Source organism: Passer montanus, unplaced genomic scaffold (assembly GCF_014805655.1).
Source record: "Passer montanus isolate IOZ18808 unplaced genomic scaffold, ASM1480565v1 scaffold13, whole genome shotgun sequence".
Taxonomy (NCBI): domain Eukaryota; kingdom Metazoa; phylum Chordata; class Aves; order Passeriformes; family Passeridae; genus Passer; species Passer montanus.
This window is the reverse complement of record NW_024359832.1, coordinates 2,710,022-2,854,200: the sequence shown is the minus strand read 5'-3', so window position 1 is coordinate 2,854,200 and position 144,179 is coordinate 2,710,022. Positions and strand designations below refer to the sequence as shown.

The window sequence follows — 144,179 nt, the reverse complement described above, 5'->3', positions numbered from 1 at the left end:
TTATAGGCATATGTGGATTTCATGGATAGATAGCAGCAGTATTTGTGGCTGAAGATCAGTGGAGGTGGTTTAAGGTTTTGGCTGTATTTTCCAGCTGTTCATGGCCATTTAGAAAATGCTACAAAATTACCCTTCAGAAATCTGTTTATGGAAAATAAGAAGGGTATCCAGGCACAGAAACATAATATGTTCTGCCTTATCTAGTGCAAAGTAAGGCTTTCTACCACTTTTATTTTAAGCAATGAAACACTGAAAACAAGTAGGAGAAGAAACAGAACTCTCTGTGAGGTTTCAGCTTTGATAACCCACATTACAGAATCCAGGTGTTTTGCCATATAATGAGACCTGATACGCCTTCAACATTTTCACTGTTTCTTTAGCCAAAAAGAAAAAACAATCAAGAAGTAAGTCACAATACACATATGTGACTGAAAATATGTGTATTATTAGCATGAGAGTGCTTTTGGCGAGCCTGTTTTTTGTATGCCTGCTCTGGTGTTTTACTTGCTCTCTGCTGCTGTAAAAAAATTTGAAAGTGGAGGAAGATTTAGAAGCTAACTAATGGTGTGAATGCTACAGGAAGGAAAAAAGATGAATGGCTATTGACCCTGTTCTCCCTGATTAGACAGCAATTGATTTTTCAGTTGGTAAAACTGCTTCATCCTATCTGATCCTCATAGTGGAATTAGGCAATCAATTCTTGCGGGACCATGTTTCCAAATAACACCCACAGGGCAAGTGTTTTCCAGCCATGCTTGAGCCTTGTCTGGCTTTCTCCATCTTGGATTCCTCTGCTGTGGTCTTGGGATTAGCCTTCCTCTTAAATTGCTCATCTGGGTGACATTGAAGGATGCTGGCATTTTTGTAGGCTCTGTGCAATTTTGAGATAAAGTGGACGGCTGTGTCTTGGAGCCAAAACTGTATGAAATGGATTTTCACCTTCAGAACAGCATTGCAACTGATTTCCACTATATAATGTGGTGCAATCACAACATTATGCTTTGTCTGGAGTTGATTCTCCAGCTGTTGAAACAGTATCTTTTTTCATTAAATTAAACCAAACTGTAGCCAGCATCAACATCAAGCTCCAAAAATGTAATGCTTAAGTATTTTAGGCCAGGTGCTGATCTCTGAAACACTGGTGTGAGCCTAGAGGAATTACAGTTTTACACTGATGTATGTGAGATCAACAAGCTTATTTTGGGCCAGTGGTCTGCTTTCACAGGTGTGCCTTATTTTAAGATTCCATCAAAGTAACTTCTTCCAATCATTCCAAAGCTGTTGAAGATTAAAGATAAGCTTTACTGGTAAACAGAGAAACAAAGAAAAAGATGTGGAACAAAGGTTTGCTTTCTGTCTCAGTTAAATGCTAGTTAAGGAAAAAAGCAGTTCTGGAATGCTTCCTTTTTATCAATCATAGCAAAATCAAAATAAGGTGTACAATGAAAAATGCTGTTTCTTAAACAGAAAAACATTCACACAAGTTTAATAATAAAAACTTAAAGAACTGTGTTATGTTCACTTTTGTGTGTGTGTGTGGAATCTTCAGGTTTTATTAAAGACAACTGATGTGAGATTCATTCCATTGCAATCCCTGTTAGCTTAGCTTGGCTTTGCTATGAGAAGTCCTTGGGAGAGTTGGTGAGAAACTGAGAAACTGTTGTTCTGGTGTTTTGTTTGTTCTTTTTTTGTCACAGACACTCAGCAACTGAGGGGAGAGAAATGGAACTGAACTGAAAAAAAGTGTATATGAGCATGGGAGGAGTGGAGGGCTCTGTTTTACACTGCTATACCTCAAAAATAGCTGAAGGGAGTTTTCCAATAATTTCCACATACTGTGCACAGTTCATCTCTGAACTGAGACCAAACATACAAAGGATCATACCCCAAAGGAGAAGTGGGAGAGGGCATTTAAATAAAAAGGAGGGTGATAATGGAAATCTGCCCATAAACAGAACTTTTGCATGCTATGTTGAAGGACATACTGCCTTAAGAATTATTTTTTTCAGTGTGCAATAGCATTTGAAGTGAAGTAGCCAGGCAGCAGTGTGCCTGCCTCATGTCCTTTGTGCTTGCACCGAGCCCAAAGTTCCCACAGGCGTGGGCTTGGCACATTTGGAGCTGCACCAAGCCAGTTGTGATTCCCAGGCTTGTGCTGGCTGCTGGAAGGCTCCTGAGGAGGCACGTCTGAAGCATGATACAGCACCATGAAAAAGTGTGTTTTACAGCCTTGGCTTGCATTCACCACTCAAGCTGTAGGTTGCTGGCCAAGAGTATTTGACCCCCTCCTTGCTGTCCAAGATCATGCTCAGGCACTGCATGTGGCAACACTGGTGCTCCCAGTGATCATCACCTTCTGCAACAGGCATTTCAAGCTTTATTGCCAGTTTGCCAAAGCTTGAAGAAAAGAGCATAAGTCCCAAGCACAAATTTTCTTAGCTGAGTGCTGGGCTAAGAAAAGTGTATTCACATATCCACAGTCTGAAAATAAATTGATCCACTTCAGCTGGGGAGGCTTAGAAAAAAATGAAAATACCTTTCTGTGTTCCCTATAGAAAAAAAATCCCCCATTTTTCCTACTAGATTTCCATCAGTATGGTGACATAGCATGATTATGTATTTATGCATCAGCTTTTCCATTTTCTGTCATTTCAATAAAAACAAGCAAACAAGCAATCACTGAAGCCATTAGTATTTGTAATTTAGTAACTCTTCCAGACAAGTTCCAGCATGTTCCAAGACAGCTTCATGTTTTGTCTTGATAATTTATTTTACTTCTTAAATGGTGTGAATTTTATGTGTTTCATAGCATGAGAAAAAGAGGAACTCATGTCCCTTCCCATTTCTTTCCACTACCAAATCTTTTCTTAACTTTTAATTTAGCAACATGATATGAAATACATTAGTCTTGAATCCCAAAGCACAGGCTCTTGGCTTTTAGCATGAATTATGCATTGCAGGTTTATATGTATAAATAGCAATATTAAAACCAAATTGCTTTCTGAGCCAAAATCCTTTAAGCAACCGAATGAATATGGTGGTCATAAAACAGTCCAGAATAATATGATATTAGAAATTCAAGCTGAAATGCCCTTCCATGTACGTTAAAAAATTTACTTGTTAAAATAAATTACTCCCTATGTCATCTTTATTCTGTTTTATTACCTTTCTGGTAATGCTGTAAATAGATACCTTGGCTAACCTCATTCTTGTTTCATAGAGATGTACATGCCAAGAAGACCTGGCTGACAGTAAATTCTGCACAGCAGCTTACCCTCACTGATGGGAAGAGCTGGCTGGCTAGTGATCTCAATGAATCACAAATGTCAATGCAAATGTCAATGGCTCTGCCTGGGCCCCGTGCTCTGCTTGCAATATTCTTTTGTGGCATATTTTCATATAGAGTCCCTCTGGCCTGGGGTAAACAAACACACTCCAGAAGCAACAGGAAACCCAGACTGAAGAATGAGACTGCACATAAAACAAACTCTAATGGAAAGTAACATGTCAAGGTAGTATTTTTAATTCAAATATTTATTATGTATTTGTATTGTAGCATAGTTTAAAGGCCAGAGCTTCTTTGTGCCAACCATTATGCAGGCTTTAAAAAGTGCCTAAGCTCCAGAAGTGAGTCTGTCTGTATCTACATTTACATTTACTGGTTTTATTTTGCTCATTTGACTTCAGAATATCAAAGCTTTAGAGGAAATCTCATCCACCTTCCTTCCTTTCAGAGCTTCAATTCAAATCTTCTCCTACTAAATGAGATACAGGAAAGGATTATAACTCAGGCTACAAAATTCTACCTTCAAAAGTGAGGAAATGCCAGATTAAAGATGTAATAGCAATTCAATTCCCTTTGGTATTATAAACATTATGATACAAGGTGTAATTTTTCCTTTCCTCTGACAACCTTGTCTCATGCACTGCTGGCAAACAAATCTATAAGCCATGGCTCAATATTGCCTTTGATTAAGATGGCTAAGTGTATGTCAAATGATTCCTTCATTGCATGTTAGTCAATGTCCTGGGTGAAAACTGGATGTTTTTCTCAGTTTTCTGAAGTGCTTCTTGAACATTTCAGTGTTGGGGTTTTTTATTTTCTTTATTTTATTTCCAGAAAATCCCTTTTTACATTTCAGGGGAAAAAAATACATGAACTGGAACACTGCTCTTCCCAGATATGCAAATAATGGTTACTTTCATCATGAGAACAGAGAACCTGGGGAAACTGAGGTAGCTTTCCAGGATCTGAAGGAAAGAATACCCTCACAGCACATACTTCTTTCTCTTCCATGAAGCTTCCCCAGTCTCCTTGAATTTCTGTTTTAACCCACCTTCCTCTCTTTGTTTCCCCCATCTTCCTTCATTGGCATTTCATAATGGTACAAGCACCTTCCATTTTAAGTTTTCTTCTCTGAGCCCACAGTCACTTGGACAAATCATACTCCTCACCACCCAATCTCTCTCTCTGCCATTGTCATGGCTGTAATTGACATCTGCAAGAAAAAAATGTGAGTGGAATTTTGACAGGAAGGCTCCAGTGCCTTGAGGGCTGCACCCAATTTTCCGTAGTGCCTTTAAAGCCAAGGTCTGGGCCTGAAAGAGTAGTTTATTGGCATCCAACTAACACTCCAGGACAGGAGTGGCCTTCTTGCAGGTATTCATTCCTCCTTGTAAAACTCCCACCTTTTCTGAGGAATGCCTGAGAACAAACTGTCAAAGAACAAGCTGTCAACACTCTTCAGTGTTGTAAAATAAATATTTCCTCGCCCTAAACCACTTTACAGAATTATATCAGGGCCTAGTCCAAGTTTTGAGAAAAAAAAAAAGTTTTCTAGATTATTGCATAAGAGCTAGAGACTGATCATCTGTGTTTGAGCGTGTTTTAGTGTGTGGTGATCTGCAGGTGCTGCTGTAAGATACTTATTTGCCAATGCCATTTTCACAATTAGAAATACCAATGAGGCAGGATATATAATAGAGGAACAGCAGTGGGAAATCTGCCAGGGAGACTGTCCACCTGGGCATGCTGTAGATCTAGTTGCAGTCTAGGTTTTTTTACTCTAGAAAAATCTTGACACAATCAAGTTACAGATGAAAATAATGTTGCATTTAGAGCTGCAATTGCACCAAGATTTTCAGTGCTACCTGTATCTTCTGCAGGACAGGTTTGGCTCAAGAGTGCTTTGTAATCCATGTAACAGAGCAGGTATCGAAATGAGCATTTAAAGAAACACAAATCTTGTTGTGGAGTGACCTAGATCTTCATGCAAGTCCTTGTTAAAGGACTGAGGAACAAGTGGCACCTGAAGCAAACGTGGGGGAATGAACCAACAGCGTGCTGTGGTTGCCCTGAGGTGCTCTCTTCTGCATCTCAGTGTCCCCCCCTCAGTGTCTCAGTGCCACTTGGTGACGTGACTCTGAGCAACAGCATGGGCTGGTCAGAGGAGCAGGAGAGCTCCCACTGGGTCCACAGGTGTTCAAACAGAGTCTCTCCGTACATTCACACATTTGGAAAGGTGTTTGAGAAATATCACTGAAGTGTCCACCCTGCTCTGGCTAGAGGCTTGTTACTGCAGAAAGGGTGCCTTTTTAGAAAGAGGTGGCTGACCCAAGAGACCCAGAACATTGAAATAATGTAATAGCCATATTGTATTTGATTACTATTGCTAAAGATGAAAGTATTGTGAACTGAACATCTTGGATTCACTTATATGCGATGCTAAAAACATTTGGAATCATTGTAACTGCAATGTAGGTTTATATGACAAGCCAAGACCCTACAGGTCCCTTGGCTGCAGTGTGCTCTCCCTTTTCAGACCCCTGCACAGGACCAACATCACCCTGCTATCCCACACCAACCAAGCATGAGCAGATTCCCCACAGGAGAAACTTCAGAGTTGTTTCGCAGCGATCCGGTTCCAAGCTCTGTGGCTGGTTTGCCCTGCCGGCACTCAGCTGTGGGGCTGTCCCCGGGCGGATTGGGGTGCTCCGCAGTGACCGGCCCTGCTGCGGCCCCTCAGCCCTGCCGGCACTCAGCTGTGGGGCTGTCCCCGGGCGGATTGGGGCGCTCCGCCCTGACCGGCCCTGCCGCGGCCCCTCAGCTCGCTCCGAGCCGCCTCGGCCTGGGACAGCAGAGGGCAGCAAGAGCCAGAGAAGATCGTTTCATGAATTGGGTCAAATTGCATTCTCTGACATTTGCTCTCGAATACAGTGCCTGCACAGGCTGCCTGCGGTTCCTGGGCTGCATCCCCCGCTGGAGGGCCGGGGCCGGGCTCGGCTCCGGGGCCGTCCCGGGCAGGGGACCTGGCCTTGCACCTGTGCACCGCACCAAGTGGGTTGGAAAGGGAATCATGCTGATTTTGGAGACTTTGCCCAGTTACAAGAGCACCATATGGCATTTTATCGTACTTGTGTTGAAAAGCTATAAAAATCTGAAGTTAGCTATGCTTAGCTTTCGCCACACAGCAAAATGTAGCGCTTACTTTAACTGTGAATAAATAATTTCTTATATAATGATGAGAGTTGCTGGGCTGCATTCCTCTTCCCTTGTACTCTGCAAATCTCTAAAGAGATGTGTATGATCTCTAAAGAGAGGTATATATTGCAAAATGCTTTATAATGGAGGACAAAGCAAAAGCGTCATTGCTACTATCTGATTTTTAACAAATGCTGTTTTTTGCATTGGCTCATACAAATACACCTTTTTTGCTTTCTTAGATAGCATTTAGGTACGGAAAGTCTGCGTTAATGCAACTTTCCCATCACTCTTCCTCAAGTATGTACCCAAACCAGGTGGCTTTGGTACAGAGTGGGAACCCAGCTGCAGGTGTCTTCTCAGGTGACAGCAGGAGGAAATGTGGCAGCCAGGTTCCCTGGAGGTGACAGTAGCTGCCCACAAATGTTGGAACTGAAACTGCTGCCACAGCTGGTCTTCATGCCTGCCTGTAAATCCCACTTTGGTAATATGTAAACGTAGTGCCTATGACTTTAGGCAGGTACAAATGAGCTCTGTGATCTGGAATGAGCAAGCGCAGCAGGTTGGTTCCTCTGTTTCCTTGCCCTTGGCACAACAGCAAGAATATCCAGCTTTGCAGAATCCCAGAATAATGCAGAGTTGGAAGGGACACTCAGAGATGACCAAGCCCAACTCCTGGCCCTGCACAGCACCATGGCCAGCTTGTTTGCTGTCTTTGGTAATGGCCTCATTAACAGAGAAGTGAGTGGCCTTAAGCTCCTCACATCATTAACCTTCGCTGAACAGATGATTATTCCACGATGAACAAATTTGTAAAATTCAGCACAGTCTGCATGTAAGATAAACTTCTTACATCAACAGAATAATGGTGGACATTTCCTCCTACACAGTGAAAAGTGCAGTTGAGCTCACAGCCTTCAAAAATCTCTATTTCTCCAGTGCAGGGACAGAGAAGCTAAAAAAAAACATGGCAAGGGATTTGGATGGATTTGAGAACTGTGCATACGGGATAATAGGAGACAGAATATGAAGAACAATCTGAAGGCACCTTCTATTTTAATAAAAATACGTTTCAGAAGGGGATAGCATTTAGATATGCTTGTGGTTTTAATTTCTTTTCAATATTGTAAACTGAGACGGAGCACTGTCATGTAAGCATGTGTCAGAGTGAATCTGTCTGGTTTAGTTTCACTGAAAATTCAAGTTCATCCTAGTTCAGATTCTCATTAATCTACTTAACATTGTTCCCACTGAATAATCATAAGTGTGCTATAGTGCCTGTTTTACTCTTTACATCTGCTGTCAGGAAGTGTGCACCTCTGCCAGGCACAGGGCCAAACCCTGGCATTTCTTCCTTGCTGTCACTGGCTGGCAAAGTGATGAGAATGCTCAGGATCACAGACAGATTTTGATGTTGTACAGCAAATGAGACAGACCTCCAGATTCATGCAGTTAAACTATTCTTATGTTCTTATGTAATGTACTCCTAACATTTTTTAAATTCTGTTTAAACATCTTCCATTTGGAACATTTTCCACATTAATTCCATATTCCAAAGTTAAATTTAATTGCCTGATGAATTTAATTGTATTCAGTGCTGCTATAATTTAAGAGCAATATAAAAGAGGGTTAGTTTCTGCCTAAATGATTTTTTTTATTAAATTCAAAAGGAGAAAGATTTGAGCCTAAAATTCAGGGCAGTCTCCATTTTGAAGTCAAAGCAATGACCATCTTTTCATAAACAGTCTGTGGCTGCTTATATTCCACAGTAATGAACACTATACAAAAATCACAGATGGACACAACTTCAGGAGGCAAAAATAATGAAACTGTGTGTGACAAACACTGCTCTGCTGTGCAGAGCAGCCCACTATTCCTCTCCAGAGGCTCTTCTTCACAAATTTTTACATAATGGTCTAAGAAATGCCCTATATGTGATTTTTTTTTAGTTCAATGGTACTGTCAACTGAGAACTTTTCAAGTGGATTTTAGAAGAACTCCATCATCTAAGAAAAAACCCAATGTGGTGTTTGTTGACCAAAACCCCACATCCTGGAAGCACATTCCGCTTTACATTATTCAGTTTGGTTGTGGTTTTCCAAAGATTTTAAGGATCTAAAATATAGAGTTGAAATTAAATGTACTTTTAAATTAGAAGGTTTCTAACATTTAAAGTTTCTAACATAGCCGATTATTAACACAGGCAATTTCTTACACTTAAAGGTTCAAACAGGTGATACTGAAATTTCTCTTCCCTTATTTTTGACAGTAGAAAATGAATGCTCCTTATAAATTTAGAATAAAAGTTTGTGGGTTAAATTACATATCTAGTGAACAAAATACATGTATAGAGCCTAAAGATGAAAATTTCATTCTTTATCCCTGTCCTACTACAGATTAGAAATCTGTCCTTAAATGAATTTTCACAGAATTTAACCCACTCTAATATTTTAGAAATATTAGAGTAGAAATCCATGCAAACTACTGCAGAATATATGTTTCCAAAGTGACATATTTCTCTGTTGATATATTCCTTGATTGTTTTTATCCCTGTTTCCTCCCTGGAGTACTGCTGCATAGTGAAAGCCCCTCCATTCAGCTTGTTGGTGAGCTGGAAGAAGTGCTGTGTACCCTTGCCTTTAGGCACAACACTGTAACATCATCCCATACAACTAAATGCTTACAGAATATTTCTTTCACTGTTCACAGCACATATTATGGATTGCTTGCTGAAATTTGTCTTGTCACCTAGGGCAGGAATCTGCTGCATGGCAAATTTCCAGAACACATCATCCAGGCATGCGATAGACTTACACTCCTTAGCATGAAAAATCATTCTCCCCACCTGGAATTTCACAGTGATTGATTTCCTGCAATACACCTCACTCCAAAGTGAATTCAGGGTTGGACTCACCTCCTTCCGGCTTCAGGAACCAGGAGCATTTCAATAGCCAAATTCTTGTGCTAAACTATGTTTCTCCCAGAAGTCTCAGACTGAGTCCACTGGACATGATGGCTTTGGGGAGGTGTGGCTGTGAGCTCTAGTTTTAATCCTTTGCTCACTCACACACTGTGTGGGCTTGATCAAATCATTTGGGGCAATGTTTTTAAACTTTTGTTCATTTTGACATTTCCCATAAGTGACATTTACTTAGTAAACCTTTTCTTTGCTCCTGCTGCTCTGTGCAGGGCTGTTTTCAGAAGTGCTCAATGAATCTTGTAGGTATCGACAAACAACTCTGTAAATCAGGTCGTAATTCAATGCTTATCCCCCACTCTAAGCAAGCCTGAAAGTCTCTTCCAATTTTCTAGCCTCAGCAGCCCAATCAGTGGGTTTTTTCCGAAGCTATAATCTGTCTCCTAGCAAGTTAAGTTGATTTCTACAATAAAACTGTATTGTGTTTTTCTGTAATTTGTTACCACCATGAGAAGGGACATTTCCAAACATTTGTTAGAGATACACATTCTTCTTATAACTGTTTACCTAAGAAAAATGAATTGCCTCTCCTAGATTTATTTTGTTAATGATGCCTAGTTACAGTGCTATTGGGTACATTGGAAATTAACCTCAATAGAACTGGCCTGGAGAATTCATTTGGAAAAAACCAGAAACCTACTAAATGTTTTAGAGATACAGGTGTCATCACAAACTCTTCTTATTTCAAGTACAAAACGTTTTGCATCTGGTTTAATATCTTTCCGCTATATTTCAGCCTGATTTTGTTAAAAAGCAAGCAGAAAATGCTTGAAGAAAACTTTACAGAGGAAATTATTTAATGTATTTATTTATTTTAGCAGGTAAAGAGTATTTGAAGCCTGAGAACACACATGTAAATGGCATAGGAGGGGCAATTAGTGCGACAGTCTGGCACATGGGATAGGCATACAGTGTTTGAAAAGCATTCCCAGAACCTCAGTATTATAAAATATCCTTTTTTTGGCCCAAGTGGCTAACCAATAACACAAGTCCCATAACATGTTCTTCTTGGCAGGGAGAAGATAATGTGGGATCAAGACGCTTTCTGTGTTGCAGAATTTACGAACTGAGCATGGAACAGATCAAATAGGGAAATATTTCTTTGCTTAGGAAGGTTCCTGGTCGAAGAATTCAAAGAGTGATAGAAACTCCTCTGTCAGCTGTGTCTGGGGGTTGAACTGTGGGCCTGTCCTTTGCTATGCTACCTTTCTTTGTCCCAGCAGTCACCAATATAGGTGCTTCTTGCACTTTTCCAGCATTCTCCCCGGTCTTTCCTGTGTGCCCGCTTTTGTCTACACGCTTGTTTATGATTTATTGCTTTTGCTACACAAATGTTTCTAAATCTGGTTTTTATTTTAACAGCCTGAGGACAGTAAGGATCTAGACAAAATGTTTATCTGCAGGTCCAGCCCCATTTTTCTCACAACATGAGATTAAAGCTGTCCCCATTAGCTGTGGAAATCAGCTTCATTAAAGACCTTGCATGGGTGATCTGACAGCCAGTCACCATCTTACCAGGGCACAATTTTTTCTTTCTGTCCTCCCTCTTTATTTCTTCTGTGGGAACAGGAAATTGTCAGAGTTTCTGTGTGTCCATTGTACTTATTCAGTACTGGGTTATGTAATTTTTCTTAACATTTCTTTGGTGCTACAGAACAGCCTGAAGCTATTTCACAATCAGCATCATCTAAAAGACCTGACTGTAAAAACACATTGACATTCACAAATCAATCACAGCTAGCTCTTAGCCCTAAAGGCTTCTGTCAGCATCTATACCAGAACCAGATAACATGCTACATCTGTTTGTATCTGGTGTGTCTTTACTGCCTGCCTTCTCTGGTATTTCTGACTCTTATCATGCACACCTGAAACTGTTTAGAAGTAGAGCCATGAGTTTTCCTTGGCTTGTTTTCCAGCACAGTTCAGTGTTGAGGCTGCTGGTTTTAGATATCCCCCCAACTCCATTGTTTCATCACTGCAGCGTGCCCTAAATTCCACTGACGCCAAATGGAAGGCAAGGTTTGCCATCTGTTGTTCTGTTAGCATCTCAAGGAAGCCAGAAACTAGAAAGAGAAAGGTACTAGGACAACTTACTTTTCATGCATTAAAGCATAGGCAATTCTCATTGCATATTACATTGAAGAGAATTTTTTGATAAATATTTTGAAAAATCTAAAGATTAAGTATTAAATATTGAATTTTCTTTTTCTTCCCTACCTTTGGGAATAGGTAGTGCATTTTACTTCATTCTACCAAAAAGTCCACAGAGCTGAGAAGCAGTGTGCTCTTTGGGATGCAAGACTGTGTTTTTGGGAGAAAAAACACTAGGGCAATTCACAAAGCATTTAAACAAAGCTCTTTGGCTCCTACATGGCATTCCAGTGCAGCAGTGAGCTGTGGGGAACACACCAGGTAATTCATACGCAAAAGAATTCAAAAGGGAGGCATAAAAATCTATTTTTTTCTGAAGAGCAGAAATTCTAATCCTAAAATAAAAGAAGGAAATTATGCAAACAGGATTTGGCCATAAGAAAATCACATGCCTTGGATGTGCTGAGGGATTTGTCCCATGGCCCATATGCTTTACAAGGCTGTGTAATGCCCAGATTGTGGCATGCATTCACAATCCTTTTCAAATCAAATGTGCTTGATGCTGTAACAATGAGACAATTGCACAGATATACCTCTCACTGTTCCATGCCATTTAGGTGAAGTTAATCCTTTCACAGTCAAGATTGTAAATAGCTTCCAACCAAAAGCCTAATTTAGGTATCAACATTTCATTCTGTGTTTATATAGAGCCTGGTGCAATGAGATCCTAATTCATGACTGGGCTTCTTTAGCAATACTGCAGTAAGATTAACAGATCTTTCCTTTTGTGCCAAGAGTGCTATGGGGCCAAAAGAAAATGTCAGAACACAAGAAACAAAGTGCCTACAAGGAAAAAAGAGGAATCCAGAGTATGCCCATTCTTTGTGGTCGAGTGATTAGATTTCTACTGATATCAGTGGGATTGAATTAAGCAGCTGGTGGTTGGTGGTCAACATAAAAAACCACAGAGAGATGGAAATAATTATTTTAAAATCCCAGATGGTCATGCTGCAAGATGTTTTCTCCATGTTTATGAATTTCTGAATGCATGAAGGAAAGTTCTCCTTCCAGATACGAACTTCAAAACTTGGTACTTGAGCTGATGAAGTCTTGACTTCCCACCTGTGGGTAGTCCTACTGCACTGAGCGGATTCCCTTTTGAGTGCAGAGACAAATTGTACTGGACTGTGTACAGTTTGTACTGGACTGTGTACAACTGGACATTCAGAAGCATTTATTCATTTGCATTGAATCCTGGATGCACAAATGGCTGATATTATTCTCTTTGTAGTTCTAGACTTTGAATTGCATTTTGCCTCTCCTGCTTTTCTTCAATCTCAATTCTCTTATGCTCCATGAATTTACTGATTTCACAGAGATTAAAGTGTAGAAGAAAGAATAGTTTAACTGTTTATTTATGCTCCCTTTATATAAGGAACTTCGAAAATTTCACCTATTTGTTTTCATTTATGTCTGAAAACTTTAGACCGAAGGCTTTAGTCTGAAGCTTTTAAGACGTTATAGATGAAATCATATGCCCCAAGGTGAAAGCAGATGAGATCTCTGATCCTTGTTAGTATAAGCTGAAGAAAATTCATTTTTGATCCCAAATGTAACACGACTGCACTCTGAGCAGATAACTGGGACACACAGCAGGTTTTATCAGCTTTATCCCAGCCCTTGGAGTGAGGGGAGAAAGTCTGACACACTGAGCCATGTTCATGGCATTTTCAGTCCCTGCTGTACCACGTCTATTGTGGTGGGATCCTGGTCCACATCTGGGTCTCTTTATCAAGCGGCTCTATCACTGTGCACCACAAAATCACCTTCCTGAGCCCCCCAGGAGGTGAGCGAGGCCCTGAACGTTGAGGTGTGATTTTGACCACTGTTAGAGTACAGCACTGGGTATGACAGGAATACTGGGGGTATGTCCAGGCTGGGTACAGGGAGGGGATCTGTAACAGGGGGAGTCCCTGGCCTCATAGAAGAGAGGCTGGGTGAGTGCAGTGACCATCCAGCAGTCACCTCTGTCCACGGGGCTTTTCTCCTCAGAGCAGATTATCCTACTCCTGCAGAGCAGTGTCTGATCTCACATTGAACCCTGTTAAGGTGACATCCCATAGGAGATGTCCTTGGGAATCTGGGGCAGGCAGAATCCTGGCTGATCTCTGATTGCTGTGGCTGCAGGACATCAGAGTCCTCCATGCCATCTGGAGACCTGGCTGAATGCCCTGGGGCATATCAAGATATTACTTGCCACCTGTGTTTGGGAATCTGCATTTGGTAATAAGTTCCTACAGGCTGTTTGCAAGTATAAATAGTCACATATATCTAACCTTAACTCTCAAACCTTGTCTTTTCCAGCATGAATAAACTTGTACTCTGTTTCTCCCTAGATGAACATAAATCTTTTTTATGGCGTGTCATGTCTCTTTGAGAAGCTGCATAAGTTAAAGACATTTTCTGTGCTCCCTCTTGTATTCCCACATCCTCCTCAATGTATAAACTCAGTAAAAAAAATAAATTTTAGCAATTCATTAAATTTTAGGCTGTGCACAGGGCCAGGTCCCTTTTGCTACCTCTCTTTGTTATTTCTCTTCATATTTATTGAAGACTTATGGCAGTCTTTCATGGTAGTATGTACAGTTAATTTCAACAATTTGTGAGTTGTGGCCATTATCACAAGTCTGTGGCCATCACCTGTGTCCCTGACTCCCCGGTGCAGGTTAGATGGTCACTGACTTGCCTTGCAATTCAGATAATTCAGCCTCTCCAGTCTGCTATTCCATTATTTTTATTTTGCTCTACAATGAATGCCACCATCAAATACTTCACATTCCTAAATGATTGATAAACTGTCAGTATTGGCTCAGGGACTAGTCTCTACAGACAGGGCTGGAATGACCTTGGTAACAGAGACATCTCCATTAAGACATAACAAAATTCACCAATGAGGCAGTTTTTAGTTATTTTAATATGTACTTTGTTATTCTCCTCACAACATTTTAAAAACAAAATATCACCTGCTCCTCAATCAAATGATCTGCAGAAATCAATATAGACCATATCAATATGCATGACCTTATCAACTATGCCTGAGATTCCCTTGAAAAAAGGTATATTTAATGCCTTGATTTTCTGTTACATGGGGGAGCATGAGTGCCATTTTATCAAGCATATGAAGTACAGCCTCAGGCACTCAGTTAAGAGGGTGTGAAGCTAATGCACTACTCTTAAAACTTTTCTCTAACCCTGACTAAGGAGTAATATTAGTGCTTTGATGAATGACTAGAGGTAACTGAGTTTCTGAAATTATTTTTGCATGCCACGATTTGCATTTTGGAAGGCTGATATATGAAAAGAGGCCATTCATTTACAAATAATTTGGATTTTAAATCAAAAAAGGCTAAGTTTGTCACAAGACTGATATGTTTGTTTCAGACACTGTCAATCATTTTGTGTTAGGACTGGTTTGCATTTTTTTTCCATTTTAAGTGATGGTGATCCCACAGTCAGAGAACATAGTGATGTTGATAACAAATGACAAACATTTTTTTTCCATTTTAAGTGATGGTGATCCCACAGTCAGAGAACATAGAATTATTCTTCATTGTCATTTGTTTCTTCTACCTGATTTCCACTTTTATTGCTGTTACCTAAGAAAGTATCAGCTTGGAGGCAAGTGGGCTAATGTTGCAGTTCTATGGGTATAAATGCTTACGTACTTCAAAAAAGCGTACAGAAGGTTTCAGTATAGATCAGGGAGCCAAATTCCACTTACATAACATTGTCTCCAGGAGACTTGCAGTCTGGACCATTACTCAATTGACAATTAAAATTCCAATGAGGCAGTGGACTCCTATTCTTAGGACTTTGCCTGTAATGTATTGTGTCTTTTTGAAGATGACCTTTGAAATTAGAAGAAGCTTTATCCTAAGTAGATCTGAAGATTTTAGCCCAGAAGATATAAAACAGATGATGATATGTCTTGGTTTTTCTAATTCAATTACCATCTATTTTTATCTCAGACAGAATTTGCATAGAAACAATGGAAGGGAAGGGAAATAGTATCAAAGAATCATATGGAAGATAATTTGATTGGTGAGACCTCAAACCTATTTATCAACAGTTTCACATTAAGCAATTCTCTAGAATGCTTTTTGTTTTTTCTTATACCTATTTCTGTAGGGTGGCATTTAATCAAGCACAGCAAAACATTGTGGTAGGCCTGATTCCATTTCTCTTCATCTCAGAGCTGGAGAAGCTTAGCCAAAAGAGCTATTGCTAAAAATTGATACATCTCTCTCTTGTCAGAGTCACTCTTCACAATTTGTAATTCACAGAGAATCCTCCTTTCTGCTCATATTTCAGGGTCTTAAAAACATGGATGTGTTGTAAGGGAGGGCTGCAGGCGTGGCCCCTGCAGAGACAGGCTCTTGCCACGGGGCACAGCAGCCACCCAGGCCAGGGAGAGCGGTGTCAGGGGAGCTGCTGGGGACATCAGGGGCACAGTGCCTCGTGGTGGCTCTGCAGAGGTGGGGACAGCCTGGTCTGACCCCCGTGCAGCACCATGGTGGTTCTTGCTGTGGGGTAACAAGAAAGAGCTCCTCTGCCTAAGTGAGCTTCCCTGGTCAGAGAGGCCCAAGAGCCTGGATTGCAGCTGGCAGTGGAACCTGGAGGACTGTGTCACCTGGCAGGAAAACAGCCTGCCCACCCCGTGTGCAGGGGTAAACCACTCTGGTCAGAGAGGCCCAAGAGCCTGGATTGCAGCTGGCAGTGGAACCTGGAGAACTGTGTCTGTCACCTGGCAGGAAAATAGCCTGCCCACCCCGTGTGCAGCCATCAAGACACTGAGGAACTACTGTAAAGTTACAGAAGACTGTGATAGGGAAAAGACAGTGGAACTTAGAAACTGAAATATAAGACTGAGGGGATTTTTTGCCTTTGTTTATACAATGCTATTAAAATAAATTGGCAGGTTAAGCATTCTTGCGAAGCATAGTTAACAAAGATTTCAGACTCTACAGAAAGCGTTTACCAACACCTTTTCTAAGCTGTCCTTTGCCCAATCTTTTGCTACATGTTGTTGCCACATTCCTTGCAGTCACTCAGAAGTTTCACAGCAATAAGCAACTGAATTGCTGCCTGTGAAGGCTGAGGCAGCACAAGGAATTTAGTGATATCTGTGCCTACAGACTGCACAGGGAATTTGGTTTCCTAAAGCTCCTATGAGGTCTGTAGAAAATCCCATGTTCGGTATGCCAGCTTTGAAGTTTTGTGCCCTGATAGGTCTAAAGAGATTCCACTGCTTCCTCACCCATGGGGCTTTTCATAATGCCAGCTGTGGTGTCCTGGAGACATTTACTTGTCTAACTGGCAGTGGAATCATATGGGACTTAGAAACCAGAACAACTATGCTGCTTCCCCAGCTGGAACAAAAAGGATTAACCAGAGAAATGCAGCAGACAGCATATTTAGCAGTGTGAGCAAATGCAAAGAGCTCCCCTTGGCATTCTGGCTTGACCAGCTCAGTCTTGGCTAGCGGAAACAGTGTGTCAGATGACAAATGTGGCAAAACAAGCGCTGTTTGCTCTGGGCTGGGCATTTCCTGGATGTGATTGCATGTCTGTGAGAAGCAGCTTCCTTCAGCCTTCCTGGCCAATTATGGGAGAACACGGGATGTTGAATGTTATTTGTACCATGAGGCTGCTGGTTCAAATATCGTCCCAAATGGCTTATAACTAAATATCATTACAATGTGATTAGAGCTCTGTCTTTAATATCAATTAGCCAGTGAAAAAGGAACTGTGGTTGTACCTTGATTCTTAGTAGGCAGACACCCATATCATATCTACTGAACCCCATGCAGCTCATCTGGAGTGGACAAGGGAGGTGTTTGGGAAAGCAGCTGACCATAATCCTGGGGAAAGCCTTAAATCATTATGGAATGTTGCTGTACCCTTCATGGCAGAATATTTTACTTTCCATTTCTTTTTGCTTTCTCATCTCCCAGTCAAGTGATTAGGATCACTTCTCTTTAATTACTTGTTTCTAATTAACAATGGAAAGAACATAATTGTAGTAAGAGCCTCATCCATCATACAGTTAAGGACAAATCCTTCTCCAGGATAAACTGACATTGCTCTAATGACTTAAGGGGAGCATCAGTCAACTGAAAGTCTTCCCTATTAATTTGGACAAGTTAAACCCATAAGCCTGTTGTGGTCCTCAATAAAGATTAGCCTGCAAAAAATACTGGCATCAGCCTCTTGGCAATAATGTTTGATTTAATTATATGAAGACAAAGTTCAGGGAATGGAGGTCAGTCACAAATGAGAACAAGTGCAAATTCTGTTCTCTGAGTATTTTCTTACAGCTGTACCACAGCCTCCTACTGAGAAAAAAAAATCATACCTGAACTTGGGTTATGAGATAATAATGTGAAGAATAATTCCTGAGAAGACTTTATCTTCTTTGCCTTGCCCCATATATCCTCAGCTGCATAGCAGGAATGCTGTGGTCAGAGAGATACTGCCTTGAACCAAATGCTATATAGGTTGAGTTTAAAATTAATACAAGGCAGATGGGTGCCTTCCCCCATTATGTAAATCTTTCATTTCCCCTTGTAAGTGGAGGGTGTTTCTTACCCTCACCTTGGTAAGAGACCACCTCCAAGATGCTGAGTTGAAAAGCTGAACACTCTCCTGAGCTGCAAACATCAAAGAACACAGTGGAAGTTTTGGAGTATTTACTCATATGTTTCAGTTTCATGATGTAGACTAGAAGCTGACAGGAGGAAAAAAAAACCCTACAGACCCCAAACCACTTAGTAGCTGGTTGCAGCAAAACCCATCAAGGTTTATTTTTATCCAGTCCCAAACTTCTTTAGTCAGAGTCCGTAAAGTCACTTTATATGCTGGAAAGAAATATGATTGTACAAACATGGGAAGAAATCTTTCTCTTCATAAGTAGAAAAATATGGTCTTTTATAAATGTTGACTTTTCTTTAGGTAGTCTATAATATTTTAGTGTTGATAACAAAAATAACTGAAATCCAGTACAAAGAGCAAGTGGGTGGTCTGGAAAGAAAAGCAATATGGATTGATCTACTCTTTTCGTGGAGTCTGTGATGGAGTGAGACTCTGTGAGACATTTTAGCTACATGACAGTTTGACTTTTTTACCTCTCTGATTATTCAGTATGAGATAGTAATAATGGTTACAAGACCTTAGAAAGCTTTACTGCCTAGAAAGCTCTGAGATATCCCATTTAACTAAGTTTTCCAGTGTTTATACGGACACCAAACACATTTATGGAACTGTGCCAATTATAATACAGGAAAAAAGTATAGGAGATTTTTGAAGACATGCTGAAGATTTTGCAGATAGATGAACTGTAGAGTACTGTAGTAATAGAAAAAGTGAAGTATGACTTAAACAAGATACAAGTTAAAATTAATTGCTTTGAAGTTTTCATCTTGTTTAACAAAACTGGAGAAAGAAGGAAGGGAAAAATAGCATATCTGTGACTAGGTAATTCTGAGGGGTTCATCTTGCTAGAGGCTATAATGCTGCAGTTGGGAAAATGACACTGAAGAGTTTCACAGGGCCACCTGAAGGGACTTGAGCAGCTTCTGCATCTCTGTCCCTTCCCAGTGGCCCTGGGAGATGTTGTTCATTGAAGAAAAATCAGCACTTGTTTTTTTTTTTTGTCTTTTTTTTACCCAGAGAAATTCTCAGGAAAATGTAGTGTATTCATAAGAGAAATAGAAAGGCAACTCTTCCCCAACCTAGGAATATTCAAATAACAAAGGTTTCATAATCTATGTATTCTTTCTTACGGCTCACTGAGGAACTGCCTGAACTTTTGGCTGCCAAACTCTACAGTGTAGGGAGTGGGAAGGAACAAAACATAGCGGTATCCAGCTACTGCCTGTCCTATAAAAAAGCATGTGCCAAAACACTCTCTGGTAAACAAAACTGTTGTTTGATTAATGAATATTAGACTGTTCAATCAAATGCTTGATATATAATTTAATGAAAGGTTAAAAAAATCAAATGTCCTTTCCCTCTTCATTATTTATGCCCACTGTGTTATTCAAACATGATAAAGCAATTTGTTGAGTGATAGGTTTAGTGTTGACATTTCTTTGTTGGAACTGGGTCCATAAAGATAAACTCATCTAGGCATTAGTCAGAGTTTGCTGACGTTAATGAACAGGGATGATCTATAGATGAATAAACTCATGGACGCCTGCCTGATTAGTCACATGAGCCAAATTCACACAGAATCAGTCTCTATTTTGTAAGGAACCTTGAATCAGAAGATGTATGTTCTTGGTCTACTGTGTGTTATGGACATAGACTGATCCACACTAAATCTGAAGACTTCTGAGAAGAATATTTTACTGTTTGAACACAAGCCTTCATGTAAATAGCATACTTGGCCATGACACCTTGGTTACAGCTGGAACCAAAATCTTAATTTATCAGACTTCCCCAGAGGTGAAGAGGAAACTAAAATCCAGCTCTGCTTGTAAAGGTCAGGTTTATCTGAAAAATAAACACCAAGTATAACTTTAAAATGACAGCAGATCATGAAATCACGGAGCAAAGAAACTAGCACATCTAGTGTTTAAAAGCCACCATTTATTGACAGGTGTTGATGACCAGTGCAAAGCCAGGGTTGTACCTGCAGGGGAGCACCTTAAAACCCCATTAATCACCTTCCCCCTTTATTCAAATGCCAAAAGACTAAACACATTCTACAAACACATGAATGGCTGGAGATTACTCCATCTCTGATTTTGTTTTTCTCAGTGCCAGCTCCTGCTTAATGACTCACATTTCCATACATTTGCAAAGCCGTGGTCAGAATATTCCCGGTGGTATAGCTGCTCTTGATAAAATCTCCCATGATAGGAAAATGTGTGCATGGAGGCATGAGAGGCAGCACATTTTTCCAAGTGGATGAGGGGGGACAACTGACCTGGTAAGTGAGGAATGGTGCCAAGTCCCCTCAAAACTTGTGGACACTGTGTGTATCAGGGGCAGGTTTTGTTGGCAGGGTGTGGTACAGCCTTGCCACTGCCTCTTGCAACTCAGTCATCAGGGTTGGTGCACTGAATGTCCTTTGCACCACTCTTCATATTTTGCAAAAGTGAACCAAGTTTTTGATATTTACTGTGATTTAGCACCACCATTTATTGAGGAGAAGAAGAGACTCATTATTCAACTCAAAATCTTCAGTTAAGGAAAAAATGGTGGGGATTCTCTCAGAGCCCTTTATAGTGTCCACAGTATAACAAAAACTCCAGTAGAACCATGTGCATCAACATTTAGTGCTCATTTTTATTTAATTTTATAGGGATGCTGAGGACTGAGTTAGCTGGACAAAAAGCAGGATGGTTAAATAAATCCCCTGAATTTCAGTAATAAAATTAGGTTAGAGTGTTAAGCAGCTGCCATCAGCTGCCTTTTAAGGAAGCTTAACAAACCACATAGGGTTTTTTTAACCCCTTTATGTTTTATCTGAATGCTGGGTGAACATCTGAGCTCTGCAATGAGTGTAGGCTGTAGTGAAAGATTAATGTGCAAAAAATAAGCCACATTTATGTACATCTGGAAATAATTATTGCATTCTTAACAGCGGGTATAAATATTGTCATAATTCCAACCAGGAAGGCGGAGGAAGCATGGGAGCTCATTAGTTTTTCCCCTTTAGAGAGACAGGTTCAAAACTTGCTTTGCAGTAGGAATGCAAAGAAGTTTGTTATTCTTGTTTATTTACCATATGCTTGAGTAATCTCATAACCATGGGACCTGAGAGCATCTTATTCTGATATTTTGGGAGAGGCATTGCACCTCCTTTCTTGGTGTTTTCCCACTCACTCTGGCAGCCCTTCCATCCATCCATCCATCCATCCATCCATCCATCCATCCATCCATCCATCCATCCATCCATCACACCGGTGTGCTGGCACCCTGCAGTCCCCAAGGGCAGAGTGCACAGGCTGGCTGACTGGCTGCCCTCAGCTCAAAGCCACAGCAGGAGGCTTCTCTCAGAACTGGGGCAATGTTCAGCGGCTGAAACAGAGACTTGAGTGCTGTAATTCAGACTTTCTGAGCCTGCCTCCACTGCCCTGCTGCCATCTGCCTCTGGGGAGCTGGTGGAGCAATGGTGGGAGGGAGGTGGCAAAGCTGGGAGAGTGCTGCGAGGGCTGACACTGACCTCAAGGTTTGCATGACGGCACTCAGAGAAGAGATCTGCACAAGATCTGGGTTATCATAGATTCACAGAATGGTTAGATTGGAAGGGACCTTGAAGATCACCTAGTTCCAACACCCCTGCCACAGTCAGGGACACCTTTCACTAAACCAGATTGCTCAGAGCCCCTTGAATATTTCCAAGGATGGGGCATCCACAACTTCTCTGTGCAACCTGTCCCTGTGCCTCACAATAAAGATGTTCTTCCTAATCTTGTTTTAGCCTATTCTCTTTCATCATGCAAATAGCAGGGGTAAAAAGAATGGCTGCATTTTGAACAAGAGAGATTGACCACTCAATGGTATGCTCTTTTTGCATCCCACTAGTGATGAAGTAAATGGACATGGGAACATCTGTAACATTTGCAATATTTTAGGACATTGAAAGATAGTGCTGACAGCAGATTTCAAAAATTGGTAAGAAAAGCACTATTGATATAGTCAGAGCATATGGACTCCTTGTTGTCCAGTCATTCCATCCTGAATACACCCTTGTGCACAAACAGTGCTGTAAATGAACACTTTGTAGTGATTATGTAGTAGGTGGCTTAGAACAAGTTGTTTTAAAGAGTGTGATCTGTATTTAAGCTGCACTTGACATGACAAATCTTCCTCCTGTTTTTAAATGCAACACCAGCAAGGACATGCTTTGGTCTCATTTATTACCTTCAAGAAGCAAAAGCAAAATGTGAAAATTTCTTGATCCTGCTGCAATCCATCAAAAACAATTATGCCCATGGTCTTTCAGGAGGAGACATGAATGTTTTCCTCTCGAGGAATCTAAAATGTTGGATCAAATTTAAAATGAGAAGGATGCTATCTCATGAAATAAAATAAAACACCAGAAAATCATGAAGGGTTTAAGTGGCAGGGTCAGAAGTAAAATGAGAGCCAATGTATTGATTTCATGACTACAAAATGATGGGTTTCACAGCAAGGATATTACTCTGCACTTCACAGTCTCGAACAATAAAGACTTGGCTTTAATCTTAGTTACAAAATTAAGATATTAATTCATAGTTTCCTTCTCTCTCCCCTAGAGTTGTTTATTTTAGCCTGGATTTTGATTTATCCTGTAACAGAAATAGAATCTGGCATCAAAATTTGGATCTTGACCCAAATGTACTACAAAACTGGGCCATATTGAAAAAAGATGAGATTGTGATACTCTGGCCTCATATTCTGGGGTCAGTTTTTTGATTACATGTAAAAACTGGGAACAGATCTTTCTGTATGCTGGTTTGCAATATGTCACAAGAAATGATTACATGTAAAAACTGGGAACAGATCTTTCTGTATGCTGATTTGCAAAATGTCACAAGAGAAGAGAGTAGTCATTTGATCATGAACAGACAATCTCAAATGTCTAAACTGCAAAATCCCCACTCTGACCTCACAGCCCACTGTACTTCATTCTAATAAAGTTCACCTGGCCATACATACAGAATTTAAATGTTTGTTCATAAAATGTATGTGTGTATGCACAAATATATAGTGTTTATTTGTCTCCTTCAGCTATTCCAACTTTGCATATGGTGGATAAATATCTCCTGAATCTTTCTTTGCTGAAATCACAATTTTTCCTCTTTAATTTTTAGGTTAAGAAGAGCTGGTTACTGTGCTTCTCCTGAATCTTTCTTTGCTGAAATCACAATTTTTCCTCTTTAATTTTAGATTAAGAAGAGCTGGTAACTGTGCCCTTGCCAATAAAAATAACTCCTGGTAGCAATATGTATGAGGTGAATTATTTGTTAGTATTCTGAAAGGGCAAGGAGCACAAAGAGGATGAGATGGAGCTATAGAAAAAAAAGTGACATGAGGGCCAGGATTTCACCACTAGAGAGTGTAATTTTACTACATAATTTGACCTTTTCTGCTCCTAGAGAGAAACTGAATCAAGGCAATTAACTTAGAAATATGTGGTATGTTGACTAGGATTGCCTCAAGTACTTTCTTTAGGTCCTTTATCAAAAAGAAAATCAAATGCTTGGAAGATAAATGCATTACTTCCTCTGTGCACTACTTAGCATGAGTTTCAGGTGGCATTTTGCAAAGTAAGATGTATGTAAATTGGAATAAGAGCTTATATCAAACTTATCCTCGAGGCAGATGGTTATGCATTCAAATTTAAATTTCAAGCATTTTAATAAATTTAGTCAGCCAAAATGCATTTATATGTATTTTTTAATTTTGTTTTCAGCTCTCTGTGTTCTATCACTATGCATTCCCCTTGGATTGATGGTGCAATTTTTATTTCAAAGACAGTTTTTCAAAAAATTCTGCCTTTTCTTCTGCTGGTATGACTCCCAAAGTCACTGCTGTCCCATGGCTAAATGATAAGCAAACCAGGCATATAATGGTTAAAGAAATAGGGGAAATGAACCTCTCAGTTGCATGTGTTCCCACTTCTGTTTATGGATGCATAATTTGTCATCAGGCTCACATGGGGATTCTTCACTGACTGCTGCAGTCTGCCTTTGGTGGCAGCTTCAAGTCTCTTTCAGTGGTCACACAGTCAGGCCTCAGGTCATATTTCACTTGTTAATGCCAGGGATTTCTCTGCCTTGCTGCAGCCTCACTCCTCCTCCCTGGACTGAGAGATGAAGCCACAGCTGGCAGCCAGAAGCAAGAATTGGCACCTGCAGGACCTGCTGGAGGGCATGAGCTCTGAGGGAGCTCTGGAATCCTGTGGCATGGGTCTAGCCAAGACTGATGCTGGCACAGAAAATGAGCGTTCTTAGGTCATCTCCTATGGCCACTGGCAGATGGTGGGAGGAGCCTGTGAAATGCAGTCACAGCTGTTGGGCTGTGGATGAGGAAAAGGTGCAGCTTGGCATCAGGCCTGTGGACAGCCTTGGTAGCCCTTGTTCAAACCAACCTCCAGCTCAGTCAGAATGACCAGAAGGGTCACTGAACCTGAGCAGGAATAAGGCTACTGAGCATGCCCCAGTAATCCATGGGATGAATTAAGGGATCATTAATGGCTCCTCTGTGTGTGCACAAGTGTGTGTACAAAAAAATACAGCCCTTGTACCTGCAGTCTGGCAGGTTTAAGAACAAGCTGAATGAATTGTGTATGCATAGAGTCTGTCCCTTGCCACTCATCTCCCACAGAGTGTATTGGGAAAGAGTTTATGTAACAGGTTCCAGTAAGCATTTAAATGCTGTGCTCAGGAACCTGGGAATGGGTCATCATATGTGCTGATGTCTGTGAATGTGGCTACACCTCTAACACTGTCTTTGAATGTATGTCTTAGCCCTGAAGCTAGTGATACAATTATTTTTGAGTGTGACTGCATTTATTTTAGCTGAGTTTGCTGTTGGGGTGAATCTGACTAAGTTTGTCTCTGCTGGAATTTGAGAACTTTGCAGTGAATTGAGATATATGTAACCCAGAACATCTTTTATTACTTTAAAAGTTTTGCTCCATTCTCTTTTCAAAACAAAGCTGGTATAAACTTACATCTCACATACACTAAATGCAGCAATTAACTCAGTTATAGCATGTTCCAAAGAACATGTTGTTCTGTGACTGACCATTGAAATACCAAACCAATTATGCTCAATTCATGTATCATTTAGGCAACACAAAGCATTTAAGAAAGAATGGATATTTTAAGTGCGTTTTATATAGTTTCCATGGTGATTGTACTAAAAGAAATAACAATAGTCTTAAATATGTTTTCGTTTAGAATATCTTGAAAAGAACTTGTTTGGTTCTGACATGCTGTGTTTATGCTATAATTTGTTCCAAATCACCGATTATTATAAAATGTAGAAAAATTGGTGTGGCAGTATTGTTCAAACACTTTAGTGGAGCACCAAAATAGTTCAAAGATTGTTGCTCAATATTTTTATCCCAGCTGACATGCACATTAAAGTGAAAAAAAGTTCCAAAAGGCAGTAACATTATGATTTAAATATGGTGCCACGGTTTTGCATTAGGCCGTCTTCCAGAGTACATTTTGCTCTTGCTGTTTTATTATAGAATTCAGGAGCTTATCAAGAGACAGCTAAACTTTGTTGGCAGCTTCTCAGGAACACACAGCAGTTTAAAACTGGGAGTATTTGCATAGCAGTGAGGGGTAGGGGGAACAATTGTTATACAGATTGCACTGATAGCTCTTTGGCCTTCCTTTGAAAGAATACAGGTACCACATCATCCTTGAGCCCACCTGCAACAAACAGCATAAAGGAATGGTGGGATACTGAAACGAGTGTGAAGTAAGGCACAAGGATCTGGGGGGAATTTTTGCAGTAGAGATTTTCAGCTTGAACATCACAGTGTCCTGGTTTCAGGCAACAATTCAGTTACTACTAACTAACTACAGGATGGAAACCTCCTGAAAGGCACTACAGCTTCTTGAAGCAAGGGAAGTGAGCCAGCACTTGTTATGCTTGCTGGGTTCAGCCAGCAGAGATATATATTCAAAGCTATTCTTTAATTTAAATTTAGTGATACTTTGCCTTAGTGTTTGTTTTCTGAATTAGGAGCAGCATTTGGTGGAAGTCATACTTTGCACTAAAATTGTCCTTCTCTGACTTTCAGGCGACCAAAACTAACAAAGTCTCTCTGAGAGGATCTGTGCCTCCATTGAGCTTGGAAATAGCAAGTGCAAACGATTTAGAAAAGAATGGTAATTCCCTGAAGCCTCAAATTGTTCTGTTTCTGAACTGGTCTCTGGCAGTGCCTTCCACGGTAGGGGGGATGACAGCCTAAGGAAGCAGACTTTTCTGAGCTCCCTCCTCAGTAAAGAGATGGGAACAAGCTCCCCCAGAAGGCACCATGAGCATCCAAATCTTGCTTTCTGTCCTGGATGGCCCTGCAGAGGTGCCCATCTGACTCCAGCCATGAGAGGTGCTGTGAAGACCCGGCTTACTGTGCTAAAGATAGCGTTTACAGCCACCACCCCTCCACCCACACCTGCTTCAAACCCTACCCAGAGCTAAGACTCTGGGCTTTAGATGAGGAGGGGAGCAAGGTACCTCTGAAAAATGAATTGGGGTGAGTATTAAACAACCTAATCTTGGACTCTCAACTGAGGAATGAGGTGGGTTTAGGCTTTTTGAAGCTTTGGCTTTCACTGCCTTGTGTAAGGTGGCAGCATGCATGTAAAACCCTTGTATACTTTTTAAAAGCCAGTCAAGACTAAGTTATACTGTTCTTCTGTGAATTATAAATGCTGCAGCCACAGTTAGCTTCCAAGTCACGGATCAAGCTGAATGACATCTGGACTCTGAGGTAACCTTAGATGAAAATGCTCCTCCTGTGTTCAACTCAGTCTTCTTGGAAGCTGCTCCTCCATAAATGTTTAATAATGCACAGTAACTGTAGATACTGGTCAGCTGGGATATGGATGCTTTTGTTCATATGCAACTACTTTGAAAAACTGAGATAATGCTAGGAAGACAACTGTGTTTGAACTGAGAAATATTTGTGGGTATTTCTCCTTGACTTCCCTTCCATATTTCAATTTTGGCTGTCTTTCCTCAAGTCTGCATGGAAATCTGCACTTTCCAAAAAGGCTGAGTACAACTGTGTATAATTATGTGCAAATGCACAAGGGTGGTGGTTCAGGAAAATGTGTGCCTGATGTGTTCTGAGACAGCATGAGAGGAAGCAGAAGCAATCATTACTCCTGGAATATCAGCTTCTATCTGAATGGAAGTTTATATTTAGGGATGGTAGGAAACACATATTGCTGTTCCAAAGCTGTGTCTTCTGTAAAGCACATTTACGCGTCTTCCAAAGAGAAACCTAACCTTACTTTTACATGAGATTTTGGATTTTAGCTGATGTATTTCAGCTTTCAGTTTTGTAAGCAGAGACTTCAGCTCATACAGGAGGCTTGCAACTTGCTGCAGAGAATGTTCTGCTTTACTGGGTGAAATTCTCCATCCAATTTTGTAGAGATGAAACAGCCAAATCAGATGATTTTTGCTGTAATTTCTTTTCTTATATATTTTTTAACTTGGAAAAAGGAAGCAATGATCACAGCGATTTCAAGCTGTTTCTAGATTTCTGTAGCTCCCTGGCCTTGGCCACAAGTCTGTCTAAAACACCAACATCTCAGCTCAGGTTTTCCAGGCAGTACATTCTCTTTAGACAGAGTCCACCACTCTTTCTGCACCTAGGTCAAAGTAAGAATTGTAGTAAAATTACTCTAGGGAGCTGTTGAGGGAAAAAACCAGACTAGATTTTGTCTCTCTTGAGAAACATCTCATGTTTCCCTTTGTCAGCCTGTGCATCAGGGAAAATGGCCTCAGTTTGGGATAGATTTGAGTCAGATCAACTTGTAGCAGCTCTAGGAGTTGCACCTATGAGCAAAGCACAAGAATCATCAAGAAAACAGTCTATTAAGTGTCAGAGGGTTGCAGTGACCTAAATGAGAGCCTGTACTGCTAATAACTGGCTTAGCTGAGAAGTGTCTGAGGTCTTACAAACAGCGTTTTTTTTTCTTTTATATCAGGAGAAAAAAGGAAAGCTGTTATACTTTAAGGGCTGCTCTGTGTGTGGTCTTTTCCTCACAAAAGCTTACCTGAAAACTGTTATGTTCATAAGCATCCTGCAGCTATTTGAATTTCTTTTTCTTGGCTGTAGTTCTAAAACAACTTCTGCCCAAGTATCAAAATGTGCCACACACAAGTAACTACTCAGGCAGCAAAGTGGGTTACCTCACACCACATAGCCAGCAACACACACACTGTTTTCCACTCCTGTCTCTAATGCAGACAACCTTTGCCTGGCATAATGCACTTATGCTGTGGAGAAAACTGACACACCTTCAATAACTGATGGTGATTTGCAATTAACTGTAAGGTGCAAAGCAGCCATCCTAATTACAACACAGGGGAAAAGGGCTTTTAGATCTTCACACAGCATCGTACATACCCTGAAAGTCCTTGAATTAAGTATTCCTTTGGAATTACTTGCTGTCTAGTTACAATCAGCAGAACTTCCAATAATGATACACAATTGTTTTCTTATCATATTTAAAACTACATGGTAAATGGTATTTCTGTTTTGGTTCTAACAGCTTCATACATAGGTGTCTCCAAGCTTTATTTTTTCTCTTCTTTCACAGAATCCCAGAATGAGCAAGGTTGAAAAGAATTACATTGGATCACCTCTCTGCTCAAGGAGGGTCATCCTGAAACACATTGCACAGGATTGTGTCCCAATGGTTCTTGAATACTTTTTTACTAGATATCATCACAGTGTTGTGCTTTGTGTTGAGTGCTGAAAGTAAAGAGCAAGTAGATGAAAGTAGCAAGCCAAAATATTAAATTGCATTTTTGTCCCTTTCACTGTCTTTCAAAACTATTTTAAGTTTTGCTCTATTAAATACTGTCACTATTCCTTTCTGTTTTACTTATGATTGTGATGGGGTGAGAGGGCAGATCAGACTCTGGATCAAACCTTTGAAATCTTTGCATTTGCCAAGAAACCATTGTAATGATTCTCAAACAATTCAAGAAAAGCCACTAGCCCAATATACTAAAAGCACCATCAGTGAGTTTGTGCACTGTGCAGATGTGCTTAGGGCTGGGTGTGTGTCCTGGGCTGTGTGGGTGCTTGGTTTAACCTGCCATATGCAAGAAAAGAGCCTGTGATCAGGCTCTTCTGTACACTCAGAAGCTTGTACAAGAGGGGTGGACCACTGCCAGGCCTGTTCCTCTTAAAAAGTGCTTGTAAGATAAAAAGGCAAAAGTATTATGGTACAGATAATAAGGAAATGGGTTTGTGGAGTCCAAGGCTGCCTGCACTTTGATTTGGCCACTTACCTTGTTTTTCATTTTGCTATTACAGAAGAGGTAATAAACAGAGATGAAATGTAAACTTATTTTGTGTGATAAACAGAAAATAAGTTTACATTTCATAAGGGAGCCTGAGTTCTCTAAGAACACATTGATTCAGCCCAGCAGAATTTTACATCTCTCTCCTCACTGATGCCATTATCAGTCCCCCAGATCAGTGCATGTTACCCTTTTGCAATATAGAGCACTGATTGTTTTTGAAATGTTGATGCAGTTTGTCAAAGCAATGAGGTTGTTCTCATTTATGAGAAGATTTCTTTCTACAACTAGATTAGTGCAGAAATGCAGAGGAAGCTTTCAGAAAGCAATAACTGAAGCTCAGTGCCTTTCATGTGCCTGTATTTTTTAAGATTAGTACACATTACTGTCAGCAACTTTTATACCTGAGGAATCAGACAAAACATTGCAGGAAAACACACTAAAGCTTATAAGGAGAAAGGAATAAGTGGAACTGTAATGGTTATTGGTTTTTTAATGTCTATCTTTAAGAAAATTTCTCTTTGTGACATCTCTATCTCTACCAATATTCCCCAGCAGGAAAACTATTTTTGTCTATTAATAATATATGTGCTATCAATATTGACTCCTTTGTTAATAAAGCAAAAATCAATGATGCTGAAGTCAGGGATAGTTTCGTTTCTATTAGAGTTTCAGCATGATGTAAGATGAGTTTTCTTTTACTGATTAAGACATCTGAGTCTGAAATTCAGGTGATTTTTGCAAGGGGAGAATTTATTGCTTCAATAATCATACTAAGTATTCCCATTAAAAAATAATAATTTAGTTTTCTGACGTCTCTGTGTAAATTTCAGGGGGAAAAATGGTGAGATAGGAGAGATGTGGCTGCCTAGTGCTGCAGGCAGGGGTGATTAGTTTCATACTTATTTTTCAAGTGGTACATCATGCTATCAAACTTGCTAAACACTCTTGAGAGCAGGAGACAGGGCAAAAAAGGCTTGTAAACCCCCTCACACACTTGAAATGGTATTGTCAAAATTTCCAGCCTTTGGAGTCTCTGAAAATGGTAGAATATTATTGGAAAATTATCTTAACTTTTCTACAGACCTTCAGATACCATAAATTACCATCTTCCTACAGTAGTAGCAGTTTATATCACTTTAGGATTTGTTCTCTGTGTTGTAAACCAAACCACCAGATTTCTCAGTTCAAGCAACTTTCTATTTAAAGGTTGGGTCTAAAGTAGTGGTCACGACATCAACAGTCCCTGTTAAATTCAAGCTCTGTGTGTGTGTGTTCACTTATCAGAATACCTGAAATCACTTAAGACTTCTCTCCTTTCTGACCAGTAACATTACCAGCTAATTGTTTCTGAAGAGAGATCCCTCAAGAGCAGGCTGACATCTGTGCCACATATTGACTGCTCTATTAGGAGCCTACTGTTACATGCAGTCCATGTCTGATCAGATTTCATGTGCCTTGAAATCCAGACAACCTGGAATGGGATCTCTTAGGCAGTTAAGTTACATCAAATATTTAAACATAGAGTTTGACAGCATCCATTAGGTCTCTTAAAGGATCTCTCTTCTTCCTGTTGGAACTAACCACACAGCTTAACAATTGTATGACTTTTACAATGAGCAACACTTTCTCCTTCCTATGTCCTCCAAGAATAATTTTTCATGGTAGTTTCCAATGTTTCCACAATATAGCCAGCAATTTCCATGAAAGTTTCTAATCCTATTTTCACTGAAGGCAATGTCACTAAAATTAGTTTTGTACTAATTTTAAAAGAGGAAAGAAAGGAGAAGGAAACTAATAATTTATAGTACAGAGATTTATGAACAAACCTGGATGAAGCAAATAAAAAATTGTATCTATTTTTCAGTAGAATCTGAGTGCAGCAAGCAAAGTACTTTATTGCAAGACCTCCTTGGTCTAGTACCAAGTCACCAGAACCCTGGAGGGGGGCCAGTGGTGCACTGCCAGCTAGTGGAATGAATTCCAGCACAAAGGAGTTAAATAACTTTCTTGTGGCCATGACTGATTTCAATGGCAAAGCTGAGGGCTGCAGCCAGGTTTTGTGGCTGTCAGTGCTGTCTTTAAATTGGTAATGTTGTCTTCTAGTTATGGAAAATACCACGGTATCAGTGTTGCTCCAGTTTGGCTCTAGCTGAAGTCAGTTAATATTAAGTCCATACTCCATATACAAAATAATGACATATTATTAATGATACCATATTCAAATGGCACTTAACCTTCCTAGGAAGGTCTGCTCCACTCAATGATGAAAACCCTCTGCATTTTATACAAAATAATGACATATTATTAATGATACCATATTCAAATGGCATTTTACCTTCCTAGGAAGGTCTGCACCACTCTAACAATGATGAAAACCCTCTGCATTGTGTCTGATTTCTGATTTTTGCTTATATAAATATTAATAGAGAAATATTTATTCAAGAAAAAAATATTCCTTTATGCATATCCTTCTGTCTGTTTTTAAAAGCTGTTCCCTCCTAAGGTTTTGCAAGTCTCTGAAAAAAACCGACTTTCATAGTGTTTGCCACATAGTCTTCTCACATTTAGCATCTGCTTTAAATTAATGTCCTGATAAATTATTCTACTTCAAAAATTATTCATCTTTCTTTATTCTGTTGTTATTTAGGCCATTTTCACTTTGTGATTGCAATAGGATGGTATTTTAAATAAGAAAGCAGAGATAAATTGTGCAGTCTTATAATTTTTGCTGGATCTTTGGTAGTCTCTTCATGTGACATTGTGATAACTTTGAAGTAACTTTCATGCTGGAATTAAAAAATTTCAGGGGGTGTTGACATAGAACATTTGTACACAAAATTATGCTATAACAGAAAGTGTGCTGTTATATGACGATAGCCAAAAAAGGATGACAAATTACACTAGAATCATAAATAATGAGATGGGAAGTTTTTTTTAATGTGAGAAAAACTGATATGTTGCTTTTCTTAAAGAAACATTTTTCTGAAGAAATGTAGTTTTATTATTTATTTCAAATAAATAAATACTGGGGGGCAGTATTGATCATATATGAATGACTGTCATGGTTCTAACTCCACTGAAACTTCTATCCTACAGGTAACTTCAGATGGCAATGCAATTTTAAGAGGCAGTGTCGGAGGAAAAAGGTGTCAGAAGGGTATGAAGGTGATGACCCTGATGACACAAGGTATAATATTTGGCCAGTAAAAATTACCTACTTCTTGATCTCTGTGGTCTGACTGTAGGAAACACTTTGGAGAGAGCTCTGGGACTGTGAGCAGATCTGTGAGGAAGCAGAATGTATCCACTGCTTAACATACTGCCCTTACCTGAGGTGAGGTGCACCTTGCTAACTTCTCCTGAGGTTTCCTTTGAAGGGATGTAGCATCCATCCTCATGGAGCTTTGACACTGGATGTGTGTGGCTGAGCAGCCTTAGAGGAAGAAGAGGACATAACAGGGGTGATGGCTGCCAGCTCCAGCAAGCAACCTGCATTTCAGTGTGATGAATGAACAGCTCTTGGGGCTGCTGTAGAAGACACCACAGGTCCATGGGATAACCATGGGACACTCATGGTCCATGAGCCTTCATGATAAGCTGTTCTCCATGCTCTACAGAGCAATTTCTGTGAGAGCAGGAGCTCTTCTGTATAATTCATATTGAAGAGTTGCTTGCCTGTGTGTGCTCTAAGTTGAAATCAAGTCAGGTTTTTGTCTAATCATTGGTAAACAGCTTTTTTTTCTTTCTTTTAATTTTTTTTTCCATTTTTTTTCTCCAGCTAATTCAAACTTGACTGATTTTCCCTCCCAAAGGAAGATGTCTGTGGTTTCTCACATATATAAAGCTGTGGATGATAAACAGAAAGATATATAGCACCAATGCATTTATTCAAGGGGAAAAAAAACCCCTGCAATCATACAAATTTTACCACTGGAAACAAATACTTTAATAAAGGGTCATACTTAATACCTTCTGAAACTGGCATTTTCAAAGGTACAACAACCTTCTGGACACAGGTTAGGGATAAGTTACAAAGGTCATGTGGGGACAGAGAAATATCTTTTGTCAGTACAGACATCCCAAGTAAATCAACAGAACCAGGTTCCTTTGTTATTCAGAATTTCATCTCTGCCCTCTTCACCTTGATCTCTGCAGCTTTCTCACCTTTCCCCCATGTCCACAGCTACACTCACATGTCTGCAAACCTCCCACCTTCCCCATCTGCACTCTCCTCTTCAGCCTGGCTCTGTGTTTGCCACACGCCTAAGGAGTCAGCACAAGGCATAATCTGCTCCTTTCCTCGCTCTCTCACACTGCTGTGGAGATGCAGTCTCCTCCTCACCTGTTATCTTTTGCATGTTCTTGACTTGCCCAGTACTCTAGGAAACAAATCTCCCTTTGACATCTTGATACTGGAACTGGAATGTTGCTTTCTTGTCAACATACAAGTCTTATCAAATCTTCTGACATGATTCAAAGTTTTATGAAATGGGTGAATCTCAAGATAACTGATCTCACTTTTACCACTCAGAGTGAGCTGTGTAGTGTATATTGTATCATCCTGTCCTCCCCCAGCTAAAAGCCATTATTCACAAAAGTATTTCTGTCTTGGTTGCACTGCTGTGCGTCATAAGATCCATTCCCTTTTTTTGTTTGTATCTGGTTTTGCCTAAAGTCTTCCAGACTCCTGGTTTTGCTTTGATTTTCCTTCTCTGAGCAATTTCACTTTAGCTTCTCTTTACTTTTGAAGCTCTTCTGCTAGTGCCCTGCTTCATGATCTGAACAACAATGACCTTTGTGAAAGCAAACAATTTTTCAGTCTTTGCTTGGTAAAGAACACATTGAAGAGCAGTATTCCATTTCCTCTGAAAATGTCTGTTTTTTTTTCACCTGCGAAACTTTTATCAAAAGAAATGGAGCACTTCTTTAATTTCCAGTTTCTTAATGCATCTTAGTTTTTTGCCACTGCTGCATGCAGCCTGAATTACCCTGCACTTCTGAGAGATTTCATATCATGCACTAAAGAGAACCAGCAAATACAGTGACAGCTTCAAATACATTGAAACATTGGAAAAGCACAGAAGAAAATAATTACCATTTTATTTGTGTCATTAGGCTAGACTGACACAGCTCCTTTCAGCATACCATCTGTCTTAGATTGAAATGGAAAAGTTTCTGATTAAATGATGCATTTGCAAGGGGTTCACAGCTGCAGAAAGAACAAAATCTTTTAACATCTGTTCAATCTGCAGAGATCTGAACCTAAGGCACCTTTGAAAGAATATTCTTGAAATAGTGCTTTACTTCAGTGCCAGAACGGGTTGTTCATTACTGTTGTGCATTTGCAATTCTACATTTAATAATGGTGTTGTCAAATGGGACTGTGGAAAGAACACCCTCTGGACAGAGTGGGCTTGTATGACCTGAGAAGGCTTTCAAGTATCTCCAGGCTTTTGAGCTTCCCAAGTACACTCCAGGTTTTCAAACATATATGATGTGAGAGCTTGAAATTTTGACAGCTGTAAGGAGGCTGTGACTCTGAAAAGAGAAGGACACTATGAGATCAGCAACACTGCTTAGTAATGGATCTTACTTTGCCACCAGGCAGTGATAAATGATAGTAACAATTGCAGCATATGTTCAGTCAGTAATGAATGCATTTCAGACCACAACAGTTTTTGCTCTTGTCAGGTTTCCACTGTGTTTGTTCACTGAAGAGAATGATGAGTTTACTTTTACTTGAGCATTCACCTCAAATGTGTTTGTGTTTAATAATCTCTTTGTTTGAAGCACAGGAAATGACTGCGTGCCAAAAAAAGGACTAAATATTTGGATAGCAGTCCAGAAAGGTCATGCTATTATGTGCAAGGATAAAGATCATCCATCTGTGATCTGCTGTCTTATTTAAAAAGCAAATAAAATGGCCACCTCCAGATATGATTAATATGTCTGGTAACCAGGCCATGTGTGCAGGGCTGCTCCAGAACTAGGATACAGCAAAGCTGCTGCTGTGCCACACAAACACAGTTAATCCAGCAGGTCCAGCATTTGTCCAGACTGACAGGGATGCAGAGATTTATAGTATGGACATGCATAATAACACTGACACATCTGGATCTTTGTGTTCTGCTGGCCAAAAAGGCCTGGCTGCCCAGTACTGCAGGTTTTGGGTCAGTGAGACCCACTTTGATATGAAGACACTGGAGGTGTGGGCAGGCAGCTGTCTTTGGCATCAGAAGGGTGGGAGCTGCAGCAAAACCACCTCAAACCCGTGGGACTGAACCCAGACTGCATTGGAAGTTGGGGCAGCAGTGGAAGGCAGCAGTGGAGTAGTAAAATCCTATTGCTCAGTAGGAGAAGGGGTTCTCCTACCCAGCCAAAGCCTCAGCAGCAGCAGAAATGGCCAAACTGTGTCTCCCAAGCTATTTGTAAGCTGGCTGTGTTTGGCCTTCCCCTTTCTTCTTCTTTCCAGAGGATCTACCAAGGAAAGCTTGGCATTGGACCATGATGCTTGGAGAAGCACAACTAAATGTGTGGCATGATGATTAGAAGCCATAATGGCTGGTTTGTCACATTCTTCTGCTACAGAGGTCTGGTCTTTGGTCTGGTGCAGAGAACTGGGCATAGGGCTCATTCCTGCATAGCAAGACCAGCTTGATGTATGTGAAGAATCCTATTAAATCAGCCGATCCACTATGAGAGCAAAAATAAGCATATGCAGGGTTTACCTAGTCTGAGATTGTCTTTTAAACAGCTATGTAGTTCAAGGATTGTATACCTGGTTTCTCTGGCTCCTCACAAGTAGAAATGTGGTGATAAATGATACTTTGGCACTGGCTATCACTCATTCTGATGACAGCTGGTGAACCGCATTACTTGACTTAAACGGGCATTAAAATTTAATTGTCTTTAATCAAATTATCCTATCACAAATAAACCAACCTTCCTGAACTAATTTTCTTAGTGTGTTTTTGTGGTGAATGCTTCTATATTTATTTTTACTTGTTCTTTGACAGAGAAAGGAGATTAAATAGGATATTCAAAGAGTTTCTGCCAGCTTCCCCACTTCACCAGCACCCTGCCAATTAGTAGTCAAATAAACATAAATAGCTAAAATTCAGCCTTTCTCTGTGTGGGATATTGTGTTACCTGGGTTATTCTTGATTTCAGTATGTGTATAATACAACTAGAGGAAAAATCATCTTGTATCTTGTGTTTCTATTTCCTGATAATAATGATTCCTAAAGAAAAACATGTGCTACATGTTAGCCATCCTTCTCCATCCAAATAATGAAAATAACATGAGAACAACATCAGACTACTTTAACAGAGAAATGGTGTCTGTTTCTCATGTATTACTATCCATTATATAGGCACTGTGATTACTCCTCCACTTCATTTTTTGATGGTGAGATTTTATTTTGCTATATAGATTTTTCTTTTTAATTTGAGTATTTCTTTTTAATATGAGTATTTCTTTTATCCAGCTGTTTTTGAAAATCAAGCGTTACTTTCCTGATCCCATGACAGAGAAAGAGTACAACTTCAGAAAAAAAGTCAGTAAAAATGTATAAATGATGTTAAGGTTCTTGTATGGAAAAGCAACAGTAAGTGCAGGAGATATGATAAATTCATTAAACAGAGAAAGCAAAACGCAGAGCAGATTGTCAAGAATCAAGCATAGCCCTGAAATTGTTTCTCTGAGGAGCAAAGAGAAGATGAGAAATAGCTAAAAGTGGATTTGAAGGTGATATCAAAGCATGACATCCCTGTTGCAACATTTTCATGCTTCAGCCTGTGTTTTATGGCTTGCTACAAATGAGGTATAAGGATCTGGGTAAGACTGAATAAACAGAGGATGCTTCTCACTTCAGCACATGTCAGCACATATAGCCCAAAAAATAGCTTGACAGGGTGGGTGTTTTAGTTCAAAATCAAACACATGGTACAGTAAGAACAAAGATGTATACAAAGTTATTTGTGAATTTGTAATGTGATGTGGTAGATGCACTTTACATATGGAGACAGATGAGTGTTTAAAAATGGGTCTAGTATTTGACATATTTGGCTGTAAGAGAAGTAATGAAGTAGGAATATATAGTGTGTATGATATACACCACCTTTTTGCAGTGCACCTTGTGACCCTACCATTTGGCTCTCCTGACTATGAAACTCTTCACATAGCCCTGACCAAGCATCTGAAGATTTTCATGAGAGCTCAGCTGTGGACTGCAGTTCCTGGTGTACAAAGGAGGAAGATTTCTGTATTCTGCAAGGAAAACAAAGTTGAAAGAAAGAAGGAGTCCTTATTTAAGCTATGCTAGATGTGGTATGTTTGTTCACCAAAGCCTGGAGTATATTTTTATGCAGTCAAGCAACTGTCACAAGGAGCAAGATTCAAAGATATGAGCTGGATACAACTATACTCTTGTGATTTTTTTCTTGGGTCTTTTGTTTGCTTTTCCCCCCTCATGAACAAAGTTTAGGACTCTAATGTCAAAGCACTGGGACACAATGGACAATCATGATGACACTGAAAGCTGTAAAACATGTCTAATGACTGTGTGAAGGAACCAAAAGTATGCTATGCAACACTGAAAAAAAAGATAGTTCATGATAAGACTAAGAGTGCTGCTTGAGGACACTTGCATCAGAAAGTGCATCCCTGCAAATAAAAAAAGCTTGATACACTCTGTTTGGCCTTATTCTGCCATCAGTCACAAGCACCAACAAACTGTTGGTGGCAGCTGAAAAACTAAGGAGTGATTGAAAGTCTAAATTTAGGCTTCTGGAAATAAAAATGTCACAGCACATGGACTGTGGCTTAGCACTGAAGTTTTGCCAGGTGTCCTGTAACATGCCACAAGTGGCATGCATGAATCTACACTTCCAATTAACTAACACTTGATTGCCCTGGTGATACAGAAGCTCAAGTAAAATCACAGGGTCTGCTTTGGTCTCTTCTCAATGAACACCTCCCACAGCTGCATTGCAATTTTAGTTGCTTCCTGGAAAAGGACATTTTCTTGGAAGAAAATGTCCTTTTCTAGGTCAAACAGAGGAAACAACCAGTGCCAAGCTGTTTACAGTCCCACTGCTCTCTGCCTGCTTCCTGAACTGCATTGTTTTCTCACTAACTCAAGCTAAAATTTTCATTATTCACTATGTTCTTATTTAATTTTCATATTTGCAGAAACCTAGCAAGAAGTTTTCTTTTCCTGGCTACCATCTCTCCAGTGTAGCCCAGGCTGGGAAGGAAAATGACTCCGGTAGAAAATGAGAGAGCAGAAGGCAAAGTTTGAAGAATGCACAGCCCAAGTGCCAGCGATGGCAGAACACAGCAGACTGTGTCTCAGGGAGAGGTTTCCAGTGCACTGCTTATGGGAAGACAGTCACATCCCAGCCTCAGGGACCCTTTGCTGTGGATAGAAAGTGCAGCAGTTTATCTAGGTTTCACTAAGCAGGAGAGAGGATATTGTGGCATTTTTTGTGAAAATGGAATGGCTACTTAGACTTGAGCAAAATTTAAGGCTGAAGAATGAAGCAGTCAAAAGTGAAGTTCCTTAGTAAAACTGCCATTGGCTTAATTACTCAGGTATTTGAAATCTGGTCTGTTCTTAAAGGCTAGAGAATGACTAATATAAGCTAGTTTATTTAAATTTCATCATTCCACATTTTATAATACTCTTTAATTATAACAATCAAAAAATGCTAATGAATATCTTTAGATTAAATCATAGCAGTAACTTACAAGAAACTAGATCTTTTGACTGGACAAATTTTTTTAAATCACAGTGCATTACAAAGCTACTTGTAAAGTCCACAAAATTATTTAGTGTCCAAAATAGTGATCTGGATACGTTGTGATATAGTGGTGACTGGGAACAAAAGGCAAAGTGGTCTGTCTTTTCTTTGAGAAATTCCCAGACACAAACCAGAATGATCAGGTTTTGTAGCTAAATTAATCCTTGTGCAGCACTTACCATCCAGCATGACTTAAACCTGTTACTTGACAGTGCACAATGAACAGTGAAGAGCTTTATTTACAAAAATTTGGTGACCAATGCTACATCTGAGACTTCCTATGGTGGCCACTTCTTTTAAAGAAAGGAACTGGTGGTCTTGCTCTACTTGCTCTCTTTTCTCTTTCAGGAAAGTCAATGGACACAACCATGAAAAAACCCAGGCAAGAGCTGCCAGCCAAAAGTGGAAAAAAAACCAAAAAAACAAAAAAACAAGCCCATAGAAAAAGCTGAATCAAGAACTGGAGCAGCAAGTTCAGAATCTTGAAATTCTCCTCAGACCAGCACTCTTTCTGTAAAAGCCTTTTCTATTAATGTCCCTGGTTCCAAATTGTGTTTCAAGGGGACCTACTCATTTCAGCACTCTTTCTGAAGTGGAACAAAAAATTTGTGCTGCATTTAGCAATCAGAAAAGGCTGCTTCTTAATTAGGCTTTTTTATGGGTTTGGGGTTTTTGTTTGTTTTCTTGTTTGTTTTTTTAATGCCTGTTATATGAAATATCACTTTAAAATAGGTCAGTGAGATATTCCAATAATGGTGGACTTTCCTCAATTTCCCAAATGTAACTTTTGTATTTACCATTTAGAAATTACACTCTTTCTAATAGTTTTAATTTTCAAAATATTTAGAAGTTTTAATCTTTTAAAGGTAGACAGCTATCATTCAGATAAATAATGAAATAAATATAATTAATATAAAAATATTTACACAGTCAAAAAAATCCTCAAAATACTTTCAATATATGACAAACATACTTCGTCTCAAACTTTAATTCACAGCAAGAATTAACTTGCAATATCAGAACCTCCTTATAATAAAGAAATTCTGAATTTCAATCAGCTTTATTCATTCCAAAGTGCTGGGCTGATGTCAGGAGAAGGTCATAGGGAAGGATGCCATGGTCAGTGGGCTCCTGAACTGGCCATGACAGAAGTAGCTCCAGCCCCAGTAATTTTGGTAGTGAATTATGCTGAGAAGTAAGGCTTCTGGCTCATCTGGATTTTAGCATCCACTATAGGTGTCTGAACAGAGCACAACACTGTCCTTATTTTGGTCAGAGCCACTGACATACCCAAAGTAGAGACAACCTGAATTCAAGATGTGTGTCATTTGGGAGCCAGGCTGGGTTCCCACTCCCAGGTGTTATCCCAGACAAACACCCCTTGTCTGAGCCCATACCCTGAGAAGAAGGGCCTTTGAGAAATGGCCTCTCCCTGGCCATTGGAGCTGGCAGACTCTCTTCTGGTTGACAGGTATGGACGTTACTCACTCATCACTGTTTAAAACTGAAAAAGTTTATGTATTTATAGACCTGCAAGGAGGTAATAGGAATAATACCTGGGAAGATGGCTAATCCTTTACATGCCTGAAAGCCATTGTTATCTGAAGGACCTGTATCTGGTAACGTGTCTTAGTAGTCAGAAATGCCCTGTTCTCACCTGTGCTGGGCTGGGAAACATCTCACACATACCCTGAAGCTTTTGCAGTTGCTTTGAATGATACAAGTTAGAAACAACTGGTTTTGTATCACATTTGACTGTAACCCTGAGCTTGATTAAACTGAACATGGACATATTCTCTGCTTCCAATTCAAACTGATCTTTAAGCTCTGACTTTGAAATCTCATCCTGGAAGGAGAAAAGAACAAACAGGAGAAAATTTCTTGAGAATCTTTTGATTGCTTTTCATTCCTCCTCCTTGCCTTTTTCTCCCTTCCCACTCAGAAACAATAATTGCTTTTTCTTTTTCTTTTTAACTAAAAACAAACTATGAGAAAAGCAGGTATTATCCTATTCCAACAGCTGTATGTGATTTACAGCACATATTGAGTATGTCTTCTCATTTTCATCACTTGTCTCAGAGCAAACCTAACAGTCTGCAAGTGTGATCCTAAGTCAGGGCACATCACAAAAGCACTGGCAATCTTGCACATTCGAGACAAGGCAGGCTTGAAACTTGTTCAATTTTCTTGCTCACTGCTTGTGAGAGCTGTCTGAGAAACTGCTAGATTTGTGGCTGGTGGGTAATAGCAGAGCTCTGTTGGTTGCTGTAGCCTAAGATCTCCTGCTTATGGAAACAATCACTACTTTTCTTATTCTGATCTGATCTGTCTGTGGCTGCTGTTCGGTGAATTTCCAGTGGAGAAGAAAGTCTGAATGATTAACATCTCCCCTCAGTTTACACTGGGTTATTGCTGGGACTTGGCTGCCTCAGCTCCTCCATCTATGAAGACCTGGACCTGGATTTTGTGGCTAAGTGCACTGTGCTCCTGGATAGAACAATTATATGCCTCAAGAAACCTTTCTTCATTTTATTCCCAAATTCTTTTCATGTTTTTTACCCGGCAGGGTTGACCTGCAGTCATTCCATTTACAGCAGAAGGTATTGATGCTTCAGTGTCTAATCAGGCAGCAAGTCTTGGTAATACATTGCCTATTTGGGGCTTAGAAAATTTATTTTTCCTTATCCTAGCTCTCAGGTGGCATCACTACTGCAATGCTTTATTTTATGAGGCTAATAAATTAAAACTTTCTTTCCATGTTCTGTAAAAAGACAAGAAGTTGTTATTTTTCTTGCAAAACCACATTAAAGAGAAAGCAACAGCAACCGGAGTATTGCTGTCATTGCTTAATGAAAACCAGAGCATGGCAGTGGAAAACATGCTGGGAAGGACAGCTTCAATTAGAAGAAAGGGGAGATTAAAGACCTCTCTTTTATACAACCTAGGGAAGGAATGTGAAAGAATGAGTTTGAAGAAGGCTCTAATTGAAGCATAAAATGGAAACAGTTAATGGCTTGTGATAAGATCAGTAAGCAGAGACAGTGAAGCCAGTATTGCTAGGAATATATGTAGAAGTTCATAAAACCCCCAAAACCCAATTCAGTCTGGAACAGGCAGATACAGGGGAAATATCCCAGGAATTGTGAGTATGTAGAAATCCTATTGGACAGGGACAAAAGATTTGAAAGGCAAGAATGTAAATAGTTTAAAAAACAATGAAGTGTTGTTTGCATTTAAAAATTATTCACTGAAATAAGAGGAGAGTCAGGAAGATCAAGGTCTTTTCCTGAAAGAGGAATGAAAGAAATTTGATGACAATTGTGCACTGTAGATATCCCTGTAATCACAGAAAATTGGTCTTCTCAACAGGGAAAATCTGCATAGCCATAAAGGTAAAATCTCTTTAACTTGAAATTAGTATAACAACGTGTAGTATTTCTTCTTAATGCATTGTATAAAAGAGCTTTGACTCAGACAAGTATGTTTTTAATTAATTTAAATCCTTAATTCAGCCAGGCCAAGAACAAGGCTGGGGAGAGAGGAAAGCTGGATGAAGGAAATTATTTCAAATTCAAACAATGTTCAACTGTATTAACATGAGCAAGAGAAATGGGATACCAGGAAGAGGAGATTTTTTGCAAAGAAGTCCTCATTCTCCCTAGCTTGCCTGTAACAGCTAAAAACTTTAGCCTGTTTGTTTGCTGCTTCTCTAATTTTGAGGCAAGGCTTACCAACCTTGTTATCACCCCCCTACTGACTGATCCTTTCGAGAGCTCTAATTTTGAGGCAAGGCTTACCAACCTTGTTATCACCCCCCTACTGATCCTTTGGAGAGCAGCATCACCTGAGAAATCTGCCAGTTGTGTGCGCTGTCTTTTTTTTCAGAAACCCCAGTTGGCATCACAGGTAATGTGATAATGCTGTTATACCTTGTACTTACTACTGCCATCTGATACCCAGTTGGCATTACTGGTAATGTGATAATGCTGTTATACCTTGTAGTTAGTAGAGCCATCTGATACACTGACCATTTAATTTATTCCATCAAGTGTCTGAATGTGTCTGTCCTCTTGAGAGGCCACAGATGTCCCATTTCTTGCTGCTCTCAGCTGCCGTTTGCCCTGGTACTTGATTTTGGCACTTGGTCCTTTCCACTGTCTGTGCCTGTTCCACCAACTTTCTTTCTCTCTCAGCTATTAAAAGCCCTGAGGCTAGGCCAGTATGTGTGCATAGGTAGCTATGTATATGCACATATATATATATATTTCATTTATCCAGGACTTGCCACCTCCCTGATCCTTTTTGATGGCAGGTGTTTTGGGAATGACGTTCTGGGGACAGTTGCTGGCACATGCAGACGTCTACCATGGTGAAAGGAAAGGAACCAGCCCTTGAGAAAAATGGCTGCTGCAGGTCAGGCCTTAGAGACATAAGTATGTGAGGAAACTTGGCTGTTCCCTGCCTGTACCATATCTAGCTCTTTCCAATGCCCTGGGTCCATTTATTTCATCACTACTTAAAACCTCTCTGAAGTATTTATAATTTTTTATTGGGTGTTTCTAAGAGACACACATAATATAGTTGGTCCAACAGTAAATCTGCTATGATGTGTTTATAAGGCAGGCTTTAGAGTCTCTGGAAAGATTAGCATTGAACGATGCAAGTTTAGACTGAGCTAGAAATGTGAACCAGAAAATCTAGGTAATTATGGGACAGTTTCTATTTTTATGTGGAACAGATGAACATTGTCTGACATCCTTATGAAAAGGTAACATTGTTTTATTATTGATTTATCTGCACTGTGTTTTCATTTTAGTTTAAATTCTGCCCTGGTGAAGACTAAGGAATGTTCCTGTTGCAGCACCAGGGCTATGTACAGATGTCCCAGTTTGTCCTGTTATTGAACAAGGTGTTTTAGCCCAGACTGAACAGTACCCTGATGGAACTTCCAACTCAGCTGCTTTGCCTCCTAGGCACAGCTCTGTGCCATGTAGACAGGTTTGCATTGACAAACGTGATGTGCTTGGTGACTGGTACAATTTTCCCCAGTTGTAAGTGACCATCAGGTGTTCACAGCTGGAACTTGTGAGCCTGTGATCCTGGCTATGAAGCAGAACAGGACCTGGAGCAGCTCTTTATCAACAATTACCTCTGGTCAAAGCCATCCCTTACACCCACTCCAGGCAGCTGAATTTTATCTCCTTTTATTATTCAGCATTTGCTGAACAATACATACAGCTTTGTTAATGTTCAGAAAGGAGAAGTATTGCACTGGATAAAGATGACCTAAATTTAAAATTGCTACAGTTTCTGCAGTCAGTCTCTGTTCAGGTAGACAGGTCTGTCTGCCACCAAGAAACAGGAATGGGCAAAGGTTGGACCCTTTGTCCACTGCCATGGCTGAGCAAGCCCAGGGAGGTGAGCAGTGTGTTAGTATGGACACTAGTGGTAAGATAGGTTATTAGTATTCCCAAAACCACATTTTATGCTTTTCTGACTGCATTAAAAGCTAGAAAGTCTTCTAAAGTTATTTGTGAAGGAACAGGACAATTCCTCCACTTTAAATTTTCGTGGGCTGGAGAAAGCCATTTTGCATTTTTGCTGTGGCCTTTCCATCGTGTCCATCCTGCCACATCATGCTGCAAACCCTAGAGAAGGACGGGTCCATAATGCAAGATCCTGTGTGGGCAAGCATTGTTTCTCATGTAACCTGTTTTTCTTGGGACTGGCTCTAAGGGCCACGAAGCAGTGGTGTTACAATGCCAGCTGCCTGAACAGCTGTGTGGCAGTTTGGAAGGCCACTGCCTTGTGCCCATGCTTCTCTGACAGCGTTTTCCTTTTTGATAACCCTCAATCGCATCCTGCACTTCTTTTGTGTATTTTGTGCCAAATTGTCCTCAGGTCAAATACATCTCAAAAATTAAATCGGGCTTTAAGAGAGTTCATCTATTTTTCTCTGTTCCTTAATATCACTAAGAAGATGCAAATCCTGCAGAAGAGAGACAATAACTACTATTTTATACAATAAGATGTGTATATATCTGTGCTTACTAATTAAAAATGACTGCTCTATCTACCATGAGGAGAGGTTGCATTGTGATAAAAGTTTTGTATATATGCCCTTCAGAAATCCCAGTCAGAACACCTGACTTTGAAACTGCAGTGAACTGATCCTATGCCTATTTGATGAGATGATCCTTCAGCTTTGACTTGTTTAGACAAGAAACTACTGAAATTACCTTTTAACATAAAGCAAAGGTAGTGGAAATTATCTACTTCTTCAAATACACCAGCCTCACAAAAGAAAAAGAAAAAGAAAAAGAAAAAGAAAAAGAAAAAGAAAAAGAAAAAGAAAAAGAAAAAGAAAAAGAAAAAGAAAAAGAAAAAGAAAAAGAAAAGAGGTTTTTGTGTAAGGTATAGATCAATGTGAGTACGGCTGAGCCGGTCCAAGGCAGGTGTATTTGCTCCTGTGGGCAACATAGCATTTGAAGTCACTAGCATCACACCAGTTTTACTATTTTCTATTTTTAATTCTTTTAAAGTGTATTTAAGCATAACTGAAATTTTAAAAATTTGGTATATTGTTTATGATGTTATAAAATGTAGTTTGAAATTTTAAATAGAGAGTAATCTCTGCTTGAGATGAAAACTAAGTAGAAACCTAGGAAATAAGATGCAATAAGATGCTAAGAAAAGGAAGACCATAATTTATGGCATGCATTTTGAGCAGAATTGGTTTAGGGTAAAGATGACAGTGGCATGTGTGAGTAGTTTATTCCCTAGAGGGGGCAGAATAGCAAAGACAATAAAATCCGAGACTAGTGCAACTCTGGGCCTCCCACAGAGAACCACAGTCCTGCTTTTGAGGAATGAGCAGAAATAAAATCCTGTGAAGCACTATGGCAACCATCACCAGGGAGACCATCACAGATCTCAAACATGTTTATCCAGAAGAATTTCAAGTCACAGAGTGAGATGATATACTTGGAAATGGTATTTTAAAAGTAAAAACACTGTTACCTGGTAATTGCAGTGGAATGGAAATGTGACACTTTGAGTTCTTAATTAAACAAATCTGTTTTTAAGAGATACTGCAATGAATATCTCCTAGAAACAGCTAAAGAGTTGTACTTGCAAAATATCAGTACCTGAGAGAGCTGGTCTTTGTGCAAGAAGGGAAAGCAGACCAACAATGTCACTACGGTAGATCGTTAAAGACCTCTAAACAAAACAGAAGTTTAAAAAAATCAATGAAACAAATAATCAAAAAACAATTTATGGTTCTGTATAAGACAAATACAAATAAGAGATGATCATTTTTGTGGGTGAAACAAATTCCACTGAGTGCAATATGGCCCTCATGGATAGGGCTCAGATGGACTTTGCTCAAATTTGGCAAAGATGGAAAGCCCAACCAATTGTGTGCTCTGTTTTGTTTTAAAGAGAGAAATGGGAATTGTTGCATTCTGGTCCTGCTTATACCACTGATCCATCTTACTAGGTAATTCATCTACTTGTTTCAAGTTTCTATCTTACAAACGAAGAGAGAAGCTTGCTAGTATTATGAAGATGAGCCAGTTACCATTTATGCAGAGGTTTACACATGTGAAGTGTTGGTTTAAAAATGCTGCTCATCTCAGTTTGTTGGCATTCTTCAAAACTGATCTTTTTGTTCACCTGTCTTGAAAGCTTTTCACCTATGCTGCCCATGAGTCACCTTGTTTCTCCAGGAGTTCTTCCATTTCACATCGTTCTTGTTGGCTCTGTCCACCCACATCTGCAGAGGTATAGAAAAGGACAGTATTATTGCTGAGTTTATGACTGATCCTGTAAGAACAATATCTAATGGCAGCAGTCTGTGCAAACATGTTTCTGAACAAGAGTTTCTTGCTGACAGGCCTGCTTTGAATGTAAAGTTGAATTTGCTGGTAGTTGGATGGTTCCAGTCACCTACCCCATCTCTCTGGGTTTATAAATATCCACAAACCTTTGCAGATGACTCAGTTAATAAAAGAAAGTATTAAAGAAAATCCAGTGTCCCACAGGCCCCTCAGTCTATACCAGGAATGCCAGCTGGTGCTGCTTGACGACCCCATGGAGGAGGCTGGTGCTCAGGAGCAAGCCTGGGTCACTCTGATATGGCATCTCCATGTCTACTATTACCCTTTGCCACTTGAGAGAGGAAATAATCAAGACTGAAACCATCATCACTGATTATCCAGGAGGTATAAAGCACCCTAAATCAGAAAAATATTTCTAATGTTCGAGACGGGAAAGAAACAAGTAATGTTTTTGTAGTAAGAGCCTGATTCTGATTTTGAATAACAAAAACTGTTTCTGAGTAACGTGAAGGACAAAAGGAAAAGACAAAGATCATCAGAGACATATTCCTTCCTAGTCTCAAAAATACTCTCATCTCTGTATTTCACTGTGCACTTTTTTGACCCTGATATTGTCAGTGCAGTGCTTACCTCCCATTATGACATCAAACCATTCCTCAATGCTTACGCCTTGGCTTATGTCTTAAGAAAGGAGCACTTTGTTCTTCTGCATTCTTTAATATCATTCTTCACTATTATTGGCAGAAATATATGACTGTCACTTGCACATTGCACATTCTTTCAGTGAATGTCTTGCCCCGATTAAATTGATCAGTGTGCATTTTATAAAAACATTTCAAGATAAAATGGATCAAGTCAGTCAAATAACCAAGACGTCCAATGATTCATTACAGCTGATATCTTTTGTTATATTAGTATTGCATCTTTAACTTCTTTTAAAGGCAATTAATTTTTTTTGCAGCCCTGATTTTCTTACTGATAAACACATTGGCCTTTATGACTGAATTTTTTTGGAGTGGGAAGCTGTATGACTTTTTTGCTATCTAACTTTTTGTCTTGTTTTCAAGGGTAGAAGAATAGTTGCTTGGTCTGATGCAGGCTGCAGCCACTGTGTGGGTCACAAAAGCACTCTGCATGGCACCCACATGCTTCCCACTGGGGCAATTGTTTCCTTTCTGCTTGTGTCAGCATTTTGCCTGCATTTACAAATCAAAGGCCACATCCTTATGGATCTTTTTTTTTTGAGTGATGAGCCATTCAGGTGGTTTTTCCCTGGCATATGAAGACTGACAAAGATAGCACAGCTTCTCCTAATAATTCAGTGTAATGTTTGAAAAAGTCAGAGCTTATTTCTAGATGGATGTGGTCATAGTTTTCCCTTTATAAGTGCATATGCCAGTTACAGCTCAACTGTACTGCCATATGAATCACAAGTGCCTATGTAGAAACCTGCTGATGTGGGAGTTTCAGGCATGCTTTAGTGAAGAGAAGCTGTGACTCTACCCCAAGTGCATTTTGGAAGACAATCTCATGCTCTGTTACAAATAGGAAAAACAGCTACCTGCACTAGGTACACAGCACAGATACTCTTTGCATTATCTAACCATGAAGACAGGTAAGACAGAATGTTATTTCACTTTGGACAAGTTCTTGTGAAGGAACCACAGAGCTACAGCTGCAGGCTTCGTTGCAAAAGTGTAGTTTAGATACTTGGAGCTATCTCTTCTTGGCAGTTACATAATCCAGTTTTATAGCAAACTATCTAGGAAGGGGAGTGATGAATTTACCATGCTATTATGTATCAAAACTTCTAGCGCTAAGAGTTTCATACAGCAGCTCCCTCATGCCCCCGAGGATACACATATGAAATCAGAACCATTTGGTTGAGAAACGACAGCAGCAATTAAGGATGGAGTGTGGTTTCCATGTGGTGAGAATCAGTAAGTTTCCACAGCTGTCAGTAGACCTACACTGCAGAGAGCTTGGCTCCTTAAATTCCTACATGTCTTTTTGTCAAAGATGTCTCTGCTCTTGGAGATGCATGCCCGAGTCTGCGAGCTGCTGGGAAGCCCTAGAGCAGAAGACACAGGACTAAAAAAGCTGGACTCAACACCTGTTAATACTGGGGGAAAATCTCAGGTTTTTAAGTGCCCTCTTCCTTACCCTAAGAACTAGATAGCACTGATGAAATGCCTTGATGGAAATTTTCCATAACAATTTTCAAACAGGAATTTGTGAATGTATTCAGTGTCAGACACTTCTGAATTTAGAGATTATTTATAATTATTATATATGTATAATTATTTATAATAGAATATAAGGGGCATAAATTATCCTACCTTTTAAAATAAACTTCAAACACTGCAATCTACATACACTCTTATAGCTGTCTGATTATTTCATATCATTATTTGGTTTGACATATTTCCTTTATGATGAGTCTGCCAGCTAAATGGGACTGGACTGTTCAATTAGATTATAAGATTCCACTAGAATGAATTGGGAATTATGAGAAATTTAATTCATGAAAAGCAGCAGTGAGCACAGACTAAATTTGAACTTAGAGGGGTCATGAGGAGCAAGAAATATTTTTATTAACCTTAAACTGCTGTTAGAATCCTCATGATATCCATGGTTAGAAAGAAATATAGGGTCTGAACATTTTGATTTTTTTAATCTAAATTCTTATTAACCAGTCATAACATTCTCAAATTTAGATAAACAGCTATATTGAAACATAAGTTTGAGTAAAGCAACTTTTGGCTAGTGCCTTAAATTTAGCATAATTTTCATTGAAATAAATGGATGTCTAAGACCAAATGAGCTTTTCTTCCATTTTCCCATCTCCAGTACTGACCAGGTCCAGATCCTCAGCTTTATTAATGCAGCCTAATTCAAAAATCTAGTGCATTCAAAGGAAATATGTCCCTTTGGATTTCAGAAGAAGCAGAAGCAAGCCATATGAGAGGCTATTATATATTCCTTGCCTATTTTCAAGCCAAAAATTGGAACAGAATATTTTGACTACCCACAAAATAGTTGAAGTATGCTACATTATTCTAAGTTAATACCAAAATAGCCAAAAGTTGAAAGAATTATAGAAGGGATATTCTCATTTTTGCTTGTAAAATCATTTAGGCTTATAATATTTGTCTTCCCACTGCTGTGTTTCCCAGGAGTCACTTTGGAGCTGTTAGTAGTATTAATTAGTGGAACTCCAGCCCTTCTCAGAACCAGGTGACTTTACTGGAACTAGAGCAGGTAGTTTACAGGTGAAACAATCAGCCTGGGTAAATATCTCAGGGTCATACAAGCCAGTGGGCATGGGAAAAAGGAAAAATTGTCTGGGGTGTGGATGGCTGCCAAGAGCACCCTGAGAAGCCTAAGAACATGTAGGAATTAGGAGCTCTGGGCTTTATTGCCCACATGTCACTGGCATGTTGTGCTACTCCAGTCCAGGACTTTACCTGGATGAACACGTGAAAAGGGCTTTGCAGACTTGATCCCTCACCTGTTCCAAAAGGTATAGGAGCCTTTTTGAAGGGAAAAATTAGAGTTAATTAAATAAATAATGACTACATATTATGTCAGAATCTGTAAAATGTGGGTTTATAACTTAGGTACACAGTAAACTAAAAATTTTGCTTCTTGATGTGTTGCTATAGGAAATCATAAAAAAAAAATCTTTGGGAGAGATTTTAGGCAGCTTAAATGGAAGTGAGTTATGTGAAAAGAATAATAAAATAATTAAAGAGTAGATGTAGTTTTCAATTTAACTTCTGTTTTCTCTGTTATCAGAGACTGGAAATTTATTTCCACTGAGGCAAAATACATACTGATCAGTGACTCAGGCAGCAAAGAGTCAAAAGAAATATAGCATAAGAATGTTTCTGAATATTTTTTTAAGCTTTACCACATGCCTTTTTTGAATTCTCTTTGCTCCCAGCACCAGAGAGAGACCTCTGTCAAACAGACTCCTGATCAAACAGCCTAGAAGATGTTTTTATTCAAACTCCTTGTTTACAAGCTGTTCTTACACAAGTTGTCAGTTTACAGCCAGGGTCTAAAAGAAAGGAAAAAAAAATACTGACCTTGAAACCCTGCTGTTCCATGATGAACCACTCCCTGGAGCTGATATCTTCTCCAGAAACCTGGCCCTTTTTCGTTTTTTTCTGACTCAGTTTTTTTGGAAATTGTCCTAGAAAGCACAGGCAAAAACTGTCAGAGAGCTTATAACAGCAGGAAATTCATCAACTACCAAGGGCCAAGATCCCCACACTGTATTTGCAAGCACAGTAACATGCACTGAGTTGAGAGCATTATTATGCACTTTCAATTAACAGACACCTGGTTTCTGGCTGTCCTAGAAAGCTTTCAAACCTTCACAATAAAAACTGCTCCAACTCACTTTAGTGAATGCCCCAAAGCACACTGAGCTGTAGCATGCAAAAGACAGGATTTCTTTCCAGTCTGCTCATATGTATCAAATATTGCATGAATGCAATGCTGATAATTCATGCACTTGGGGGTTATTTGGATAAAGTGCTTTGTTTTGAGCTCATCTTTCATCAGACCATGTGCATCACTGCCTGGGTCCACTTTGTCCATGGGCAGTTGGGGCTTTTCTTGAGATACAGAGGGTTTGCTTTGTTAGGCTTTTTATTAAATTCCAATTATGGAAGGATGGCAGGTAGGATTTGGAAGAAAGAAAAGCGGCATTTTTCACAGGCAGAAAATACAGTTGCAGTGTGAATGATTTCAATGTCAGAATTCATCTGCTGCTAAGGAAATAAATTTTGTTTGAGAAATAAAATCGTAGTTTTCTCCTACTGCAACTTCTGTATTTGAATTAATATCTGTGCTACAGTCCAGAGGAAACAGCAATGGGAAGAGAAGTTTCTGCTGCAAAACAATTGGGTGGGAACACATTGTGTCAGGAATATTTTTTAAAAAGTAACAGTGGGATGATATTTGGTGTTCTCATTGACATTGCCAGACAGCAAGGAGCATAAGGATGCCCGTGCCCTGAAGGTCATGCCTGAGGCACCCATCTCTTTCTTCTCCCATCATTCTGTCAAATACCTATTCCAACCTGAGTGCACAATGTTCTTTGTGTGTGAAGTTTTCTATTGACTGAGAAGCAAGTAAAAGGAGGTGATGTTTTAACTGTTTAGAAAAAATCCTTGCTACTTGGAAGTTCCTGTGTTACACACTTATATTAGTTATCTAGTCTGCTGTATCACCCAGAAGGAAGGTGGACACAACCTATCCAGCCTCCACCCTGTGTAAATGGATTTGAACCACATGGCTTGTAAAATTCAGAACACTCCTAGCAGTGAGTATTACTTATGTTTTCACATCAAATAAATAAAACTTGGAACTGGTTTCAGGTCTGGATTTGACAGATCTGTGGATTTCCCAAAATTTGGGAATGCTGAGGTTATTAGTAAAAGGTTTAGTAGAAACCAAAGAGTAAAGGCAACACTTGGTAAATGTTCCCAAATGAAAGGACTAAGTAGAACAAAATATTTTTGTTTCATGTAGCTGATACAGCTGAAACCAAGGGACAGTGACCTTGTGATACAAAGTCCTTGACTTCAATTATTTGTTGTGTGAAGTGTCTTAGTTAAGCAGAAAAGCCACTCAGTGACACGGCTTTGCTTACTCATTCAAAGAAGCTGAGAAGGTTTTGTAGAGTCCCTTCCTGGCTGTGTGTGCGCTGGGTGTGTGGAGGAAGCAAAAGCAAATTATTCTGCTATAGCTGGACAGCATTATAAAATTAACATTCAGCTAAATAATGATTTTCCCCTAGGAAAGATCTTATATGCTTTTGCCTTTTCTTTGTTTGGTGATCCATTAAAAGGTGCTGATAAAAATGGACATTGGACATGAGCAGCAGCTTTTTAAACCAGCAGCCCATCACACTGACAGCTGAGGATGGTTCACTTCTGCATGGTGCATATTGTTTGTTCCAGACTCAAAACGTGGGTTATTTGGAAACCTGATCCATATGAGCTCCAAATGCCCATGTGGGTGAGGAATTGCCCTTTATAAAGAGAACACAGCATTTCTTACTCCTCTTCATGGACATTAACCACTTCCTTCCCAGAACATTGCCATGACTTAGCTGACTTCTCTGCTTTGCAGATATGCAAAAAAAGATTAAAATGAAGAGTATAAAACCCAAGAGTAAAATCATTCAAGGACAGAGTTCTACAAAAAAATTTCCTTAAAAACTTTCTGCTATTTAACTTTATAAAGCCATTAAAGGGCTGTTCTTTTTTTTTTTTTTTTGCTTGTTTGTTTGTTTTTGTTTGTTGGCTTTTTTGGTTGGTTGGTTGGTTGGTTTTTTTTAGTATTGCCTTGTGCTTGTTAGGTCAGTTTTGTTGATATTCATATATCCATGTAATCATTCCAAGGGCCCAAGATAAGTAATAATAAATAATGCTATAAATAACATGATAGCATCTCATTATCTAAGGCATACATGGAAAATTATTATGGATAACAAAATACTTTAGGGGGGAATTAGCTAAGCAAATACATGAAGAATGAGGCAATACACAGTGCATAACCCATTAGCTTAATTCCTATCTGTAAAAAAAGCAACCATAAACTGAGTAAACTTGGATAGAAAGTTTCTTTCCCTTGTAAAGTTTCATTGCTTTCTAAGGAAGTGATCTTTAATGGGTCATTTATTTCATAAGCTGTCTGCAATAGAGTTTTCTCCCCTTTGAAATCACTAGATGTAGTCATGGTGAGAGACAGAGAGCTGGACCTGATTTTTTTACACTGACTTTGGTTGAGCTTATGAGGGAGTATGCTGCTTGGAAATAAAATCCAATAGTACTGAACTTTTAACACAATTTTGGAGCACATTTGTATAACTGAATTAATTTCTGCCATCTCTGGACATTTGTTTGTTGTCTTGTAAAGATCTTCTCTCAAAGAGCAGTTAACTATTGTTAATGTCTACAAATCTCCCTCCTTGAAAGGAGTGCTGCAATTATTAACTGATGAGTGCCTGAAAAGGAAAAAAAAATGTGATAACCTAATTATTGTGTATGTAAGAGTAATTTAGGTGGCAACTTCTACTTCTCTGATCTAAGCTCCATAGTTCTCTGATATATAAATATTGGCTTACTCATTTTCTAGTTGAGAAATAAAGGAAGAGGGAGGTTGCATTCTTTGTCCCATGTAATATAATGAGTTCTTGACAGGGATAAGAATGGAAAACTCAGATTTGCCTATGCAGTCTACAGCCCTTGCTGCTTTCCTGAACATACTCTCCCAAAGGCTGTGTCCTGTGAGTGTACCCAGTACTATGGGCTAATAAATGGTGGCAAAATTCACTGAAGTTGGTAGATTTGCAGTCCTTTGGAAAAAGAGAAGTGCTCTTCCACACAAGGAGAGCTGGAATAGTAGATGATACTGTCCAAAATCACAGGAGTAACAGGAAAAATAACGTAGCCCATATATGATGGCTAATAGGAAATAAAAGCACAATACCCCAATGTAAAGGGGATTTTTAAAGGACTGCCGCCTTGGACCTGCACCTTCATTTTTTTTCTTAAGAAATGGTATAATGAATTAAAATTTAACACACTTTCATGAAAAAACATTCACCTGGGAGATATGGCTCATTATCATATTACATGGATTTTGAGTAAAATACCTATGGATAAATAAAGTTCAACTGTATTTAGAGCATGATGAATGAAGTGGCTTGTTTTCAGCTCAGTATCTGGAGGTGGAGATTGGCTGCATAAGAGTGAGAGCAAGAGATTCACTATATTAAGGAAACACATTTTCCAGGTACACTACTTTTACGAGTGTCATGACAACTAAACAGAGACACTAAACAGTGAGCCTTTATTCACAGCCATTACCACACCAAACTGGCTGGGCACAGTCTGTGCTCTGCAGTACCACTTATTTTAGGATAAAGTGATTGCCTTTCCTCATCCTCTGTAACTGCTTTTGGGAACAATAAATAAGTGTGAATGTGTAATTTTAGTTATAATGAACCGTGTAAAAATACAATTTAATATAAATATTGAATACTACTCTAAAACATGTTAATACAAAAGTTTGATTCATTCAATGTTGGTTGAAACAACATGACAGGATAGTGATGCAGTATGCCCAGAAACATCCCATAAATGTCATCAGTAGAATTAGCAACCTGTGCTCGAGTATTTAAAAATATCATAGTTGTAAAGGTTAAGGGGAAGAAATCTTTTGGGTTTTATGTTTTCCTCCAATCCATATTCTGATGGGCAACGCAGTGTCATGCTGCTGCCTTAGTCAACACTGGTCTCTGCCTGAACTACTGATCTTGCAGAATTAAAACAGCCTGTGACCTCACCTCAGAATACTTTTGCTCATCTGAAAATGTATATCCAGAATTAAGAAAGAGAAATAAACCATAACTAAGTGACGTCATCCTTGCTTTACCTAATGTTTTCTGCTAGTGTGTAATAATTAACGATTACGAAGGGGCAAAAGAGAGCCAACCCATGCCTTGGCAAGTGAAGTGCTGTAATGACAAACTTCCTGAGCAACCTTGGCTGCCCCAGTGCATTCCAGACAAGATAAACTGCATCAGAGACAGCAAGGCATCAGGTTTTACTGGCACAATGTGTTACAAGGTCTGCACTTTGAACTGCATCCAGTGATGCCTTAAGTTTTAGCTTTTATATTCTTCAGAGCAGTACTGCTTTAGTGTATAACTCTAAAACTCCATAGCCTGTCAGCTGCTGTTCTCCCATTTTATTCAGAAAAAACAGTTTTTCTATAGGCCTGAAACTCAAGGACACCTTACTGTCTCAGGTCCCCAAAAAAATAAACAAAAAGTAAATTGAGGGGAGCAAACTGGGAGAACATAATTACATTACCTCCATTAATTAAATTAACCTCCAATATGCAAATAGACCAAACTTCTATCTGTCTGAAAAAACTCATGATTGTTGTCCATCTTGGGTGTAGTCTCTGTGAGACTCCTGCACTGCCAAGGTGTACCTTGAGAATGCCTTTCAATAAATACCTACCTTTATCCTTTAACTGTGCCTAGCCTCTGTTCTACGGAGCCTCTCCAAGCATCACCAGAAGTGGAGGGGTCATCAAGGTAGCTACTGAGGAGCTGGTGAAAATATTCCTACAGTACAACTGTTGTAGATGAGTGGTGGCCAGATTCAGCTCAAGTTGAAGTTATCTAAAATATATATGGATTTTGGTACACATTACCCAATTTCTACCATTTTCACCAAATTAAGAGTTGGAAGTTTATTTGCTTATCAGGTAAACTACCTTGAGGATGAAAAATGCTTCATAAATGACAGTGAGAATTACATGATTTATGAATAAATAAAATTTAAGATTTTATTTGTGCTCCTGAAACTTGTTTTCAAAGAGCAGAGATAATCACACATTCAGTAGTAGTAGTAGTAGTTCTTCTCCAGTGTTCACAGTGTTCCACACATTACCATGTCTCACAGCTGCACAGAAAACACAACTCTGCACACCAGAATTTTTATGAGGATGCTATAAGAAACTTTATTCCAGATTGTGTTATTACTAATCCCACTGTTAAGCTGCAAACCTACCTGGAGTTTCTTTACAGCTACAGTGATGTGATTGATACTAAAATTTGCTCTCTAAGCATTTGTGAAGTCTGGTTTGCAATATTGGGTGATGTCTGCATCTTCTGTTTCCACATCTTTGGTTCTGCTCTGTACATGACTTGAATATTTTTTCTCATATGTGTGTCAAATGAAATCCAAAGGCTGTTTCACTCTGTCTTATTCCCATTTCATTCAGCATTGACCTCTTTATTTTACTCTCGCAGTGGCTTGGAAAGAAGTCTTTATCAGCCTTCACCTCTTGACTTTTATTTGATCCTGGTAGGTCTCTCTATTCATCCTGGGACAACCTGCAAACTCCTGGGTGTTGACTCCCTTGCTATTTCTGCATTCATGGTGAGATGAAATGCACTACTAGCACCAGGTGAAACAGTGAGGATGAGTGAAATTTAACAAGGCGAGGGAGTGATCTCAAGGTATTTGTGAAAAAATTAATAAGAGGAAGTTTTTTTCAGAACAGATAATTAAAATGTCCTGTTTCCATATATGTTTGTGTATGTATTGAAAATGGTTGTCTTATTTTTCTTCTTTAAGAATTGGTACTAGATTTTTAAGTTGCACACAAGCATTCAAGGAAATTGATATCTCCAGAAATGTGGAACGCGGTTTTCCAGGTCATGCATTTAGTCATATCTCATAAATATAATTTGAAGTCTGGTGATTACATTTAAATGAGTAACCTCACAATTTTCTCCTACCATGTCTGACTTTTCACTTCAGATTAAATTATATTGTCAGCATTTCTCTGGTTCTTTGGTGCACAGAGCATAACCCAATCTAGTGTAAACTGATTAATCTAATTAATACAAAAGAGTAAGGAACAGAGATCCAGGTAGACATCATACAGCTTCTAGGAAAGTGCATTTCTGAAGTGAGAGAAATTCCAGTGAAGTCCACGTATGAATCCTACCACTGGAAACTTTTTCTTGGTTTCTTTATTTCTTCACCATAAATTCTATTTGTTCAAAATGTTTTAAAAGAATGTATTGTGAATATTTAGTTCAGTCATCTCCTGTGTTTTAAATTTCTGTCTCCATCCTGCAGTCAAATGCTTATGTCCTAATAACCCAGGAATAAATTTGAAGGTACTTATAATATTTTTAATTTGAAAGAAAACGTGTACTGTAAGATATGAAGTGTTTTTCAACACAGCCCTTTGATAGTCTGATGTGCCATAAATCTTACAGTGTGTTAGCTATAAATGCAACATACAGTTTGACAGCTATGTTTGATTTCAGTTCCCTAAATGATTATCAAGGAATAAAGATAATCCATTTAGACAGGAGCAAGAAACTCCAGCCTTTTATTTACCTCACTTTTGAGAATGTAAATTGTGTTTGTTAATGAACAACTAAAGGAAGATCAGCAGACAATAGGAACCTTTCAACTCTGACAAAATTTTAGACCTCATTAGCAAAATCCTTTCCCACTCCATTAGTCACAGGTAAAATCCCAGGCTGAAAGGGCTCATTGTTTCCTGATGAAAAAGGTAGTTCAATTCTGGCTGATTTTTATTCTCTTCAGTTTTAGCTGAAACATTGAAGCTCAGAAACATTGACAAGGTCAATGGTGGTGTGCTTCAACTGTGTACAGCTCAGTCATGCCATTGTATGTATATTCTACCAAGACAACTCAGAAACTACTTGCAACACTTGTTCTTTTAAGACACTTCAGAGGCAATCAGCCCATGTGGTGAAATATTCTCTGAAGTCACTTAAAATGTGTTGATCACATTAAATGACATAAAAAGCAAGAACACCTGTCATCTGTAAGAACATGGGCATCTTACATTCAGAAGCACGTTGTGTAACAACCAACATCAATACTCAGCCCTAGTATGGCTCCAGCGGAAATCAAAGCAAATTGAATGGAAGTGAGATCAGCTACAGAGTTTATTTTATGTAAAATATAAACATGTTAACAGGAGAAAATACTGTTTTCTTATGTTACAACCTTAATAACCAACATGATTTTTATCTTACAGTTCTGCAGGTGGCGCAGGGTTCAATTACATGTACATGATGATTAAAAAGAGCAGATATTTGTCTGTACACATACACCAAGTATTGTATGCTGTACTAGAAATCCAGGATTTGTAAGTGTCCCCAGTTGTGTGCCTCATAATTCTGCTACCTCTCATTCCATTTAAAAAACTAGCACAAAATTTAAGTAGTTTTATTATGATTGCATCATTTTGAAAAGGTAGAGAGGGACTATATATTTACAAACAGATACACATATTCAAAGCCTCTGAAAAAAACCAACCCTTTCCGTATTTCATCCTCTTCTCTTTCTTCTTCCTGCTACCCTACATTCATATCCATATGGGATGTGGTGGCTTTACTCCTATAAAGCATCATTATAAGTTATGGAGCTTGTGTTAGGTCATTTTTAGTGAAAGCCACTGAGACTAGGAAATTGTCTCCAGGAAAACCACTGGCACCTGTGACATGGCTGCCCTGATGTTGCTTTTGCTGTTAGAATGAGAGTTGAGAAAGGACTAGGAAACAATTTAATATGTGGCCAGAGTCTGGTGTGGGACATTTCAAACATGAACACCATTGCAAATACAGAGCTGAGGTTTAAGCTCAGCCTCTCCAAGGAATGTATACCTATTAATGAGATTCTGGGCAGCAGGGACAGAGGGGTTGCAAATACTCATTAATTATCTACTGTAGCAAGCAATATGTTTTGGTGAACTGCAAGATGTCTTCATGAAAGGCTTAGTCCTTTGTGACACTTTGGAATCCTATGAGAAGGGTCAGGATTATCTAGAGGATGGAGGTTAGGAAGCTGCATGTCAGTCCAGCTTCTCCTATTGACCCGCTGTGCTATCACAGAAAAGTAACTGACTCTTTCATATTCTTACATACAGTGAAGTTGCCACCTGCCACAGCCTTCATCAGAAGCATCAGGCTGTTAAATTGACTGCTGGGAATGGCACACACAAGTTAATTTATTTTACATAGTACAATAGTCCCAGTCTTGATAACCAAATGAAACAGAATTTATTAAAGAATTATAGCAAGAGGTCATGAATAAAGGGAGTTATTTGCAGTTTCATATTAAATCAGTCAGGCAAAGCCAGCAACCAAACCTCCTAGAGGCTTAAGAAACATTAGTATGTAAAATGGTGTGGGTTTAGCCAGATGGTCCCATCAGGTGGGCACATACCTCCTGATAGGTGTTATTTGACCCTGTATGCAAAAGAACTGTGTTATCTGAATAAATCTTGTTGACAGGTTCAAGCAATCTCTTTGAAGTAATGCATATTAACTGAAAAGAAATTAAATGGGTGTCTATCGAGCCTTGCCAAGGGCTATTTACATAGTAAGGGCCATGTTAAATTGAGAAGAAACACCTCAGTATCAGAACAGATGCAACAGGAAAAAGTTCTGGTCTTTTCATTGATCAAAGAAAATACAATATCTAAAGCACTAGGAATAACCCTTGCATTAACGACACAGAAAGTCACTAGCTTTCTGATATGGATACCACAGATGCTGCCCTCTAAAAATCATCATTTTACACAAGCAATTATCTTACTTCATTATCTCTTTGCTTTATATTGGCCCAAGTGAAGGGAAGAAAGAGACAAAAAATTTGCTCTTCTTGCCAGCACACACACAGTAGCCAAGAATAATTGTGGTTCATCAGATTATCCACAGCTGAGACCAAACAGAGCACTGATAAAATGGCAAAGAGAGCAATACTTGTTTTGTCAGCTGACTGACAGCTGACTCTGTGTCTGGTAAAAGACAATTCTCCTGTAAGAACTGGAACTTTTCTAAATTCTAGTCATTGATAACCATGTCACAGATTGAAGTATTGCAGTCATCCTCAGATGGGTCAGCAGGCAGAGAGCACAAGAGGCTGTGAAATGTGCAGAGAGCACAGCTTGTCAGGTACACTGATGTGTGCAGCAGACACATAGTGAATGCTCTGTCTGTTTTATACATGAACAAATATGTATGAAAATGATTGGGCTTTCAAATTTTACAACCCGGCTAGGACTACAAGCCTAAAAATGGAAACTGAGTTTTAACTAGAGATATTGGATCACAAGCAAACAGCTGCAAAAACAGTAAGACAAAGGCAAAATATTAAACTGATTGGAATTTCACAAGATTGACATTGTTGCTTAAAGTGCTTGGGTTGATTACATTTTTTAAAAAATTACATAAAAATTAAAGCAAAACAAATAATATTAACTGCATAAGTTACTATACAAATACAGTAACAGACCAACAAAAGAAAAATAAATTAAAACAAACCCCTCTAAAAGGAGCAAAGAACAGGTATGCAGCCAGAACTTGCTAAAATTTCTAGTATTCATTCAGCTGTAAGACACTGCTCACAACTATCAGCCACATGCAGCAAAAAAGAGATAAAAAGGGTCTGCTGCTGAGAGGCACCAAATCACTGGCAGCTGCATCTGTCAGCTCAGGTGCCAACTACATGATGTTGGAACAGAAGAGCGACTGAAATGTAATGTCTGAAGATAAAAGGTTGTGGTAGCACTTTAGGACCCATTTTGTAAGGTGAATTTCAGTTGAATTTTGCTAAGTCTTTAATATTTATACTAAAGCTAATATCAAGGGAACTCTTTTGTTTTCTTTACTCCAACTGCTAAAGGAACAAGACTTTTCATACATAATCTAGCACTCTGAGGTAACTAAATTGTTAAAATATAATTGACAGAAGAATTTTGGGACCTAATTTCAAAAAGGTGTTCTGTTTAATTGGTATGGCTTTTCCATCACTCCACTCTTCTGTCTCCCTCTGCTATGTCCCCACATTAGAAATTCCATAAAATCCCAACAGCCTGTTCTTGGAAATACAAAAGCTGAGTTCTGAACTCATCCTCTAAGGTAACTGATTCATCAGCACTGCAGTGCTGTGGAAACACAGCACAAGACAAAAATGGGATTTTTCTAAGTAGGGAACATAGTAATAGAGCACCCTGTATAAATGGACAGTGCATCTCAGCAACAGCATGGGAAACAATTGGAAAACTCCAATTGTTGTTAGACCTAATATATCTAGAACCTGACACCATAAAATATAGTTGTTTTAGGGGAGCACAGAATAGTACTAGAGATCTGTGCTAACATTTTGTTTTCTAGCTGCTAGCTGAAAAGCTTTTATTGCCTTAGGTATTTTTCCATTCTTTCATAAGGGACTGGAAATCTATGCATAAGTGTAAGAGAAAAGGCATTATGCTTTATTTAATCAACTGAAATACTTTACACCATATGATTGTTTCTGTGGGGATCCCAGTCCTTCAAAACTTGAGTGAATGTGCTTAATTTGACAAAGAAGAGTTCCTCTGTCTAGACTGGCACTATTCATATCATACAGCTGTGACAGACAGCTTTTGGACTGAAGTCAAGATATTCAGCACACTGGAGACTGGATCCAATTTATAGAATTGTCACCACAACTTTGTTAATTAAAAGAAAATGCTCCCTAGTTTAGCCAGTGTTAATATGAAGTGTGTATTCCAAGATATGAGAATTCAGAGCTGGTGTCAGACTACTGATGCTGGACTGGCATGATACTAGTGCTGTGATCTTTCCATGGGCTAGCATGAATTAAAAATGCTTTTCATACTTTATGAAACAGCTTGTTCTAGTAATTTTCCTCTCAATAACTCACTGCAATGATCTGTATCTTTTACAACCTAAAGCTGTCTTGCAGTGGAGAAAAACAGAGATTATCTGGTAGTTTAGAATTTAAATATTAATTCAAACTATTAACATTTTAAACACCAATTTTCACATAGGTCTATTGAAATAAGGAAAATGTTTCCTAAAACTGAACTGATTCAAAAATTATTTTTTATGAAAAATTACTTTTCATATAAACATGAGCCCTGAAGATTCAAACGATAGCTCAAGAATATCTGGGGTTTTTTAAATCTTTTAAAACAAAAGAGTAGTGTAAGAACGTTCAGTAGTAAACTGCAAAATACAGACCTTTGGACCAGCACTGGTTAATGCTGATCTAGAAAGTGACTTCATTCACAGTGCGGAAACCTTATTCATTTTAAAAGGCCAGTAATTTTTATATTTTTATACAGAAATTCTGAATGTTTATAAAGAAATCAATTAAAGAGGGATTTGCAGATTTATCTTTCCAGTGGAGAAGCTCATGGGTCTCAGTGGGAGTTGAAGTCTGCTGTAAGATGTCTATCTTCTGTATTAGAGACAGAACATTTCATTCTAACATCAATAAAAGAATAAGAGCTGCATCCTAATTATGCTTGTCTGGAGCCTGCATACCAGCCTTCATTCATGTGAGTGATCTCTGTAGACCACTACTCTCATTCACTTAAGTCCTCTAAGGTTACATTCTATGTCTGCTTTCTTGCAGCAGTATAATAACATGATAAATCACAAATAATCTTAGCTGAAAAGTCCACTTCTGTTTCTCATTCAGTGTAAAGTGCTACATTGCCTTAGTTTACAAAATGGCCATTGAAAATCCAACTGAACTTCAAATGATGTTACAGTAGAAGCTACTTAATTTTCACCAATATTTCACAAAAGATATTTCACATTCACAGTAGCGTACAATGAAAAACATTATCTTTTCTACAGAAGACTAAAATATGAGATGTAGCTGCACTTCAAAAGCCATTTCTTGAAAGGGAGTGTAGGCCATAAAGTGTCAGGCAGGCTTCTTAAAGAAAAGGACAACAAATCAACATTTTCTGATAAATACATAATGAGTGAATAAAATGTAACAGGTAGAAATACATTTTGTGAGATGAGAATATTTCCTTATAAACACTAGAACCAACTGTCAGTCCCCATGAAGACAAGAAGAGTGTTTTTGCTGTTGATGTAATTGGAATAGGACTTTGGCTACTGAAGTTCAAGAATTGTATACTGGAGTGAAAGTGTCAAACTTTAGGTACTTACCCAGCATGACCACTGACTCAAGCCACTATCAATCCCTTCTCAAACCCTATTGATACTTTCTTCTACATTTATTCTTTGCCGAATTCAGGTCTTCAGGTGAATTCTGCAATTTTATTAGCCAGTGCATGACAAGTGCCACCCAAATTCATCCAGGAAAATCACAAACTAAGTCTTTGTACTAATTTTGAAATCAAGCACTTCAGATCTGTTTCTGTGGTGACAAAACTCTGTGAAATATGATCAAAATGTTAAGGATAATACATGACACTAGTGTACATGACAGCATGTATACTAGTGGTTGCTATGTATTATGTTTCTAAGAAATGGACTCTGTCTTGAGAAATGAAAATGGGACCTACAGATATTTAGAAAATTGCAGGATCAAGTTTTGTCTTATGTACAGACAATGCTTATTTAAATGGACTGGATTTCAGTCCTGATGGATATGTTATATGTGAGCAGTGTTGCAATCTTTGCAAACACAATCCAAGTAAACAATCTATATAATTTTAACAAAAATGTAAGATCAATCTTTATAAAAGCAATTTATCTCTGTAACATATCTGTGATCTTACTCCCTTTTTTCCAGTGCTCTGTAAGTCCTGGAATCTCACCTCATCTGTACTATCTCATGACAAAATGGCTAACATAAGAATTAATTAGTTCCAGTGTATATTAAATCCCTCTACATGAATTTTAGGTCTGTGGTTACACTCTGAAAGTTTTTAACAATCAAAATTGAAATTATTTCGGAAGAATATCTATTCTGCAGCAGAGTATCATGTAAAAAAATCCCCTATACAACCACAACTCAAATCATCATGAAAATGATTTTTTTCCTTACACTTAAAAGGGGTATATGTCAGGATGTATTTAAAGGAATGCTTTGTAAATCAACACACTCCAAATCCATCTAGAAAGTTTTAAATAATTTTGCCCTAAATGTAATGAACACTTTCATATAAAATACTACTCTAGCTGGATTGGGTTTAACAGTTGACATCCAAATCTTATTATCTGTAAATGTTAGTCCGTATAAATTCCACTAAAATCTGACTTCAATTAGCTCTTCAATCAGACTTAAAAGCTACAAACAACCCCCCCTCTCTAAAACAAAGTTCTGAATGTCAAGAATGGACGGTTACAGTCAACATCACATAAACCATTGAACAGGAGACAGTGTATTGTTGTTCAACCATCCGAGGTGTGGGCTGTGTCACGTCCGTTCAGGGGAGCCATCACCTTCCTTTGCAGCGTCCTTGTGCGCAGTCACCACAGCTTGCCCAGTCACTCTCTTGACTGATAGAATAAAATATAGCCAGACTCTGAATTCTTTGATATATCAGAGGTCAGACCGTAGAATTCTTCAATAGCTTGAGCATCTATTTTCTGCAAAATAAATATTTTTTAATATGCTGTTAGATAAAACAAATGCTAAACACGGATCAAATGACTGCAATTAGCAAATTCTGTTTGCAATTTAAGCAGTGAAATGGTAAAGGTTAGGGGCTGAGCCTTGCTCATCTCACTCATGAAATTCATAGCCATGTTTCTGTCACTGAACCTAACTGGATTAGGCTTTTTCCAATAAGAGAGAGCCTCCTTGGAATGCAGTAATGAACACTGTTAAAACACATAAACATGACCATGTGATCCCATCTTTCTCAAATTTTCAGAAATCTTCTTCAAGCCTTGTCCCATCCAGCATCTCAGTGCTTACTTTCCTTACCTCTTGGGAAATCAGATTCAAAACTTCAATTTTGCCAGTATTCCACAATGATATAAAGGGTTTGCATAAGAATTTCAGAGTGCTCAGACAGAATCTGCAATAGCTGTGGGACAGATTCTACTCTAATCTACATTCAGGCAATCCCAGACCAACAACACAATTCAGACTTTCTTGTAACTTCCCTATTCAAAACTGAAAATTCTACAGCAATGCTACCTTTACTTAGGTCAATTCTACCAAGTGATAAGGTCTTAATGAATTAAATTGATTTTAGTAGATATAGAATACATTCAAAATTAAACACTTTAAGTCTGGTATTAAAAACATTTGATGTTGCTATGAAATAAAAAAAATCTCTGACACAAACAGAGCACAAACTACAGGATTAATAATTTTGCTTACAATCTTTTGTCCTAACAGAGTTGAAACAAACATTACAACCAAATGTGGTTTTGCAGACTGATAATGTCTACCGAGTTCTGGATCAGAATTTTAACCCCAAGCAGGGAAGCAAACTTTAATACAAAAATTGTACTCATGACCTTCAGCATACTGACCTCTACAATGTCATCATCAAACAAGAGCCAAAATCCATGACTTTTCACAATAGTAATGTAATGCCCCCGATTAGGTCCACTAGAAAACAAAACAAAAACCCAAAATATTAGAATGTACTACTGAGTCCATTTTGATAAGTCACATTTCTTTATGAATGCAGAATTATAACTAAATATTATGAAAAATATAATAAAATTCACCTGTGGTGGTACTCTAGACATTTAAGCCTTTCCCTTTTTATTTTAACTTGTTGCAAAGCTAATCAACTGAAGCTAAAGATGTTATTTTCATCTGTGCCAAGACCATTTAGTGAATTATCCTACAGAACACTTAATATGTTGCTCATGGTAGGCATCAAATACATTCAAACTGTAAGAACTAAGTATAGGGGGGAAAATGGACCAAAATGATCTGTTCTGAGACCTACATGATGCCAGCCTTTGGCCCTCACAGAGTCCTGGCTCCCAACTTTTTTAAGGGGTCTTATGAGGACGGAGGTAGTTTCATCAGTTTAAACCAAACTTGTGACTCTTGGAGACCTGAGACATTATTTCTTAAGCAAGTACCAATTTACTGTGAGGGATGTTGGTTCAATGGTCCAGCCCAAGACATGTGCAAGTCCGCGCAGCAGCAGGCTTTAAGTCCTGCCTCCCATCCTCCCCACATTTTGTCAGGGGTAGCTCAGCCCTGGGCAAACACCTGCCAGTAGCTTTGGTACACATGAAGACACCTTACCTTCCACAGTGAACCACAACAGCCACCAAGGCACCTCACCTTCTACAGTGAACCACAACAGCCACCAAGGCACCTCCCCTTCCACAGTGAACCACAACAGCGACCAAGTCGTACATGCGATCCAAGTTGACGGCGTCGCCGGAGGTGTTGAAGAGACGCAGCTCCAGAGGAAACACGACCCGGTAAGACAGCTTCGTGTACCTGTGCAGCTGCTCCATGTACTTGAACCTCTTGAGGTGTAAGGCAAGAATCATTGGCAGTTTTTTTACTCTCATCCTGTGAAACCATTAAGAACGCATACGATGAACACCTGACCAGTTCAAAGCCATTCTCTCTTCCCTTAATAAGCAAATGGCTGTATTGTAAAAGCACTTTGTAAGTAACAATAGTCAACTAAAAGTAGCTTCTAGACTACAACACATGCCTTTAAATCTGTCTCCAGGTTCTCTCATCCACACAGAGAATGCGTTTGGGATGAAAGGTTTCTAGGTATTTAAACGAAATAATTATCAAGGAGCAAGTTTGCCAGAGCCCAGGAGGAGCATGGTGAAGCAGCCTGCTCTTTGCTTACCTCTTCTGTGCCTCTTGTTTACTGCAGCAAGTTTCACAATAGTATTTCTGTTCACTACATAACGTCTCTGTGTTACTGAAGTCTCTGTAAATAGAGAAAAAACAATCATCAGTTCTTTAAGGGTATGAATACATTTGCCACACTTGAGCTGATGAACTGGAACCCAAAAGACACACAGGATGAAATCTTCACCCATTCCAGTTTTCTAAAGCATCTGAAGTGGCTGTACTGGGGTTTGCAAATGGAATTAGGGTATCTGGCTGATATGACAAGTTATATTAGGAGATAAGGCCCTCTATATGATACAAATGAAAGGTCAGGTGTCTCAAAATGGGACCTCTATCTGGTCTCTCACATAAAGGGGCTGCCCAGACTTGGGTATAATCACTCCATTCATTCTGTTTCTTTTTAAATTATTGGCAGAATAAAGCAACTTTAAGTGCACTTCTGTCATCCCCAAATATCTCACATTTTATGGTGTTCTTCCATAAGAAACGTTTGAATCCTCTTACAAAGAAGAAATAAATTGAACCTAGTTTCCTGCATCCTCTAACCTTTTGAACAGTCATCCAGAAGTTTTTAGATTATACTTTTCCATTTTCTAAAAAAGGAAAGAGGCCACTGGTATAGAAAATTTTGAAAATCCTGATCAAGTAAACACACTTGGAGATATTTCTGGGTTGAGCTTTTAAAGTGACAAAGGCAGTGGAAGGCTGGTTTGATAGCATCTCTCAGTTCACAGAAGATTTGCTGGAAGTCACAGTGCTGATACACTTTGGAGCAAAATTTTAGGTACCTAACAGAACTGTAAAAAAAAAGCCAAAAACCCAGTAATTATTTTTGTCATCTCTTGTGTTACATTGCAGCTGAGCAGGTGTTCTGAGAACTGTGAATGCAGATATAAGCACCTACCTTCCATTTTAAACACATGGGTTTTCCTGTGACTTTGGGCCTTAAATAACTGTACCAGAATTCCAGAACTCTCTTATTGAGTGCCCCTACCTTGTACCTGACAGGCTTCTGAACTCCAGGCAAATTCAGACCCATTCAGACCCAAATAAATTTGCTGCTACCACTGCAATTCACATTCATGGAGGCTGAATCCACACTGTCTGCTACTTCAGCCTGCTCTCACAGTAGGCAGCACCAGAACTGTCTAACAAGGCAAAGGGAGGATTCTGACATCATCACTATAGGGGTAGGTGGGAGAGATGATGACTATATAGTTTGCTAGGCCATAGATATTAGAAGTAAATTACATAACTTCATGAAAGTTTAAGATTGATGGAGCATGACGAAAAAGCACTTCATATGACTGCATATTTTTAATAACTGTGAATACTTTTACTGATTTATTTTCTTTATAAGGTCTTAACACTGAGGAGAAAGTGCTGAAATTTAGGAAAAAATACATATTTTGAAAGATAAGTTACAGCTAAACTTTGATCATAAGTATTCTTTTTTATCTAAAAGAAAATAAAACATTGTTACTGGGAAGGATTTGCTGCAATGGTAAACACTGATCTCAATATGTGATTTCACATTTCAATTTAAACATTAAATTAATTTAATTCAGCCAATTCCTCTGAAAAGCATGGTAGTCTTTCAGGGAATCGTAAGTGAAAAGCTGAAACTTTGGAAAATATTAAAGATGAGTTACATGTGCAGAGAATGTAAGACTCAGCAGAATGTTCTTGTGAAAGTCTTAGGTTGGCTGTCAGAGAAAGAGTCTGATATTTATTTTCAAAGCCTACAGTCTCAATTTTTAAAAAAAGCAAACAAATTTGGGGAATTTATTAGTTTTCTTCTCATCTCAAAGTGAAGCAATGAAAAATGTTTTTCTAACATGAAGAAACATGTGCAGATGGTAGAAATTTGATATATATTGATTTGTTCTATTCCAAGTCTCCCATGAAAGTTAATTAAACTCAAAGAGTTTCTGAATTCCTTTTCAAATATACTAGTTATTCTGATGTTATTAATATCTATTATTAGTATTATTTATTATTAGTAGTAGTATTTATTTATTTATTAGTAACATTGTGGTATCTATTCTTGGTAGTATTAGAAAAAAATGTCTCACTGAAAAATGGTTAGGATTAAAATAATTTCAACTTCAGTAACTCTTTCAGCAATTGAGAATTTTCAGCATGGCACATCTAATAGATGTTGAACAGTTAAAAAAAACAGATCGCTGACTGGAGTTCCCAAAGTCTGCATGTGCAAGAGCCACAGCCTTGCAGAACTCTTCTGTAGTCCTGCAAAGCTAGTTTCAAGATATATCTAACTCTCTCCCATCCCATTAATAGTCCAATCTACATTCTGCCTATTTTAGCAAGAAAAAGAAATTTTTAAATATACCTGCCCAAGATGTGCTAGCTTATCATTGACCTTGTGCTTCTACAGCCTCTCTGCTACAGTGTGAAAGATGTTTTCTATTGCTTATATGCATAAATAGTATTAATTTTGTAATTGATTTTAAGAGATGAGAGAATTGTTAGTGTAATATAAATTATTACACAAGTCAGGATCAAACTGACTGATAAACATTGCAACTCCACGTGGAAATAAAAACAATGGATATATGCTATATTTGTTATAAGACTTTTATTGCTTCAGGCCCAGCTGTCTATCCTGTGGGTTTAGGCTATGCCAGAGGCTTGTATTCTTTCTGTTCTTAGGACATTTTGAGCACACAAGGACTTTTTACATTCTGAAAAACTACAGAAATAAAAGAACAGTCATCTGTAGTGGTAACGAGATATATTATACTTAAATGCTATCTTGCACAGCTTTTCTGTATTTTACCTTTTAATGTAGCAGTCCCTAAAGCTATTAGGACACAGCAAAGCAGTTGTTAAAAAAAAAAAAGGAAACAGCAAAGATTCCAAAAAGAGTAATAACCTGGATGTTCCTATTGAAAGAAACCAAAAAAGCACTTACATTTTGTGTAATAATGCATAATACCAGCAGCAATGAGAGGAAATCCATATTCTAACTGAATATATGTTTTCTACACAGAGGTAGAAATGCTGCTAACATAAAACACAATAGAATAGATGAGAGGTGATAACTCTCCTCCTGTTCAATCTGTACCACCCCAAGAAAAGAAAAATCAGGATTTTGCTTTCCTTTATTTCCAAAAGGAGCAATGGGGAAACTTCAAAATGTGTGTCATGCTGTTGGAGTAAAGGCACTACACTGGAATGCATAAAGAAATTTAGGGCATTCATTCTCCTCAGGATTGTGTTGATCTCTCTTGGAATAAGATATCCTGTTCTAGACAGCAGCACTTCAAAAAAGACAGAGTTCAAGAGAGAGGTCCAATAGGAGAGCAGGCTGAAGAGTAATGAGCATGTGTAGAGATCCAGAGAAGATGGCCTAAGAAGAAGTTGAATGACCTTAGGCTGTTTAAATTTTTAAAAAGTGATTACATTCTCCTTGTATGTAAAAGGCTGCTGCGAAGGGGAATGGGGGCAACCCCTGGGTTATGTCTAGAGTACACAGGGCAAGTAGAAATAGGCTTGAACTGAAACACCAAAGATTCATGTTGCACAGCAGGAAAGACTTATTAGTACTAAAGAACAGGAAGGACTGGGAGATAGACAATCAAGACAATACTGCTAAAAAGATCTTCTGGAACAGGTTGGATCAGCATCCTCTCTGACATGAAGGTAGGGAAAAACCTCTTTGGAGTCACTTTCAACTCCACCATTCACTTGTTGGTTGCAGTTGTGCAGATGCAGTTCTTGCATATCTTAAGCTACAGTCACTGCCTGTTCAGTAGAAGAAATGCTATTGGTATTTTTACTGAAGTACTTTACATAAAATGGCCATTCCCAACAAAACATTTCCAAGAAGATCAAGAATGTAAATAAAAAACCTGGAGAAAGTTGAAGGACAGATGGTAACATCTATGCACAGCAGTTTTTAACATGTTCACCAGTCTCAGCTGACATGAGAGCTGACATGAACATGACATTTTCTTAACATGGTAAGAAAATGTCAGAGCTCAGTCTCCAGTACCACAGAATCAAATAACTCAGATTAGAAAGGGGCTCCAAAGGCACTGCAGCACCCTTGCAGCTCAGTGGGATTTCAAACTGCCTTTGAACACCATAGGGAAAGGTAAGTAATACGGGCGAGTTCAGGGTGGTGGCTACAGTGAAGAACCCAAAAGTATGCAAACAAAAGCCTGAAATATCAATAATGACTCAACTGCTGGTTACTGTGAGGAGGCAAAGAGACTACAGGAGAAAAAGAGAGCAAACACACTGCTCTCCAAAGCCTCTCTTCGGTTTGCTCACCTATTCCAGGGAGGCTAATTAATGCAGTGTGGACTACTTGAGGGCCAAGGACTGCTACAGTATCCTAAGAGAGACTGAACAGAAACTGAGAATGAAAGAACTTTAAATTATAACAGAAGCTACTTAGTACAGTTGTTGTATTCACAGAGAAGTCACTGCTTTCTGATTGTGAGCTTTCTGTACCGTGTAGTACCTCACATTCTTTCTCTTTCTGTAGCTCTCACCTTGGGATGACACACCAGGAAACCCCTCCTAGGCATTCCAGAATAACTGAATAATGCAATTTCAACCTTGATAGCAATTTTGAAGTTTGAAGGAATTTGACCAATTGATAATCATTACCTTAGAAAAGAAATATATTGTCTTAAATATAGGCAGTAGTTTATTGTATTAATGTCAAAATTCTGGACATTTTAAATCTCTCAGAATAATCACCCATGTAAGACTGAAAATTTTTTTTTATGTCTATATTTTTTAAGTTAGGAATATACTAGGAGCAGAACAGAAATTTAGAATAAAACACTTCACATAATTTTAGGATGAGACACAGAATAAGCTATTTCTAATAATAAAATAGACCTTTGAAGTATTTTGCCCTCTATGGACTCTAGCACCCATTTGCAAAATACACATTAAACTTTTAATATGCATATAAATCCCAATCAACAAAGCACTTGTGTAGAAGCTTAAAGGCAAGCGCATTTAAATCTCTTTGAAGCCAATTATAATTCTGCAGCAATTCTTCCAGACAACAAAAGAATCAATTATTTCCCCTGAAAGTTGATTTATTTTCCTCTTTCAAATACATACATTGAAAGAGAAAGTGACTAAAACAAAGTACATTAGTGCATATTTTGTCATTAGAGGAAACATCCAGTTTAAAGACATTTTCTCCTGCTTAGGGTAAGTTCAAATCTAAGTCTTACTGTACTTTTCTTTTCTATGTCTACTAGACCTGAAAAATCTACCAGTTAGAGCTGAAAAGATGCATTCATTTACCTTAGACAGTGTGTAATCGATGTGTTCTGCTCCACATCAACAGAAAGGTCAAGAAAATCTTCATCTTTGCTACTAACCTGTTGCAAAACACATACATGTGAAACAGAGATACCATACATCTAAATGTTGTTTATATCTTTAGCAAATGCTAAAGATGTTTATTTCTGTAGGAATTGCTCTTACATAAAAATAATTCATTTCAATGCTTTATTTTTTGTTAGTTCAGTGTGATGTTTATTAGTAATTCTACCAATCTAGCTTTCATATAGTTTAACTTCTGTCTACTCCACTTATCCAATCCCACCAACCATGGGCCATCAATGACAGCCTGTTCAGTAAAGAACCATCCTCCCCTATATTATCTGGGATTGGTGGATTTTGTATGTTTCCTTGTTTTGTAACACAGTCTACTTTCTTTTATTGTCAGAAATTTGTTTACCCTTTGTATAACATATTGCAATATGTTATACATGTTCACAATTTATTTGTATATAATTATTTCCATTATTAAGGATGTAATGAAGATAATTTCCAAATATGTTTCCGTCACAAAAGCCATACTTCTCCATGTTATCCTTTCTCTCTAGTGACTATTGAAAAATGTGGGGTTTACTTCTGGTTGACACAGCTACATTTTCCCATTGGATATTGTTCCTGGTCAGTATTTTGATTAAAAATTTTAAAATATTAAAGGTAAAAATGGCTCAGTGATAATATTTTGCAAAATCATTTTGGTGTTGCCAATCTTTTTGACAGAACAAGAAAAAAAAATTATAATGAAGAGTTTTTATCTAAAAAATTTAAGTCCAAATATTTTCAGAACAACAGATCCTGATTTTTGCATGGAAAATTATTTTTCACTAAGAGTGTTTAATCTCAAAGGTGAAGTAATATTAACAAAAAAAAATCCAAATGGCTAATTCTTGTAATACTCCAACTGAGTCAAAAGACTGCAGAATTACTTACTGCACATGAATTCAGTCATATTCAGAACAATATTTTTATGAAATGCTGCATGAACACCCCATGTTTTTGCATCCTATTGCATTTCCTTAGAATAACTAAATCAGATGGGAGAATAGCAAAGTCCAAATCAAGAACTTCTGTGAGGAGATGAATCCACTGTTCTGGCAGAAGTCCCTCACGCTCAGATTTTTGCAATGCTGTGGATGTGACAGTTATGTACCACCTTGAGCTCATATTTATGTCAGGGATACTATAAGCTTGGTGAATGCAGCCCATATCAGACCTTAATGCAGAGAAACATCTTTGGCTGGATTAATTTTGGTATCATCAAAGATGTACAGAGGAATAATGCACACCCAACTGAAATGAACAGCAGTTCTTCAAACAAAAATCCTCCCTGAGACATGACTTGACCCACAGAGGACAGGAAACCACAAAACCAGCAACAATTGACTGCAGTATAAATATACAGCTAAAATTTGAAAGATAAAGCAACAAAGCTTCAGAGAACATTGTGTCTCTACAGCTGGACCTAGAGTTCTGTCAGACACACTGAGTATCATGAGAACTTAAACACTTGAAAATGTCCTTGGCGGGCATTGTGCTTCATCTGAATGCCTCAAAGAAGCCAGGAATTCTGTTATTGATTTCTGCACATCAAATATTTCCTGGGAGGGAAGATGAGCTACTTAGAGCTAGAATAATGCAGATTAAAACTAAAGGTAGCTGGAAAACCAGATTCAAACTACACTCTTTGTAACTGAGAATAAGAATTGCTGAAATCTTAATGATTCTTCACGTACTACTTATGAATATTTTAGCAAAGGAATAACTTTCAATCTGTTTTACTATTTTCCTAAGATTTCAAGTTATACTAATTCAAGGAAAACATACTGGAAAAATATCCCGAGGAGCATCCAGTATTTCTGCACTCAGAGGAAGCTACAGACAAGCTCCATTTTCCATAGAGCTTCATCACTTTGAATTACAAGTATGGAATTGTGCAGTTATGCAGTTACCCAAGGACACATCGTCATTTCACCATAGTTTCTCTGAGTAAACGTTAGATAATGATTTAGAATTAGGCCAAAAACTATTTATAAAAGCTTGTCAGTTAAAAAATAATTCTAACCTTTCACATATTTTAACTTGCTATTAACCAACATTCTGTAGTTGAAATAGATTCAATAATTAATTTTCAGTATCTCTCTCATGTGTTCACTTATAAAAGCTTGTTCCAAACTTGTTCCAACATTTTATGTTGACTATCATTATATCTCTTCTCACCATCCACCTCTGACCAAGTTCCTGGAAAAGCCATACACATTTTCTTGGAATACAGAGCTCTTCTTTATGGTTAGAAATATCAGACCATGTTCTTTCCCTTATCTGGTAGGACATGGGTAGAGTTCATCTCACCAAACCTGAGTTGTCTAAACCTCAGCATGCTGTCTGAAGGTACCTTCTCTGGGCACCTTCTCCCATCTTAATGCAGCTACGCTAAAGCTGTGTTTTCTTTGAGGAAGCCCATAGTAGCAGCACAGATCTTAGTAAAAGTACATAATTCTTAGGCCAGAGCAGTTTGTTGGCCCAGTTCTCAGCATTGCTGCACCAACAACTGCAGCAGCTTAGTAACACCATGGAGCCAGGACAGGCTGTAGGGAACAAAACACCGGATACTGCTAAAAACTTTGTTTCATGAAACAGCCTAGAGACAGACGGAGAGAGTTTTCTGTAAAAGCTCCTTCACAATCTCCATCATCTGCAGGAGTTGAGATAACTGGTTCATCCTTGGTGCCTATCAGCTTTGCTTTACCAAGCAAAGGTTAGATGATGTTAATTCCAACCTTTGTGGAAGGTCAGTGTCACTGCTCTCCCCAAAGATTTTTTTTTCCTGTCTGTGTTACTCTTTCATGCAACCTCACAGGAACAATTTTAAAAAATTATTTCTCTTCACTTTCAACAGGAGCATGTGTTCAAAAAATACAGTAATCAATAGGAGACTTGCAATCAGGTTTCCCGACAAAAAATAATTTTTACTTATAGATCAGACATAAGAGATTTCAAACTGACATCATCCTCTAGAAAATATTAGGGAGAAAAAAGAAAACAGTTTGTTAAAAATGAACCCTCTGTATACCTGTCAGATTCTTAAGATGGAATTAACATAAATCATCTTAACGTTTCACTTATTATATGAATATGATGTGAATAACTTCTCTCAAAATTACAGTGATAAGGAAAGGTACTGATTCTCTAGCAAGGATTTTAACTGTAGACATATGTATTAGGACAGCAAAACTTGGCAGAGATTTGCCAAGTAATGCTTAGAAAAATAAATTTTTAGAAAAGAATATACTCACTTCAAGAAGTAAATTCTACAGGAATATCCACAATTCTCAGATGTCTGAAAAGATTCATATATTTATATATACAAAATGTATCTATCTATTAATGGGCAACAACAACAAAAAAATCTATCCCAATGCTTACGGTTTCACAGTTCAAACATCTAGTTTCGTTAGTCAGTGTTCCCTGAAAAATCTCATGCACCCAGGTCAGTTCTTGTTTATTGTTCTCTTCAGCTTCATTCATGTTGCCATTTTTCAGTTTCCCATTTTGCTTTTCCTGTTTCTTCTCCTCCTGCAAAATGTCTGCAATGGTGTTGAGCAGGTAATTTAAAAACTCATGTGCATCCTGCTGCATGTAGTTGTCAAAGAGATCTGTGAAGAAGAGAGTCAAGATTTGTACAGCTGAATATCCTTTCCTCAAAGAAAGAAAATTATTTTTTTCCCCAAGTACTTGTACTAGCCCTTGCTCAGAAAAGTATTTGGAATCATTCCAAGGAACAGTTTTGCAGCCAGTCACCCTGGCTTCAGTGAAGTTACTTTGGGGGAAAGCTTCATCTCATCCAACTTTAGCTGTCTAGAAACTCCCATTACAGTCAATGAAGTAAGCAAGAGAGTGACTCATCCTAAATTATTTCCTTACACTAGACACTTACTGCCTAACTTTAGTCAGCACTGACTTCCATCCCCATATCCCAAGTCCCTCAGACACTTAGGAACACCACAGAGTTTTGACAGTAAGCCACATGGCTGGGAAAATTGAAGCCATTGGATGCTGACACACACTTGTGCACAGGGTCTGGGATGGAGTTACCTTTCCTCACAGTAGCCCACAGGGTGCTGTGCTTTGTAGGTGTGCCTAAAATGGTGGTGATGATGTACCAGTGTTTCAGCTGATGCTGAGCAGCACTCACACAGCATTAAGGCTGTCCCTCATCCTGCCCAAAGGCTGATAGACCGGGTGTGAAAGAGGTTGGCAAGGGAACATAGGTGAGGCAGCTGACCCAAACTGGCCAAAGTCATATTTTATGCCATGTGACTTCATGTTCACCACTAAAATCTAAGAGAAAGATGGGTGGGTTTTCATTATGAATATATGTCACTTGCAAACAAACTTCTACATATGCCAAGGCCCTATGGCCCAGGCAGTACCTGGAAATCATCTGTTGATGGGAGGTAGAGAATAAATCTCCTTTGGTTTTCCTTTGTTTCTGCATGCAATTTTTGGCCTTTTTTTTTTCTAATTAAACTACTTTGATCTCAACTCATGAGGTTTTTTCCTCCTATCTTCTCCCCCCGCCCTGCTGAGACAAGGTGTCAGAGATAGCCTTGGTAGGCACCTGTCAGCCAGTCAATGTTAACTCACTTCCGTAGTAATAATAACACCACCTAACAGAGCTCATTTTTCACACACAAATCTGATGGAAAAAGACTTGTCCTGTTCAATACGAATTGCTTGCAGTAACAGGGGAAAATATCCCAATGGTGATTTAGTACAGACTTCTCCAGTAAAGGCTTAACTCGCCCACCATTCAAAGAAAAAAGAATGCATGTTCCCAGAAATGTGTATTTTTATCCCCCTGCTCCTGCAAAAGTTCACATGGATTTCCTCAGAAAATATTGTACAGTACCATTGCCTTGTAATGTGCAGCCTGGACATATAAGCTGGGTAATACACACTGACTCTGGCACTAATTTTAAAAAGCAGAAAACATAAGATCCAGTGTTTACAAGTGATCCCCAACATTGTGGGGGCATTTATCACTAGATGACTCAGAGTTAACTTTTTCATGATTTCGAATGTCTGCTCTGAAATGAACAGTCTGCCCATTTATATGCTGTCATCAGGAAGCAATTTCTTCCAGGTGTTTGACTCATACTTTGTCTCTTCATTCAAAGCCTCTCTGTTTCTAAGCATACCATCCACACCGATATGAATCCAGGTAAAATGGAGCTGTGACAGGCTTCTCTATCTCAAGATGTTCCTCATATCCCTTAGACAGACCTACTACAAGATTCGGTATATGCTATGGCCAACTTAATGGTCAAAATGGGTCTGGTGCTTCACCAAGTAAGACTGTGTCCACCACCTCCAAGAGCCAGAGCAGCGGCTGATGTGTAGTGGACTGACCACCCCACATGTACTCAGCTCCTTATTCCCCAGGGTGTTCTGGAACTGGTGCTGCCTGCAGCCTTCCCGGGTCACATAATTCCCATACTGCCAGCTGCCCCCCATGTTTCTCTCTGCTATACTGCACAAAAAAACAATTTAAAAATTACAGCAGTGTCACCCTATTCCCAGCCCTAGCTCACCCAACAGGAAGGTCTGCCCCACCATGCTGTGAAAGCATCACTAATTCTCACACACCTCTGGCAGTCTATGAAATCTGGTACGGTTATTTCAAGCATAATATCATATACACAGATATTAAAATAATAATTCACCCCACAAAGTACTAAAAGCAACTTACAAATCTAACCTGTGTTTCTGGTTAATATGATCTCATTGCTCAATATGTATTTGTACTTCTTTGATCAATGCATGAATACCTTAGAGAACTTCAGTTTTACACTTACCATTCTCTTTCCGTAACCTTGATATGAACTTCTTTGGTGGAATAACTCCAACTTTTTTCTTCTGAGTAGCAATACTGTGGAAAAGATCTGCCAGGCAAGTCAAGAGGTTTTCCTTCTTTTTCTGTTGGGCCTTGTATGATAATACATTTTCCCGAAATGGCCGGCAAAAATACAATGCCTGCAGCACGGAGTTACAGTAGCAGGTGTTCCCAAACTGCCATGCAGAAATAAAAACAAGCTTAATGCCTGGGAATCACAATAAAACTAGCTGTTCATTCAAATTCTGACTCCTGTCACTGTCACAAACCAGCCATTTTGCCATGTAGTTGCAGTAGAAATATATTTCCACACCCACCATGACACTTCATGGAAAAGACTATGTTGTTCTAAATTAATTAGGATACAAAGTAAAGGTTTCCACTTGCAAGAAAAATAATTTTTGTAGTGGATTTCATTAAGTTTATTTCTGTATCTGGGCTCTATCTTACTGCTCAGTAGCAGAATGACTAATATTTTCAATAGAAAAACTTATTATATCTATATAATATATATGGGAACAAACAAGTGATTAAACACTCTTCTCACTCATTTCTCCTCGGTCAAATAAAAAAGCTCCTCCTAAGAGTCTCCAATGAAGAATGCTGTACCTAAACTTGTAGATACTTTCATCACTTCCTCCATCCTATTTCACACCTAAAATAGCCTTTTAATTTTATTTAAGTGTGTGTTCTAATCCCTTGAAACATTCATAGAACTGTTCTCTCTGGGGGTGTATGAAGCCACCTTCAAACATCTGATACAGTTTTGCAACCCACTTTGCCTAAAATTGCAACATGAGCAGCACTTAAAAGAAAATCCTGCATTAGAATAAGATTGATAAGAGCAGGGAAGAGAGAAAAACAAAACAAAACAAAACCAAGGAAGTGAGCAAATTTCAAGTAACATCAAAATTGACCACTTACATTGACCAATCCAAAGTAGTGCTCATTGATTGGAAACTGCTCTGGGCCAATGTCTTTTTCCAGAGCAGAGGCATTGGTGCCCTATACAAAGGAAAAAAAAAAAAAAAGAAGGAAAAAATGTCAGAACCCAAAGCAAACAACAACAGCAAAACATTAAAAAGGATGAAATAATATGGAATATTAAGATTCTGAAGTAAAATTATGGACAGTATCAAGACAGAAAATAATTTATTCTTTTTAGCTATGATTAGCCAAGCTAACTCTGTCTTACTGACAGGCAGGCACAACAGTCTCATGAACCATTAAAAGCATTTGCAAATCTGGATAGTTGAGCTGGCCTTGCATGGACTTTCTAGTAATAGATGACTAGAAGTGAACAGGTCACAACAGTGGTTCTTCCCACACCCACCTCCCCTTCATTTTTACTGTGTACATGGTCATCTGGATCCCATTACTCTCTTGTCTCATAAAGACAGTGGTTGATCTTAAGTACAACCCTAAAAATCAGTTCCTAGATGGAAGGCAAGTTTTCTAAGCATTACTGAAACTCCTCTGAATCCCTCTGAATTATACATCAGCCTGTAATAATACTTGGGCTTCAGACTGGCACCCAGTTCTAGTAACATCACAGATGCTAAAAGCAAGTGTAATTTACCTGCCATTTTGTCCTATCTCACATTAAAGAGCACATAAATCCAAGTACTGTTAGATCTCTTAGTCAGTGCCCTAGTGTGGTAAGTCATGTTCAGCTGTATCTTCAACACCAAAGTTGTTTAGGTGTTGTCTGTAAGTACAACCACTAATTTGGTATGTTACCTGTCATTTTGCTATATTAAAATGCCCATTTTTGAACAACCTTAAATGACTAAGCAAGTAAGGTAGGTTGCTGCCAAAGCAAACATCATCACTCCTATACACATTATAAGCTTGGCTCCGTCCTCTGACCCCCTCACTTACATACTTATAGAAGTTGATGAGTTCCCCTCTCAGCTGTCTCTTCTCAGTGCTGAACAGGCCCAGCTCCCTCAGCCTTTCCTCACAAGAGAGATGCTCCAATCCCTTACTCATCTTTGCTGCCCTCCACTGGACCTGCTCCAGGAGCTCCGTGTCTCTCTTGCCCTGAGGAGCCCAGAGCTGGGCACAGCACTCCTGATGTGGCCTCACCAGGGCTGAGCAGAGGGGCAGGGTCACCTCCCTCAGCCTGCTGGCAATGCTCTTCCCAATGCACCCCAGGACACCACTGGCCTTCCCATCCACACGGGCACGCTGCTGGCTCCTGGACAGTTTGTTGGCCACCAGAACCCCCAGGTCCTTCCCTGGACAGCTGCTTTCCAGCAGGTCAATCCCCAGCCTGTGCTGGTTCATGAGGTTACTCCTCCCCAGGTGCAGGACCCTGCACTTGCCTTCCCTGAATTTCCTCTCTGCCCATCTCTCCAGCCTGCTGAGGCCCTTCTGGGGTATTGGCTGCTCCTCCCAGCTTGGTGTCATCAGCAAACTTGCTGAGGACATCTCTGCCCCTTCATCCAAGTCATTGATGAATATGCTAAACAATTCCTAGTATTGAATTGTGGGGAGCACTGCTAGTGTCAGGCCTTCAACCAGAACCTGTGTCACTGATAGTGACTCTGGGGTCAGCCAGTTCTCAATCCACCTCACTGTCCACTCATCCACTCCACACTTCTTGAATTTGCCTATGAGGACATTGTGAGACACAGTGCCGAAAGCCTTGGTGAAGTCAAGGTAGACATTTGCTCAGACTTCATCAGCTAAAATTTTCAAAGTAACTGGTAATCAGATTTACAATTCTCATGTCCCTTCCCCATCTTCTCCCCAAGGCCTGGTTTCTGTTTCCTCACTGCCCCGACCATCACCACTGCTTGCCAAATCAGATTATTATTTCATGCCAAATCATTAAAAGAAAATTTAGTCAAAAGAATTAGCAGTGTGAAACTCAGCATAGGTGCTCTTTGAGAACCTGCAAGCCTTGAAAGTAAAACACCTCCTTTAAGCTAGCAGGTTCCAGAAAAGCTCCAAAGATTTCATATTTCACATCCCCTTCTCAGATCTTTTTCCATTCTCTCTCTTTCTCTCATATACAGAGAGTTCATTGCTCAGACCATGTTACTTCCCAGGAAATCCTTTGAGACTGAAGTACTTTACAAGCACAAGCCTTCATGAGAAACTTCATAAGGGATATGTGTTCTCACCAGACTCTGCTAAGCTTTGGTGAGAAACTTGGAAAGAAAGATTGATTAATACAAAGCAATTATTGGCTACCATTCAACAGACATGACAGTGTGATAATTATGTAAGTCTCATACGAAGATTAGTTTCATTGCTTGGAAAGTCAGCCTTGCCAAAGATGCACACATTCAGCAAAGCATTCCAAGAGGGAAAAAACCTGATAAATATTTGCTTATCTGATATTAGCAGTGAAGCAAACAGCCACTGTTACCCTCAAAACCTTGTCTGATACAAGAGAAACATGACTACAGAAGATTAATGCATCTTCTGAGGAAAAACATCTTCATATTAATACTCATTGTACAGTGTTCAGATCAAAGCAAAGGTTTTCTTTGAATTCACTTTGAACATTACAATCGAGTTCCCTAAAAGAAAAATGAAATGGGTGTTTTTCCAGTTCTGTAGGAAACATTCTCCACACTGAAATAAATTCTCCCTCTACAGTTCATGAAAAATATTATCTCTGAAAAGTAACCACCTACACTTTCATAAAACTACAGGTTAGTGTATTTTGTTAGGCAAATATGAAGCAAGTGCTCTGCTAACTAGTTGCTCCTACATTACTCATTTGCCTTTCCTCCAGGGCCAGGATTTCTTATTTCAGAGGCTGCCAGATGGTTGGACAAACCCTTTCTTGTAAATATTGTGAGAAAGAGCAAGAATCATGATTTACCAAACAAAATTATCACTGAAAACCAAACAAATTCATGATATATACTAACCAATCTTCATATAAAAACTCTACATTGCATGGAAATTTCCAAAGTACCTGCTGTTGAGAAAAAAACACATGCTTAGTAACATCTCATCACGGAGCTTTTTTACCTCTCCAAATCCAGGCCTTGGCTGTTGCAAATGTAAAATAAAGTACAGTGTGACAGTGACACAACAAAACAGTGAGGTTAAATTCAATCTTAGAGTAAACTCACATAACCCACTCACACTTCGTTAGGAGTAGGGCCCTCTTGTATCAAAGGCAATTTCAGTCTGATTTTTATTTATTCTGAGGTCTCCAAAAAGATACTCTTAAATCCATGGAAAAAGAAGTCTAGGAACAAGAGGCACAGAGATCTGATGCTTCAAAGAAGGATATATTCCTTATATGGAGAAAAAAACCTAGACAGGCCACTTAGTAAAACTCAAACCATGACACATTGCATATAAATTACTTGTTTTGGATATGAAGTTTCCTCAATAAGCAATTGACATGAGGACTGAAGAAGGAAATTTTTCCAAGAAATTATACTAGAAACTGTACACCCAACCCAGGTTTAAACTGGAAAAAAATATATTATTAGAGATATGTTAAAGGTGGTTCAGAATTCAGTTTAAATCAACCATATAAAATGGAAAACATACTTAGTCTACTGATGTTAATCTACAGCAAACCTCAACCATGACTATTTTCCCAGCATGTTTGTGTTTGTTCTCACTCCCAGCAAGTAATTTTGATTACTTCTACAGTGAAAACCTGCTCAGATATTTTAATGCAACCACTCTCTATTGTTTCATAATAGCTTCAGCTAGGAGAAATATCCTTCCACAGCTGAATCTACTGTAGTTCCATCAAAATAAACAGGAACAGCAGTGTAGCTAATGAGGAGAGGCTGCATAAGTCAATGAAGTGGGATTTGGTAATATTAAATAAAGTCATATCAGAGTACAGAGACAGTAAAGGAGGCTGGCTCCTTCTTAAAAGAATACACTAGTGAAGGAAATGCTGTGGAGTGACTGTGGTATGCAGACCGAATGAGAATGAGAACTAGGTCAATGTTGAAACTCCTACTACACATTCTGTGGTGTTGGAACCTTGATTTCTCAGTTTTACCACTTAATTCAACAATCAGCATTCAGCCCTCGTAAAAAGACATATAGCTGGAGACATTGCCAAGCACAGGTCAGCTCAGGCCAGGATTTTTGCCACAGCATGCCTCCAAAACCCTTCAGCCCATATGACCTATATTTTTTTCCTCTTGTTATTTTGCCCAGAACCTTCCAAAGAACAAGACTGCTGGTTTTCTTTTCCATTGAAATTTCTGAAAATGTTGCTAAGAGTTTCATTTGTGCTTTGGATCACATGAAACAGATTAGGTAAAAAAAACCCCTGCTGTTCCTTTACACTTTAGCATATATTAAAAAAAACCCTTCAGGATAAAAAAGAAGTCATCAGATTAGTTCATTAAATCACACGTAGAAAAGTAATCTAAATACAATTAAATGGACAAGAGCTAATATGAAAGTGTCAACAGAAGACAGCAAAGCAGAGTAAACTTCGTGCTGTGACAGAGCTGTAAAAATGGCACTAACTTTCTAGAAATATACATATGTTTAATTTAAAGTAAAAGAATGCAGTAAAGAAATTGGGACTCTTCATAAGCCTATTAAGTGGGTATCACTAAATGAACACAAACATTTTATGAAAAATAAAAAAATTAGTTAAATTTTTCTTGATACAGAAAAATATGTCTGTACAAAGACCAAAGAAATAAGAAGAAATATCTTGTTCACAAAAAATCTAAAAAATGTAACAGAAAAACACACAAAAATTATATAATTAAAACAGAAACTTAAATACACAAAGAGCAAGAGACAATGAAGGATGATGGCTGGTCCATGACAAAGGGTTTCGGATCATATGCATTTATAGACTAGATTTCTTTTTTCTTAGTATTCAGGGAAAGTGAAAGCAACATGATAGTTTCCTGAAGGAAGAAACTGAAGACTTAAGACAAACTAATGGTGATGCTTGGGCTGGTAGAAGAAAAATTAGAGTAAAAATAGAAATGGCTTCAGGGCTAGGCAGCCTGAGTTTAAGGATTTTGGAAGGCACAGCACATGGATGGGAAGGAAAAAAGAAAATAAAGAAAGATGGGGAAGGCCTCCTGGCCAGCAAATGGCAGTGATGGATAACTCAAAAGAGAGGAGGCAACTGTGAAATCCCAAAATTAGCTCCCAGAAGCAAGAAAAAGAATCAAGAGTGAAAGGAGAACTAGCAATAGCACAGCATGCAGCACAGATGCAGTTGCTTTCAAAGACACATCACCTGTCCCCAGTGCTGGACTTTGGCTACCCTCAGGAACAATCTCAGCTTTCAGAGATATGGTGAGTAACTGAAATAGCCAAACCAGCATTCTTAAAAACTCATCGATATTAAATGCCAAACGTGGAGCGTTTCTGTAATTTTTAAAAGTGTAAGTCCTACAAGATGGTTGAATTTAACCAAATTAGCTCTCTCTTCATTCTGTGAGGAAATGCTTTTTGTTCATCCAGCAAAGCTATTTTGAGTCTTTTTTGCCACAAGAAGAAAGAGGAAAGAGATGATTCTATGAAAACACACAGGGGATCAGAGTAAACAGCAAAAGAACCTTGACTGACTGAAAAAACACTGTGTGTTCAAATTGTTTTAGGAAAGGTGATTTATCAAAATAGATCTAAATAAATTATTTTTGTGTGTTTTTTCCAAAGAGTCTTCTGATCATTAAGGCAAATTATAAGAGCTTGAAAGGAGAGGCCTAACCTTTTTTCTTGCTGGGTACACTAAGCTATCTCTATTTACAGATCTAAGTATGACATGTACCACAAATAACTTCAGCCCTATACTGTGTGGTTTCCAGGAAATGGACAAAAATTGCAAGACCTGAAATCCTGAACCACTTAAAACCTTGGGCAAAGTTTTTAAGGTACTCAGTCTTACATAGCTGATAAACTTGGTTTTCTCAAAGCACAAAGCAACCAAGTGAGGTTCTATAGAAGTGTTGCAAGTCCAGTGTCTATATCCATAAGTAATTTTTTAAAAAATTGACCTTTAAACTTTCCATGATTAGACAGCTTTTACCGAACTGCAACTCAATATTCTCTTGTGAGTCTTTCTGTATCCCCAGCTTAATTGTTCTTGGATTAGTGGCACCCAGGCTTTTACTGGAGGAAGCAGCAAAACCAGTGGTTTTGACCAGTTTCCTCCTTCAGAATGCACAGCCTCAAGATGGTCTCATGAGTCAAAACAAAACTAAGATTTGCTTACAAACTATTAACTTCTTCAGTAACATTTTTGTCTAGACCACCTAGCATATGTGCTGCCTCAGAGCATTTTAAAAGCAAGGCACCTTCTAAACTTCATCACAGCTGCACCAGCTGGGATACTCTGATCACCTGGAGACACAAGTAGGAATACATTCATTAAATCTCCATACAAGGTGAGTAATGAGGGCTGCAGCTATGTTGCTGGACAGGTTTAGAATTAAAAACTTTTTTTACAGTATTTTTCTTTCAGAGAAATCCCCTAAGGACCTGAGACAAGTACAAGATTCTGCACATGAAGAGAAGAATCACCATGTACAAAATGGGAAACAGCTGACTAAGGTAGTAATGTTTTAGAAAAGAAAGAAAGAAAGGGGAAGTCTCTGTGTAGTATAAGATGAATAAGCCACAGGTATGCAGTGTTATTTTAAAAAATCCCCGAAACCACAACAACAAATGTTGACAACATAATCAATTCTTGCAGGTGGTAGTCTACAATGATCTTAAACTAACATTCCTATTTAACTTGTCAGTGGTAAGACATCTTACATTCAGTTTTGGGTGCCTGGTGTCAAGGAAGATAAAGGTAAGTGGAAAGAATCCAAAAGAAGCCAGACAAAATGGAAGCCCCAACTCTAGAGAAAAGTGACCTATAAAAAAGGGTTAAATGGGGTTGTGTTGCATAAGACAGAAAGGGCTGCATAATGCAGGAAAGGGCATGACAATATTTTCAACTCTGTGGCTGGTTACAGAAAGGAACTAGTCTGTTCTTGGCCTCAGCAATGGACAGGATGAGAAGTACCAAGCTCAAATTAGCGTAATGTAGATTCCAGTAAGACATTAGGAAATGCAATGTAGCTCCTATCACTGGAAAGTTCTAACTTTGGCTGTCCTACATCAGAAATAACACAGGTTTATCATATTCAGTGGACAGTTGGAGACTTTCTTGTCATAGGATACATTATATACAGTTGTTACAAGGCTATTAATTGTGAAATCAAAAAATCAAATTAAATAACTAAAACGCGAAATATCCAGTAAAAACTGGTTTGAAACCCTCAGCACAACAGGCTTTTTGCAGTGGCTGGGCATACCCAAACCATGCTTTGGGAGGAGTCCTGACAGTGGGGATGCTTCTTGCCCAGAAGCACTGATATCCTGGGGTGTTAAGCACATAATGTATGTAATAAATATATGTGAGCATATCTACAAAACAGCCAACCAAGGACAGTTTCTGAGGCTAAAGGAAGGTCAACAGAAGGGATCTGCCTGACTGCTTCTCTGACTGGCCAGGACTTAGACTCCACAGACTGTGGCTCTTCAAATCCACCAGAACCTCACCTCCTGTGTGGCATTTGCCCACCACACACAGTTAATCAGGGTCCAAAATCTGCTTTTAATGTAATCTTTCCCACAATTCAGATTCACTCAGCCTTGCTGAGCTATAACTAAAAGGTTCCCTTACTGAGTTGTTTAGCATAACCACTGGTTTACTCTTAATTCAGCACTATGAAGCCAAAGACTATGTACATCTAAAATAAGCACACTGTGCACTACATGTTGTGTTCATGAATTGTCCTTTTGTGCTTATTTTCTAAACAGCTACTAAGCACATAATAACCACTTTAGCCATCAAAAGGTATTCATGAAAGACAAGCCTCAACCATTACTCAAGGTTATACTTTGGGAATTATCTATTAGGATGTTGCTCATTTTACATATATTCCTCTATCCAATAAAAATATCTTTTGTGGACTTCCATTCATCTTTTCATGGAATGCACACTTTCTGTCTGTTAGGCCAGTACCCATTTGTCAGCCATACTCTCAAGTTTCTCATTACTTCAAAAAGTTATTACAATGATTACACTTCATATTCTCCATACTTTTCATATTTTTGTTTCTATATTTTATACGTCATATTGAAATCATGCACTCTTGAGACTACGCTTCTAAAAGTGCATTGCTTGAGCTGTCTAATCTTATCAGATATAAAAATTTATTTTCCTTTATCAATCTAAATATGCCTTCAGATAACTATTTTTATTGTCTGGCATGTATTAGTTTACCTTTATCTGTATTTATGGGAAGATATATGAGACATTAAGAAAAATACACTTCAGGTTGTCGAAATGAATAAATCCAATTGAAAATCATAGTGATCAATTCTGTAACCAAATAATATTCTTATTATTCTTGTATGAAACAGGATTTTTGTATTTTCACAGCATTAAAATTGTAGGGGTTTTTTTTGTATAAAGCCTTTTTCAAATCTGTTTGTAGTTTGAGTTTTCATTCTGCCAATGCCCTATATTCAAACAAGTGCTGCAATTAGTCTCTAAAATCATGTTATTAAATAAACAAAAAAAAAAATTCCAACATTTATTCTTATTTGTTTCCTGAATGTAGAGTCTCCTAGACTTGTATGTTTTTTCTCTACAACTAATTTCTAGGATTGTTAGAAACTGTTTGATTGTTTGCTTGTTTGTTTATTTTAAAATGAAAGCTGCAATTCACATGTGTTCACATAACTGCTGATGAATTGTGTGAATGTTTTCATGCAGAAAACCAGCTATTTTTCTGAAACTCATAACTATGAGACTATGAGAAGGAAGAGTAACATGAAACTCCAAAATTAATCCAAGGAACTGCAACTTTTATTCCAAAGGATATCTATACAACAACTACCAGGAGTAACTATGAGGTATCTCAGATAATACCTTGTATCAGAGAAATCTGAATGTGTTTGGATTATTCCGTTCTTTAATTGTCAGAACACTATGAAGTTCTAATTGGAATATTTGAAATACTATTACAAAATTATGAAAGGGAGGGAATTAATACTTGATTTCAACAGAATTGTAAAAGAAAGAAATATGATCCACAGAGCTTGTTAGCCAGATCAGTATAAATGTATGTCAATATATTCTGAAATGGTTAGATGTCCTTCACTGCACATTACAGTAATATCCCTAGGCCACAGCTGCAGCATGAGCTTAACTCAGAACTCAAGGCTTTACCTAAAGCTTATCAACAGAGAAACACACTGCAGAGGATTTCAGTAAGCATGAAATGCCAGCATGCCTGTCTACCTTTGAACCAGGATTTGGCATTTGACTCCTTGGGTTATTCTGCAGAAACAACAAGCAGAGAATTGCAGTGTTGTAGGAGCTACACCACATCCCTGGCTGGTGCCTGCATCCACCAGTGTTACCAGGGAATACGAGGTATTCCCTCAAATAGAGTTTTTCAATGTATCCTATGCTTCTCTCACATCTGTTGTACCTGTCCTACGTAAATGATGAGAACTTGTATACATTGTATACATCCCTCAGTGGTGAAAATGGGGTGCAGACAGAGTGACTGAGCTTTCCCAGGGGCTGACGGGCAGGTAAGGTGAACATCCTGCGGACTACACCTCCCTTCTCAGTGAACATGGCCATCATGCCCACATGAGAATCCTACTGATTCCTTCAGGCACACTTGCCTTCATCCCCTCCACCCATTCAGAACAAGTTTTAGCTCTAAATTCTCATTAAGCAAATCAGTGAATAATAACTAGAACCGTTGCTATTATTATAATGTAGGGGACAAAACTGCTAAAAGACAATAGAGGAATTTTGTTTAATTCTAGAAAGTTGTGCATTTAAATATTTGCTACAAGTAAATGTGCCAAGTGGAAACCTCCCCTGCCAAATATTTGTTTCTTACTGGCTAGCTCCTACTGTGTCTCTCTCAGCATGTGAGAGCTTATCCAGTGAATATATAGTACTAAGTATCTTTTGCAAGTGAGTTAAATACTGTCCCTGTCTTTCTTGCTTCACTACACTTGTTTTGATCCTTCCTGAAAAGACTAAAAATCTCTACCATCTTTAGGAGATTACAACCCAAGATAACAAATATCAGGCAGTCAACTTAATAGCAAACATACATCAAAAAATGCTGGCTAGCCAGGTTTTTCAATTAATTCAGTTAAATTTCAGTAATATTTTTCCCTTCAGGACATGAGAGCAAACATTTGACAAACACACACAAAAAACATTGTCAAGAAAGGACTACCATTGAAAACACAATCTAAGTGGCATTCAGGGGAGGACAAGTATTTCAGGACCAATTGCTGCCTCTGTTCTCTTCCTCTACTCCCCCCACCTCCTCTAAAAATCAACCAGACATCATTGGTTGGATTTTGGGGGCTTTTTTGTCAAAAAATGAAAAACCCTCTGTGAACACTCTAAAGTGGAATGGGAAAAAGACCAGAAGCCCCCTTTTTTAATTACTGACTTTAACCAGGTTAAAAAACTTAGAAACCTACTATTATGTAGCATTATATAGAAAAACATATTATATTACCTAAGAACTACACAGCTATTTCCTAGTCCCCAACTTGTCAGTAGCTCAGTTTTCAAGCACTATGTTATAGTGCAGGAACAAGCTCTGGGAATCAGCATCTCAACGTCTTTCTAAATAGATTTCTACGGATGTCCTAAATCAAAATAGCACTGCAAATACTTAAGTTTTTTAAAAAGCAAAGGTTAACTGTTATACCTCTAGCCCTCTGGAAGGTTGTCATAGCTCCTACAGATCACTGAGTTCAAGTCCATCACCTCATCACAGTGGACACATTTTTGGAGGAGCCATAATGCAATGTTGCCAATACTTGCAAGAGTTTGTATTTCTCTTACAGCCCCAAATTCCTGTAGCTCTCTAAAACTCCATTGTTTTTGCCTAAAAGAACTTCCAGTCCCTGAGGGTTATCCAGAAAAAACTAAATGTGACCAACACAACATGGCATCTCTAAAAGCTAAGACCTCAAGAAATATGTAGCCTTAAAACATCAGTAACATTAAATCGACTGCACTTTCTGCCAGAGTACCATCAGCTAGAATTGCCTTGAAGTATGAATCCTTGTATGCTTGGGGCTCTCCTTCTTCCCTTTGGTCTCTCCATCTCTCAGATGCTACTTTTGCAGGATATACTGGCAGTGAGAGCTGAGCAGCACACCACTGCAACAACCTCATCAGTTCTGCTGTGAATCTGTTCAGTCTTTGGGAGAAGCGTGCTGCATGCATCTGTCTGAACCACATGAAAAAATCAGAGTTCCTAGTACTTTATGCCAGGGTCTTACATCCACCTATGAGTCTCCAGCTCCCCTTCATGCAGTGCTCTTTTACACAGTTTGCAAGGCATCACATCCACCATTAATCTGCAGTAGAAACTGGAGCCTGACTCAGAGAGAAGGTAAGTGCACCTAGGTTTTCTCCTCAGTCCTGTACCATTTCCTGAACCTCTCTTTGCAGTATTTGTGGCTCACTGGACTGGAAATCATTAAGAACAATGAGAAGTTCAGAAAACTAGTTACTGTTGGTGAAGAGAGGTGAGCACCCAGGTTATTACACCTCAGATCTGGATTTTGTGTTAATTCTTTTAAGCCCAGAATGGACACACCCCCTCTGCATTTCAGAGCAGGCATTTCAAAGGGAGGGCTGAGGTTCAAATAAACCTATCCATGGGATTTCCCAGGCATCCATTTGCAACAAAAGAGCAATCCCACTTAAGTGGAAGTGCAGACACGTGGAAGGGGAGCAGGCTTGCAATCTGCATTCCTCACTGAGACCCCGCAGGAGCCAGGCCTCCGGGGCTGTGCCCACTGCCTCACCCTAGAGACAGGCTCCATTCTCCAGGGCACATGAATGCTATGTGTGGCATCAGCAGCACAAGGCATGCTGGGGCACCACATGGAGGGAAGCTGGCAACTGTGTGTAGCTGCTCTTGAAGAACCTGGAAATAAGGGTGAAAAATACAGACTAAAAAACCAAAATGAACAAAAATAGGATTTGCTTCTGTTTGCATTGGGATGCTTAGCATGCAACCATTTATTTGGCAAGTTTGCTATAGTCTCACTGTATTAAAAAGTCTTTGACAGAGTTTGAGCTTTTCCTCCTCCTGCCAAGAAGTTTCAAAAACCTAAACCAAGTTAGGTGCTCCAAGTTTATTAGAATTAAAATTAAACCCAAACGCAATGCAGAAAGCATCGTTTCAACTGTTCCATGGGGAGAGAAGCAGCAAAGTGAACACAACAAAAATATTAACGTTTCCTTATTCCTTCCTAATTGCCTAATTGGTTTTGAGAAAGCTAAGTGATTCAAGAGTACTTTATAAACACCAGTTCTCTTCGAGCAGCATGCAGTGCAAGCTAAACCCTCTTAGCTGTAAAGCCAAGGCTTCCTAGAACAGGCACCTAGCATCGGGATCCAAAGTGTTATTAGGCACCCAAACATCCTTCTTTTCTGTGTAATCTGAGGAGCTCCTGGCCCTAGGAGACCACAGAGTGCGTGCCTGAGGGGGTTAAACAGGGTCACTGATTTAATGTGGGTTCAGAACCCAACTTTGGTCCTTTCGCAGTATTAGGGCAGGAGGAAGGGCAGGCGGAGGAAGGGCGGGCCACGGCTCCGTCTGCAACGCGCCTCGGCCGGGGTCAGACCCGCTCCGGGGGCCTCGCACCGGTTCTGCATCTCACTCCCTCCCCGGCCCACGCCCGGGCTGCTCCAGGAAAACTCCTCGGGACATCGTCACTCTCCGTCGGCCAACTCCATCCCAGGCACTTCCCGGCGCAGCCTGCCCGGCTCCCCCGCCGCCGGGGCAGGGGACGGAGCCCGGGGCAGCCCCAGCCGGCCCCCGCAGGGCTGCCGTGCCGCCCGCCCCCCGCCAGCACTCACCATATTACAGATGGAGGCGATGTTTCTGACAGTCATTAGTCTAAAGGTTGCAGCGATCCCACACCGCCATCTTTATAAGGTGAAAACAGCCCCGCTCATGGTGGGAAGAGCGCAGGAAGGGATAGGGGGCGGCGGCGGCTCCTGCTCCGGGGCTGGGATAAAAGCAAGAGGAGGGGACTGCGCCGGCACCCTTTGCGCCCGCACAACAGCGAGAAGGACGGACCCTGCCGGCCTCCCTCCTCCGGGCGAGTGACCGGGAGCTTCAGCAGCGCGGGCAGCGCGGCCGCATCTCCGCTCCTTCCGCCCGTGCCTCTCGCACGGTCCGCAGGGCCCCGGGCTCCCGCTGGAGCGCTCAGCCGCGCCTCTGCGCCAGCCGGCACCGCGCTAATCTCTCCCTTCCTCCTCCTCCTCCTCCTCTTCCTCCTCTCCCGGCGGCTGCCGCTGCCGCTCGCCGCTCCATCGCAGCGCCGCGCCCGCTGATCCGCTCTGACAGCGCCGGGAAGGGAAGGGAAGGGAAGGGAAGGGAAGGGAAGGTCAGAGGCAGTGCCCGGCGCGGGGCACCGCGGGCCCGGCGGGGCGGCCGCAGCCAATGCGCTGCGGGGCCGGGAGCCGCGGGCTTTAATCGCGGGCCTGGAATGGCCACGGGGCTGGGAAACACGGCCGCGGTGCGCGCACGGCCCTGCCGGCAGGCAGCGGGGTGAAGGACAGGAAGGCAGAGTGCGGGCAGGGGGACGTGGATGTGTGGCAGGAACGGCGGCACGGTGCTTTGGGACATGCTCGCCCCACCTAACTAGGAGGTACACAGGAGCCCAGGCACTTGCAAAATCCAGAACAGGAGGCTGGAATGTAATTTACTGCCCTCAGTTGTTGCATTGCCATTCATGCAGATAACATTTATCTTCACAAATGCTGTTTTGGGACTGTGTCCACACCACGCGTGCAAGTGCTCACTCACAAATTCACAACATGTAGCATTTATACAAGATGGGTAATGTAATAATCTCAGTTTCTCTTCAAACACAAGCAAGTTGAGGCCCATGCCTTTCTCCCAGGCAGAACAGTGTAAGTGTATTAAATTTACACACGTGATAATAGGCACAGGGTTGTTAAATAGCTAACTGGAGGTCACAGCAAATGTCTGAGAGAAGCAAGAACAGAGTTCAGCTAGGGCAATCCTATCTTAGAATTCCCCTTTCCTTAGCAGATGTTGCTTTTTTTCAGCAAGAGCTTAAGGCCTGTTTATTGTTCCTCTGCTGTGCTGAGAAAATCATTGAAATGAAGAGAGAGCTACTAACAATTCTACAGAGACCTCTGCTCCTAACAGCACCTGAAGTGACATGCTCATGCTTGGCAATGCCTTTCATTTCATGGTGCTAGAATAAAATAATTGCAGCCTATAGAGCCTGGACCCACAGGCTTTATTTACAGGAAATATTCTGAAGTCAGTATCTTTTTTTTTTTATTTTTTTTTATTGTCATTTCAAACAAAGATCTATGATTACTTGTAAAAATCTGGCATCAGCAGTAAGATCTAAAGATAAATTCCTGCCCTGAGAATACTGTTAGGTAAGTGGCCTTAATCCAGCTCACTGTGCACAAATACCCATTTTATAAAAATGGTATCAAATTTGGCATTAGTTGGTATCCTGCTGACAGTTTCAGCAAAGAAACTCAAAATCAAATTGTGACAGAGACAGAATTTTCTTTCCTCCTTAAGTTGGATTAGTTATATTAAATCATTGCAGACATTCAACATACAGGATGGAGAAAGGTTTTTGGACATAGTAGAGTGAAGTCCTCAGGGCCACTAAACTGCTTCATAAATCCACAAAACTCTATGCAAAAGAGCCATCAAATAACATCACTGAGAAAAAAAAATCTTTGGTATAATTATATTAAGTTCATGGTCTTACATTATGTGTGAATTTGATCCCAAGTGTTTAATTTGCTTAAATTCAGAGGACTGGATTACATGTAATATGACAGGTTTTCTCAACATAACCAGGGAAAATGGGAGTTAATCCAACATGTCAAGACTGAAGCAATCAAGGTCTGATTAGTTTTCAGTGCATTTCTAAGTAGCCTGCAGAGACTGGACAGTACTGCACCATCCCTGATTTTTAAACTGTTGCCGGTTATTACACAAGCCTAATTATGTATTCTTTGCTGCAGCCTGCTTATTCCAATTTACAGTGGAGAATCATAATTGCTATCAGTGAAAAGTTATGCATCAAACAAATGGATTTGAAAGGTGATTAAAGATTTAAATGACACAAAATGCAGTAGCTAATAAAGCCATTTGCCTCACATATATTGTAAAGTCAGTAACATTGTTTCCATAACAGAAACCCCAGAGAAATCACAGAAAGTGTGAAAACAAGAAAGAAAAAAGTGGTGTTTCCATACTTCTGTTTTTCTTAAATGCCAATTACTTGACTTCAGGGTAAGTTTTCTGTTGTTTCTGTTCATTAAACGTTTTTTTGACACAAAATTAAATTGCTACTGATTAAGTACTGATTGGTTGTTCAAGGGAATATTTGTAAACATGCACACACATCATTCTGTGAAGAATTCAGTATCATGTTCCTTAATACTAATATAAATACTTTCAGTTAAAGGTTTTCTTGTTTCTGAAGAAAAGTAATAAAAATAGGAAATAATATACAAGTGTTTATGTGTCAGTTTGACAATAGTTTAGCACTGTCTTTTTTGCTCTTCAGACATATCAAAACAGGAACATGCTGGAAATGGACTGGTGTCTGTTTTTGTTTTATTCTGCTGTTGTTATTTTCAGGAATAGAAACTTTATTCCTGTAGCTGTTTGAAGATAAAAAAGTGCTAAGCAATGCAACAGATACTAGTTACAAACTTTATAGGAATTGTATAAATAAAGAACAGTGCACAATTGTTTCCACTCCAAAGCATTGCCCTATCTCCTTACAACAAACAACCGACCCTGTGTTTCTTCTGAGTGTTAGACAAAGAGAAGGAAACAAAGAACTATTTATAACCTAAGAATGCTTATATAATTTATGTTGAAAGGTCAAAAAATACCTCCTGCATTTAATTTTAGATCCGTCTTGGTGTCATCTGGTTTTACACTTGAACATTTCTATTTCACTACATAAAATATGGACCTATTGTAAATATCCTCCTTGGCTAGCAGAGGCATGGATTTCCATAACATTTTCCATCAGACTTTTCAGAGTATTTTGCAAGCATTCACTCAGCGTTGTCAAATTATTTGGTGGCAAGTTAATATTAGCTTATTTTACAAAGCAAGAAAATTGCCAGCAGAAATTTAGTGACTTGTCCAAAGTTAACACAGGAAGGTTGGTAGCAAATCTCAGACTAGGATATCTATTCATTCTGTGCTACAAAAAGGATATTGCATTTCCTCTCCAGAAATCTTGTAAAATTCCACAGAGGGTTCATTTATATTTTTCTTGTAATAAGCTTGGATCCAGAAGTGGGTAATCATCAGTCAGTTTTGCTGAAGAAATGTTTGGAACAGATCAAATTTAGGCTATATTTCCAACCAATTAAAAGGTCATTTTAATGGAAAAGGGAGTTAAAACAATACTAAGGCTTTCTGAAAGCATGGAAAATATATAAGAATTATAAGAGAATTCAGATATCTGAAATACTTGCAGTGCTGACAATGTAGGTTTAGAATTTTACAATTTTTAAAATATGTTTTGTATCAAATTTTAAGTTATGTTCTACCAAAAAATAGCAAAATATCTTTAACAAAATGGCAAATGTGTAGAGACAAGAATGAGAAATCAGGATTTTCCATGAAGCTTGGCCTCATTTCAGAACAGACTGATGGCTTTAGCACAATGCCAAATACCAGCTTGCTGCCTATGGATTGAATCTGTGGCACATAGCAGGTCCATGGAAACCACTCCATCTGCACCTGAAATTCTAATGGCTAGAGTGAATTGTCGTCCATGAACAATACATGGAAATCCATAGAAAATGGAGTCTAAAACCAAAATATCAACCCAACTTTGGAATTACTATTCTTCTTTAAGACTATCATCTTTAAAGCATCTCCTACCCAGCATTTTCAAATTATTTGAGAAATTATTTGTCTTGATTCAAAATACTGTACAAGTTCATGTTTTGGTGACAGTATGACTTGTCAGGATTCTAAAGACAAAGCATGGGAATAAAACTGCATTAAATTGATCCCTGAATCTTGCCTACCTTTTGCTAGTTCAACCATTTTACTAGTTGGCAAGTAGAGAATACCATATCTTAATTTTTCTCAGAAATTACTACTTTACAGAAGAAAAAAACCACAATTACAGCATCTAGTGGAATCCTCTGGCTCCTCCCCCTCATGGAGATCCCCAGGGCCTTGCCTTGGAAGAATACATCATAGAGTTTTTCCCACCTAAGCTGATAGAGAGGACTTAACCCATGATGTTCGACAGCACCAGTGCCAATCTATTTTAGAATGGCTTCATTGGTCAGTTGACACTGCCCAGCCCGATTATTCACCCCTCACCCCGTACAGGTTGCTGCCCTGTGCCCATCCCTGTGCCCTCAGGTCACTGGTCACTGAGCCCAAACTCAAGTGTGGGGTCTGTGTTTTGTCTCTGGTCGCTCTGGCGGGGTGGATGCAATAAACCCTTGCTGGAATATGCCATGCAAAGACCCTTCCTGTCTTTCCTCCACTGAGCTATCTGTGGGGTGTGTGTGTGTGCATGGACTGGAAATGGCTGTTCTTGTGGCCTTTCTCTGAGCAGCTTCTGAAGGAAACGCCTCAATGAAGGTTGCGGCACTTCTACCACCCTGCCACGCTGCAACAGCATCTGACATCATCTGTTTTTGGCCAGACATGAGATCTGAAAGCCCAAAGACGGCAGAATAAGGCAGATGCAATACATTGATGTCAATGTACCAAAAGCTGAGTAGATATAAGGGGTCTAAGAGTTCTCCAGTGAAAGCCATTCCATTCCATTCCATGAAGAGGCTGCTAAAGCCTCTGCAGCCAGTCCAGTGTGGATCACAGCCTGGAGCTGTGATTGTCTCATCCTACCTTACTCCTGCCCTTTTCCTTCTGCTTGAGTCTCAAATTCACTGTGTTAAGAGCTTGCAACAGTGACAATAATAGAACTTCAGTGTATTGCTTCATCAGTTTAAATAATACTAACCTTCCCCACACTCACTACTCAAGTAGAAATATTCCCACCTTTCCAGAAGGAAGACTCCTGAAGAATGGCCTCTTCATCAGGTATACTATTCAGCAAGGGAGCTCATTAGCAAACTTTACTGGCATTTTTCTTACCTATACAAAATGTGCTTTCAGGTGGAAAAATACTATTTAAATTCTAATCATACATATTAGCTGGAAAGAGTTAACCAAAAATTTTAACCATGGAAGTAATTGATCAAACAAAAAGAGACTCACTGAGCAAAAATAACAGAAAACTGATTTTTTTAAACAGAAATATATTGGTATTTCTGCCTCTGAAAAGGAAATAATGATTTTGGCTTGCCTTCTTCTTCTCCAAAGATTTTATTGATTAGTTTTATTCTATTTTACAGGCTCCAATTTTAACTCACAAGCATTCTGAGGACAAAAAAACCCCAAAGGACAGATAAGCTGTAAGTGACATTTAGTCTATTTTCAGCATGAATTTAAAATAGCCTTTACATTTTATCAAATTGTACATAAATTAATTAAATTACACTTTTATTACATTATATCTCAAAGTTTTAACCAAATTACACACACACTCTCACAAAAACTCACACACATGCATATATATATATATATATATATATATATATATATATATATAAAAGGCTATTACATTCTAAGATTCCAAACCTGACACTTATTTAATGCTACTGAATACTCATACTACTTTGCAGGTAATCCACCTGCAAAGACTGATGGTCACAATGAGGTTTTACTTGATTGATTTTCCGTCATATCAGTGTGGAAGAAGACAGTAAAATTGAAGTGAAACCTTTATTACAGTTGCACATTGTGATAAACTCCTGGTGTTGTTAAACAAGTTGTTTTCAAGAGTCTTTCTTCTGTGAGAAGCATCAAAGCAGTGACTTTAAGACTTAATTCTTGCATGTGACAAAGATGGCTAATTAGAGCACCACTCTTCAAAATTTGAAAAAGTCAGTTCAGCTCACCCAACTCCTTAAAAAGCTCAACACAAAATAACCAAGACACCCTGCTGCCACTTAATAAATTTCAAAATGCCCCCATGATAACTGGATTTCCTACAGATTCTGCTCATGACCAGGCCTGTGTTTCTCCCAGTAAGTGAGTGATCCAGAGTAATCCCAAAATTAACCTGTACCTAGATCCACCAATATTCTGGTCTTTCCCTCAAGTCCCCAAAGTACCCAGGTTGTGGGCAGACTCAGTGCCCAGCTGAGAAGTTCATTCAGATAAAATTTACACCCCCAGACATGGAAACAGCAAATCTGCCTGCAGCCTTTTATGCAGCAACTTAGTGGCTACAGCACTTTAACAGGAAATGGGAGAACTAACCTGCAAGCAAAGAGGCTCAAATCCACACCTGATCCTTGCAGCAATTTATTAAAGGACAGTTATTTTATGCTATAGAGAGGTTTTGGAAAAGGACAGGAAGGTCAGGTAGACTGCATTTCTTCTCTTGAAGTTGTGCTGCTATCAGACACAAAAGTTAGTTTCATGGAGCCAGAGAGAAGGCAAACAATACAAATTTTGTATGGAGAAAAGAGAAGAAAGCTTGTGAAGGGCAAGAAAAAGGTGTAGGATTATGTGAATGATTAAAATGCTCAATTAGGATGGATACTGATCACTGGCTTGCTGTGGATTGCTGGTTTTCCTGTGTAACAGAAGTGCCAGTTTACATTCTGTACTGGAAAAGAAGAAACCAAACTTGACATAAATCCCACTGGCATAAGTGCTAAAAATTTAAAGGTTGAATGCTCCTTTTTTTTTTTTTGTTTTCCTACATTATGGAAAAGGACTGATCTGACTCAGGCATCTGATTGTAGAAAATAGTCATTGCAAAGGAGCCCACTTGAAATAACTTAAAATTACATGTCTCACAAATTTATCTACAGAGACTGATTTACTTGGAGTCCTAAAACAGGTTGTACATCTTGATGTACAGACGATAAACTGTCACAGGGTTAATCTGCAACAATGTTTTGAGGGTCAAGAATTAGACAGAAGAGGTAACTAGAAGCGGTAGGAAACAATTTCTAGACTCATCCTTTGATTGCAACTATGTGACTATTGGTTTCAGGCTGCATCAGATTGCTTAGCTCTGCTGAGAGTAATTTAAATGCAGGGTTCACATGAGGGGTAGCGGGCCAGCTCATTGTTTTCTTTCCACAGACTTTACAGGTGCCATGCAGGGAGTAATTCGGCGTGAGCCAGGACGTATTGTTTCTCACTGAGACAGGAAGGTATGGATCATCACAAAATACACACCCATTTGAGAAGCAGGGATTTCCAGCCAATTCAGTTTGGGCAATGTTTTCAGGCACAGGGCGTGATTCTTGGGCTATCCTGGCCAGGGCCAGGGCTGGACTCGAAGAACCTGACGGGTCCCTTCCACCTCAGTACATTCTATGATACACTGTGATTCCTACCTACCAGCTTTGCTGGGCAGCACGCAAAGGCTCTGTCCTACAAACTGCTAATTCCCTGTTTATGGTAATCTGCTCTCACTCGGGAAGCTGCTGGCAGCCTCCCCGGGCAGCAGCCCGTTTCATCGGGGCGGCAGAGCGGCCGCGCTGGGCCCGCGGGACAGCCCGTGTGCTGCAGGCCAGGGCATTAGCGAGTCTCACAGACAGCCCTAAGCCTCCTCAGCAGGGCTTAGACAGCAGCTTAGACACAGATCAGCGGCGCTTAGTGCCTCAAACCCGCTACACAGCTGCCACTTCGCACCGAAGACACTTTTGTTTCCCGGTGTTAAACGCAATCTGAGGGCACCCAGACCTCGGCCCGGGCAGGAACGGACGAGCACGTCCCCGCGAAAGCCTGGCTCTGCCCCACGGGGCCGCCGCAGGAAGCGCAGCCCAGCAGCCGGCCCGGCCCCTCAGAGGGGTCTGCCGCAGCTCCCGGGCCCTCCGCCTCGGCCACCCCGCCCGCGCGAGGTCACGCGCGCTGTTCCCGCCAATAGGCAGCGGCGGCTGGAGCCGTGTGGGTCTCGCGGGAGCGCGGGGCGGTATTTAAGGGCCGGTGACAGGCTGCTCGGCCTTTTTGTGTGCCGGCGTGGGCGCGGTAAGGTCGCTGCGGCTGCTCTCAGCGGAAACCGCCCGCGCACCGCGCGGACGGGCTCTGGGCCTGGGGGGTGGAACTTACGCGGCTTTCCCTTCACATCTTGCCCTCTCGGAGCTTGGCGGTGCTCCGGGGAGTCAACACAGGGGGATAGAGCAGCTTTCCCTCACTAAAACCCAGTGCGGAGCCCTTCCCCTCCGCCCTGCATCCTGTCGTGAGGCACAGATGGTCCGTCCCTCCATTCCCCCCTCGCGGTCCCCTTGCTGCCCGGCTGATGCCTTTGTCCCTCCGCAGGGTGTCCCGAGGATCCGGCGAGCCCTCGACATGCTCCCGCTGGGCAGCAGGCCGGGCGCGGCGGGCCCGGGCCGGCAGCAGCGCCGGCGGTGTGAGGGGCGCTCCGGGATCCGCGCTCCCCCTGCAGCCTGGGCCGGGTAAGGAAAGGCTTCGGAAGTGGAGGGCTTTGAGTCCTGAGGCTAAAAGACAAACAGATATATGGGGTGCTGCCCTGTGTCTCTGAGCCAAAATAACTCTCTACATTTGCACTCTTCTGTATTTTGAATCGCAGCTATTGAGCTGCACAAACCTTAAATCTGAATCACTGCGTTAATTTAGTTTTTCTGTAGGTCACATCAAGAAAATTGCAGTTATAACCTGTGATGTTTAGACTAGGTCTTAAATGGACTTAATAATTGTTCAAACAAGTTAAAAAACCCTCTGTCTTGAGCTTTCCCTGCAGTCTTCCAGTCCAGCTGTAACAGTGTCCTTTGATGTCTCTTGAGTGCTGTATAATTTGTAACAAGTACACAATTTATGTATCTGTCTGTGAGTAGACACAAGGTAGCAATGAATTATCTGGCAAAGGTTCAGTCAAATCTACATGTTTATAGTTTACCTCGGTAGTGGCAGCGCTGAAAGGAATTTAGGCTTAAGAAACTTTCCATTGTTTATGGTTAAAAGTATATTTTTAAAAGTGTTAAAAATATGTTCTGTGTAGCTTAACTGGGCTAATAAACATGCCTTATCAACAGATTGAGCCAGTAATTACCATTTGCTCTAGGTTTTGATTTTAAAATGAACTTGTAAATTACTTTTTCCACTCCATGGAAATTTAATTTTTAAATGTTTAACAACATAGTAGCAACTCCATAGAATAAACTTTTAGAGTTTTAACTCCAGTTAAACAGTATTAATTATAATTTTACCTTTTTTTGTGTGTGTTGTTTAGAGGCCTCACTTAGCAACCTCGTGCTTGAAATGTTTTAGACATGGGTAGTCACACCTAAATGTGAAGCAATGCTCAGGACTTCTCAGGAATAAATAATGCCTTCTGCTGGCCGGTAAGTGCTCTCCTCTAATGACAATTGCCAATGGTTTTTAATATTGCTCTTTAAAAATTTAGGAATTTCAAACAAATTGTAGTATCTCTTGAGCAAATAGTAAGTTCAGATCATCCTAGTTGATAAGAAACCACTACAATGTACTAAAATCTACTCCCCTTTTATGCTTTGCCCTCTTAAGTCTGGCAGTGTCTTAAGTGGCCAACACAGAGGGGTATAAAAGTTCTCTTGCAAACCCAGAGGTGAGGTTGAAACTCTTCTTTGGATCATGCTTAGGAGGAACACATTTGTATAACTGCTCAACTTCAGGAAGCTGCTAATCAACTTTATTAATACTTTGTAGAAAGATTTTGAACTGTCCTCTTGTTATGATATCTGAATCTTAATATGACAGGTTTCTCAAATCTTTGTGCTTTGTGAACCTATGTGATTAATGTCTTGAGTGAAGATTTCTTGTAAATTGTTTGGTCTCCAGGTGTGCAATTGTGAATAGGATTATCAGCTATTAGTGGCTGCATTGTCTTCTGTTTCTGGAGGAGTTTAATGTACTCCTTGATGGAAAAGAAAGCAAAACAGCTTTGATTGGTGAAAAATTTGTGTGCTGTTAGAACTTTATATAGATTTAGCCAAAAACAAATAGCAAAAAATCAGAGGAAAGCCAATGATAATTACTGGGTCTGCTTATTCTAATATTGCTGGTCCTCTGGAATGGAATTCATACTAATGGTGTGGGAAAAGCAAATCCCATCCTGTACAAAGTAATTTCTTTTGAGAAATGACTCTGGCCTAAGGTTAGTGTCATGTGGAAGGTTCATGTAGCTCAGCCTTAGAGCAGTTACCTGTGTTGTGTGTGCATACTGCTGACTGCAATTTAAATAGTACTTCTTTTACAGGGATGAAGAGAGCATGTGCCAGGAACTGATGTTAAACATGAGTTTGATTTCCTGAGTGGATGATTTCTGACTTCATACGAGATGATTCCAGTTGTCACCTCTTAAGTATCGTCTTGGAAGTAGAATTGAGACAAGCAATGGCTTAGATGGTAGATCTTCAATGATCATGTTGAAACGGGCATCTCACCATTTGTTAAAACAGATTTCCTAACAAAAATTGCTGTAATTTGACTGTTTGTGGATTAATTGAAATAAATTATAAGAATTAATTAAAATAAGAGTATGCCACCCAAAGTTTGTGTTCTGAAGGTTTCTTGTTAAGGTATTTTCTGCATAAAGACTTTGTTTCATGGATGTAAACACTTGTGGTGTCACACAGAAACAGTCTCTTGCCATGTTCAGATTTGACTTAAATTTACAAATCCATTGAAAATGGATTTTCTTGATTTTCTTAATCTTTTATTGGTATCTTGAGTATTTTGAAGTACTTTGTAATGCAAAAACACTGAGACTGATCAGCTAACTCCTAAGTTATTTCATTACACTGTGTTTGCATGTTCCCTACAAAGGGATTTTCTCAAACTGTAAAGTTACCAAAAATCCCATTCCTTGTCTATTTTAAATTACCAAGGAAAATGTTGCAATATTCCATGTAAAGCCCTATTGGTGAGAAGGTCCTTAAAAAACAAGATTATTGTTGAGTATTTGGAAGCTTGTTAGAAGCTTTTCAGTAGCTTTTGTCTTAATACTGAAAACATTTCTGTCTATGATAGCCCTAAAGTAATTTTGTGCATCCTATGACTGCCAGTGCTTCCCTAGAATGCAAAAGCAGGGAGATAAAATAGAAGGGGCTGTCAGGTGCTTGCCACTGCCTACTTAGGAGAGTGAGTTGGTGTGGATTTAGGTACAAATGTATATACATATACATGCTCACTGAACCCCCATCTAAACAGGAAATATTTCTTTTTACCTTTGCTTAAACATACACTAAAAAGGATGAGCAGTGGTCTACTTGTGGCCTTCTAGGCTCACCTAATTCTGCTTGTTTTAATAAGAGAAAATGAATTTGAAGGGTGTACAGAAGTACTTTCTCTTCACAATATTAAACTTGACAAGTGTCCATTTCCTCCTGCAAGAAAACATGTATCATTTCTTATAAGTCTTGTCAGTTCTATAGACCTTTGTCTTCTGTAGCCATGCTTAAGCATTAGTAGTTTTTAGCCTGTTCAGTCTTGTGTTATGGTTTTATGTCTGCCCTGTGCAAGATTTCTAATTTGCCTCTCAGGTTCAATGTTAGTTGATGATCTTCAGTGTAGACTGATTTCTGAGTGTTTACTCCTGTTTTCCTTAACCAGTAAGCTTGTTTTCAACTGATAGTTTGGCATGGTGTTTTCAGTGAGCTCTCTACACTTCCAGAATTTCTGAAGGAATCAGAAGCTATCTTAGAATTAGGGTTGGACTTTTCCTTTCCAGATTAATTTATCATGCAATAAATAGCATTAAATTCCATATGATGCTCTGTCCACAAGAATCTTGTCAGAACCAAGATCTATTGGGGTCTGCAGCCAGGGTTAGTTCTGAATTTTTTTATTTTTTTTTAGTTTCATTGCTGTCTACTTTCCACTTTTTCTCCCTCCTCTTTCATAAAAAGGCGTGTATCAAGTTTCAAGAAGTTTAATGTAGAAGGGTTCTGGGGTCTACCTCTTTCTATTACTGACAACGAAAGTTTTGTTCTGTGTCTGTATGTCTGATGCAGAAGATAAAATTTTCACATCAGTGGCTTACACAGTATTTTGGCACTATGGTATAAAAGCTTCCCAATAGAAGACTAGAACTTTATCTGTTAATGAAGTCATAATTTGGTGCTGCTTTTGATGAAATATCCACATGCCACTAAGTGACAATGCTGCATGTAAGGTCCAGCCTTTATGAGACATCTGGTTAGAAAGGCTAAGGAAGAGAGACCATTCTAGACATGATATACTATTCTGGTTTCACACAGCATAAAAGGAATTAGTTTAGTGGGTACAGTACATCTAGAGAGAGATCAAGAATGAAATCAAATCTGCTTCAGACTCCATGGTGAACACTTGAAGATTCAACAGTCTTGTTCTTCAAGTAGCTAGGCAAACTTAAGGCATTATTCTTTAAAAAACTGATCTGGTTAATGCAAAATCAAAGCAGAGATTATATTTTCATCTAAAGTATCAAATAATTTCACATATTTATAAGCCTTATATCTTTTCACATTTGGCTATTTGTTATCATAAAGTTGGGGCCATTGCTCAATGCTGGAAGCTTGTTTTGAAGTAACACTCATTGGAATGATAAGTCACTTGAGAGTACTTTGTTCTGTGACTTCTCATAAGTATTTATAAGAAATCTCTCCTCAATTAACTTTGGCTTGCTCCTATTCCATCTACAGGCTTTTGGGAATATAAATATGTCAGTTAAGGCATCACTCACCTAACTATATTTATGATATATGACATGAAAGTAGTGAAGCAAAACAAAGGGATTAGTATTAATCCAGGTGTATGAAGTGGGTCTAAATCCAGTAACTTCTTTGGTGTGAATGAGCTCCTTCACCCTGACCACCCCCTGGGGGACTGCGTGCTTGGGGCTGCGCAGCTCACCAAGAAACCTGGCTGGTTCGATGAATGCTATGCTCTAAGTGGAGTGATAACATTACAATTCTCCCTTTTTTCATTGGAAAAGTGAACACACAGTAATGGAAGAAAAATAGTCAGGTTTGCCTGAGAATAGTCAAGGGCTAGCAAGCCTATAGCCTTGCTATAGGCTAAATGACATGAAGCCATACTTGGTCATTTTATACATTTTTTATGTATGCTTTGTATAACAGGGATTATATTACAGATTTGGGGGAAATAAAGAGGGAAGGATATAGTTTTTAATCTGTACATTTATCTTTATTCGGGCTATTGATAGCAAATGTAGGAATGCTGCTTTGGGTTTTCTTTGACTAAATCTGCAAGAAGGTTAATATTTTTATCAAGACTGAAGACTGTCAAACAAAAGGGGGAATATTTACATACCTTTGTGTTGATTCCTGTTCTTGTAGACAATTAAAAAGCATGATATTTCCTATTTCACTTCCTTTCAGTAAGTAGTTACAATTGATGAGACACAATGATCAGAGGAATGAAAAAAACCCCTGAAGAATATAATTATGGAATAATGTGCTTAGCCTTGGACAGTTTTCTGTACACAGGGCTACACGAAGCAATATTGTGTTATGTTCTGTGCAAGGATCTGGCAAGGCATAAAAATGCTTCTTGTTTTGTTTTGGGTTTTTTTTGGGTTTTTTTTGTTTTTTTTTTTTGGGTTTTTTTTTTTTGGTTTTTGGGTTTTTTTTTTGGTTTTTTTGTTTGTTTTGTTTTGTTTTGTTTGTTTTGTTTTGTTTTGTTCAGAGACCACCTTGGAAGTCTGGTACTCTGCAAGAATTTTAGTTCTGAGGAGCTTGTCAATATCAGAGCTTGTGTGCCTTCTGCTTACTAACACAGATTTGTGATCTCAGGGGTTTGTTGTGCATTGTTTTTTAATAACCTGAAGTTTGGATGCAGGTATTAATTAATCCTAGAATAAGCTTTAGGACTCTTTGTGGCCTTCCATTAACAAATCAGCCTAACTGATATTCAGTGGGAAGCTTGCAGGTAATCCTGAAGTAACAATGGCTACTTGCTCTCCTAGCTATTCTTCTGAACTGATGGTTAGTTGACTGCATCTTCCTTACTTTTCTTCATGCTTTCTCATAATGTTACAGCTGTACCCAAGATCCTTCAGCTCATGCAAAGAGGGTGAGAACGCTGGCTGAAGAAGAATTGAAGAAACAATGTGTGTGCATCCTGTGCATTCCGTTTGGGATCAATGCAGGCAGATGTTTCTTACCACACTAGAGTCTGTGACATGTAAAAATCCTGTTTATCCTTGTTATATCTCAGACATATGTAAACCACATTTTCTTAAAACAGTCTACTTTGGGTTTCAGATGCAAGCCTCATTGAATTTTTCCACACATCAATACTTTTGCTTACCTCTCTAAAGGGGCCTGACATCTGTTGCTGCAGAGAGGACTTTTTCTGTTCAGTGGACTTTGATGTAAAGGTCAGAGATTTCCTCCTATGCTTTGATAATAAAATTCTACAGCTTTGACTCAATGCATAAATAATGAACACTGTAAAACTGAGAATACTCATACTTTTTTCCATTTAAAAAAGTATAGAAGCTGTCAACAATGACTTGCCATCTTCTGATTTTACTGTATGTGTTTATTGTAAGACACAAAGTAATTTAATTGACCACACATTCTAAGAAATATATTTCAATAAATATACTTTATTAAATGTACAAGTGGGAGTAACTGGAAATAGGCAGAGGTCTAGAAACAGCAGTGTGCATAAAATCAGGGAAGAAGAAATGCTGGGAGTTCCTGCTTTTAGCACTGCCTGGGTTTGGAGACAATAGGTCATGCAGATCTCTAATTTATTTAACATGGTAGCAAGTAAGGTAATTTTATTTCTTTCTCAGTGGCACATTGTGCACTAAAGCAGAAATGATACATGGCCTATGATTCAGCATGCTTTTCAGACTTTCTACTTCTAAGTGAAGACTCCCAGTTCAGAAAATGAAAGAAAATCGATAGCTCTGCAGAAAAAAAATCTCAAGCTACTCAAAAAGATTACCAACTGTAATGTTCTCAGAATTTTAGTAATGGATCCTATTAGGCTCATCACTTCAGGATTTTGTTCCTCTGAATTGTAAACATAACATACACACAACATGCTTTACTGGTAAACGGACTAGAAGAAATAAAAAAGAAAATAAAAGCCAAGTACAAGGATGCAGTTAGTTTTCAGAAAAAATGTGTTCTCTTCCACATACCAAGACTGAAGGTACTGATTTCAGGTCAAGTGTGACACAAGCTTTTTAGAGTTGCTGGTATGCCCTGACATACCATGACTTTTTTTCCACATACTTCTGTAATTAAGTTAGGTTATGCACTAAATACTGTGTAGTCCACAACTTTATAAACTCTTTTCTTGAACTTCTTGCTCATTTTCTTGGAAATTGCTAGGGAAAAGAAAGCATGCCAAGAATTCATCATAAAGCCTCGAGAATTTGAGTGTGTGTATTTATGCTGTTAGAGAGGGGCTGATGATCTCCCTTTTTGACTAGAATTATTGACAGCTAAATGCAGATTCAGTTATCAGATGAGAGCTTTCTCTCCATATTTGGATTTAGAGTTTAGGTATGAAATTAGAGGGTGAAAAAAAATGGTGAATATATTATATGCCCTCCTGAAGGTACTATGTATCTCAAACTGCTTCACAACACTCAATTATTGTGCTGCTGGCACCTCAGGAACTGTAAGCAGAACCAGCAGCTGTTATGAAGTTAGTAGTAGCTCTCATGTGACCGCTTGGACAGGACCTGATTTATGAGGAAAAAATATAGATGGGGGACCACCATTGTTTAATGGTGTGGGGTTTTTAAGAAAATTGTTTTCTTATTAAATGAAGATGTTGTTCTATGTAAACTGTTGCATGACGGAAGAGCTGCTCTCTCAGCTCTCTCTGACTTTAGATTTATCAATTATAATTTGAAAACCTGCTAGAATCTAGCTTGAAATCTTCCAAAAAATAAGGTATACACATTTAGTTGGAGGTCACTAGGACCTGTAAGAGAACTAACACAAATGTAGAGCAGAACTTCAGTCAGTTTCACCAAAATTCAATTAAATCCTGCTTGTTTACCTCAGCAGAGCCAGGCCACCCCTCATCTCTACAAGCCATAGTTATCTGTCTGAAGTTTTCCTAACCTAATGTCTAAGATTTGAGGTTCTGTCCTCAGTGTTGCCTTTTTCTTCTCTCAGCAGCTCACCTCACCATTCCTGCTCAGTGCTGTGCTGCCAGGTGCCCAGGTCTGGGGATATATAAAGTTGGGTTATTTATACAATTTCTTACTGATTTTCATGCTGTTAACCTGAACTCATATTTGCTCTTGTTCAGCAGGTGTCATAAGTTTCTAGCTTGACTCACACAGTTCATCATACATTGTGTTTCACTTTAAGAATTATAATCTTTATTCTTCCATGTAGTTGATCCATCCTTCCATTATGACTTCTGCACTTCAATTGTAAATTATTTCCATTACACTGGTTTTGGTTTTTGTTCAGAGTAATTGTATTATTAGTGAGTCTACCTTAAGAAGGTTATTTAATGTCCTGTATGTTTGTGTGAGCACAGAAAGAGAAAATGCCTTGCAATTTGTAATCAGATTCATTAAAGTAGTTACAGACTGTAATTTAAGTGTCTTTGTTTTTATTCAATTGTATTGTTTGATAGTTTATGTATGTGTCTATTGTCCTGAGATTTGAGAACAAGTTGGACTGCTTGAGAGGGCCTCATATAAAATTCAGTGGTACAAAATGCTGTTGCCATTTTATTGTGGAAAAATAAATGAGAACTGAATATTTCATGTATTGAAAAGGGGGTGGAGAGAAATTGTTTTTCCTTCCAAGTAAATTATTTTCAGTTGTCAGATTGCAAAGCTCCAAGTAAGAATATCATATAGATCATCTGTTTTCTTATATCCCCAGCTGCCTTTCAGATCCATGCTGGCAGAATTTCTTGTGGTAGACTCCATAAATTCCATGTTTGGAGTAATTTAAAATAAAGATTTTTAGGATATGGTTTTTCAGAAGTATTCAGAACTGGATTATTTCCAGTCTTTCTGAAAAGTTTTACTGTTGATATCAAGAGAACAAAATTTGGCCTGCACTGAACAGTTTGAAAAACCCACTGCTGGTAACTAAAATAAAAATCTTTGATATTCCTTAATCTCTTCAAGTGCCAGTGTGTGTTTTCTTCAGCCAGGTAATTTGGATTGCCCACACAGAAACTCTTGTAATGTAATTTCATACTTATATCATGAAGCCAGCAGGAAAAAGCAATTTATTGCCCTGTCAGCACTGAAGGAAATACAGAACACACAGATGTCATTGCAGACAGTCTTTCTAGAAGTGTTAGTTCATGCCCTAGGTACCATCAAATATGTTAGAAAATATAAATGGTCTTGTTAATTTGAACTATTTTAAAAGGCAGAAGCTTGATTTGGGAAAATTTTATTACTCACAACGCCATTTGTTAAGAACCTGAGCTAGTCCTGAGCTAGTGTAATACTTTACTGCTTGATTGAATTTTGTTTCCTAAAATACAGTTATTGAGGTAGAGTTATTACTGACAGCTCATACCCATAGTCTGTAACACACTACAGTGCCAACCTGTAAATCAAAGCATCCACAGAGATTATGATTTCTAGAAAAAATATAGATTCATACAGAGAATAGTATGGAAGACTCAATCTAGAGCACAAGGGCAGTCTCAGAGTGTAGTGTGCTTACCTCAGTGTCATCATGGGGACATCACAGGGTAAAAGAAAATCCTACTTAAACAATATGTAATTAATTGTAATTAAAAGCTGAATAGAACATAGAGTTACAATTGTTAAACAAATCTACTTAGAATAGGATAGCTTGAGGAAACACCATGAGATGAGTGAAAGAGAAGTTATAGCCATGCTATACAGCAGTGTTTAGTTCCAATTTTACTTTGAAACTGGAAAGCCATCACAAATTTAAGATTTTTAGACTTGGACTGAAGAAAGGTGGAGATATGGTTGTGTGAATACTTAATTAAAAAAATAAGAAAAAAAAAGAGAAAGCAAATATTCAGTGGTTTGTGTTTTGTATGTTGTTCAGGAAACTTGAGAGTTCAGTTTGGTTGCTCTGGTTTAGAATACTTCAAAAAACACTATTAGCTGAGTATCTCTTAGTGTGGGAATTGTATTTCGTCAGTCTCTTAAAAACATTAACTGAAGGGAAAAAAGAATCAAAGTGCTTGCTAAAGAGATGTTAAATATTTTTTGTGACAACATAAGTCTAATGGTCTGTTCCACCCATAAAGTGTTGATGTAAAGCTACTTACATAATCTAAGTAAAAATGAGAATTAGTTGGTTCAAAGCTCATCTAGGGCTGATATAAATTTGGCAAAACCAGAACAAAACACAGAACAAAATGCAGACATTTTAGTGTGCATTGAAGCTAAATTAGTTTTTCCTCTTGTTCAATCGCTTATGTACCAAAACCAGGAATATTTTATACATCTCTCTCATTTCTGATCACATTAGCAAGGGGTGGATATTCAATAAAAGTCTTTTGTTATCGGTGTCTGTAGATGTGTTGTTTAGGAATCTGAAATACTCTTTGTTTACAATCACAATCTACTAAAATGATGTCTAAAGCACAAGCTATACGATTAAGTATATTACATAAAAACACAGTAATGTTGCTGTAAAAGTTCAATCTGGTATAATTTGCCCTAGCTCCCTCTGGCCCCTTCCCCCCCAAAAAAAACTGTTTGCAGGCAGCCTGTCCAGAAAATGAGTTATTCATTTAGGTAATTACTGTAATTTAGCTGAAAAAACTCAAGTGTAATGTCACTCCTGCTTGTTAGAAAAGAAATATGCAATTTCAGCAAAACTATCTTTAAGTTTTAAAAAATATAAATTGTTTGTATTGGCTGTGTGGTTTCTGTGCAGATCTAACTAGAAACAGAGGCATTTGAGATCAGACACCCCTGGCTCCTTGTTCTGCAGAACCCAGTGCTGGTGGGATGGGTTACCCCATTTGCCTTCTGCTTTTGATTCCAAGCTCTCTGGAGCAGGTCTGTTTGTGTAAACAGGAAGGGATCTGCACTCAGAATGGGTGGCTATTCAGGATGAGTCTGAACAGAGGTAGAGGACTCATCAAGAATGTAGGTCTCAGCAGGCCCTGCTTCTGTGGGATTTTATGTCTTCAGAGTCAGGATGAGTCTGAACAGAGGTAGAGGACTCATAAAGAATGTAGGTCTCAGCAGAGAATCCCCCAAATTTGGGATTTTATGTCTTCAGAAGGGAGTTAGGGAGTGGGGAGGGAATGTAATGGAAATGGATGGGGCCTCACTATAATGATATACCTGTGACAGTCTCCCCTCAGACATTTGCAGAACAGGAGAAGGATACAGTTTCCACACTCAGGAGCTCATTTCCTGTTCTCTCCATGGAGCTGCAAATCTGCAAAGATCAATGCAGTGTGAAAAAACTCCACTGTAATTTATATAGAATCAGCCTTTGTTGTGATAGCAGAGAGGAACATATCAAACAAAGCTGTAGGGAACACCATAAAACTGCAGCCTTCTTTCAGTATACAAATTAATCTGCTTAAACCTAATTTTATGGGGGAGTTTGTGCCATGGAATCTGGATATATCGTAAGGGTTCTTGGATAGATCTTGGTTCTCTATAGTGGTGGGCATTCAGCAGCAGTGCAGAATGTATAGTATTAATTATTTTATCACAAAGATAATTTTGATCTTCTGCAAATCTTTCATACTTCCAATTCTTTCATAGCTGGAATTATGTGTGAAACAATAGTATCAAATATGTCTCCTTATAATTATACCTGTGTAAATAACTGATTTTATTGCATTGAAAAAATTAATTCCTTCTGGCATTGTCCATTACCTCACTGTACCCTCTGTGCCACAGTCAGACACTTTGGCTACCTGAGGGCAAAATTGTGGTTTTGTTTAAAGATGTGCTTGTGCCCTGTTGTTTTCAGGGCATTATAATTGCTAGATTTGCTGCAGCATCTTCCCCCATCTTCACTGGAGATGGGGGAAGAATTAGGGGCTGTGTGGTATTTAGTTGCCAGCTGGGGTTAAGCCATGACAGTAAAACAAAGAAACCTTGATAGCAGATTTATGGACTTTGGCTAACAGCAAGTACTTCTGAACATCCTTTTTTGGCCACTCTGATCTTGATGACATTATTAATATGAAGACAATTCTATAAGAAATTAATTGCTCTTTAACAGCTGAGTAAGGTGGTCCAGATGTACTGTGGGATATATTACACTGAACCTTTGCTCTATGAAAGAAGGGATTTAGTTATTCAGCACTTTCCTCAAAAAAAAAAAAAAAAATTAGATGAAAGATGGGACTATTTCCTTCCTCTTCATCCCAGTCATCCTTTGTCACCAGATGAGAAAACTCACACTGTACTAGTTTTAGGAAGAAAAGAAACAGTTCTTTTCCCCAGTGCTGACAACCTGATACCACTCACAAGCATTGCCAATTTAAATTAGGAACACTGAAAAGGTACAACAATTTTAGGCATTCAAACTGAATTGGCAGGATTCTTGAAAAGAACCTCTGGTACCCTAAATTTGTATGCAGCTATAGGAGCTGCTAAACCAGAGCAGTTGATCAGCAGGAACAAAAATGTGGGCCAGCCATATTTCACTCAATTAGAAGCTCATTAATATTTTTGTCCTCCATCTAGGTGTTCTAACAGCAAATGCACTCAGTTGTTATTTTTTAAATAGAATCATAATTTGAATATCACCAAGCCAACAGGATAGTTACAAGAAAGGTCACAAGCATCCTTAAAAATAGCACAAATTGACCTATTTTCTAGTAACAAAAGGCCTTGGAGGTATGATTTATGACACTTTACATGCAGTTATTTTTGTCTCTTGATGCTTCAATATCATCTGAAAATTGTCTTAAGTGTTACAGTATAGTGGTGGTGAGTTCCCTGCCCTTGCACTGGAACAAGAAGGCAAGGTCAGCAGAGTTCTTTGTGTTTACTTACTAAATGTTGTATATGTAGAAAAGAGTAAGTTACAGGGTAGGCTAGTGTGAACACCAATGGTGAAGGATTATACCTGAATGATTTTGAAACCTCTTCCAAAATTAGTCTAAGAACAAAATGTACTTGTATGCCTGTTCCCAGTATACTGAGAGATTAGATGAGTACAAAACTCTGCACCAGCTGCCTGTTTCAATAAGAAAAGAATCACCAGGTTCTGGCCTAAGCCTGCAGTCATTCTACAATGAGATTACTATTACTAGCAACTATTTAGGAAATATCTCAGCTGTCAGGTTTTTTGAGTTACAAAATAAGGCAAAGCGGAGAAAGTCAACAGTTTTTTTCTCCAATCCAATCTTACCAACTCCACTTTACCTCAGTGTTGATTATTAACTTAGCTGTTTTAACAGTGGGTCTGGACTCTACACAGGCTCATGCAAAACTAAATGCAACCCTGTGGATAATTTTCTTCCCTTGTTCTCATGCTTCATGTAAGTTCGAGATTTTTAAAACTGAATTAAAATTAAACCTAGATGACAAAAATTTATTTCATAATAATTTAGAGTAATGGTGGGGGGAAGGATGTCCATTTTTTTATGGTACAATGCAGTGGTTTTGCTTTTCGTTAGTATGGTCCCACATTTTGTCACTCGTTTTGTTTCAGGTTTTCATTCCTTCAGGCCAACCCATGATTTAATATTGAAATTGACCAAGGCAAAGTCTCTACCTTCTATAAAATATCCTAGATTTGATACACTAACATTTCCCTCACAAGACAAAAAGCCATTCTGTTACAATTCACTCGGTTTCAAAAGTCTATACGTAAGACTTCATTAGAATTTTACCTTTTCTGGGATTTTGGAAATTTTCTTTCAAGTTGCTGTGAGCCAGGGTAGGTTAAGAACAGTTTAATAATTGAAACAAAATATTGTAATAATACAGAAAGCAGCAAGCAAGAGAGAGAGGAATAAACTCCAGAAGAAACAACTGATGCATGGTACAATTTCTCACCCCTTGATCACTGGTGCCCAGCCTATCCCTGAGCAGTGACCAGCAGCTCCCAGCCAGCTTCTCCCCAGCCAGCTCCTGGTGTTTGCATACTGAGCATGACATTCTGCACTATGGAATATCCCTTTGGCTAGTTCAGGTCAGATCTCCTGGATATCTTTCCTCTGGTTCCTTGTGCACCTGCTCACTAGCAGAAATGAGAAACTGGGAAGTTCTTGACTTAGAGTAAGTGCTGCTCAGCAACAACCAAAATACCAGTGTGTTATTAACATGACTCTCATATGGAATCCAAAAGACAGCCCTGTACCTGTTGCCAAGAAGAAAATGAACTCCATTCCAGCCGAAACCAGGACAGCATCCACCCCCTATTCCATATCATTTACATCTTGCTAGGTCCCACACTTTCCAGTGCACCATTAACTATCCTGTCTTGTGATAGATGCATAGACAACTATCACTCCCTCTGTCTGTTGACAATGTCTATAAACGTCTGTTGAGTTCATTTGGTTTGTGACCTGGAACTCTTTCCACCGTAACAGTCTGTGGTGTGTCATTTTGGACTGTTGTATGTTCCAACCAGTTCTGATTCTGTCACTGCTGCACTTACCCAGTTTTATTAAAGTTCATTCTTTATTAACATGATGATGAAAAGAAAGTTAGGTTCTTACACCCAAATCTGGAGTGATGGATACAGGCACCTAATGTGGTGATGGGCATAAATCCACCATGGAAATTATAATATGCTACATTATACAGCAAATAACATCATACATTTTAATTAATTGATCATTATTGCTCAGAATCAAATCCCCCTTGAGGCACATACTGGAGTGCTCTAGCCTCCTGCATTACCATCAAGTGCACACAGGTCCTTGGACAGAAGCAATCCCATGGACAGGTTTGCCTTTGTCTAAGGCAGAAATAACCCAGACTGTTTTCCTCAGCATATTTTTAATGTGCACTGCAGGAATTCTTTCCCCTTCTACAGTACACAACAGTCTCGTTTGAGCAGGGCCAGGCTGATTGACAGATGCCCTAGTGTTGACTAAGGAGGTGGCCTTTGCTAAATATGTATCCCAGTGTTTGAAGGTCCCACCACCCACAGCTGTCAGTGTAGTGTTTAACAGTCCATTGTATTCTTCAGTCTTCCTAAAGGCTGGCTCATGTAGGGAATGTGATATACCCACTCAGTGCCACACTCTTTGGCCCAAGTGTCTAGAATGTTTCAGAAGTGAGTCCCAGTGTCTTACAATTCTCTCTGTGGTATCCAGTCTCCTTAAGACTTGCTTTTCAAGGCCCAGGAGAGTATTCCAAGCAGTAGCATGGGACATGGGATATTTTTCCAGCCATTCAGTGGCTTCTTCCACCATTGTAAGCACATGGTTCTTGCCTTGGTGGGTTTGTGGGAGTGTGATTTAGCCAATCTGTTGGGCCTCCCCATATTTATATTTCAGCCATCATTCTTCTTACCAGAGAGACTTTAATCACTTGCTTTCTTAATTGCAGTGCATGTTTCACATTCATAGATAATCTGTGTGACAATGGCCTTGGTTAAGTGTAGACATTAGTCATTAACCCATATATATGTTAAATCACCTCTTGATGGCCCAGGGTGTCATGGACCCACTGAGCTAGAAACCATTCACTCTTGTGATTCCAGTGCAAATCCACCTGAGCCAATTCAGTCTTAGCAACATGATCCATCTGTTGGTTTTTCTCTTGTTCTTCAGTGATCTGACCCTTGGGTACAGGAGCACCTATCTACATGATGTACCTTCACAATCCAGCTGTCCATCCAGCCTGCAAGACAGTAGCCCAGATGGGCTTTACCTCTGCACTGCCAGTTATGCTGCTCCCATTGCTGCCATCACTCCCACAGGGTATCTGCCACCATCCATGAATCAGTACAGAGGTGAAGTATTGGCCATTTTTCTTGTTCATGATGTCTCAACCCAGCTGGATGTGTTTCACCTTTGCAAACTGACTTACCTTGTCCTTCGGCAGTTTCCACATCTTGTCATAATAGATTTCATAGTTTTCTTCCACCTGTGGTGCTCTCCTACAGCAGGACCCATGATTAAACAAGGCATATTGTTTCTTCCTTACCAGGTTACGTACTGAGCATAACATTTTATGGTGTAGAATATCCCTTTGGCCAGTTTGGGTCAGCTGTTCTGAACATACTCCATCACAGCCTCTTATCCACCTGCTCACTGGCAAAGCATGGGAAACTGGAAAGTCCTAGAAATGGAGTGTGCACTACTAAGCAACAAAATATCAGTGTGTCATCAACTTTGTTCTTGTACAGAATTCAAAACACAGCCCTGTAGCAGCTACTGAGAAGAAAATGAATTACATCTCAGCTGAAACCAGGACACTTACCTAGAAGAGGGAGTGGTTTTGGCAACTGCTCTTGATGTAATTACTCTAATTCAGATCTAAAACATTGTTTGTTCATGCAAAGGAAACAAGTTTCTTGCAGCAAGCCTGCAGCAGAGAAGGGAACGTGAACAGCAGGTTGGGTTAAATTATTTTCCCTCCAAAATGTTAGTTTTGTGCCTCTGGCATGTCTTCTTCCTGCTACCCACTGTCACCTCTCTGCCAGGTGAGCGTGGGAAATCCACAACCCAGCTGCTCAGGGTAAAAACTACTTAGAAAATAAGCAGAGTAATATGGACCTATACTAATTAAAAAAACCCCATATACCTCGTGCACTATTTACAAGCTAGTTGTAAATAATTTTATTATTTATTGATTCATTTGTATTTTTCACATAGGTTCACTCAACAAATAAATGTTTCTGTTGAAATATTCAACAAAGAAATGTTTCTGTTTAAATTTGTTGTCAAGGTGAAGCAAAAGCATGTATTGCAAAATCAGTTTTGTTAACATTAGAAAATGATTTTTGCTATTATTTGTGGACTTTGGATCAGAAATCCTCTGTGTTGTATGTGTTCTCCAATGAACAATACTGTGTAATTAGGCCCTGATGTTTCAGCAGAAAAATGCTCTCTAGCCTGCTGCCAGAGCAGCACGCTCCCTGCTGCACCTGCACAAATCTTCCTGATAAGGCTGCTCCAATTGGCACCTGAAGGAATGTGGGGTAGATCAGCAGAAAGCCACACAGTGGTTCCACTGTATCCTCAGTTAAGCTGTAACTGATATATAAACAGGAAAAAAAGCTGACTTTTTGTTTGTATCAAGCAGTGCATAGAGCTAGAGAGGATTAGATTTGTATTTTGAAAAGAGCAAATTTTAGTGGCTTTCAAACTTGGATTTGGTTCAGATCCTGCAACAATGGAAAAGCTTTGCAAATCTAAACCCAAGCAATCTTAGAATTACTAGATTTTTTCTCTATAGCCTGCATTTCTTCTCATAGATAGGACCAAGTGAATAGTTTCCCCCTTTATTAAATATAAATAACAATTAAAAACCTTATTCCAAAAGTAAGAATATTTGTATTTTTCTAGCAGTTCCTTTTGAGTATGGATTGAAATTATTTGTCCTACATTAACACTTAAATGATTAGTTAGGATCCAAGCCACATTTTGCTGAATGCTGCACACGGTTGCCATGCTCAGGCAGTCTGCATTTTGGTAAAGTATTGCAATAAAACATACTAATAGGAGGAGAGAAATATTTTGCTAACCAAATACAGGTCACTGTAGAATCATACAGACCAATAGTTTGGCCAATAGGATTCAGAGGGTCTGAATCACTATCTCATGGCCTGCTGCTCTTCACACTACCTGTTATATCCTGGATCTTCATCAAATGTTACAGGTGATAGACCAGCACCTGAAAGGGTAATTGGTATCCATGGCTCCCTTCATTTAAACAATTGGCTGATCAAGATACATACTACAAGGAAGAGCAGATTAATCCTTGAGGTTATTTTTCTCAGAAATCCCATGTACTTCTATTTTTGTCAAGAAAATTGTTGTCAAGAAAATTGTTATCAAGAGATCAGAAGAGACTAAGGGCTAGAATGGGCCTGGGTGACTGATTCTACAGCTTTTGGATGGCATGGCTCTGTTAGCAGTTGTGCGCCATGTAATGCTCATTTCTTCTCTGCCCTGCAGTGCTAGAAAATATGTAGAACAGACTGAGACATTGTATTGTCATGGCAAAAACCTATGCATAAAAGACTTTATAAAATCACAGCCTACAAATTTCTTCTTTCCCCCCTTTCTCATATCTGAAAACCAGATAAGCTCTTACTGAAAAGCTTTCAAATATCCTTCTGCTTCAGGTCTCCAAACAAAAGGCCACCAGGACACAGTTGCTGTGAATAGACCACATCTCTCAGCAACTTGAAGAGCTTTCCTGACTATTGATGTTTCCCTGACTCAAGTCCAGACCTGTGATAATGCAGCCCCTTTTGGAGCCACTTTTACTGAGATATCTGAGTAGTTTTGGAGTCTTGAGCCCATTTATCTTCTCTGTGATAGTTACCCAGTTATGGCAGCAAGGCAATCAGACTGGAATCTCAGAAATCAAAGATTACCAAAACATGCCTCAGCTTGTTAATGTTTTACTAATTGTATGATGCATTTTTGCCTTTTTTTGGGGATGATGGGGGGAGGGAGGGTGGAGAAATGAGGGCAGGTGGGGGACATATTTTGTTTTGCTTATATTCCTAGATACCCTGATCTATCACACTTTGGGATTTAAAATCATAGCCTGAATTAAACCCCCTCCATTTTTAGCTTTGTTCTTAGTACTTGAAGTATCATTAGATGCATTTTGTAGTTATTTAATTATTATCATTTTACCCAAGGTGAAGGAAGACATCAGAGCATATAGTTTCAGAATGTTACTTACATGATTTTGCAAGAGCCATCCTCTGACCCAGGCTGTGTCTGCACCTTGGCAGGATGCACTTTTGTGTGGGGGAACCTACAAAGGAGTCCCACTGTGACATGGTCTCAAGGCCACCATGGCTGCAATCTCAGAACACGCAGCTCTGGATAAATTATAGCCTTACTGACCTTTCATGTAGCATACACACCACTGCTGCAACAATGGGCTCATAGTGGTACAGCACTGGAGGAGATGGCCATAAATATGACATAGCATGTGTGCTACATGCCATTTATGGTGGCACCAGTCCCCACCAGGGACACTGGTGAGAGTCTTAGGATTCTTTTAAAAAGGTTAATGAGGGAAGGGAGACACAAGTATTGCAATTGAATTTCAGAATAACCCCTATCAGATTACTCATAGCTCTCTTACTGAGGGTGTGGGGGTGTATTTGAAGTGTTTCTACAAGACCAGATACATCCTACTGCATTATTCATGGAAAAAGCTCACTTCCTTTAGCCTGAAAGACATGTAGGAGGAAAACTCAGTTCACTTTGTTCACAGCATGAGATTACCTTAAATACTTACACAGCCAGTGTGGCTGTTGAGTTAGGGGTGAACCTGTGTGCTGTTCACAGTGTGTGATGCCCTCCAGCCATGTGTGACACACTCACACAGGTGTCAGCAGGGCAATGCTCACTTCCTTCATGTGTGGAAAAGGTGAAATTATAAAAATAGTGTGACAGAATAAGCTATTTACCAAGCATTTTAATTTCTGATATTTGTCATGTGCACATCCTAATAAAATCCAACTTCCCTCAGTCTCAAAGACTTGCTGCCTTTTTGTGTAGCTTAGAGGTGGGAAGTTCAAGGACAGATCCAACTCACAGCTCTGGCTGATTTGTTTCCAGCCCTGAGATGCTGTCAGTTTACAGACCACTACTTCAACTTCCTTTCCTCGAGTCCTTTCTGCAAGATGGTCTTAGATGAATTTGAGACAAGGTCAGTTTCAAAGTGCAAAAGCTCTGGAAAGGTGTTTTCATGTATTTCCTTCCCTAAGCCAACAGGAGCTTGGCTCGAGGAGCTTGATGAACAAGGTGGGGTACAATCCACAAGTGTTGTCTCTGAGTTACTAGTTATATCTTTGCATTGCTAGTCAGAAAAAAATTGAAGATATCTTCCAATTTATTTGTTTTACTCATCCTGTTTATTAATTTGCACTTCATTTTCTTAGTCTGGGCAAAGGAAGGACTTTATCCTTTTTCATTATTAATTTTAGTGACAGAATCCTGAGACATCCATCTTCAAAATGAAATATTCAATAATGTAAAAAGAAGTGCTTTTAAAATGAAATGGAAATTATTCACACCTGTTTTTATTTTGCTTGTGGAGTTTAAACTTAGGCAGAGTTAGTCTAAATAATACACTTCAGATAATGAAACTCTGGCAAATATCTCTTTATATTATGTACTGTTATCCAAAGACTCAGTGATGAGGCAGTCAATAGCTACACATATCTATATCCACTTTCCCTGTAGTTAAATAAACTTTTAAAGAAAATGCTCCATTAGCTCCTGATCATCAATCTTCATGTAATAATGGAGCTGTTTAAACTCAGATAGGCTTCTCCCTGCCCCCTCCCAACTACCACCCCATTCTATTAAAATATTTACATTGTAATAACTCAGTAGGGTTCGTGTTTTGGGGTTTTTTTCCCTAAATTGAAGGCCTGTAAGTGGGTGAAAGTATTTTAAAGCAGGGTGAGACTGAAGGGACGTGACATGTTATTGAATTAAGGGCCTTAGAAGGTGAGGGCTGTGCAGTCATAAATTTCAGGAATGCGGATGTAACTCCCTGAATGTGTATATGAAGTTGACAGAGTTTGACAGCTACCATCTGTGAACAATAATGTATAGAGCAGCAGGGCTACATGATGCAGACTGGAATGTACCTATCAGGCTCTAAGGACTATAACAATTTACTACTCATTATCAGCGACCGTGGTCATGATTAGCTGCAGGGGCTGGAATGAAACTTGGAAATTATAAGAACAGAGTTCCCCTTGTTAAAGCAGAATAATTAGTTTAATACATATGAGGAGAAAACAGGCAGGAGACTTCCTTCTTTTTCCTGCTCATGAAAACTAAAAAAATGCACAGTGAAAATGGATAGACTGTTACCTCCTTCTGCATCACTTGAAATATGAGAAAATGGCGATTTTGTATTCATTCCCTTTCTGTTCCAGGGCTTTCCACAGCTCTGCAAATTTTCAGCAAAGAATGGCAGGGACATAATTATGTGATAACTGTGTTAATGCTACATTCATTTACCAAAGCTGATTTCTTGTGGTCTGTGCTTTCCTGTGGTCCACCAGAGCATAGCACTGTGACTAAAACATACCTTTGAAGCACAGCACCTTACAAGTAAAATCTCTATTAAAAAAAAATAAAAAATTCTGTTCCAGGGCTTTCCACAGCTCTGCAGATTTTCAGCAAAGAATGGCAGAGACATAATTATGTGATAACTGTGTTAATGCTACATTCATTTACCAAAGCTGATTTCTTGTGGTCTGTGCTTTCCTGTGGTCCATCAGAGCATAGCACTGTGACCAAAACATACCTTTGAAGCACAGCACTTTACAAGTAAAATCTCTATTAAAAAAAAAATAAATAAATTGCTCTTTTCTCGGTAATTTGTATTGCAAACAAATCTGTGTTTTTCCACAGGTTTATATTTCTCTTGGTAGACACCTTAAACTACAGTGCAGCTGGAGTCACTGAGAAATATTGTGAATTCTCATTTCAGGCTGTGTGTTGAGACTGAGAGACATTTTATTGCTTAGTATAAACGCACATGGGTCAGTCCCACTGGAAATCATTTATTTAAGCTGAGAATCTGTCCCAGGAAATCAAGAAAATTATCAGATAAGAAACAGAAAACATACAGTCTCCACAATGTATATCTCAATGTCCACAATAATGTATATTCATTCCCATTCTTTTCCTGCAAACATTTGCTTTTCTTACAAAAGTGGCATTAATCCTAGTCTACACACATTAGTCAATAGTGAACTCCGACATCAGTTTAAGATCCAACAAGATGCCCGGATTCCTAGGAAGGGCATTTGGCTTAGAAAAACATCCAGCAAAAACAACACATTGAAAGAGAGAAACAGCAGGAAGTCTACTGAGCAAGAACAATATCATCCATCCTCTTTTAACTGAAAGAGAAAGGTTAAGGTTGGTTAAGAAGAATGTGTGACCAGACAAGAAAAGTATAGTAAGCAGTTCCTGTGATAGATGGTTTAAATTTAGTTGTTCCTGCCTGGGGTGGGGGTTGTGGGGTTGGACTGTGTGACCTTGTTGAGTCCCTTTTACAGATATTTAACAGGAAAGGACAAGGTTATTTCTCCATTGGAAAGGTTGTGTGCTTTTTCATTATCTGCTTTAGAAAAATGTACACCAGTGAAGTTATCAATAGAAAGCCATTAATAAATACACATCTTATCCCTGAAAAATACTGACTTACCCAGACAACTTAAAGATGTGCCTGTCACAGTGACAGAGATGCATCTTAGCTTGTAGATAAGGGAGTTCTGAGTTGGCACCTCTCTGGTGTCTGGGTAGCTTGGTATGTTTGTTTCTGCCTAGAAATGACTGCAGGCTGAGCATGCAATGGCAAACTGCTGCAAAAAGTGGGACAAGAGGAGACTCCTTGCTCTCGTGTTCTTCAGCTGGATGGGAAATTTTGCTTACATCAGTCAGTGCATACATAGCCTGACTGGCAGATCAGATTGCTTTCTGAACAGATTATTTTCAACTAGATAAAGTGAAAAGAAATCAGTTTAACAACAACATTTTAATTTTTTTTTCTTGCAACAAACTATATCTCAGAAATGGAAGAAAGGTGTGTACATTAGGCTTTTGATGGAAATGGTTTGCGTTCCAGTGGAATAAAACCCATTTTTTTTCCATCTAGCTCTAACTACCCATGTATATAAACAGATCCTAAACAGAATTAACATGCAGGTGACTGTTACTGGTGTGGGAAGGAGCAAGGACTGTAATGGTTCAGTGTTGTAATTAGTTATTTTGATAACAATAAACTTGGATTGTATCTTGTATAAATGTGAGGTAAGTGATAGCCACTGGACTGACAAAGCATGAACAGAGAAAGCTGCTTCTTTGGTGCTACTGGCATGTCATTTTGTGCCTTACTTTCTTTTCCAGAGCCTGCCTAGGTGCCTGTGAACCCAAATTAGTGGTATCAACTTCATATTCCCCCTTAGACTAGGCTTCCTTATTGCTTTGCCCTATTTGTGCAGCACCTGCCCCAGTGCAAATAAAAGTCTTAGTGATGATTGTTTAAAAATAAGTTAAGCAATAGGCAGGAGATGTTAACCAGACCTTTGGCCACTACAAATACTGCTAGGCTGTATTTGAGACAGTCTAAAGACAAAGACTTTTACTGATTATTTTTGATTTTGTCTCCAGTCATTCCTCAAGTGATTTGAATCACCCATAGAGACACAGGCTCCCAAACATCTAATATAAAGTACCAGTCAGGAGCCTTGGGTCTTTGTGTTCTTCTGAAAACTTCCATCCCTGCAGATCTTTTCTAAGAGACCTGTTCTCTTAGTGTCATAGTTAACATGGATGTGATATGCAAAACAAACCCCCTGCTAACACTCTGTGGTAGTGTTTGATGTTACCTGTGCTTCAGTTTTGTCTGTAGTTCAGTGGGTGAGGGAGAGCTCTGTTAATTAGGCACAGTTATCATTTGCATCTACTGCCTATAAGACAGAAAACATGCCTACACACCATGATGGACAGACGTGGACTGTCTGGAGCACAAACCAGCAAACCAAATATAAACTTTCCTGGTGCAGTCTCTGCAGATGTTACAGACACTGGTGTGAAAAGCCCTTTCTACCTGCTGTGTTTTTTAATGCTATTGTTATCTGTAGTAGCAAGATCAAAGCTTGTTGAGGATAACCACACTATTTGGTGCCCTTTATTTTGCTGTGTGGGCATGTCCAAAGGCACTGAGGACTTTGAGGCTATTTCAGCCTGTAAAATAGAACCATTTTCTAAGACTGCCATTTTAATGCAGGTAACCTACTGCATTCCTTCAGAGCAGTAAAGAAAATAGCAATAGGACTGAAATTGCCTGTAATTTTCCTCCTAGCACTTTGTAACAGGAGTATTGCTATGTTATTTTACCTCTCTTTTTTATGTGGCTGTAATTTCTGAGGCTTTGGGATCACATTCCTCTAAAAACTCTTTCTTTATTTGCTTTAAAACATCAGTATAACATTAAAGTTGGTAGAGATACAACCAAACAACTTAATGCTAAGTTACAAGTATTTCTTATCTTTACCAGTGTTTGTTCCTCTCCCCATTCCAGCAAGCCAGTAAGGCAGTCTGATCTCATTCTCAACACTTCCTGCTTTGTCATTTAAAAACCTGTGAGCCAGAAATTTTTCTTACAAGTTCCCCCAGCTCCTAGTTCTCCTTTGCATTTAAGCTGTCTAGTAGTGATTAACCAACTTGTAAACACAGGAGGAATTACTACTGAAAATGGGTCTAACCTAAAAGATGGTAATCTCAAAGGGTTTTGTGGCTACCTCATGCCCTGCAAGTTCAATCTCAACAGCTTCCAGAGTTAACACATTAATTTCTGTGATTTGGTTTTGAGACATTATGGGGTTGTTGAGATTTTTAACCCATCTGGTTGCTTTTGCTTAAGCAATAACTTTCTGAAGATATTTTCAAAACGTAGAACATCAGTGTAACTCAGCAACTATTTTTTGATTTTCATGGATTTTCATTATTCCATGCTTTGCCTCTATTCCCAAGACAATAACCTGTAGATCTCAGAGGACAAAAAGTTAATTCTAAAATATAAGCTACCTTATGGTTGCCTGCCCTTGCAAAACTTACTTTTAGTTTTACTGTCTTCCTTCCACTCAACACAGCCTTTTAAAGCATTTTTGTTTCTGTTCAAATATCTGCTATAAAACTTAACCTTTGTGCAAGGTTCTAGTATGTTGACTCTACAATAATCTTTGAAAATAGGTACAAACACCTTTTATTCTGTGTATTTTTTGTCAAATTTATTTAACTCAATTATTTCTGAGATGATATTTCTCAGGTTTCAGGTACAAGGCAGATTTTAAGATACAAGTATCATGATTCCTGTGAATTTAATGTTTAGTGACATCCTTGAGTACCCAGAAAACAGATTCAAAAATGTAAAAAGAGATATCAAACAGTAAAAACCTAATGTTGTCCTTTTAATAAGAAATCTGATAATGAATAGAAAGCCTCAGCCTACAAAAATGGGCTGGAGCAGCATTAAGCATCTCTGGCAGACAGGGCAGCATTAGCAGCAAGCCTGGGGTGCAAGACTCATGCCAGCACACTGCACTGGCCCCATAGCCTGGCTACTGCCTCCTTGCCTGTCAAATAGGAGATAATTGAACTTGACCTTCCCTCCCTCTGAGCATTTCAGAAGCCTGGATCACTGTCAGTCTCTATCCCCTGCTGTTCTCAAAAGCAGAGCTGGAGCAGGGGCAGAAAAAGAACACCACAAAATCCATTCACTTGCTTATGACCTTAACAAATTTTACCCATCTTCCCAAACTGATCACTGTTAGGCTGCCTTGCTGCTGAGCTGGCAGATTTTGAGCCGCAGTTATCACACTGCAGATCTCACCTTGTGACTGTAATAGCCACAGGACTGGGCTGTGAAGTCATGGCTTTGGACTACCCTGATTTCACCTAGCATGAGAGGGCTCCAGGGGAGGTCTGGACAGCTGCCCCTGTGCATATTGACTCATTACAATAATACAGGTTGGCTTAGGCTGGCATCCAGTTTGTGCTCTAGTGAGAAATAGAACATGGACAGCAGCCCCTACCAGTCAGCCTGAAGTATGAATGAATCATTGGTTTGCCTCTGCTCATATGGGATATGGCATTCTAGCAACAGTCATTGTTGCTAGAGAGAACTTCTATTTTTCAAAAGAAGGACTGTTCATTTTAAATATTCTTACAGCTGGAATGGATGTATACAGCTCCTAAAGTCCTTTTACCATTATGAGTTAATAAATGCCAATGAAGACTTCTGTATTTTGTTAAATAACAACCACAGTTTTTAGTTGTTTCTGTGGGCTGTTTTTTCTCTGAATATTTAGTGTTGTAAAGCATTGGCTGAAAATTTATAAACTCTTCTGGAGCAAATGCCTCATTCCTTCAGCTAAATGTTACAATAGTGGATGACAGAGGGAGGCACTTTCTTGAGTGTTCTCTCTCTCTCTCTGGCCTCTGAAGCTTTTTTCTTGTATGTGCTATCACTCTGCTTTGAGAAAAGAGGCAGGGAATGCCCTGTCTCCATAGAAGTATCCAGTCTAGAGGTTGGAGGAGACTCCTGAAGGGAGCAAGATATGACTTTGACTCATCTCAGGCTGGGAAGAACATTCAATGTAGGTCTTCTGCTTTCTGGATGAGCACTTCAACCTCTTGTCCATCATGGGCAGCCATAGGCATCTCCACCATTCTGCCCTCTGAAGAGAAAAAAGTGAGCTGAAAATCTGCACTCAAAGAACTGACCTGTGTCTCTGAAAATCACTATCCTCAAGTGTCTTAGTAAAGCTGGGTCTAAAAATCTTCACAGAATCAGTGTTCATACAATCAAGATCATTGTGTGACCCTTTGGACACAAGGAAAGGCCTGGCTTTGTATCCTTCCTACTAACTCTGATAGCAAAGTCCCTGTGAAGCTCTGCTGGGCCACAGAAAATCCTGTGGATGTCCCAAAGCTGCTTTGGCCATCCCCCAGGAGAGGATGACCACCACTGACAACAGGGCAAAAGCCTCCAGACTTTTTGCCTCATCCTCAATTTAGCTGTTGGGAGGTGGCTCTGCCAACCTGCCAAATTGATAGAAGTTAATTCCTCCTAGGGAACCATGGGACTTCACTCCCAGAAAGCTGCTCCAACTTTCATCCTCAGCCAGCACAACCTGGCCTCACTGGCACTCTGAAAGCACCTGCACTTTTTTTTTTTTGCAAGCCACCATTGTACTAAGGATGCATCACACCTTGATAGTGCTTCTTTTCATCCACACAGCTGTGTGTACTTGATGGTGATGTGAAGGATTATTGCCTCATTCCAGAATGGGGAAAATGGAAATCCAGGCAATTCAGCATGCTTTTGATATAATAGCTGTGTGTACTTGATGGTGATGTGAAGGATTATTGCCTCATTCCAGAATGGGGAAAATGGAAAATGGAAATCCAGGCAATTCAACTTGCTTTTGATATAACTCAGAACTGGAAGAAATACAGCATTGCAGCTAACATCTAGGTGATCATTTCAATATTTCTGGTCAGTTGGAGAGGACTAACTTCATATCTTATAGTTAAGTAAAGAGCAGAGCAGGTTTTACAAATGCACACTGTGGCCACAACTAATACGCCCCATAATATCTATCAGCAGACTTAGAGGGTGGGAAGGAGGAAGAAAGGAGAAGGGGAACCATCCTGGCTTTCTTGAAAACAATGAACTGCTGTCTTGAGTTTTCTGCAATTAGGAAATCACCTGCAGGTACCTTTTTTCCCCCTAATATTGTTTTTGTGTATGGCATTTTTCTTCTTGTTAAAGCTGATTAATACTGGGAATTTCAAGAAGCAAGTCAGGCACTAGCAGGAGGACTGAGAAACCTCCTGGAGCAATGGTGCTGATTCAAGAACTCATGTTTCTTGTATCAGTGGTCTTGTTTGGGGTTTCTTGGAGAGCCACACTAATCTTACTTTGGCTTTCTAAAAAAAAAAAAGCATGCACCACAAAATCATAGCCCGCTAGTACTTGTTACAGCACATATTGCTTCCATTTGTCTCCTTGAAAGACGCTGTATTTCTTTACCCGCAGTTTTTCCTCTCTGTGGGCTGAGGTATGCCTGAGCTCGGAGGAGCTTGCCTGAGCTGTGACTCTGCTGTGTGCCATCTGGGCCTGCTCTTTCTTCACAGAGGGCTGCAAGGCAGGACATGTCAGCTGAATTTGGCAGGCGAACAAAAGCCATTTGGATGCTATAAGGAAAACAACTGCTCCACGGTTTGGAAGCTCTTGCTGGATCGCACGGTGAATCAGAGCGTGTCCTCACTGTTTCACAACAGCTCTGCTCCTAAGAGTACAGCCTTGCAGCAAGGCCAAAAACAAGCCTTGTGGTGCATGGATTTTCATCTTGTAATAACAGCTTCATTTTCCAGACATGAAGTACATGTCCTCCAGTAATATGTGATGAAATGTAAATTGTGCATGTTCTGTAGCCTCACTGCCCGTGCTGGCAGCCTCACCTTGGGACCTGCACACTGTCATGCTTAAGCTTCCTCACACACCCCCTGATAAAGCCTTTCTTGAGGTCACAGGTTTCACCTAAACCCACCATCAGTACCTTATGTGATCTTTATGGCAGTTAGCCAGGGTAAAATACGTGAGCAGGTGTTGAAGGGACAAAAAATCAGAAAGAAAACTCTTGTGAGAGTGAACAGACTAACCTGCTGTGAGAGACAGGGCTTCCTGACCTCAGACCCAGGCCATTCATCTCATTTACAGCACCCCTGCAGTGTGCCAGTGCCCATGCCACTGGTGAGAAGACCATGAGCAGATGTGAACCCCAAACTGGAGCAGCCTCTGCCTTCCTCTTGCCACCACTGGGATGGCAGCCATCTGCTGCCTGGGGTGTCCTGTCAGCACTGACGGAGGATGGGGGAAGCTCTGGCTTCTTGCCCAGCAAGCCCTCAGGTGTGAGGGTGGCCTGGCACCGAAGGCTGCAGGAACACCATCAATACAGATCCCGTGCTTTTGGCTCAGGATGCCAAAAGACTGCTCAAGGCATAGGGTGGGAGCTGGCAGACAAGTGTGAGGGCTGGGCCCATGACTTTGTATGGGACAAAGGTGGTGGTGAGGAAAGGCAGGGGGGTTGGCTGGGCTTGGCCTGGTGTTAGGCTGGGTGACAGACGGATGGAGTGAGCAGGGTGGGACATGCTTCATCCTGAGGTGGGACCAGAGACAGACCCAGGACCACTGCTGGTCAAGGTGTGGGCCATCTCTTTCCTTTTTATACCTACTGCTGTCAGTGGTGGCACTCAAGTTAGCTTTGGGCACGCCAGGTCAGGAGGGCACTCCCATCCTGCAGAGCCTGAGGCGAGGCCCCGAGCTCCAGAATCCCATGTGATGTCAGTAAGCTTCTGATCTGGCCAGGGACAGAGACTGGGCTGAACACAGCAAAAGGGACAGGTTTCTTCTGCTCATAGCAACAGCTACTCTGTTTTCTGAAGGAAATGAATCCTGTTTGTGCTTCCCTCTGGTGCCTGGATGGCAGGAGTCCATGGCTGCTGGCAGAGCCTGCAGGTGAGGCTGGCAGCAGGCTCACCTCTCAGTCCATAGGTGCTGTTGCACATCATTGCTGTCACTTTTGACTGACAGAATGCCAAGGATGTAACGACTGAAACAACTACCTGCAAAAAGTATATCTGTATGGCTCTATTTAAGAAACCTGTGCATTATGGCTACAAAATATTATAGTGTGAATGCATTCTTCCCACAGCCCCACTTTCCATATCCAGCTGCCTGCAGCGTCTTTCTCTTTCTCCATCGCAAGTGCTGGCTGTGATTCACTTCCTTTGTAGAATTTGTTTTCCATTCTCTACTTGTTGGATGCTTCTTCTACCATAATTTTCCCTGAGAATATGTTGGGCATTTTTTAAAGTGCTAGGGGAGCTATAGGCCTGAAAGACAAACCAAAACTCACATAAATTGCCTCTGCATTTTTTTTAAAATGATAAGAGATGACAAATAAAATATCCCTACTTAGTACTTTTTTGCTAACTAAAATACAGCCTATCCTAATGTGAGGAAAAATTGTGAGCTAAATTGGCACAGATGAGATGCTGTACAGCTTGTAGAGAGTCTTGAAAACAAGGTTTCTTTCTGTAAGTGCAATCTTTTATTATAACTTTGAACAAAGTTTTCTACTTCTACAAAAGATTTAGTAGTCAAAGAAAATGGGACATCCATTAATACATATAGATGTTGCTTTAGAAAATACTGTATGAGTAGAGTTTGAGAAAATTATGCTTTATTTTAATAGTTGTTCTGTTTTTTCCCCTGGAGTACTTTTACTGGATATTGACTTTTTTTTCATGAGTTTTTATTTCAGAGTTAACACTACAATTTCTCCCAGATCAGTAATAATGTAGTTGTACTGCTTGCTGAGAGGACAGAAGAATGAACTGCAACTTCAGTTTTTTCATAGCTGATTCATAGGCCAAAAGAGAATGAATCTTTTATGTACCACTGCCTCCTGGTATTTTGAAAGAATACATATTTTGAAACAGCTGAGATTGCAGTTACTCTTCAAATACAAGTGAAAAACATTCTAGCTACGTGTTAATGTTTTATTCATTGCTATATATAATATTAATGCAAAATACTTCCACTTCTCAGTTAGAAATCCTATTAACAGTTTGTGAGGTTTCAGCTATTTCAGATGTCAAGATGTTTGAGAATGTGGGATTTTAAGCAGTGAGTCAGCTGTTATCTATATCTACAGCTAAGCAGTACGGCTGGATTAACACCTATTTGACTGGTTTTCCTAATTATTTGTGTGCAAAATCCATTCCCTTTCACACCCATGGGAATTAAGGAAAGATGCTGACAATAACTACTGTGGAGAATTACTGTTTGTAGTTAGATCTGCAGATACAGTGATCCTTTGTCTGGAATGCAGTAAAAACCAATGTGTATCAAATTTCAACATTGCCTAATTTTCCAGTAGTTGATTCTAATTGGAATTGCTCTTAAACCTGACTTATTACACCATTCTTTTCTATTGCTCTGAGCAAGCATATAGCTTGCTTTACAGCTAGCTTGATGCTGATTCTCAGTATTCTTTTCAGCAATTTGAAATAATGTCTTGAGTCACAAGTCAGTCTTGGCCAGAATTCCTTTTCAATATCAAAGAAAAGAAATCTGTTTTAAAAACAGAACTGTGAAAAAGCATAAATTTTCCCAGACTTTCTAGATACTTTTTTTCTCCAACTTCAGACTATGGGAATGCATTCTGTAGTCTGTAATTCTATTCCCATACAATGAAAATTAATGTAAACTTTTATTAATATCAACAGTGGAATTAAACTGCTAGGAAAACACATACTGAATTAGTAGTACAATGGAATATAATGAGGCATTTTCTTACATACTCAAACAAAGGGAAAAAGGAAATTAATGTAAACTTTTATTAATATCAACAGTGGAATTAAACTGCTAGGAAAACATACTGAATTGGTAGTACAATGGAATATAATGAGGCATCTTCTTACATACTCAAACAAAGGGGAAAAGAGTAGTACTTTGCATTTAAATGCCCCTTCATCTTAAATTTAAAGTGCAGTATTTCAGGTTGACACTTATGGAGACTTTAGCTCCTATCCTCCTTTTGCCAGTTAATGTGTTAATATAATAAGGCAGAGGAGGCCTGAGGTCAGACAAAGCCCACTGGTGGCTAAGCTGTCCTGAAGCCATTGCTCTGCAACCTGCTCCAAGCCCAGGAAAATGTCCCTGATGCAAAGAGCACAGAGTTGTTGTGAGGTCTCATCAGGAGCAATACTGAAATGAGGATAAGTCAGTGGCTGTCTTGATTGTTTAGGTTGTACTGCAGAGATTTTATGTTTTGTAACAACAAAACCTAGCCCAGTCCTACTTTCTAAAAGTGGCTTGTTGGCTCCTGAGAGCCCAGGAGAATCCCAATCACTTTCTGGCATGTGTAAGGCTGACATCTGTCCAAGTCACCTGCCCTGTCTGGACAGGGGGCAATTGCTGTGGTGTATTTGCATCCTTTCTGTGGCCATCCCATAACAGTGACTCCATGGAAACCAGAAACAAAGGAAAACCCACATTAAACCAACAGATCCAGAGGGAAATCTGTCTGCCTTTAGCCAGTTGGTTTGTTCCATGAGCTTCATAGTCTCAACAAAACTTGCTGCCCTAGGAGCACCCAGGAGAGAGACCTTTCTCAGAGGAGCTAGCTCTAGTCAAGGTTTTCTTTCACATCTTCAGCTGTGTCCAACAAGAATTAGTAGTGAGGGGATTTATTTTGGACAGTGTGAACAAGAAACTTCCTCTTGAGGCTGTAGTTCAATCTGGTTGGAATGACAAATACCTCCTAGGCAGCTGGATAAAACTTCCCCCAAGCTATGTGCATCAGGGCATGGGACACTCAGGCACAGCATGTCTGAGGCTCTTACATCTCCAGCTTCTGGCTACAAGTTAGACAATAAGCTGCTCCCTGTTAGCATTGTTCTTTCTGATTTGGTGGAGATTTCTGTGATTTATTCAGAAGAAAATATGACCAATGTGTTCATACTCAATGTATTCATACATTGAGACTTTTTACATCTGTTTCTGAGAAATCAGTGAGACTGAGTTAAAGGTAAGTCATAGTTCAGCCACAGAAACATGTCTCTAGGCTATTTTGGGCAAACAAGATTATTTCTTTTCAGAGTTCCTGAACATGTTGGGCAGAAGGCAAAAGTGCTCTGTCGTAGTTTAAGAAACACATGGAAATATTTTCCTTCTATCTGTAATTGATGCTTTTCTTCCTTATTATTAATACGACATTATCCCTTAAAATGTGCAATGAATGTGCTGCAGCAGCAGTGTGCCCTCTGGCCTGGCCAGCCCTGCAGGCTGCTGGGGGAGGTCATGCCAGGGTGAAGGCAGGAGAAAAGCTGGCAGGACCAGGGCCCCATTTCCTCCCTCGCCTGGGGACCCATTCCAGCCATTCCTCGCCACAGCGCTGCAGGTAGCACGGGGCAAATAACTCTGGGCTCTGAGCAAGACAGCAAATACAAAAATGACCATGAAAATTGCCCAACCAGTTAAATCTGGCTCCAGCCGGGAGCTGAAGTTCTACCTTGAAACACTTAAATCCCATTTGGACGGCATAGATTTACATTCCAGATGAGGAATTAATGGCTTTCGCACAATATTCTCAGCAGAGATGCCCCAGCATACCAACCTCTGTGTTTTCGGTAGATGGAATTTGTAATTCCTCCAGGAGCTGCATTCTTCCAAGTGTTACTTCTATTTTTGGACTGACTACTTGCTTTATTTAGGGGAAAAAAAAAAGAGAAACCAAAAACCTGTGCTCTTGTCAAATGTAGATGGTATATGAGTCATCTATACAATAACACTAAACCATACTTCTCTGTTGTGGTGCAGTTCATCATCATCACAAAGGGGTTTATAGAAAACAAACATAGATGACAGTCTGCTCTTAAGCTTCCTGTGTTTAATCCTTATGCATATTTAGCCAGCTGAACAGTGTACTGTTGAAAAATGGATTGTTATTAAAATGTTGGGTGTTGCAGTAGCTGCAAAATCTCATGTGTTTTTGCTAATAAAAATGAATGCCATTCCTCTGACAATCTTTGGCTGCTTATCTGTAGTCATCTGCCTGCAGAGTAATTGTGTGAATGTTAATGACGATCCTGAAACTTTGATGAATTAAATGTTTTGAAGACTGTTAAGACTGCCTTGTATACAGCAAAGCCTGTTCATTTAAATGCTTTAAAACACACATCCTTCACTAAGTATCACAAGAGGTTTTGAGCCTCGAGAACAACAGAAATTTATGAAACAGAAACACAGTCATGCAGAATATAACCCATTTCCTGTAGTCTGCATGCCTATATAGCTTGTAAGTAGTGTTTCCCTAGTGGGAATCATTTACTTTCCAGTTTTCCCTGTTCCCTTTTTATTGCTTATCTAGTTTGGATATTGACAAAATGTTTTGAATCACCTGGTTCCTTACAGAAATCTTGATAGTTTCAGGCTTTTTAGAAAACCATTATGAATTGTTAACAGCAATTGCATTTGTAAAATGGTATGTAGATCCATTTCCTACTGAAAGGCAAGATGAATAGAGTACCTAGTTCTTCCAGGCATTTAAGGTCTGCAAAACCCACTCATAAGGAAAACTCTCTGAGGAGCTGGTCCTTGTTCTAAGGAGCTCTGCTCTCCTCCATGATCCCTCTCGTGTGAGCTGGCAGGAAGTTATCATCTCCTCTCACAGGCACCATTTGCTAGGCTAAGGGAGTCTGTCCTTCCTCCTCTCTTCTTGTAAAACTGTCATTTCCCCCCCCATTGCCCTCTCAGCCCCTTGCTGCACCACTTATACCTGGAAGACCTGAGCCTGGTACTGCAGGGGAGCTCCCACCCATCCCATCACCCTTTCCTGCCAGGACTTGACCTAACATGATCTACTGCCATGACTGCAGCCTACATATTCAGGTTGTCTCTTTTCTCCTTGGTTTCAGGGAAGGCCTTGGCCCCAGGCTGTGACATTTACAGAAGAAGGCTCAGAGATGTGGTCTGAGCCTGGTGTAGGCTGAGATGTGGTTCTCTCAGTCTTCCTGCACAAGTTGTTCCAGTGTCCTGAAGGATTTGGTGTTCTTTCAGGTAGCGACAGAAGGACTCTCTGTGCTTCAACTGCTCATCTCAAACTTCAGGGCTGCAGTCTCTGCTTCAATGTAGTGTGTTTATGGGACTTTGCCACAGAGTATTTGTGTGTGTAAATTATTGAGGTATTTCAAGATGAGGTAGCAACCAGAAGGAGTTGAGTGGCAGGTACATGCTGGGCTTAGGCAGCCTAGTTCACTTGGAGTTTGAACTTTTCTCATGCATCTTTGCTATACACTATGATAAGCCTATGAAAGAGCTGGTAATTCCTGTACAAGGGGAATGCTTCCTGTGCTGCAGCATGGGCTGATTAATTGAGGATTTAAAAGAAATGTGGAATACCATCAAGATCTTCAAGTGTATTTAGGTTCTCTGTTCCTATGGGCAAATAGAATACAGACTGCCAGTATGACAGCAGACAGTGTAATGGTAGGATATTATGCAATTAAGGCTCTAATAAAATGCATATGCCTGTGGGAGGATGAGTTAAGGTTGCCCAGGCAATCTTATTTCTGGCATTAGCTATATTTTCTGCAATTGACTACAACCTACACATTCACGCATCATAGCTTTCTGTTGTATTATGCAGCTATGACTTTAATTTACATCCTTCTTGCTAAAAAAGTTATATTAAAAATTTAAAGTTTCCAGTAGCTTATGACTTCAGCACAAGGCCAGCTCAAGCCATGTTCAGGGAGGGTTGTGCCATCCTGGCTGAAACCCTGAGCAGGGCAGGACAAGAGCACCCAGGGCCACTCTCCAGCTGGTCAGTTGCTGCGTGCCCAGAGGCACCAGCTGGAATCTGGGGAGGTGGTAATCAAAACGCTGCCTTCCCTCTCTGCAGTTTCAGGAATGCAACTTCTGGATGACGACCCCACAGACTCAAAGGATCTGCAGAGGTTAGACTTGAAGAATGAATATGAAACAAGCTCTTTATTTACTTAGCAACTGAAAGAAACTGTACCAGAACTCCTCTGCCAGTGTCAACATCACCCTACAATTGGCCTGGCACAGCAGGACTTGTCACTGACCTTCCCTAATGCAGCCCAGGCATTAGCCTCTAGTTGAATTGACTCTGCTGTAATATCAGGTGAGATTGAGAGAGGCTGGTAATGTGACTTTAATCCCATAGTTTTTAGAAGGCTTAATATTGGTCCTGAGGCATTCCTAAAATGTCAAACAAAAGTTTTGCTATGTTGTCTCACATGCATTTTTGAATGAAGTATTAGAGATTATATTAATTCAAGACATTTGCCAATAGGGCTCTCTCCCCACTTTTCAGATCAAACCAGCACTCTGTGTGCAAAACAACTGCTTGTACTCTGGGGGAACACACTAGCATGAAAAAAATACTGACAGCAGATGGGCAGCCCTGAATGAAAAACAAAACCTTTGAGCTTTTCACTTCTTGGATTAGAATTCAGTACCATTACATAAAGAGGAAATGCGGAAAAAATGCAAGCTTAAAAGAAGATAAAATCTGATTAAAATGCAGACTAATATAATTGCAGAATATTACTCAGGCTTTCTTGTGGAGAGAGAAAAATGTCTGCTATTGTGCTGCTATAGAAACTACATAGGGCCTGTGAGTAGGTGAGAGTGCATGGGGCATGTCGTTCCCTCTCTCCCGCCTTTCTCTCCCCTGGAATGAAGATCATATCTTGCTCTGTAAGCTTGGCTTTTGCTGGCCAGGAGATCTCTCCCAGTACAGAGAGAAGTTGTTTTCCTGCTTATGTAGTTTCTTTTAATATCTCTGCTCCCTCCCTCTTTTGTTTTGCTCTTGAAGGTGGTGCAGGACTGTGTCGGAGGAGGGATAAGCTCTGGTCTTCTCAGGCATTTCACAGGGGCTGGTTCACTTGGCTTGAAAAGTGGGGAGCATGGAGCACATGTTGTGCCACGGAAAGGGAGCTGTTTGTTTTTACTCTTATAAAGCCACAGAAAGACCTCACAGTGCTTTGGAAAGCAATGTTCATCTGGAATGAGCAGCCTTTGACTGTATTTCTGCACACCGTGTCCACAGCACTTGTTTCTCTGAACAACTGAGTTGGAATTGCCAAAACACTAGGTAACAAAGTAAGATTTACTCCCTGGCTGTTGATGGAAGCGTCTTTACAGGAAGTGTAAAACCACATACAAACATACTCTCTGTCCAGTAGCATAAAATAAGCCCAAGGAATGTGCCCCTGAACTGGGGAATTGTATTCCCACCAGCTTTGCCCCCATGACCATCTGGGCTAAGCAATCTCTGTCAGCAGTGATTTTTGCCTGAAAGGATGATATAAGAAATTTTTTATTAAAAAGACTGATGGATGAGAAAGCCTGTCCACACCACATTAGAACTCTTGTGGGTCCATAATACTCAAGAAATTGGTGCAAATTTTGAGAAGATTATTTACTGCTGCTAATGAATTCTAAGGTGGCATGAAGTACTGAAAAATACATCTCCTGTTTTATAAATGCATCCTCCTTTTTATTACAGATGTAATTTTAGTTTTTGTTCCAGTACCTTCCTACAGAAACTGACTCAGTGACTCAAATATGCATTTTACAAGAACATATTTTGTATCTCAGTTTTCCCAGAAGTTCCACCTTTCAATCTGGCCACACCATTGTTTTTTGCTTTTGGTATTTTGAGACAGAGGAGGAAGCTTCCATTCTCCAGTTATTTAGCACTTTCATCCAGTCCCTAATTAATTATGTTCTTTACAAAACCAGTTTACTGAGGCGTTGTCTCATTTTCATCATCCTTTCCCGTTTCCCCTTTTTGTGGTTTATACCACACCCTTTCATGTGTTGGAGACACCACGGCTGTATGCATTGCTATATGTTAGCATATTTATTTATGGAATGATGTTAGAACACTCTCTGTAGGCCTTTAGAAGAAATCATTGAATCTATTGCCCCTGAAGTCAACCACACCACATATTTCCTCCTATAAAATCCTCCAGCTCAATTTTACAGAAGTTAGGCTTGATTTTGCTCCTTCCACTCTTGTTAGAGATTTGTTCTGGTGTTTTGCTACTCTGACTCAGTTTATACCCACTTATGCTGACATTGGCCCTCAGTTTTAGCTTTCCTGGCTCATCCATTTTCTAAGCCCCACTTTTGTATATTTTGTTCTGTCTCAACTATTGAACTGTTCTTACCTGAGCCGTGAGTTTTACTTTCGCTCTGATTCTCCTTCCAAGAGAGGCAGGCAGGGGGGAGTAAGCAAGCAGCTGTGTGGTACTTAGTTGCTGGCTGGGGTTAAACCACAAGAAATATTGATTTACTCTTGACTGGATGACAGAATCACACACTGCACTGCAGATCTTTCCTGAAATTATTTATCTGACATTGCTGGGTTTACACGTCCCTTTTCAAAAGCAGCTCCTACTCATCTCAAGATTAACTAGTCTCCCTTATCCAAATGCTGATCTTATAGCCAATGGAAGAATTTTTTTATTAATCTCTGCATGTCATTAATGTTATTGAATTTAATTATATTTTCATTAAACCTGTTCCAAGAGACATACAGTTTGTCCAATATACTAACTACTCCCAGCTCTGTCAACAGCAGGTTTCATTAGCTTGCTTGTGTTTTGATGACACCATTGTAATGAAAACTTGAAGGATGACAGGAGCATTGATGAATCACACAGAGCACTTTCCTTCAGTCTGACACCTCCCATATAAAACAACCCTCTGTCATTGTCTCCTGATCCTCGTGCTGTTCTGCTTCAACAGCTGTTTCCTGTCTGGACAGCATCAGGTATTATTGATCCCAAACAGAGTACATCTACCTAATTTCATTCCTTGAAGAAAAAGGGAAACACAAAAAGATATCCTGCTGAAGCAACATCTCATGTAATTGCATACTTAATTTTTATTTCATTTATTCTCCTATCTTTAATTATTCATTTCTTCAAAATTTGCCTAGATTATTGTCAATTATTTCCCTCCCTTTCTTCAATGCAAGTATTCCAGAATGACTTGAGTGCTAGAGTGAAAGTTTGTGCTCCTTCCACCCTCACCTCCACACACTTAGCCTGTTTGCACACTGGACAAGATTGTTTGTTTTCCCCCACTATAGGAATTACCCATGACTTTCTTCCCATTACCCATCTTCCTTCTGCATCCATCTTTATTAAAACTAGAAGCAAAATACTTCTTGGTTTTCTAAATATTGCCAGACTTCCTTCAATCTGTATGCCCTTCTCACCACATGACTGCACCGCCCTGCTTCTTTTTTCCTGGTTGAGGTAACTGCTTCTAGCTGACATTATTTATCTTCTGCATTTCCTCATCTTGAAGACAAAACTTTCTTAGGAGAGTGATCCTCTCTACTTTCGCCTTTAGGTTTTCTATTTCAAATGACCTTAATTACCAAAGATGCCAGAAAATTTTCTATGAAACCCTTTCCCTTTTGCTCAAGGTACAATGTCCAGTTCATTTCTGCTGCACTGGCATAAAGAAAGCTACTCTTTTCTTCGTATTCAAGTCCTTGAGTCCTTCAGCCTTGTTGATTAATTTCTAATTGTGTCTCTTGCCCTTTCCCCTTTTGACTTAGAATACCTTTGTATAAATCTGTTTTACCCACCTATTTATTTTAAACTGCACCTATGAAATATATTGTAACGCTACTATGGTCACCCCTGTGACCACAGTAGCCTTACAATACACCCCCTACCCAAAAGCTCATCCACCATCACCTCTGGCGTTAGCCTGGTGGCTGGCAAGGAGAGCAGCTCCCAGCACTGCTCAGCCCCAGCGTTAGCCTGGTGGCTGGCAAGGAGAGCAGCTCCTCTCTTGCTCCCAGCACTGCTCAGCCCCAGGTGTGGTTCGGAGTCTGCTCGCACGGCAAGGCACGGCAAGGCACGGCAAGGCACGGCACGGCAAGGCATGGCACGGCACGGCAAGGCATCCGGAGGTGGGTGGCGGAGGTGTGGGGCGGCAGGTATGACCCAGAGTGACACCCGCAGGCCGATGTAGCCGCCAGCCTGGGCACCAGGGCGGTGCCCGAGCCTTTACGGATGGCCCGGGCGTTTGGGTCAGCCTGGCGGGATTTTGGGAGCAGTCGGCGGCGCTGAGATCTTCGGAAACGCTCGACCCGCCGCAGTTAGGGTGCTGCGGGTGTTTGACTCCCCAAGAGCAGGAGGTCACACACAGACACCGACTCCTCATTCCTGACATCCTTCCCCACCCGCGGCGCGGGGTCCGCCGCGCCCCCCGCAGCCGCTCACCCTGCCCGGCATGGGCGGAGCGCGGTCCGGGCGTGTTCCGGGGCGTGTTCCGGGGGTGTTCCGGGGCGTGTTCCGGGGCGTGTTCCGGGCGTGGCGGGGCGGTGTTCGGGCGCTCTGAGTGGCCGCCAGGGGCCGGGGCGGGACGCGGGGGCGAGAAAAGGGCCGGGGGCTGAGCGGCGGCAGCCGGGGCGCGGGTGGCGGCCGGGATGCGCCTGACGCAGAGCATGTGCACCATCGCCGAGTGCGCGCCCGGCGGCGACGGCCCCGCCAGCGCCCGGCCCCGCCTCGTCAAGATCGCGGTGGTGGGGGGCAGCGGCGTGGGCAAGACAGGTGAGGGGCAGCGGCCGGGCCGGGCGGGCGGGGGCTGGCGGCACGGCTAATGGTGCCTGTCTGGCTAATGGTGCCTGTCTGTGCCTGCCCGCAGCGCTCGTGGTGCGGTTCCTCACCCGGCGGTTCATCGGCGACTACGAGCGGAACGCAGGTAGGCAGGCGGGCGCGGCGCGGCTTTGTTCCCGCCGGGACGGCGGCCGGGCTGGGGAGCGCGGGGTGCCAGCCCTGCGGGAGCCTGCAAGCCCCAGCGCCGAGCCGGGCACAGCTGGGGAGGGGAGGGGAGAGCTCGCTGCCCCGGGCCCGCGGCCCGAATCCCCAGGGTCCGCGGCTGCCGGCGCCCCGAGAGCCGCTCCCCTCCCGGACTGCTCGCAGCCCTCGGAGAGGGGCACGCCAGACACAGCCACATGCGCTTTGTGGTGGCAGCAGCTCTAGAGATGGGTTGTGCTGCAGGTCTCTGACAGAATTTGCTTTATGTGGTGGAAGTATCCCTTTTTTGAAGGAGGCTTTTAGCTAAAACAGGAAAACTTTCTGTAAGCCTGCTGTTATATTCTGTGCAAACTGAGTGCCAGCAGCTGCATGTGCTATGCAGGGCCAGTTTAAAAGGGAAAAGGGAGAGGTGATGCTACATACCTCATTCTGTGAGTAGAGGGCAGAGTCTGAACTAATGCTGGCGTAAAATATACAGCCTTCTGTTGAGGAATTTACTCAAGAAAGTCAAAAATATGAAAAGAACCAACAACCAACCCAGAAAATCTTACAGGCCAGCCAACAGAGCCAGAAAATGTATTTGTCTTGGTTTAGGGTAAATTTAGAAGAAAACTTTAAAAAGGGAGCTTCACTAAATTGTGGAAATAGTAAATGACAAGGAAACTGCTTTTCTATGTAAAGAAAGCTTATTTTGCATTCTTACCTTTATCATGCAAGGTAAGACAGTCTTGAAGAGTGTTAAAAGTTCCAGGTTGCCTACCATTTAATGCCCAGCTTCAATACAAGTCAATTCATGATTTAATCACAGATTTCTAGTAATGTCATAAATATTGTTAACACCCAAAAAGCTTAAAACACTGGTTTCTTGCTTCATGAGTGGCAATATGACTTTCTCTACACAACTAATGTGCAGCAGAAGCAACATTTGTCTGTAGAGCGATGACTGTACTTGTGAACCTGTTGGTGTTCTTGTCAGGTAATCTCTACAGCAGGCACATCCAGGTAGATGGAGAGATGTTGGCCATCCAAGTGCAAGATACTCCAGGAGTTCAGGTGAGCTAGATGCAACCATCCTACGAGAGTAGTGCTGAATGTTTGTGTGCTTGCATCCCTCTGTGCAGCGTCTTGTTATGGTCTTTCTGTAAAATATTTTGCTGTGTGTTTCAGAGTTTGGTATTCTTTGTGGGAGAGGTGGTAACTTGTGTTTTAACCAGTCAAGCCAGCTGTGGTGAGGGAACTGTTTCAATGAATCATTTGTTCATTGGAGGCCCGCTACTTTTGAGTGGCTGAATTACTGAAGTGCCTCGTTCCTGTATATTGAGAACATTAGGCACAAACCCAGAAACAATTCAAACTGGTATATGTGAAATATTGTATATGAAAAAATAAATGTCATGACCACTGCACAACAAGCTTCATAAATGTGTGTGACAAAGTGAAGTCTGCTACATTGTGGCTGTGCTCATTAGTGTGTCACAAGTTGAAGTTTTGAATGTATAGACCTGAGTAATGCTGGACTGTTGCCTTTTTGAACTGGGCAACGCTCCAGGTCTAAATGCTTCCAGCTCATATCTTTGCTTCCCCAGACTTACTGTCTAGCCAGTTAATTTCCCATTCTGTGGAACTACAAAGTCTTTCTCTGCATGCAGAACTACTCAGGTCAATTTTCCATTTGAGTATAGCAAACTTCAGTGTTAAATTCCAGCTTTTTGCAGCTGAATCAACATCTGCATTTGTTCGCTATGCTCAGATTAAGTTCATACTTACCATGTGAAATCCAAATAGATGTCTGAAGCTGTAAAATGCTATTTGGCTTTACAGAGTCCTGAAGACAGGTTCCTTTAATCTTTTGTGACTTCAGCTATCTAATTTGAGACCATTCATTTTTCAGATCCATGAACACAGTCTGGATTGTAATGAGCAGCTGAACAGATGCATTCGCTGGGCAGATGCCCTGGTGATTGTCTTCTCCATCACTGACTATAAGAGCTTTGAACTACTCAGTCACCTTTACCATCACGTTCGACAGCTGCATCCAGGGAACATGGTCCCTGTCGTCATTGTGGCAAACAAAGCTGATCTCTTGCATATCAAAGAGGTGGAGCCTCAGCAGGGACTTCAGCTGGCCAATATGCTGGGCTGTACTTTCTATGAAGTATCTGTCAGTGAAAACTATAATAACGTCTTCAATGCCTTCCATCTCCTCTGTAAAGAAGTCAATAAACAGCAAATAACCAGCACCCCTGAGAGGAGGAGAACCTCTCTTATTCCACGGCCAAAATCACCCAACATGCAGGATCTGAAGAGAAGGTTTAAGCAAGCTTTGTCTGCCAAAGTGAGGACTGTCACTTCTGTTTGACAGCACAGCCCTTGGTCTACCCAATGTTTAGCTTGAGATTCAAACCTGGGGTGTTTAACACTGGCACGTGTAGAATCCAAGGTATTGTGAAGGGAGGATGGTTTGAGTAATCTTTTGCATGGTAGAAGTCTTTAAGCAGTTGCTTAAGAAAGGAACAGTATCAGATTAGAAAAGGAAAAAAAAAATCCTAAAACCGCCTGAAAAAGTTCTAGGATGCGACTTGCTGAACCAATATTTTCATTTGGAAAGGGAACTTTTCAGTAAATGAAACAATTTGCCTTTTCCCCAGTTGGACAGATTTGGCTTTCATTTGTGCAGAAACAACCTTTTAGCTGTAACTCAACTTGGGCAGGGAAATGCCCTGAACTGCAGGTCCCTGTTCAGAAGTAACTGCTTGAGTTTTGTTCTCACACGGATGAAGGACAGCATGATGCAACTGTTTAATTTTATTGCACAGTAGAACTGGGTTTTTTTTGTGTATTTCAAAACAAACAAGCAAACATCAAATGGCTCTGTAAAAATAAGTGTAAAATAAGTGGACAGGACTGAGCATCAAGACTGTAAACAATGGTCTTTATTTTTTACTAGCTGTGTTATTGCTGACAACTTGACTTTACTCTTTGTATGCAAAGCTATTGTCCACAGGGTGTAAACATATCTAATTACAAACAACTCTTCTACTGTTTTAAAATGTACTTTCCAGACTAAATGATCCAACATGGAGCTTCTGAGAAATGTGTGTAGAGTGATAGTCTAATACGGATGCCCTTTAAGACCTCCTTTTTTTTTTTCTCTCTTGTGTGCTGTAGGTGCAAAAAGAGCAAAAGGTGTGAAGTGTGGCTGGCTCCAGGCAATGAAGCTGATGGCTTGCTCTGAGCTGAGCCAGGCCCTCTTCATTCTTAAACATATGGCAGATTTTATATAAATACTTAATTTTTTTAATATTGAACCAATGGAGTTCAGAGCCTAAGGGCCTTATACAC

The 144,179-nt window shown here is 39.7% G+C and overlaps 2 protein-coding genes, 1 long non-coding RNA gene and 2 other non-coding genes across 6 annotated transcripts in view; 4 read left to right on the top strand and 1 right to left on the bottom strand.

The window, feature by feature from the left end:
• Window positions 1-58,774: 58,774 nt before the first annotated feature.
• On the bottom strand, window positions 58,775-93,035 carry USP46 (ubiquitin specific peptidase 46). Its single transcript, XM_039698896.1, has 9 exons — window positions 92,555-93,035; window positions 79,579-79,659; window positions 78,617-78,830; window positions 76,185-76,414; window positions 72,726-72,802; window positions 67,420-67,503; window positions 66,927-67,124; window positions 66,113-66,191; window positions 58,775-65,215 (listed from the first exon to the last, which is right to left on the bottom strand). Exons 1-9 carry the CDS (start codon window positions 92,588-92,590, stop codon window positions 65,114-65,116), a joined length of 1,101 nt encoding a protein of 366 aa, XP_039554830.1. The 5' UTR covers window positions 92,591-93,035; the 3' UTR covers window positions 58,775-65,113.
• Window positions 93,036-100,786: 7,751 nt separating this feature from the next.
• Window positions 100,787-103,332, top strand: LOC120497422. Of its 2 annotated transcripts, XR_005626503.1 has the most exons (4): window positions 100,787-100,811; window positions 101,103-101,239; window positions 102,034-102,145; window positions 103,039-103,332. It is a non-coding gene; the product is annotated as an uncharacterized LOC120497422 (long non-coding RNA). The 2 variants fall into 2 exon arrangements; XR_005626502.1 differs by lacking the exon at window positions 100,787-100,811 and having other exon boundaries at window positions 100,819-101,239.
• Window positions 100,912-101,035, top strand: LOC120497537. The gene has a single exon (XR_005626530.1). It is a non-coding gene; the product is annotated as a small nucleolar RNA SNORA26 (small nucleolar RNA).
• On the top strand, window positions 102,314-102,432 carry LOC120497536. Its single transcript, XR_005626528.1, has one exon. It is a non-coding gene; the product is annotated as a small nucleolar RNA SNORA26 (small nucleolar RNA).
• A 37,110-nt stretch (window positions 103,333-140,442) lies between the features above and the next one.
• Window positions 140,443-144,179, top strand: part of RASL11B (RAS like family 11 member B) — a 3,867-nt gene continuing 130 nt past the window's right edge. The window contains exons 1-4 of the mRNA XM_039699103.1: window positions 140,443-140,630; window positions 140,725-140,781; window positions 141,814-141,890; window positions 142,729-144,179. The exon at window positions 142,729-144,179 is cut by the window's right edge and continues 130 nt beyond it. Of these exons, the coding sequence (XP_039555037.1) occupies window positions 140,507-140,630; window positions 140,725-140,781; window positions 141,814-141,890; window positions 142,729-143,196 (726 nt within the window). The 5' untranslated portion in view covers window positions 140,443-140,506 and the 3' untranslated portion in view covers window positions 143,197-144,179. The remainder of the gene's footprint in view (window positions 140,631-140,724; window positions 140,782-141,813; window positions 141,891-142,728) is intronic.

Coding starts and splice junctions, on each gene's coding strand:
- USP46 (XM_039698896.1), bottom strand. CDS start 92,590: ATGACTGTCAGAAACATCGCCTCCATCTGTAATATG. Junction 67,125..67,419: donor AAACAAGAGGCACAGAAGAG/GTAAGCAAAGAG, acceptor ATGGTTTCACAG/GATGAGAGTAAAAAAACTGC. Junction 65,216..66,112: donor TTGATGATGACATTGTAGAG/GTCAGTATGCTG, acceptor TTTATTTTGCAG/AAAATAGATGCTCAAGCTAT.